The 144,179-nt window shown below is 39.5% G+C and overlaps 2 protein-coding genes and 1 pseudogene across 3 annotated transcripts; 1 reads left to right on the forward strand and 2 right to left on the reverse strand.

Moving 5' to 3' along the window:
- Positions 1 to 964: 964 nt before the first annotated feature.
- LOC311619776 (lysine--tRNA ligase-like) lies at positions 965 to 2,915 on the reverse strand (annotated as a pseudogene). The gene is made up of 2 exons: positions 2,194 to 2,915; positions 965 to 1,710 (listed from the first exon to the last, which is right to left on the reverse strand). The product of its transcript is annotated as a lysine--tRNA ligase-like (transcript).
- Positions 2,916 to 7,248: 4,333 nt separating this feature from the next.
- UTP20 (UTP20 small subunit processome component) lies at positions 7,249 to 97,804 on the forward strand. The gene is made up of 62 exons (XM_084880064.1): positions 7,249 to 7,456; positions 8,372 to 8,452; positions 12,268 to 12,334; positions 12,442 to 12,574; positions 13,025 to 13,213; positions 16,028 to 16,109; positions 16,835 to 16,972; positions 17,418 to 17,573; positions 18,359 to 18,505; positions 18,592 to 18,726; positions 19,885 to 19,962; positions 21,734 to 21,912; positions 27,729 to 27,884; positions 28,020 to 28,108; positions 29,798 to 29,903; positions 31,745 to 31,895; positions 32,509 to 32,571; positions 33,674 to 33,832; positions 34,887 to 34,963; positions 35,618 to 35,697; positions 35,927 to 36,170; positions 40,535 to 40,717; positions 43,011 to 43,101; positions 44,248 to 44,333; positions 44,892 to 45,017; positions 50,722 to 50,888; positions 52,755 to 52,963; positions 61,008 to 61,151; positions 61,864 to 61,943; positions 64,310 to 64,527; positions 65,045 to 65,189; positions 66,574 to 66,661; positions 67,509 to 67,652; positions 67,768 to 67,818; positions 67,929 to 68,081; positions 70,172 to 70,327; positions 70,821 to 70,961; positions 71,393 to 71,530; positions 73,843 to 73,982; positions 74,239 to 74,321; positions 76,924 to 77,219; positions 78,266 to 78,405; positions 78,660 to 78,816; positions 80,827 to 80,925; positions 82,445 to 82,612; positions 83,757 to 83,923; positions 84,894 to 85,035; positions 85,906 to 86,022; positions 87,210 to 87,380; positions 87,837 to 87,968; positions 88,376 to 88,486; positions 89,330 to 89,409; positions 89,791 to 89,860; positions 89,987 to 90,169; positions 90,875 to 91,006; positions 91,454 to 91,586; positions 93,029 to 93,216; positions 93,854 to 93,925; positions 94,666 to 94,962; positions 95,195 to 95,321; positions 96,491 to 96,636; positions 96,924 to 97,804. Exons 1-62 carry the CDS (start codon positions 7,412 to 7,414, stop codon positions 97,077 to 97,079), a joined length of 8,382 nt encoding a protein of 2,793 aa, XP_084736190.1. The 5' UTR covers positions 7,249 to 7,411; the 3' UTR covers positions 97,080 to 97,804.
- A 2,213-nt stretch (positions 97,805 to 100,017) lies between these two features.
- Positions 100,018 to 113,544, reverse strand: ARL1 (ARF like GTPase 1). Its single transcript, XM_084880065.1, has 6 exons — positions 112,804 to 113,544; positions 110,420 to 110,557; positions 107,939 to 108,020; positions 105,821 to 105,932; positions 103,204 to 103,382; positions 100,018 to 102,255 (listed from the first exon to the last, which is right to left on the reverse strand). The coding sequence occupies exons 1-6, from the start codon at positions 112,805 to 112,807 to the stop codon at positions 102,225 to 102,227; spliced, it is 546 nt and encodes a 181-aa protein (XP_084736191.1). The 5' UTR covers positions 112,808 to 113,544; the 3' UTR covers positions 100,018 to 102,224.
- Positions 113,545 to 144,179: the final 30,635 nt, after the last annotated feature.

Genomic DNA, 144,179 nt, shown 5'->3' on the forward strand with positions numbered 1-144,179 from the left:
GCACATGTGAGACTCAAAGCACATTTCTTTGTGTCCAAAGAACTGGCATGAAAGTAGTCCCTGAGTGGAATGAGATGCAGGGTACCTGAGGAGAGGGACTGACGGCTGGTACTGCAGTGGCTGGGGTAAAGCTAGGGACAGGATGTGTACAAGGGGCATCCAGGGCAGGGCATGAAGGGTTGTACAAAGAGCCTTAGTCCCTGAGATGGTAGGAGTTCATTATCAAGTGACCCTCTGGGACCTGGGTTATGGTGACTACTAAAGCTGCCTTGCAGTTCACCAGGCTGCCCTTTCATGAATCTACCCTTGACAAGATGTTGACCCTTATATGGTTTTCCTTCCTTCCTCCATCACTTCTTCTTTTCCCCCTTCAATAAATATTTAGTGAGTACCTATATTATCTAGGGACTATGCTATGTACTTGAGATATAAAAATAACTAAACACAATCCTTGTCCTCAAGAGCATGTAGATGAAAGACCAAATCATAAAACAGTTATAATACAATATAACTCTGACAGAGAAATGGACAGAAGGGAAAAGAAAGCTTTCACATAGGAAGTCGTTTTAAAAAAAAAAATTGTATTGATTTGAGAGAGAGAGAAACATTGATTTGTTGTTCCACTTATTTATGCATCCACTGGGTGATTATTGTATGTGCCCTGACCGGGGATCAAACCCACAACCTTGATGTATCTAGACAACGCTCTAATCAACTACCTGGCCAGGACCTAAGAAGTAACATTTTAGCTAAGTCTTTAAGGAGGAGGAAGATGATAATAACAACAGGGCCAGAGAACTTTGATGGGATGCTGACTGTGTAGCAGGCAGTGTTTTAAAGTCTTTATAGCACTAACACTTTTACAATACAATATCTCTGTGAAGGGAGTGCTATTATTATCTGTGATTTAGAAATGACAAAGCTGAACTATTAAAAATGGGTTTTGGTGAATAACTATCAGTCTTCAAAAACCTGCTGCTGCCTCATTCAGCTCAGTGGAGGCATTGCATATTACCTTGCTCATGACAAAAAGCTCAAAGCGCTCTGTCAGACCCTCTTTAGGGCAGTGCCATTTCACCAAACGGTTCATTATCTGTGGGTGATCATAGATGAAAGTAAGATTGATACATGCCAACAACAAGCTTAGTGGCTGTGGTCCAAGGTGGAGGGCATTCAACAGCTTTCACCACACAGATATCATCAGGAATTTTGCAAATTTCTTCAGTTTCAAAGAAGATAGTTTCTGGTAGCTTCACCCCCAAGGCTTTCTCAAGCTCTTCTACCATGTTGCTTTTTCTGGAAGGGTGGGGTGAAGTCAATCTCATAGGCTCGGCCCTCCAGGCCATCTGGATGGTGGGTGGCCTTGTAACCATCTGTAATGTGCTTTACCATCCCTGAAATCATCTCCCTGGAGATTTCGATAAGCTGCAGAGGCCATGGAGAACTCACTGGTGGTGAGCTCAGGACTGTGAGTCAAATCAGTTTCTTCATTCCGGAACTGGTGTCCAATTTTATAAACTCGGTCAGTGCCACCAATCACCAGCATCTAGTGGCAGAATTCTAGAGCAATTCTCATACATAAATTCAGGTCCAGCTCATTGTGGTTGGTGCTAAAAGGCTTGGCCACAGCTCCCCCTGGGATAATGCTCATCATGGGAGTTTCAAACTCTAGAAATCTCAACTCATCCAAGAAACTTCTTATATATGTGACTAGGGGCCCGGTGCATGAAATTTATGCATGGGTGTGTGTGTGTCTCCCTCAGCCCAGCCTGTACCCTCTCCAATCAGGGACCCCCTCAAAGGATGTCTGACTATTTGTTTAGGCCCAATCCCACCGGACAATGGGATCTCTCACAATCCAGGACTGCTGGCTCCCAACTACTCACCAGCCTGCCTTCCTGATTGCCCCTAACCGCTTCTGCCTGCCAGCTTGATCAACCCTAACCATTCCCCTGCCAAATTGATTGATGCCTAACTGCTCCCCTGCCAGCCCGATTGCCCCTAACTGCCTGCCCTCCCCTGCTGGCCTGGTTGCCCCCAACTGCCCTCCCTTGCAGGCCATCTTGTGGCAGCCATCTGGTGTCCACATGGGGGTGGCCATCTTTGACCAAATGGGGGTGGCCATCTTGTGAGTTGGAGTGACGGTCAATTTGCATATTACTTTATTATATAAATGATCTTAGTAGAGGATACATTTCTGCCTCACAAAGTCATTCAGGATCAATTTCAATTATCTCTGTGTTTCCTTGTTTTTGAGGCCAAAGTGAAAATGAGGTAACATATGTAAGCAAGGACACAGTAGTATGATTTCATAGGAATCACAGCTCACCTTTCTTGGTTTACTCAGAATTCCCCTGAACTTCAATTATGCCTTCTGGAAGCAGTTTGTTATTGATATGAATGGATTCTTCTTCTGATTTATAATTCCTGGAATTAGCTATGACTTGCAACTTGACTCTCTCTTCTCAAAGGTCACAGAAGATGAGCTTCCCCTTGGAAGCTCTTTTGGCATGGATCCTATCTAGAAAAATAACTGCCTCCTTTAAGGTAATGTCACTCAGGTGATTCCTAGGCTAGAGGTGACTATATTCTTGGATGAAATGAGTGACTGAGATACCTGTATGGAAGTTGTGTGAGTATGGGTCTTCCCCATTACCCTCCAGTTGATGGACTGCTTGGCTGCTGATCTGGTAGTATCGGTTTAGGTCTAGGCTCTCCTCTTTGGCACCCACATCTTTGTCAGTGGTGTGGTTGGTGGCAGTAGCATTGTCCTGGCTTAGTTGTTTCTCCTTGAGCTCCTTCTGTTTGGCCTCCTTCTCTGCTACTTTCTTATCAACTTTCAGACATCTCTTTAGCTCATTTTTGCTCACATTCAGCTCACCACTATCCACATTCCCCTTAGGCCCCTGAACCATAACTATCTTTCTGAAGGCTCCAACTAAACGGAATATGGGCTGTTCCTGTGACTTGCTTTGCCCAATAGCATATAGTAAAAGAGGTGGTGTGATTCATGACAGTTCTGAGCCTAAGCCTTTCACTCTTCCAGGCTCTCCCTTCCATGAGAAAAACCCAGGCTAGCCTTTGGAATGATGAGAGACCACATATTACAAAGCCATGCAGCCAAGTCATTCAAGCCAGTGCCATGTTAGATCAGCCAGTCCCCAACCAGTGGTCAGCAGACAACAGATGCTTGAATAAGTCCAATCAAGGTCAGCAAAGGCCCTTAGGGATCTTCCAATTATAAAATGTAATCATTCTTGTTTTTGTATCCGATTCATTACAGGATTTGGCCATTAGAAAAAAACAATTAAATTAATCTAAAATTGTACTCCCCATTTATTACACCACGCCACCACTCCCAGATATCTGAAACAACATTGTTTAGGTAACAACAATATCTTTGTTGTTTTTTTTTTTTTTTTCGTAACAGTTGGGTAAATAAATGTTTGTGAAGTAGGTAAAAAAATAAATTTATAACTTCAACAACTTAATAGCTAAGTGCTTATGCATTGAAAATTAAAACAAGAGAAAATAAGTAGCATCTTGGCTCTCACTTTGGCATTTATGACTTGTTAGATTGGCAAAATGAGCACATCCTGAGTAAAAGAGAGTTAAGAGTGACTGATTAATTAAAAAAGAAGAAAGATCAGCCAAGGCTAACCCAGAAAAGCAGAATCACCCAGCCAACCACAGACTTGTTGAAAAAACGTGGCTTTTTTCTATGCAGCTTTACTGTGGCATTAGATAATGGATATAGTTTAGCTTTCAGGCATAGCAGGTATTTAGACCTGTATTTGGCAGAACAATTTATTATTCAGGAAAATTGATCTAGGTCTCAAGCAACAGAAATCTGACTTAGATTTGCTTAAACACACAAGGTAATTTTTTTGCTTATGTTATTGAAAAGTCCAAGGGTAGACACTGCTAGATCTAGATGCCCCAAATATGTCATTAGGAACCTGATTCTTTCCATCACTTGGTTCTATTCTTTCGTGTCTTTGATTCATTCTCATGCAAATACTCCCATGGGGCAAGATGGACACCAGTAGCCTCCAGCTTACTCCGTTGTATTAGTTATTAAGTGAAAGAGAATGTCTGTTTTTCAATAGTTCAAGTAAAAGTCCTAGGGACAACTTTCATTAGACAGACCAGGATTACACACCTGTCCTTGACCAACCTTTTTTTTTTTTTTTTTTCCCCTCAGGGAGATGCACTGGACCTGGGCCAAGATCATGCATGCAAGTCTGGAGATAGGGGTTGGGTTAGTACTGAGACCACATTGACTAAGAATAAACAAAGAGGAGATTTCCTAAAGGAAAATTGAAATAGTGCAAACTAAAGAATGGGGAATAGCTGTCTTCTATACTCCTCAGCATTACTAGTGATTTTTTTTTTTTTAAAGTGATGACTGAGCATTGTTTTTCTGCAGAAGGCAGTTCACTCCTACCTGTAAACCCTATTCAACATTGATGCCAAAGTAGCTATGGGTATGCACAAGGCTTTTTCCAATCTGTCCAGGTGAATGGTCTAAAAATCAAATTTTGATCACATCTCTCTATCACCTAAGATCCAGTGGCCATACACATGACAGGGCTTATGACAGTCGAGGAGCAATAAGGTGTCTGAACTTAATCTCAAAGACTCTTTGAAGTGTGCTTATGAGCTGCCTGAATCATAAAATCGCTCCCACGTCCTAACTGGAGAGGTAGCACAGGGCGGTGACTAAGAGCACAGATTCTGGGTTTGGCCTCCCTATGTCTGGGTTCCAGCTCTGACTACTTTCTGAGACTATGTGATCTTGCACAAGTTAGTCTCTCTGTGCCTCAGTTTTCCAATCAGTAAATGGGGATAACAGAATTTACTTTCTCGGAAGAGTAAATGAGTCATTATATGCAAAGCACTTGGAATATTATCTGGTTTGTTATCACAGTGATAAAGTGTAAGCTATTAGTCATCTGGGAAAATACATGTGGCAACAATTCCTTTGACTGTGGAATAAAAAGCCTGACACTGGCAATTAAAGATTCATGACCCTGGCTAAGTCACTTGTTGTCTCTGGGGTTATTTTACTTCTTCAGCTATAATGTGAGGAAAATTATATCTACTCTGCTTACCTCATAAGGCTGCCACAGAATCAGAGATGACGGATGCTAACGTCTTTGAAAACCTCCAAGTCCTTTACAAATAAAAGGCCCTATTAATATGAATTATCTTCATCCAGATTATCAGATTAGTGTGCAATCAGGGCAGTTTTTCATCCCACGCTGTTTTGCACAAGGAATCATTAGGAAAGAAAATCCTCCGCTGACATAAAATAATACATTCCCCAGCCAAGCCCAGTTCAAAAGCCTTTGGGACTGTTCTGGGATTTGAAATAACCTCCACCATCTTTTGTACCTAGCATGAAATAAAGTTGGTTGTAATAGAAAAGTTATTAATCTGGGGGTGAGGACACCTGGATGATAGGTCCCAGTTCTGCTGTTAATTTACTGTCATCTCACGTGAGTCATTTTATTTCAGCTTCCCTAGTCTTTAAAATGATGACACTGTGACTACCTGGCTTTTGTGACAAAGATGTTCTTGGGCATTGGGGTTCTGGTGATTTCTTGGTGGAATATCACCTTTCTGGCCACTGCTGATTGTTGGGGCACTCCAAGGTTAAACTTGGGTCTTCTCTTCTTCATCCTCCTGTTTATCATTTTCTCCCTAAATGGTCTCTTCCAGTTCCATGGCTTTAAGTATGTCATATGTTCAGTAAAGTGCATGTATGGCATTTAACTCACACCTCTACCCTGACCTCTATAGTGTAAGCAGGAGTGTATTCAGTTGTCTACTTAACATCTCTCCTTAGCTATCTAAGATATGAGCATCTCAGACTAAATATTTCCAAACAGAATTATTATTATTAATATTCATATTGTCAGTGTTGTTCAGCTCATAGAACAATGTGTGGCCATAGTGGACGCTCAAAATATATTTGTTGAATGAATCAGTGAAAAAATATATATACGGTATTCACACACAACTGTTTTTTGTACAATTATGTTTAACAACATGACATTAGCGTGACGGGAAAAACACCAAAATGTTAATGGCTGTGCATGAAATTATAAGTGTTTTTTTATTTTTTATTTAAAATTTATTTTCTATTTTTCACTTCTTGGTGGAGTATCGCCTTCCTGGTCATTGCTAATTGTTCAGCTAGAATATGACGAAAATTATATTTGCCCTTCTTACCTCACAAGACTGCCATAGGATCAGAGAAGATAGATGCTAAATTCTTTAAAATCCTTCAAGTCAAGAATATCAGACTTTAGGGAATGATTAACCTGGGAACTTATCTGCATAGATGCAGAGAACAAGACAATAGTGTGATGAAGGCATGGGAGAAGAGGTACAAGGTGGAAGGGGTCAATGGGAGGAACAGAGAGGGGACCTCTGTAATACTGTCAACAATAAAGATAAATTTAACAACAACAAAAAGGAATATCAGACTTTGGAGCTGAGCGACATTTTCAAGAGCTGCACTTACCTTACTTTCTTCATATGCGAAAGGGGCTTAAAAATAGGTACCTCATCTATATTCCTGCAGCATTCATAGCGCTTGAGGAACAGAGTGAAGAAATAAAATGGAGTCATTCTAGGGAAGCTGCTAAATTACGAAAATCAAGTCGTTGGGGATACGAGGAAAAGCTGTGTCAATGCCTTCATATACAACAGGCCTCAGATAAACCTCTGATTACCCCTCCCCCACTCCCCCCCAAGGATTCAGGAACGAATGGACATAGATCCAGACCAGGGGTCACCTACAGGTTTATCATCAATCCAAAGGCTAAGAATACAGGGCTGATTCTTCTCAATATAATTTAAACTGTAAGAACCTCCAGCTTTTCTTTCCCTTTTCAGAATACTCTGGGTTTTGCCTAGTTCTGTTGGCAAACCCTGGGAACCTTGAATACATCTTGATCACGTATTTCTAGAGACCAAGGCTCCGGATTCAGGCTTTTCTGTGAAATTAGGAACGAAAAGAACTTCGCGGGATACCTAGGAAGCGGTGGTGAGTGTTAGCTGATAATAATGATACGCGGTCCCGTTTGTAATAAAAACACACATTTTCCTTATACGCCTGTCCTAAAGGGAGCAAAAAGAACTCCGCCGGCCTACCCACCAGCCGGCGCCCCCATCTCCCCGGCTTCCCCCGAGGGTGCGCCTGCGCCGTCCCCTCCTTCCGCCCACGTGACCCTCCCAGGCTCCTCCCCGTCTCCAACATGGCGGCCCCCAGGCGCGCCGGCCGCACGTGAGAAAGAGTTTGGAAACCTGGGAATCGGAGGGCGCCAGTGTGTCCGCTAGTTTCCACTCGTTCCCTTTGCCCTTCCCCCGGGCCCTCCTGGGCCGCTGCCGCTCCGCCATCATGAAGCCAAAGCCCGTTTCCCACAAGACCGAGAACACACACCGGGTGAGCGAGGGGTTTGGGCCGGGAGCCGGGAGCCAGGGGCCGGGGCCGGCGGAATCCCAGCCGTGGAGTTGGCCCTGAGCGGGGACCCGGGGGTTGCCAGGGTTCGGGGTCTCGCCTCAGTCACTGGCCCGGAGGCTCCAGCAAAAAGAGGGGACTCTCCGCGTGTAGTAAACATGGGGTGGTGGGGGGGAAGAAGTCTGAACGCTGATTCCGCCCGTCGTTTGTGGGGTCTGGAGTGCTTTTTGTGGGGGAACTCCCTTCAGGCCGGAGTTAAACTCACTCTGACAGACTGATTCCTCAGGAGCTGTTCTCCCTCCCCTGCTGGTTTATCTTTAAAAGGCCAGATGAGGGGGCGGGCCGGTGGGGGACTAGGAGTGAGTCCCAGCCAATGGCTGCTACCCCACTTTCTCTGTCCCTTGAGAGTTCCTTTATTATGGCATTTCTGTTTGCTTAAACAGAAATATGCTTACATATGTAATAAGTTTATACATGCTTAAAAACACTGTTATGGCAACGACTTAGCCGGGCCCCTGTGAAACCTAACGGATCTAGCAAGGCCGCATCGCCAGCTTCCACTTAGGTCCGACCTAGCGTGGGAATTTTGTTTGAAATGACACAACTGACAGAACTTATGCAGACATATTCATAGACGTAACCTATGACCTTTGTAAAGTATCGCAGTGCATTTATTTAAGGTTCTGTGTCTTTCAGTTTGTTTTGACACTCTGGATTCATCAGTGATAATATACTTTTAGTTTTAGAACTCAATCATACATTTTATGATGGACGGAAAATTCAAGTCTGAAATTGCAAGCGAAGGGTACTGTTGTATGTGATGATAGTACCTGAGTAGGCTTACCTTGATAAGTATTACATGATGATGTATCTTAAATGCGCTCCCTCCTTCCCTTGCAGTTTCTAACATTTGCTGAACGATTGGGAAATGTGAATATCGATATTATTCACCGGATTGACAGAACTGCGAGCTACGATGAGGTAAGAGAATGTTTTACTGACCTGTCTTCTAAGTATTCATAGTGAGATTTTTTCAGTCCCTCCTCTTAGAAGTAGATTGTTTGTTTTTTTTTCAAGCCATTCTTTTATGAACATGAAATGCATTAGACCTAATACAATAGCTGTGCATAGCAAATTAGATTTAAAATAAATTTAAAATTTAAATGCTTAGTAGTCATATGTGGGTAGTTGCTACCTTATTGAACAAGTGCAGCAATGAAACATTTGCATCACTGCAGAAAGTTCTGTTGGGTGATGCTGTGTTAGACAACTGACTTGATAGTCAGCTGGCTTCTGTGATCCCGGCCTCTCCCTGTCCCCCATACGTTCTGAGAACTGTTGCAGATCCATATTCTGAAACTACAGTTTTAAAAAATTATGAGCAAGTCACTTTCCTGGGGCTTAGTTTCCCATTTTATTAAAGGGGTCCAAGACTACATAATTATTTTCTACTTCTAGCCATGATGTAACTCAAAAACACCTCTCAAAAAAAAAATCTTGCCGAAACCGGTTTGGCTCAGTGGTAGAACGTCGGTCTGCGGACTGAAAGGTCCCGGGTTCGATTCCGGTCAGGGGCATGTATGTTGGTTGCGGGCACATCCCCGGTAGGGGGTTTGCAAGAGGCAGCTGATCAGTGTTTCTCTCTCATCGATGTTTCTAGCTCTCTATCTCTCTCCCTTCCTCTCTGTAAAAAATCAATAATATATATATATATATATATATATATATATATATCGTTTTTTTTTTTGTTGCTTCAAGTAATTAATTCTCTGTTAGGCTTTTTAAGATCCAGTATAACATGATTTTACCTTAGGAATTCGGTCTCAGTTCTTAACTGTTCATCACTTGACTGTAGTTGGACTTTGCTCACTCTCTCTTTGAATGCCTTGTCTCCACTGTATGAATTCAGTGTGTTAAATGATGTTCTCTAGGTAAGCACACATGATATGGGAACTCATAGTTAAGGTAGACTAACCTAAATTATTTGGGATTATAGGGTGGAGTGTAAGAAATGATAAAGCAACCGAAACTGGTTTGGCTCAGTGGATAGAGCCTGCAGATTGAAAGGTCCCAGGTTCAACATCCGGTCAAGGGCATGTACCTTGGTTGTGGGCACATCCCAGTAGGGGGTGTGCAAGAGGAAGCTGATTGATGTTTCTCTATCATCGATGTTTCTAACTCTCTAGCCCTCTCTCTTTGTCTTTGTAAAAAAAATCAATAAAATATATATTTTTTAAAATGATAAAGTAGCATGGCTAGTGCCGCTCAGTGGTTGAGCATGACCTATGAACTAGGAGGTCATGGCTTGATTCCTGGTCAGGGCACATGTCTGGGTTGCAAGCAAGACCCCCAGAGTGGGGTGTGTAGGAGTCAGCCAACTAGTTATTCTCTCTCATCATTGACGTTTCTCTCTTTCTGAAATCAATAAAAAATAAATTTAAATTTTTTTTTAAAAAAAAAAGATGAAGTAGTTAAAGTGATATCTGATTTTAGTCTTGTTGTTCGTGAAGATCTTGACTTGGCAAAGAGGACAGGATAGGCTGTTTAGGCTGAGGGAGAAGCCTGTATTAAGGAACATGTAGAGTGTGTGTGTGTGTGTGTGTGTGTGTGTGTGTGTGTGTTTGATGGTGACTGGAATGGGGGAAGGGAGTACCTGGTGAGAGAGCCAAGGATCATAAAAGGCTTCATATGGTGAGCTAAGTTAGGATTTTATCCTGAAGCTATAGGAATTCTAGGATTGTAAGGTAGGGGAGTGAGTGACATGATGAGGTTGATAAGATTTAAGCTTTAGATTTCTCTGGCTTTAATGTGGAGGAAAGAGCAGGGCTGGAGTCAGGTAACCAGTTGTGAGGATTCGGTAGTTACCTAAGTAAGAAATGACTATGGTAGTAGCAGTCAAATGGAGAGAAGGGAAGGATTCCAGAGATATTAAATAAGAAGGATCAATAGGGCTTGTGACTTGCTGGATATGCAGGGAGGAAGGGAATGGAAGTTTTTGGTTTCAGCAACTAGGTGATTGAGGATAGTATTCATCAAGGTCAATTTGTAGGGAGAAGAGCATGGGGTTGGTTTTGTTTGGGGCTGGTTAAGTTTGATATACCTGTGACCATCCAAATGATGGTGTCTAAAAGACATTTGGATGTATGGATCTGGTGACTTGAGAGGTGGAATTATTGACTTAACATTCAGCATATGGTTTATAGTTTAAGTCACAGGAGAGGTTGAAAGTACTAAAGGATTGAATGTTAAGTTGGTAGAGAAGAGAGCCTAGAATAGGATCCTAGCCTGGATGGGCTTAATAGCCTCAGTCAAGTCTCTTGTTCTCCAATCAGCTGGACTAGGCTTCTTAATGGCAGAATCTTTCCAAGAGAGCAAAAGCAGAAACTACGAAGCCCCTTTACCTAGCTCTGGCAGTCACAGAATCATTTCCATTGCATGTTATTGATCAAGCAAGTCATGAGGCCAGGCCAGATTCAGAGGGTGAGGAAAGAGACTCTGTCTCTTTGGGGAGGGGCTGCAAGTCACATTGCAAAGGGACAGGGACACAGTCTATCACCAGTGGTTGACATGTGCCAGTCACAGTGCCAGGCTAGGAATGCCTTTTACCTTAAGGTTTTGAACTGTTTAGATGTATTTCCGTTCTGCCTTAAGAGACACTGAACAGAATATAATTGGGTTCTCTTTCTTCCTCTCTAGTCTCCACAACTATTGATTTTATTTATTTTTTTTCCCAAAGATTTCAAAGGCACTATGTAAAGATTTACCATATATATATATATATATATATATATATATATATATATATATATATATGGAGGATCTAGCATGCTGTTTGTGTATGTGCTTATGTTTTTGTCCTCTCTTTCTCTATACATGTATATGTACATATATACACATACATATACACATGTATGGTAATAATTTATCGATCTTACCTTTCAAAATACAAAGTAATATATACTATGTTAAAAAGCTAAATAATGTAGTGATGAATTTAGACTATTGTGCTATCTCAGCCCTCCACCCCTATTGCTGAGGAAACTGATATTGGCAGTTGGTATTCGTGTATTCTTCCATGCTTTTCTCTCATTCAGATATGTGCGAACGTTTATAGAGGCCTTTTTAAAAAAGAAAAATTGGATCCTACTGTCACTTGGCTGTGAAACTTTGATCACTTTGGGGGGTATATTGTCAACATCCTTCTTGTTCAATATAGTATAGATCATTTTTTGCCACATAGTATACCTTAGTATGTATAAACCACAAGTTATTCCAATCATTTTCCTATGTTGGGTATTTAGGCTGTTTTATGTTCTCTCCCCCACTACAATAAAGCTAAATAAACATCTATATGCTGTATCTTTGCAAGTTTTATGAGAAATATCTCCAAAGGAGGACTTACTAGGTCAAAGGGTATACCTGGTTTTCATTTTACTAAGAAATGCCAGATTCCTTCCCTTTAAAATTAAAGAACTATGAAGAGTCAGTGCATTTTTCTGGGCCTAAAAGTGTAAAAAATAATAGAAAAAAAAGTTTTTTCCTTAGTATGACTCTTTTATAGGTTTTAGAGAATTATATGCTACAACCAAATCAACAACACTTTGTTTTATTAAGCATCTCTCCTGAATGCTTTTCAAGTATGTCAGCTAATGCCCTTTTTTTTTAAGAAATAAAAGTTTAATTCTTGACTATCGGCAATCATTGTCTTAGGATATTACTCTATCACTGTTATTATTTACTTTGCTTATGGTTTGTCTTTGAATTAAATAATTAATGAGTTGCTTTAATCTTGGCAGGAGGTTGAAACCTACTTTTTTGAAGGTCTGCTAAAATGGAGAGAATTGAACCTTACGGAACACTTTGGTATTTTCTACTTTGTTTCTATTTTATTTACCTGTCATTTGCACTTTATATGTTCAAAACAACTAAATCATGGTGTGATAAAAACAGCCTTTTTTTTTTCCATCCAGGGAAGTTTTATAAAGAAGTTATTGACAAATGTCAATCATTCAATCAGCTAGTCTATCATCAAAACGAGATAGTTCAGAGTTTGAAGACTCACCTGCAAATCAAGAACAGTTTTGCTTATCAACCCCTTTTGGAGTAAGTAGCATGTTGAGAGAAAGCTCATGGATATTTGTATGAACTTTATGAATGGTTGTGTTTATAGCTACAAATGACTTAGATCTGATGTTTAAAAATAAGAATTTACCTTTTCTGTTAGTCTGAATACTAGTGCATTGCCATAAAACAGAATCTTAGGCATATGTTTTTTTGCTTTTGTTTCATACTTTTAAGAGAGCCCAATTTTTCTTTGATACAATGGGAATGGTTGACCATAATTTGTGATGGAATGCACCTTCTTAGGTTAGCCTTATCTTAGCTGAACTCTTAAAATAAGAAAAACTTTATACCTCTCAAGATTTGATTCCAAAGGCTTAATTAATCCTGTCATCATAGGCAATCAACTATAGTTTATGAAATAGACTTGCAGCATTTGTTTTTTGGCCTATGTGTCTCACAAATGTTACTTTTTTTTAATTGTTAATCCAGTTTGGTTGTACAGCTGGCACGAGATCTGCAGACTGACTTCTATCCACATTTTCGGGATTTTTTTCTGACTATCACCTCAATCCTGGAGACTCAGGACACTGAGCTGTTAGAATGGGCTTTCACCGCGCTGTCGTATCTTTACAAGTACCTGTGGAGGCTCATGGTGAAGGACATGCCCAGTATATACAGGTGAACCTTTTCTCTCTAATAGAGGGTTTATCTTTTTCTCTTTTCTCTTTTTTTGTGTTTTTTTTTGCTTTTAATTCGTATTATATTTTATTGACAATTCAGTGCTGTTGGGTAAGTTAATAAAGTTATGCAAACATCGCCACAATACAGTTTAAGAACATTTCCATCATCTCCAAAAGATTTATCATGCCTGTTTGCAGTCAGTCCTGCTCCCTATCTGCAGAAGTTCTGCGAGCAAAAACAATGTATCCATGTTCGGTGTTCAAGATTGCCTCTGTGAAAACAGCTGTGTGCTCAAAGTCCCTAAGTAGAATGATCCTTTGCAATAATGAGAACGTTTAGCCTTTAAGTTTCATAGGTTTTTATATTTTGGTCAAGGGCAAAATATAATGAGCACTGACAACCCGGAGAGAATTTCTGATTCTCATTTGTATGTAGTTCAAACAAGCCTAACACCTGTCATGTATATCTGCCCACATGGCTACCTGGCTTTAGTATGTCCTTTAATTGCCTTTTCCCTGGCTTTGGTCTGACTCCAAATTATTTTTCCACCCCAGTCCCCAATTATTTCCTTATATAAAGTTGGTTCTCTAGCCAAAGTGGTTCACAGTCCGCTTTGCTAGTCTGCATTGACCTGACCTTCTCTTATATCCAAACGATTGAACTCATATCTCCCTCCCCATTAAAGCCAGCTCGGCTTCCATAACCTCCACTAATGTTGCGGGGCACCTTGACCAGAAATGGGAGCTTTGTGCTCAACCCCTTTGGCATTCCATACCGCTTACATTATACAACCTCTGTTCGTAATGTAATAGTATCCTCTACAAATCTGTAAACTGTTCAAGAACATGGTCTTAAATTTCTACATTTCCCCAGCACTTATCATACTCACTAAGCCAAAAGAGACACTCAGGATTTGTGAGCAAATTTATGAACAAGGAAAAGAAATGAATTTTATAATAGCTTTTGTTTAAAAGAAGGGAGGATATTGTTCATAATTGATTTCAATCTGGGACTTGATGAAATTTTCCACTCGGTGTCCTGATTATTTCTACATACTTTAATTGCCACATGAATGCGTAGTTTAAATCTTCTCCCCTACCATATCGGTGTGGGTATGGGTTAAGACTATAAATTTTGCTTTTGTATTACTCCCCTTCACCTTACTCTTTGAACAAAAAATAAGAAGGAAATACTTTGCAGCCTTTACTATTATCTATGAAGCTTTTGGTCAAATGTATTAGAAACCAAGATTACTTTATTAAAAACTTAAGAGATCTTGGGGGAGATACGTAATTTATTTGGTTTTGTGAGTTCTGTTAATTTTATGTTTCCTAAGTCATTTCTCTAGTTCGAAATTTATTTGCTTTGAATATCGCATCTTCAACGGCCTGGACAGTTTCACTTGAGTATTACTGAAACCAATGTCAGTACAGTCTCATTCAAGCCAACTCATTTTATTTATTCATGTGTTCAGTAAATATGTCCTTATGCAGGCCCTGTTTGGTTGTCCCGTTTCTAATAGTGACACCATCATTCTTCCCATCGCTGAGATTTGGTGCCTTTGAGGCATCTTTGACTAGTGTCTTCAAGGACTCCAGATCCTCTTCATTCTGTTACCTACTCAGTCAGTTCACTGAATTGAATACTGTCTATGTGTTAGGCACTTAAGATATAGTCTCAAAAAGATAGATCAAAATCCCTTTTCTTTCAAAGTTTACATTTTAGCAGGGAGGGGACATCGTGGGCACATCCTGGCTTGCGAGGGGCTGGACAAGGAAGCCTGGGTGGTTGAGTGGCATGTATAAGGCAGAGTAATTAGGTGATGTCAGGATCCTGATTGTTAGGCGGCCAGATCATAGAGGGCCTTGTGGACACTGTTAGGTCTTTGGTTCCATTGCAGGGACTCTTGAAATATCTCTCGAGTCCATCCTTCACCATTCCCTCCATCACCAACCTCTTTCATGCTGTTGTTCTCCCAAGCTTGTATGGCTTGAGCAGCTTTCTTCTTGGACTGTCAGGCCCTTCTTTCTTCATTTCATCCTGTATATTGCTGCCAAATGCATCTTTCTGAAAATATTCATTTCTTTTTCATCCAATGTTAGTACCTGCTATCAGCATGGAACTGTTAGGCAATAGAGATATGGCCTTTCTGTCATTAGGGAGACCAACTTAAACAGTGATTATATTATACAAATAACTAGTTATAGCTACACGACTCTCTGACCTTGAGCAGGTTGAGTAGGCTTTTGGCCTCAATTTCATTATCTGTAGAATGGGCATATTAATACTCCCTATGCTATAGAGTTGTGCTGAGTAAAGTAACAGAGGGAGTGCCTACATGAATGTAAGCTGGAGTCCAAACTCTTCTGCCTGGTGTTCAGAGCCACCTGCTTACTGGACGGCTTTATCTGCAGCTCCCTGCCCCGACTGGCAGACGCCTCCTTGTTATCTCTTGACCATGATCATTTCTGCAAACTCTGTCTTTGATCTGGCTTTTATCTCTAGTGATATGCACTTTGGTATTCACCTGAATTTTTCTTGTTCAGGGCTCACTACAAGTTTCGACTTTTTATGGAGTCCTCCCTATAAGTCCCGTACCACCAATCCTTGCCTCTTAATTTCTGTGACCTTAATCTTCTGTTCCAGCAATGTGGGTGGGTGTCTTGGTAATCAGATGATTTTAAACTTTTTGTTTTATGCCTGCTACATATTCCTTTTATACCTAGTTCAGTGTTAGTTGAATATATAGTTGGCATTTAGCTCATCTTTATTAAAATTATAATTATTAAACTTTTTTTTTCCCATTTATAGGATGTATAGTACGCTTCTGGCTCATAAAAAACTACATATAAGAAATTTTGCTGCTGAAAGCTTTACATTTTTGATGAGAAAGGTTAGTCTGGTATTTTATGTTTATTGCTCATTAATTCTCAGGAACCTGATGAACAAAAGCCTGATATCTTTTATAATGTAGTTATTATGGAATAATTACATATATGTATATGTGTTTATATATGTGTGTGTATGTGTCTATTTATGTATATACACACACACCATAAGTATTTTGAGTTTATATCACCATAGGTTTAGTCTTCTCACTAATGTGAAATAATTTGGGTCATTCTTTTGTTATTATTTAGGCTTTTGGTAGTTTTCACTCTCCATCTGTGCGTGTATGTGTGTTTAAAAGTGCCACCTAATTCAAGCCAGTAAATACATGAACAGTGAGATCAACAAGTATTTTTTTAAGGATTTCCTGGAAGAAACTGATGGCATAATGTCAGTTGTATTGGTTTCCATAGTAAATTTTACAGGGTTTTGTAATTAAAACAAAAACATTGATATTAAATGTCTTTTATACTCATAAAATGATTTTCTATAAATGACAGAATGTTTCTTATCTAGTTTTTCTTGGTTACATCCCTTACACCAATGAATTTCTCTTGTGTGATGTTGTGTTAGTATACTATTATAGTAGTTTGAGATCATTACACGTGTCTGTTCCTAGAATTTTGTCCTAATTATATTTAACTATAAATCTGTAGAATAACAAGTTAAATTTCTTTATTTGGATGTTTGTGCTTTAAATACAATTTTCCATTTACATTTTTGTTTTAGGTCTCTGATAAAAACTCACTTTTCAATTTAATGTTTCTTGATCTTGATGAACATCCGGAAAAGGTAGAAGGAGTTGGACAGTTGCTCTTTGAAATGTGCAAAGGAGTGAGAAATATGTTTCACTCCTGTACAGGAAAGGTAAATAGCTGGGAGGAAAACTTTCAGTCTCTGTGAAAGGGGTTGAAAAGAAAACAGAAAAGATTTGTTGAAAGGATGGACAGGAGACTGCCGAGAATAAATAGCATTAAATGGGGAGCATTAATGCTTTGATAGCAGTGTTTACCTAATGTAAGCTCTGGATCACTAGATGTTTTTTCTTGCAAGATCATTGCTCTCTTATTCATCCTGAATCCTAGTAACATCAATTGATTAATGAGCAAAAGTGGGTGTGTGGGGGCAGCTGGATGATGAAATTCCCATCCTAGTTAGAAAATTCCTTTTAAGACAGATAGCCTTCAAATATCCTTGATTATTCCTAGATTCAATTTTAAGGGGACTAATATTATCAGAGTGGGAAATCACAGTGTAATACTTAAAAATGAAGGTTTGCATGTTTATTTTAATGACTCTTGAATTCCCACAGGCAGTGAAGCTAATTTTGCAAAAGCTAGGACCAGTTACTGAAACAGAAACTCAACTGCCATGGATTTTAGTTGGAGAAGCACTAAAAAACATGGCCAAATCCACTGCTTTCTACATTTACAAAGAACATTTTGGTATATTTTTTGAATGTTTGCAAGTAAGTTCTAATTTTTCAGGACTTGTATATAATAAGGAGTCTAAGCGTTAATTGTTCTTGCTCATTTAGTAGATCACTCCTGGAGACTATTTTATAATTGCCCTTATACTTTTATACACTTAATGGAATTTTCCTTCCCGCAACCTCCTATACTATTTTGATTTGATTTGATATTTTGAAATGCAGTAGGACATAATGATTAAGAAAGCAAGCTTTGCAGCCAGACTGTGTGTATTTAAATCTTGGCCTTGTCGCTTATTGTTAGTACTAGAAACCCGATGCACAAATTTGTGCACTGGTGGGCTCTGGCCGACATGCCCCATCCGGCGATTGGCCCAGCCTGGGGGTGAGGGGACGTGGGAGGTTGGCCGGCTGACCCCACTCCCTGGTCAAACTTCCCATCAAATTCCTGGTCGAGGAGACAATTTGCATATTAGCCTTTTATTCTATAGGACGACCTGGGAAAGTTATTTATGTCTCTATCCCCCCCATCTTTTTATCTGGTAAGTGGGGTAATAGTTTTGTCTCCTTCATGGTTGCCATGTGGATTGTGAGAAAATACTTATAAGGAGCTTAACAACCGTGTACTCAGAAATGTTAGCTGTTATTGTCCTTAGTGACTCCCAGTAAATGTGTCCCTTTTTTTCTCAGAACAAAAGTAAGTGAAATTTTTGAATGCTTTACACAATATTTTCATTATTTGGTTAATAGATCAGTTGAATATTTTATAGTTATTCTCTCTGTTAAAATATTCTCTCTTTTAAATTAAAATTTTTTGTTTGCAGGAGTCACTTCTGGATCTACATACAAAAGTAACCCAAACTAACTGTGGTGAAAGTTCTGAACAGATTAAAAGGGTGTTAGAAACATATCTGATACTTGTGAAACATGGGAATGGATCAAAGATAACCAAGCCTATTGATGTTTGTAAAGTGAGTTCTTTACTTAATTTGCTTAGAATTTGTTTATCATTAAAAGCTGATTGCTAAGTTCACATCGTTTTTTCTTTTACCTGCAGGTATTGTCTCAAACATTACAAATAGCCCATCTCTCCACATCTTGCCGGGAGACCCTCTTGGATGTAATTTCTGCTTTGATCCTAGGCGAAAATGTTGCCTTGCCAGAGACCCTCATCAAAGAAACTATAGAAAAAGTAATTTACTTCAGCTTAATTGAGTGGTTGACAATATGTCTATCATTGCACTAACCTCCTGGGGAGTATAAATGAATCATGGCAAAGGCTCTGCCTTCTGGAAATTTATAATCTTTATAATCTTTGAATCGCATTCTATAATAAGGAAAAGATAGTGTGATAAAAGCTAAATCTGTTTGGCAAATGTTCACCAAATATATATAGCCTACATTGCGCTGGGTATGGACTGGATTTCACCGTGGACAATATGGTGCCTATGATTTTTGATAAGGAATGCTGTTCTGGGAGTTAGTCGTTACAGATTGACAAACTAATCTATTGATGCCATATTGAAACATAGTGGTTAGTTTTGTTTGGGGTTGAGAGATGGAGATTGCTTTTCAAAGGACTTGTATTTGGGATAGTCCTTGAAGGTTAATAACAGTCTGCCAGTCAGAGGAGGGGTTGAAAACTAGGAGAGGAAACAGCAAAGCTGTGTTAAAAAATGTAAACTGTTGAAGCATACGGACACATGAGGAAGTGTAATGTACATCATGTCAGCAAGGCTCTGGTTGGCTTTGAAAAGTTAGGTTGGATGTTATCCTGCAAGCTGGAGGGACCTGGAAGACAAGGAAATGATTTGATGAAATTTGCATTTGAGTGAGTTTAGAAGTTGGATTGGAGGGGAGTGGGATTGAAAATAGATCAGTTGGGTCCTTCCTAGCTTCATGTAGTGCACAGTAGGAATTAGAGAGGAAAGTTTGAATGGTGCTGCTGGCTCCTGTGTAATTCTCTGTAGCTGGAGAGAACCGAGCAGCTCTGGCAGAGCCCTGTGTCATCACTAGAAACACAGAGCCCTTCACGTCTGTGTAAGTTCCCATGGAGAAGGCTGAGCCGGGGACAGAATTACTCCAGCTGCTTTCCCCAGAGGGCTTCTGTCTTTGTCTCCCTCCCTGGGTGTGTCCCTCTCACAAGGGCAGACTCAGCAGTCAAGTTCTTTCCACCTCCAGTGACAATTAACTTGTGTTGAGCATCCCACTACTTTCTGCTTGCTAATGGAGGACCTTGAACGTTTTGGAAGTGTTTGTTTGCTTGTTTGTTTGTTTTTTCCAGAAATGGGGAAAGTACTCCCTGGTTACTTACATTAAATTTATTTATTTATTTATTTGTGGTTCACAGACTTTTGAGAGCCAATTTGAAAGACGCTTAATTTTGGACTTTTCTGAAGTCATGTTTGCTATGAAGCAGTTTGAGCAGGTGAGGAAGATGCTGTTTCCCTTTGTTTTGTTTTAATCTGTTATAATAAAATAAATTTAGAATTCTGTGATTTTTATTTGCTTTTGTTTAAAGGAACGGAGTATGTATTGCATGTTTGTATTCATATATATATATATATATATAATATATATATATATATTATAAATGATTCTAATTTTAGTTCACAGATAAATTTTATTCCATATGCTAAGGCATTAAACTTATTTTTTTTTATTACATTTGACAATATTATATTAGTTCTAGGAACCAACTTGTTTTTAAATAATCCTTTTGGGAGTTAAAATAAAAAACAACATGTGGTAAAATTGGGTGGTGGGTGTAGGGGAGATAGTTTCAGAGACTTTCATGTGAATTTGAAGCATAGAAAATAGTGTCTCAAACACTTTGCTTTGTAGGGTTGTTGCGAATTGATTTCATTGCTTCAGAATAGATTCTGATGGAATGAAGTCGAAATCTTTCTCATCAAATCCCGAGTTTATTTTATCCCTTTCCTCTCACTCCCATCAAACATTTGCCACTCCTTGAATACTTCATGGAAACCTATCTCTGTATCTGCTCTCTCATTTTCCCTTTATTCTTTAATAATATATATTACCCTTTGTCTCAAAGAAAAAAACATCTTTGTACACATACCAGCTCTGTTCCTTCCTGCCCAGTGAGGGTCCTTTATCTGGCTTATTTATTTTTTTATTATTATTTTATTTTATTTTTAGTAACTGCATATTTTCCTTCTCTGTTCCCTTTTGTCTTTTTTTTTTTTTAAATTGTTACCTTTATCGGAGTACTCTATGGTGTTTAAAATTTAAAGTCAAACAGGGCTGAAGGCAGTCACTTATTTTCCACTCCCATCTTATAAGGAGCAAACCATCTAATGAGTTTAGGTATTTTTTTCGGTGTTTATATTTTTAAATCATCTGAATTTTTTTGCTTTTCTTCTATGCATTTGTTTTGGCCCTCATCTATAGACTTCCTCCTAAGGTAGATGAATTATGGTTCTTTTAGGCCTCTCATCTTAAGGGAGTTGTATCACAGATTTTGGCTGAGTTCATATTCACCATATATTTCACTCTAATTTAAAAAGGAGTATTTTATAATTATATTCCTTTCTTGTATACCTTCACATTTTTCCTGAAATTTTTTCATTCTTTAAAAACTGGAAATTGTTTTCTTTGAATAGCTGGTCAGTGAGTCTGTTTTCCAACAGCATTGTAGAATGCTTTTCACATGACACTTGGTCAGATAATCTAGCAGTTCAGATATGTAGTCAGACAACTCCCACCTTTTCTGGAGACATTCCTCCTGGAGCAATTCTAGTCTGACTATGTTGTTTTCTTAGCCTACTGCACAGATGTCAGACTAGAACATCCTTTTCTTTTCTTTTGTTTCCTTGACCCCACTTTTTTCTTGTGTTATAATTTACTCTCTGATTTTGATGAACATTCTTCAGAGATTAATGGAAGTAAAATTTTGAGATTTAGTAAATCAGAAGATGTCTTTATTCTTTCCTCACACTATGTTGCTAGTAGACTGGGTATAGAATTCTAGATTGTCATTTTCCCTCAATTTTTCAGGTATCACTCCATTGTCTTCTGACTCCCATTGTTCCTTTGGAGAGTTCTGATGCCATCATGAGTCCTAATTCTTGGTTATAATATTTTTTTCCTCTGTAGAAGTGTTAGACTCTTCTTTTCCTTAGGTGTTCTGAAATTTGTATCTGTTAATAAGTGTGATTTTTCTTTCTTATTTTTAGCTTTTTCTACCCAGCTTTCTCTTTTATATTGAGAATTGCTTCTTGATTGATGACACTGCAGTCAAAGATGAAGCTCTGGCCATTTTGGCCAAGCTCATTCTGAACAAAGCTGCACCTCCCACTGCTGGCTCGATGGCAATTGAGAGGTACCCTCTGGCTTTCTCACCACAAACAGTGGAGTAAGTTCTACGTCTTTATTCCCTTTTTTGTCGGTAAAAATAATGCATTAACAATACCATAAAAAGCCGAAACTGGTTTGGCTCAATGGATAGAGCGTCGGCTTGGGGACTGAAGGGTCCCGGGTTCGATTCCAGTCAAGGGCATGTACCTTGGTTGCAGGCATATCCCCAGTAGGGGGTGTGCAAGAGGCAGCTGATTGATGACTCTCTCATCGATGTTTCTAACTCTGTATCTCTCTCCCTCCCTCTCTGTACAAAATCAATAAAATATATTTAAAAAAAAACAAAAAAGAAGGAAAAAAAAAAACAATACCATAAAAAAATGAAGATCTGTATGTATTAACTAGAAAGTTGTCCATGTTATGTTATGATGAGGAAAAAGCAAGAATATTTGTGAAATATCCATTTTGCAAAGCTAAAACAAAAAAGTGTAGGTAAGCATAGGAAAACACATGGAAGTTACACAATGTCAGGATGGTAAGTAAAAAAAGATGTGACTAAAATTTTTTAACCTGTTTTAAAATCCATTCTCATACAGTTGCAAGAAATATTTCAGAGAGGTTCCATATACTCTTCACCCAGTTTTTCCCAGGGGTAACATCTTACATAAGTTCACTGCAATATTACAACTAGAAAATTGACGTTGGTACAATACACAATTCCATTTTTATAATGTTTGAGACCTACGGCTAGGCAGAGTTCTTAGACTTGACATCAAAGACTTGACCTTGCACCCACCTTACTCAAGTTACTAGTTTTACAAGCACTTGTCTCTCCATGAGTATGTAAATGGATAAAGGTTCTGTATGGCAGTTTTATCACGTGTTTTGCCACCACCAGGGTCAAGATACAGAGCTTTTCCTTCACTACATGTGCTACCTTTTAATAGCCACACTCACCCTTCTCCCCACTCCATCTCCACCCCCTGGGAACTACTAATCTATCCTCTATTTTTGCAATTTTGTAATTTTAAGAATATTATATAAATGAAATTGTACAATATGTCTTTTGAGATTGGCTGTTTTCATTTAGCACAACTCCCTTGAAACCCATCCAAATTGTATCAGTAATCCATTCGTTTTTATGTCAAACATCATTTCAGATGCGTATTGCTGAGTGGTATTGTTTAGTCATTCACTTGTTGAAAGACGTTTAGACCATGTCTAGCTTTTGGCTATTCTGAATAAGCCGTTATGAACATTCCTATACATACTTTTTATTTCTCTGAAATAAATGCCCAAAAGCATTTATTTGAACTTGGGGTATGTGGTATGTGCATATTTGGTTTTATAAGAACCTGCCACGTGGTTGTCCAGAAAGGCTGTGCCACTTCCTGTTCCCCACACAGTGTGAGTGACCCAGCCTCTCGCATCCTCATCAGCACTGCATGGTGTCACTGTTCTTTATTTTTACCAGCATAATAGGATTTAGTGATGTCTCATTGTAGTTTTAACTTGCAGTTTCCTAGTGGCTGATGATGTTGAACATCTTTTCATGTGCATATCTGTCATCCACATAGTCTCCATAGTGAAATATCTGTTCCTTTTCCTGACCCATTTCCTAACTATTGTTTCTTTCTTTATCATTAGTTTTGAGAGTGCTGCATATGTTTTAGATACAAGTCCTTTCATCGGATATGTGGTTTGCAAATATTTTTCTCCCAATCTATAGCTTGCCTTTCTTTGCTTAAAGATTTTTCAAAGAGCAAAGTTCTAAATTTTGATGAGTTCCAGTTTATCAACTTCTGCTTTTATGGAAAATGTTTTTGATGTCAACTCTTAAGAACTCCTTGTTTAGCTGTAGTTTCCAAATATTTTCTCCTATTTTTCTAAAAGTTTTATGTTTTACATTTAAGTCCATGATCCATTTTGAGTTAATTTTTATATAAGGTAGGAGGTTTTGGTCAAGATTCTTTTTTTTGCTTACTGCTCTGACAACATCTGTTGAAAAAGCTTTTCTTCTTCATAGAACTGCTTTTGCACTTTTGTCAAAAATCATTTGGGTGTAAATGTGTGGGTCTATTTCTGGGTTCTCTGTTTTGTCCCATTGCCTTATATGTCTATTCTAGGCTAATACCACACTGTCTTGTTACTATAACTCTAAAATAAGACTTAATATCGTGAAAAAATATATATTTTTTTTTTCAAAATTGTTTCAGTTATCCCTGTTCCTTTGCCTTTCTATAGAACTTTTAGAAGAAATTTGTTTATGTTTACAAACAAAAAAGAAAGGAAAAAAACCCTTCTAGGATTTTGTCTGGAATTACATTAAATCTATAGATCACTTTGGGGAGAATTGACATCTCCACAAACTGTTAACTTTGTTTACATTATGAGGCTGGCAAGAGGAAGAAAGAAGTGACTTAGCACTTAGACCATATACCTTTGCATTGTTAAAGGCCATGGATTACTTGCTTTTTTTTTTTTTTTTTAATATATTTTATTGATTTTTTACTGAGAGGAAAGGAGAGAGATAGAGAGTTAGAAACATCGATGAGAGAGAAACATCGATCATCTGCCTCCTGCACATCCCCTACTGGGGATGTGCTTACAACCAAGGTACATGCCCTTAACTGGAATCGAATCTGGGACCTTTCAGTTTGCAGGCCGACACTCTATCTACTGAGCCAAACCAGTTTTGGCCCATGATTACTTTCTTGAATCTATTAAAAGCAATGCATAGTCTTTGGAACTTGAAAACAGTTTATGTAAGCAAGTGAAAGGATTCTGCTTATCATTTTTCAAGTGCTTCTAGAATTTATGCATAGGAATACATAGGAATAAAACATTTTCTTTTTTCTTTAGGATTAGTTAGACCCGTTGCTGCTTTCCTTGAGTTTATGCTGAGTAATCAGCTTTGAGGCATTGCAGCATCCCTTGAGTTGGTGTCATTGTACAAATAGTCACACAGCAGAGTTAGGTTTTGAGTCTGATGAGCGTGAGATTCTGAAGGAACCTATTTCTTTCATGTGTTGCTCATATAACTGACCTCAAAAGGAGCTTCTCTTTCAAAGCATACCAATAGGGTCCTGGTGGTTTTTTACTTTGCCCAACTCTGATTCCTAAGGAATGGGTACTGAAGAACCTCTGTAGAATTATTCCGTTGGAACTTTTCTCTGGATTTTGCAACACCAAGCCAATCCCCAAGAGGCAAATTTCTTACAAATGGCCAGAACAGTGGGTTCTGGGCAGGAGAAGCCAGCTGCATTGTTGGCTTCCCTGAAGTTAAACCAAGGCCGCCACTGAGGCCGCAAGTCAGACCTCTCACATTCCGGCTCAGCCTTCTCAAATCCTTCTTAGAATGTGGCATGAAAAGTATAAAAACATGAATGGAGGCATGGTGACTAACGCAAGGCAAGTGCTACAGCTTCTGTGTTCTTTTCTCCACGGAAACCTCCTCCTGCCACCTCCACAGAAGTAAGCCAGATGCGAATGTTCGTCACCCATCCAACCATTCTCAGACTTGTTAGAATAAAAAGAGATGACAGATGTGAAAAGACTCTTTGGAAGATAAATTTATTCTGTCATTTGACAGATAGTTATTGTATCAGCCACTGTTCTGGGGCATAACAATGAAAGAGAAAAAGGTTCCTTCTTTTGAGAAGATGGCATTCTTGGGATGGAGGTAGTATGTGAGGCAGGGACACAAACAAAATAAATTTAGATAGTGATAAAAAGAAAAGAAAAAACGGTGTTGGGAGGGAGAGTGAGTGGAGAAGCTGGACTTTCTCTAGAGAGGGGACTTTTGGCTCCATTGTAACGATGGGAGGAGCCAGCCAGGTCAAGGAAGGCTCTCCAGGAAGAGGGAAGAGCGGCTGAGAGGCTCTGGGACAGGCATAGCCCCAATGTATGTGAGGAACAAAAGGCCTGTTCAGATAGGGAGCACTAAACTAGGAGAGTGGAATGAGGAAGCGAGACATAGGCAAGGGTCAGGTCACTTAGGACTTCACAGAATGAGGTAAGAGGTGTGGATTGTAGTGGAGGAGCTCATTGGCAGGTGTGACGAAACAAGGAAATGGCACACCAACTAAAGATGCACTTTTTGAAAGCTACTTGTAAGGTGTTTGCAGTTTGGTCAATCATGGTTAGGACTTGACAGACTGTATATCAAGAGGTAGTGGCCCTAACCAGTTTGGTTCAGTGGATAGAGCATCGGCCTACAGACTGAAGGGTCCCAGGTTCGATTCTGGTCAAGGGCATGTCCCTTGGTTGCCAACACATCCCCAGTGGGGGGTGTGCAGGAGGCAGCGGATCGATGTTTCTCCCTCATCAATGTTTCTAACTCTCCCTCTCCCTTCCTCTCTGTAAAAAAATCAATAAAATATATATTTTTAAAAAAGAGGTAGTGATTTTTAGAAATCAATGAAATTATCAGAACTTCCAAACATTCAGTATCCTGATAAGTCTGACACAAAAGGGAATGCAACTTTTTGGTTACTTTTAATGATAAGGAATAAAAACCTGATATTCTCCTTCTGTTGAGAAACGAGCTAAGCAAACTGCACATGGTGGATAAATTATAAAAATATCATTTTACATGTTTTTATGCTTTTACTTTTGATTAGATTTTTGTCTTAAAGACGACTAAAGTATAGTTCACTGGCAAAAATAAAAAGAGGCTAACAAGAATAGTGCCAAAGTAGTACTTAAAACTGAATGTCATATCAGAAAACATCAATGAGTGACCATTTATCGTATTAAAGCAGCAGAGAAAATTACTTCTAGATCATAATCATTTTAGTAACATTTGTCAGATTCACTACGAGAACTTTGCGATGTTGTTCTACATTTGTGGAGTATAGTACCTACCCTTCCTCCCCCTTATCTGCAAAAGCTATTGTTCCAATCCATCCCCCGATGGATGCCTGAAATCTTGGGTAGCACCAAACCCTATATATCTTATGTTTTTTCTTTACATGCAGGCAACACTCACTTTTCTCACTTTAAGGAAGCACTTAACAGCTTCTCTTGGACATTTCAGAGTTGCCAGCATCACTACCCTTGTGCTTTGGGGCCATTATTAGGTAAAATAAGGGTCACCGAATACAAGCATGGGATACCTGATAGAGACTAACGGGCAGGTAGCAGTGTGAGAAGCTGCACAAAGGGGTGAGTCACACCCTGGGCTTGACTCACACTCCTGCGAACAGCACTCTATTTAAAACGTATGAATTGTTTCTTTATGGAATTTTCTAGCGAAACTGCAAGTAAGTTGTGGGGAGAGAGGGGAACTGTAGTAAACTTATATCAAAAAGGGAAAATACCCTAACCAGTTTGCCTCAGTGGATAGAGCATCGGTCTCCAGACTAAAGGGTTCCAGGTTCAATTCGAGTCAAGGGCCTGACCCTTGGTTGCGGGCACATCCCCAGTAGGGGGTGTGCAGGAGGCAGCTGATCCATGTTTCTCTCTCATCGATGTTTCTAACTCTATATCCCTCTCCCTTCCTCTCTGTAAAAAATCAATAAAATATAAAAAGGAAAGAAGATGGTGGAAGTCAGTTTATTCCAATAAACTTAACCTCTCCAGTTCTTAAAAATATGTGCATCAGCACAAAATTTAGAAATAATACTTAAATACTTTAAGTTATGGAGCAAATTAAATGGGAAAAATAGGACAAAGTAGAACCAATTTGGTTGAAAAGCCTTTCACTAAAATCAGTAAGCAATGCACATCTGTTTGGTTGTGTATATTCACCCATCACCACCAGTTCCCTCCTCTCCCCAAGTGCTCCACACATGGAAAGGAGCCCAATTCTATCTCCAGCTTCTTCAGGCAAGAGCGATTACATTCTGTGTTGTTTATCTCTTCTTCTTGCAGATCCTATGTGAGGCTGAAGAAGACCAGATCCAAGGGAGGAAAGGAACAGATGCCAGTGTTGGACCATCTTCTGTCTGTAATTCAGTTACCCCCAAGTAACGATTCTACTTTCCTCTCATCATCTTGGGCAGCCCTTGTCGTGTTACCTCATATTAGGTGAGAAAGATACACCATGTTTTCTTTTGAAAGAGATACTTAGCATGCTGATGAAAACCTTTATTAGCCATTCCCTGCCGTTTCATGAAAAAGACAGTGTGAACTTTCCCCCTTTTCTCCCCATTTCTTGGATAGGCCCCTGGAGAAAGAGAAGGTGATACCCCTAGTCACATGCTTCATAGAGTCACTCTTCACGACGGTTGACAAGGGGAGCTTTGGAAAAGGTCAGTAACAATTCCTGTCTTTCTTTTCTGACACACCCAAAGTCGTTATAATCCCACAGAATGCCAGAGAATAGTGCTGCATTGTGTTCTGGCCTAAGCTCCTATGTGATAAATACGGAAAAAGGAGGGCAAACAGGAGGTGTTGCACTTGTACTTCATAACCTGGTGACCAGATCAGGGCGGTTTAAACATAAGCTGAATCTAAAGGTCAAAGAAATAAGACACCCCCAGCCCCAGGCTGCGTCTTGTTCCCTGTCTCCCAGGCCCAGGCCGCCCCTTCTGTTCCAGGCATTTGCTGATCCTAAGAGCACACTTTCTTTCCCAACTCTCTGGCTGCCCTTGGACATGCCATCCTTCCTAGAGTTCTCTCTAGGTCTGTGTCGTTTGGTGAACTCTCACTTATCTTTCAAAACTCAGCTCAAGCACAACACCTGTAGGAAGGCCCTCGTGGCTCTTCCAGGCGGAATGTGGCCACCTACCCAAAACACCGTTCCTGGGAGTGTGCTTGTACCTCTCCCCTCACTAGCCTGAGAACAGCATAGGGGTTTTGTTTTAGTCTAGCACAGTATTTTTTTCCTAATAGTAGTCATTCATTCATTCAACTATTTTTTTTTTTTTTTACAGAGAGGGAGAGAGATAGAGAGCTAGAAACGTCGATGGGAGAGAAACATCTACCAGCTGCCTCTTGCACAACCCCTACCGGGGATGTGCCCACAACCAATGTACATGCCCTTGACCAGAATCGAACCTGGGACCTTTGAGTCTGCAGACCGACGCTTTACCGCTGAGCCAAACCAGTTTCGGCCATTCATTCAACTATTAATGTGCTATATTCTTTGTTAGAAACTAAGCAGATATATTGGAGAATAAGGTAGCTCACCACACTTCAAGTGCTCGGTCACACGTGGCAACTGGCTACCATATTGTACTGTGGCTGCTCATTGGTAAGAACAGCCCTACCATTGCAGGAAGTTCTGTTGGGCAGCACTGTTCTCAAGGCTGAAGCAGGGCTTGGTAAAATGTTTATGTGAGGACTGGTTAGTAAATACGTTGGGTTTTGTGGGCCACATTCAGATTTGTGGTATATTCTGTTTGGTTTTTATTTAAAAAAAAAAACAAAACAAAAAACTTTAACAATGTAAATAATTATTCTTATCTTGCCAGCCATTTAAAAACACACTACCTACAAGATTTGACTTGTTGGCTATAGCTTGCCAACATCTGATCAAGGATTAAATGAATGTATAATTAATATTAACTAAGTGGATTATGGATAGTAGGCCATTGGATATGTGACTTCTTTTAAATTGGAGACATAAAATCAACATGAACTTTATTATACAAAGATAGTCTTAGCTTTTCAAAAGTCCAAGTCTGCTCTCCTCCTAAGTTCTAATTTTGATAATGACAGTCAGTGGAACCATTGAATTTCGTCCTCCTCTCAGTTAATGGACCATATATTTTTATTCTCTAATTCTGATTATATTTTTTCTCTAAAGTTAACATGTAATTTGGAGCATTCTCTTTTAGTTCCTTTCTATTAAATTCTGACATTTACAAATTATTCTTTAAAAGGCTCAAATTTAACTTAATTTTATATACATGGCAAATGTCAGATAAATGAGATGTCTGGTAGTTACTGCGTCAAAGAAATAAGTACTGTGGTTTCTCCTGTTTTTCTGCGTTTAGGAAACCTGTTTGTTCTTTGTCAAGCTGTAAATACTCTGCTGAGTTTGGAAGAATCTTCCGAGCTTCTTCATTTGGTTCCCGTGGAACGTGTGAAGAATCTAGTATTGTGAGTAAACACATCCTCCATTTACCCTAATGAAAAGTAAACTACAAAAGTGTCTGTGTTTGTGAAATCTTGGACATTTTATACCTGAGCTGTATTCACATAGGAGATTCATAATTGATTTAAATCCTCCAACTAAAATAAATACAATTCTTGAGACTCTTTCTATGCAGGTTCATCTTGGTAAAGGGGAGTTTTGCTGTGTGTGAATTGCGGTAGAATTAGTAAAGGGTATTTCATGCTGATTACTCCCAACCATAACATTGCACAATGTTTACCTTTTGTAACTTGTTGGGTGATTCCAACATACACTTTCCTGCTCCTTTAATGTTCTCTCTCACCTTGACATAATCAGCATGTCAGAAAACTTCCCTGTGCTCTTTATACTATATACCAGCCTGCTCTGGTTCGGGTAGTAGCACAGGCCATTAGCCATTCATTATTGGAGTTAGCCTCCTTTTTTTTTTTCAAAAAAAAAAAAAAGGCCTTCTGGAAACCTGGTAAACTAGTTTGTTTCCGTTTCCGAAGTCCAGAACATTTTATTCCCGTGCTTTTTAAAAACAGATTTATTCATGAATATTCATTCACTTTTCTCATGCACCAGCCCCCTATTCTGGGCACAGGAAGACATAGTGAAAGAATCACTAAATTTCCTGCTTTCAGGGAACTAACATGCTAACAAACAAACAAACAAAAAGTAAACCAAATAAGTAAGTAAAATAACTAGCATGTTAGGTGGTGGTGAGAAAATTAAAGCAGAGGCAGACGACAGGGGAGCCTGGAGGTTGGGGACAGCAGCAGTTTTAAATAGGGAAGGCCTCAACAAGAAGGAGACATCTGAGCAGAAGCCCGGCAGTGGTGAGGGAGCAAGCCACGAGGATGTCAGGGCTCTCAGGCACTCTCTCTTCCAGACCCGGGGAGATCTGTGTGCCCATGGCAGGGGGAGGGGAGAGGGTGCTGGCAACAAGGAACTGATGTGGATAAGCAGAGCAAGGAATGGATAGAAGCACAAGAGGACATAGAGGTGGGTGTGGCAAGTAGTGTATGATCTCTGGCCTTTGTAGGGCCTTGACTTTTACTCCGAGTTTAAGGGGACAGAGAAGGATTTGGGGCAGGGGACTGACTTAGGCCTAATCATCCTGGCTGCTGTACTGAGAAGAGAGTGAAGGGGAATAAAGAAACCAGTTAGGATCTCTTTACATTTGCCATTTACCACTCTCCGTATCAAATAGGATTCCTCCTCTTCTCTCACCCTCTCCCCTCTAACCCCACTACCCAGGCTCTCAGTCTAGCTTCCTCTCCCTGATTTACTTTTCTCCACCACACTCATCGCTCTTATACTGACAGTTCATTTGTTTACCGGCTACCTTCCCCTATTGGAATACAAGCTCCAGGAGGATAGGGACTTAGCCTACCGTGTACTGCTATATCCAGTGTCTAGAAAAGTTCCTGGCTCATAATAGACACTCAGTAAATATTTGCTGAAGGAGGGCAGCACTGAGAGGATTATATGTTAATGGATGTTGGGGCTGCCCAACCCCAGAGCCTGTGTGCTGGACCCCTCCTCTGTCCTGCTTCCTCATTAGCTCAGTGTCATTGTTACTAACAGCTAGATAGATTGCAAAGACAGCATAAGCTCCAACTAGCTATGTGTCCTTGAGCACGTCATTCACTGTCACTGGCCTCAGATTCATCTCTAAAGTGATGCTGAATGTCCACGTGAAACCTGTACCTGTTCCTTTCTACGTTTCCTTCACCAGTGGTGATTTTCCATGGTTTCTGTTACAGTCTGAATGCTCTGGGCCATGCGGGACAGTTTGGGTCTAATAAATGTCTTGTTGCAGAATGTTTCCTTTGGAGCCATCTGTGTTGCTGTTGGCTGATCTCTATTATCAGAGATTAGCCTTATGTGGCTGCAAAGGGCCGCTTTCCGAAGAAGCTTTAATGGAATTATTTCCCAAGTTACAAGCAAACATTTCAACTGGTATATCTAAGGTAACGCTCTCACGTGGTGTGTGCCCATCTCTCATGTTTTGTTTGTGTGTATTGCCAGTGGTTGTCACAGCTCCTTAATCAGAGAGTGCTGCTGTGGGGTGATTTCCGTTTAAAGCAGCGATTCCTGAGCACTGACCTACAAACTGTTGGCAGCAGTTCTAATTGGGGAGCTTAATAAATTAAAATGTAAATTCGGTATCCCAACACCCCAGTTCTGATTCAGGGGGACTTTACAGCCCTCTGGGTGATTCCGCTGCTCATTGAGGTGTATAGAGATACCTGAATAGATTATTCAGAGATAAAACTCACTGATGTCTATGGAATTGTAAGCTTAATAAGTTCATTGCATTTATTTACAGAAATGCCTGTAGTGTCACAGTTCAAAGAAACAACATGGTTTTATGGCCAACCTTTCCTTCCCATCTAGTCTGGTCATTAAGTACTCCATTTGAATAAGGTGTGTGTTGGTGTTGAACATGAAATAAGAGATAGAATATACTTATATTACACTGACAAGTGGTATATTTTTCATAATTCTATAAAATATCTCACCATTAAACAGTTTCTTATGTTTAAACTTTGGAGTTTGAAACATGCCTTTTACTTTCTCTAGATTCGGCTTTTGACAATAAGGATCCTAAACCACTTTGAGGTTCGACTTCCAGAACTAATGGAGGTATTTGAACTGGTATTTTGATTTGGGTAATTTTTTTTAAAATGTAACTTACTATATATTTTTATTTCCAAAACTAGAGGCTCAGTGCACGGATTCAGAGATAAAAGTCACTAATATGGACACCCCCTACCCCCGAGGGGTCCTGGATTGCGAAAGGGTGCAGGCCAGGCTGAGGGACCCCACCAGTGCACTATTAGGGCCAGGGAGGGACTGCAGGAGGGCTCCAGCCTGACTCACCTGGTCCTGATCAGCCCGACTCCAGCAGCAAGCAAACCTACTGGTCAGAGCACCTGCCCCCTGGTGGTCAGTGTGCATCATGGCGACTGGTTGAATGGTCGAACGAATGTTTGGACCTTCGCCTATTAGGCTTTTATTATATAGGATTGTAATTTCATAGAAAATTCAAACACTATGTAAATAGCTACCAAAAAATTGAATTTTTTTTTAAAATCCTTATTCTTGCCGAGCCAACAAGGCCACCACTAAAACTCCACAGTTAATTGGTGAATATTGTTTCAGACTTTTGTGTACACATACACAATTTAAACTAATGGTGTTGTAAAGGTTTTCCATATCAGTGCTTCTCTTCCTACCTCATTTCTTTTGAGGTTTGAATAGCAGCCCACAGTTTAAAATATTCTATTTAACCAATTCCCTGTTGGTGAATGGTTCATTGAGTTGCTCACAGTTTTTCAGGATTTCTAATAATACACAGTTTTGTATAACTAAATATTTCCATAATAAAAATTATTACTTCTTGAGGTAGAAAAATTACTTCTACTAGAGATAGAACTATTTAGTGAAAATGCATATACTTTTTTTAAACAAATGTTACCAATTAGTTTGAATCATTTTGAGAATTACTTTCCTCTTCTTATCATTTCTGTGCTAGATACTAAACCTAAATTTATCTACTAGAGAGTAAAGTGGTGTGAGGGAAAATGAATCATTTACCCCCTCCTCCCGCCCATCTCCCCAAAGTGTTGCTTATTTAACTTAAAACATTAACATCCCAGTTTTTACTTTTTAGACCTTTGGTCACATTTAATGCTTTTTTGGAAAATCCCAGCTGACGTGCCTCCCTGTTTTCCCGGCTGCTCAGGACGACGGGCTCTCGGAGCGGCAGTCCGCCTTCGCTGTGCTGCGCCAGGCAGAACTCGTCCCCGCGACGGTGAACGATTACAGAGAGAAGCTCCTCCACCTGAGGAAGCTAAGGCACGATGTGGTGCAGACCGCAGTCCCTGACGGGCCGTTACAGGAGGTATAAAACACCACCTTTTAGGGGGGAAAAATTCTACTTATGCTTTTAGATCTGTTTGCCTGGCTTTTGAAAAGAGAAGCATACCAAGTAGTCACCCCCAAAAATGTTTTTATAACTGGGGTAAATCCTCAGGTTCCTTAGATGCTTTGAGTTAGGTGGCCCTGTCAGTCATGTCAACAGTGGAAATAATTTCCGGTCCCCCTTCTGAAGATGTGTTGGTGAAGGAAGGTAGTTCGTGACAGCAGAGGATGCAATGTCAAATTTAAAGCCTGTATTCTTCTCCAGACCTGTTCACTGCCCCACGAAGTCAGCCTCTACCTTCTGTATCCGGGATTTTCTGCCCATGACCCGTGCAGATACATCACGTATCCCTGTGGGAGGGAAGCCAAGTGGAGGCATTCCCCTTTCAATCAGAGCAATCTGTTCCTGCTCTGATTTATATATCAGTGTCCTGTGTTATGTTCTGCTTCTAGAACAGCTACAGGCACCCACCCCCAAATAGTACTAGAACTGCCATTCTACATGATGCCTCCCTAGCATATGGGATTCCGGTCATGCTGTCACTGCCAAAGGTGACTGAGAAAACTAGACCTTGTGAATGGACTCCTTTAATGCATAGTCTTGAGAACTCAGACATCTGCTTGCGAAGCCGCAGCTGCCATTCCCAGCAGACTTGTTGGATTCTTCGCCATCTGTACTTTACGGATGTCTGTTCAAGTTTTGTCTAATGAGGTGATGGAGCTGGCAGTGTTTGTTAGGAGGGAATTCAATCGTGAGTCAGATCTGTACATTTAAACATCTCCTTTCAGCGTGAACATCTGGAGTGAGTTTGAATACTAGGTTTGCTTTAGTGATTTTTCTGTGTTAAATAGCAAGTGACATTTTGGGGGAGAGTTGGAAAATTATTGTCCACTGACTTGCAGATTGGTACCTACAACTTTTATAAAACATGAGCTCCTTTGCCAACATCCAATGTCTGAGTTGGGATATTTGCATCTCAGTGCCTTTCTATCGTAGTTTGTTACCCACTTACTAAAAGAGTCTGTAATTGCAGGTGCCGCTTCGTTATTTATTAGGCATGTTGTATATTAACTTCAGTGCTCTTTGGGATCCTGTTATTGAACTCATAAGGTAAGCATGGATGAAGCTATTACATTTTAACTACTGCAGAATGATGGAGCCAGAATTAGACTCCCTCTAGGTGTGATTTAAAGGATTTATGGCTCTCATAAATCCTTTGTGGGATAAGGTGAAGAGAAAACAAACATGAATTATTCTCTCTGATGCCAAGTTTTTCAATAGTTCAAATGTTATATGTCTATTTCTTTGTACATTGAAATAACTTTAGAGGACTTTCTCCTTTTACTTTATATGATACAGCTGTATTGTTGAATTTTTTCAGTACAAAGTATTGTATAATTGCATGATTTTATATATATATATTGAATCATTGAGCCAAACTTAATTTAAAAAAAGGAATTTCTTTAAATAGAGGCCACTCCTTCCCTTAATAGGCCATACTTCATACCCCATGCCCATTATTGTGCCTTTAAAAATAGTCTTCTTATGGGTATCACTTAGGTTTTTAAAAACACTGTTTAGTACTTTATAACTATAAAAATAATCTGTGTTCCATGCAGGCATTTTGAAGACTATAGAAAAATACAAAAGTAATTTATAACCCTACATTTTAGTTATATCCTTTCCTTTCACTCTTTTTCCAATAAGATACCTCAGAATAAAGATCATATCACATCTTTTGTCTGGTGATCTTTTTTTCTTTAGCTCTCATGCACATGAAATGGAAAATAAGAAATTTTGGAATGTCTACTATGAACATCTAGAAAAAGCAGCTACCCATGCTGGTATGTAAAGAGGCATCACGTGGGACAGGGAGAAGAAAAGTGATTGCTTAACTTTCATTTTTACTGCTTCATTACACAAGAAGTTGGGAAACAGAAATAAGTGTGTTATCTTTGATCACCTTTGGATGTAGTTTATTGTTTCCTTATATTGCTAGAGAAAGGAATGTCCTGACCTGAGGACAAATGCTGACATTTCTCTGGTGACTCTGATGACCTTTTTTCCTTTCAGAGAAAGAGCTGCAAAATGATGTAAGAGATGAGGAGAAGTTCATAGGAGATGCAAGTTGGGAGCAGACTCAAGAAGGAGATGTTGGAGCGCTGTATCTTGAGCAGTTAGCATTGAAAACCAACTGTCAGGAAAGACTGGACCATACCAATTTCCGATTCCTGCTGTGGCGAGCTCTGGCAAAATTCCCAGAAAGGGTAGAGCCCCGGTCCAGGGAGCTTTCCCCGCTTTTCTTGAGATTCATCAAGTAAGTGTTCTCTTCTTGGAATATGTTCCTGGTAGTGTATCCTCAGTACCTGGAAGAGAAGGTACGAAGTATTAAGCTCCCAAATTGGCCCAGTTATTTTTATGTCTGTCATGTTTGCACATCATTGACACATCTATGAAACACTGGCTCTGTCTGCTAACAACTAAACTAATTTAGTTCACCATTTAACTATACATGAATTTAACCAGCCCACAAATGGTGTTATTAAAAAATTCCAGGTTATAAAATAAAAAAGACTGGCCAGAGTGGCACAGTTGATTGAGCATCATCCTGTGTACCAAAAGGTTGCTGGTTCAATTCCTGGTCAGGGCATACGCCTGGGTTGTTCGATCCCAAGTTGGGGCTCTTTCAGAGGGTGGCCGATCAATATTTTTCTCTTCCTCTCATTTCCTCTCTCTAAGCATGTACTCTAATGAGGATTTTTTTTTAAAGGCCTTATTGAGTTAGCTCAGTGCACAAAGAGCTTGCTATTTCTTGCCCTATTTGCTCATTATTTTATTGTCTGCCTGCAGCTTAAAAATACTTTTTAGTAACTCAACTCCAGCCATTCAGCTTTGAGCTTCTCGAATGTTTTCCATGATGTTAAGGAATGTATGCTTAAAAAATAATAAGAATGTTCTGAAGCATTATTCTATTTTGACTAGATAAGCTGTGTGAGAATCAGATTGCTTTAAAACTAAAATAAGGAATGTATATAGCACAGTACATGTATGTTTTCTAACACTGTTTCATTACATGGGAAAATAATATAGGTTTAAGTCAAACAGGCTCTGAACCACATGTCAGGTTTGTTCAAGGAACAGCAAGGAAGTTGGAGTGGCTACAGCAGTGATCCCAGGAGAAAGTAGCTGGATATGAGGACAAAAAGTTAACAGGAGACCAAGTTGTATAGGAACTTTAAGTGATAGCAAGGATTTTGGTTTTTATTGTCAGTGAAATGGGAAGCCAAGCCACTGGAAGGTTTAAACAAGGATGACATGACTTCAGTTTTTATGGCTGCTATGTTGAGAATAGACTAGGATACCAGGAGTAGAGAGAGTTGAGAGTTAGGAAGAAATTGCAAAAATCTGGGGAAAAGTAGATGATGGGAGACTTGACCAACGTTACAGTAGTGCAGATAATCAGAGGTAGTTGAATAAGACATTTTCAATAAGAACTGTTCATACTTGGCTTGTAGAGGTTTGTAACAAAATTCAGTTACAGTGGAAAGGGTAGAGGACTGATATAACTGATCTAGTTCTGTCAGTTATAAAGTGATTTAATAGCATCTGCATTATACTCTTAACATTCAATTAACCACATGACATATCTTTAACCTTATCAAATGTTAAGGTTACAGTGCTGTGCATGTGATAAAGGTTAAATATGTGAAAATATCAATAAGATATTTTCAATAATTGCAACTAGATTAACCTGCGGGATTTGCCAACAGATCAGATGTATCCTGGAGGGGATGGGGTTGGGAAGGGTTGAGGGCCAGTGTAGGAAGGAGGAAGGGGAGGAATCAAGGATGTCTCTGAGGGTTTGGCCTGAGCAACTGGGAGAAGAGAGTCACCATTTACTGAGATTGGGAGAAATGCAAAAGCTTTCAGATTTGTGGGGAAGATCAGGAGTTCATTTGTAGATATGTTAGTTTGGGATACTGAATAGACATTTAATAGAGATGTCAAGTAGGTACTTGAATTTGGAATTTAAAGTTCAAGGGAAAGGCTTGGTGAAAAGATAAATTTGAGACTCATTGGTGTATAGGTGAGTTTTTTAAAATTTTGGGCAGGGAATTAAATCACACAGGGGCATACAAATCTAGAGAAAGATTTCCAAGGACTGGCAGCAATATTTAGAGATTAGAAGATAAGGAACCAGCAAAGGAGGCTAAGAAAGACTGATAAAAGAAGAACCAAGACCACTTAGTATTCCTTGAAGAAAGGATTTCAAGAAGGGAGATATGTGGAATCAAATGTGTCTGAGACATCAGTCTGATGAAGAACAAGAACTGATCATTTCCTTTGGAAGGACCTTAACATGAGTTGTTTGGGTTAATCTGGTAGGGCTGAAAGCCAGATTTAAATGGGTTTAAGAGATAATGGAAAACAAAAATGGAAATAACAAGTATGAACAGTTCTTATCAGTAAATAAAAAAAGACGCAGATATAGGTGGAAGGAGATGTGGGAGCAGAGAAAACTGCTGTTGGGTTGCTGTTTAAGATTTGAGCAGTGTGTATGCGTGTAATGCTGCTAGGAAAGATCCAGAAAGGAGGGGTAAACTTGCATGCAGGAGGAGATATAAGTGCTAACGCCATGTCCTTGAATAGTTAAGAGGAAATAGGATCCCTTGCATAAGTGAAAAGGTTTCCATGAATAATTCATCTGGCAAAGGTTACAAGCAAGATGCGGGCAGGTCAGTAGACGGGCTGGTAGAAGAGTAATGATTTTCTCTTTTTCACATAACTCTTTAGTCTTTAATTTATTTATAGAATGAGGACAGTGGTATTTAACTTCCTTGCCTTGTTTTGAAGATCATATGAAATAATGTTTTTTAGTTATTTGTGAATTGCAAAGGGCTCTGCATTTGCAAGCTGTATTAATGGTGTTAGTAGGATATGAATTCCCTATCTTGTTGTCTTTTTAAGTTTTTCCCTCATGAAAGAAATAGATTACTCTTTAGCCTAAGAATAAAAACCTTCCTCTAATAGTACAAGACGCTGTGAGATGGGGATAGAGAAAGGAGCCTATAATAGAAAGTGGGTCTTTGAGTTTAAGAAGACAGAGATGAAAAATATACAGTTTTTAAAAATGTTTACATTAAGACTAGTTGAAACTGATTACCTATAAATAATACTTTGATAGATGATCCAAACTAATGGAAAACCCAAATGTCACCTTTAATCCTGGCAATGAAATCTATTAATGCCTTTTTATTTTTAATTTTTGCTAGAAATTTACCTTTTTAAATCTGTGTCAAATAATTTTATATTAGAGCCAGTTTGTGAATCTCTTGTAAACATTGTCTGAGAAGAATCATATCAGGAATCAGGAACAAATGACTTAACATTGGCAGAAACATCCCAGTAATAGGTGACAATGACACTTAATGAATACTTGCTAGGTAGACACTCTTGTAAGTGCTTTGTGTGAATTATCTTAAATTTAATAAATGAGTGAGTGTGTTGTGCATGTGATAAAGGTTAAAGATATGCCATGTGATTAATTGAATGTTGAGAGTATAATGTGGATGTTATTAAATCATTTTATAGCTGACAGAGCAACTTTACTCATTTAATTTTTTCATCCATTTTTTGAAAATTTATTAATTGCTAGATATTGCTAGGTGAGAACACAAAGTTGGATATGGTAGTATCTCAGCCCTCCAGTTGTGGCTTAGTGTATTAACCTGGCGTTTCCTCCAGGTGTGTTATACAGTAGTATCTTAAAACATGCTATTGTATCCGTATATTTTTTACTTTCACATCTGATCAATTCCCTTTTATCTGTAACTTAGAGCCATTCACAAAAGATACAAAAACACACACACAGTAATTGTTGGATGGATGAGTTAAAGTGATACAAAACAAATGAAGTGAATGACAGCGACAGCCTTCAAGATATTAGTTACCTGCAACAATGGACCAAAATTAAAGGATGGACTTCATTAAGAACAAATGTGAATGCCAACTGCACAAGCTTAGTTTAGAGGGGACAGACATAAAGACCTACTGGTTTTTATTGCCTGGACATTCAGTTGAGTCTGTGATTGCCCCCAAAAGCTATGCAGTTGGTAGTTCTATCTGTTTTGTCAGTCCCTATGCCTAGAGGACTGAATTTCATTACAGCCCTCTACAAAGTAGAATGTATCTGGTTTTAAAGTGACCAACATGGTCTTAATGCTATGCTTTCAATTCAACAATTGGCAAACGTAGGTTTATAATTGTGATACAAATATAATAATTAATAAATAACAGCACAAGCATAAACTGTGTTTTGTGTACTCCTAACTATAAACCTATTTTTGCCCACCACGGTATTTACTGTAATTCACCCCTATTCCTGCCTCCCTGGTTGTGTTTTCAGTGACAGGGAAGCTGATTTCAGCTCAGTCCGAAGTAGACATTTCAAATATCTTCAACAGTATAACGAAGGGCTGTCTTCCACAGTTAGTGATTGACTTGTAAAGTAGGGTCCGTCCGAGGGATGGACTACAACAAAATAATATTTTAGAAGAGGCTTGACTAAGTGCCTCGAAGTCTCTTCCACATGTGATTTTGTGAACTGTGGATGTACATCTGTCACAAACAGAATTAGGACATTTCAGCTTCATCTGCCCTGTGTCACTCTTTCCATTGCAGCAACGAGTATTACCCAGCAGATTTGCAGGTTGCTCCAACCCAGGATCTGAGAAGAAAAAACAAAGGAGTGGCAGAGGAGGAAACAGAAGAACCTGCTGCTGGAGATGATGAAGAGTTGGTGGAAGAGGAGATGCCCCAAGATGAACCCTCACAGAAGAAAACGACAAGAAGAGCTGCAACCAAGTAAGTTCAGCGTTGAACCATGAGCCATGGTAGAACGGGGATTAAGTCTCAGGGCCTTGATGGGAAATGGCTTTGGACGAGATCACCTGCTCAGATAGCTATTTACATTTTACATAAGTGCTATAACAATGGACCAAAATGAAAGGATGGACTTCATTAAGAACAAATGTGAATACCAACTGGGTTTATTTTTTATTTTGTTTATTTTTTTAGAGCCCAAAGAAAATTGTCATCTTCTAAGCATTTGGGTTGTTTGCTTTTTATTTCGTTCTTGTTGAGCCATAGAATATTAGAGCTGGAATCATCTAATGATAGCTTTTTCTATGCATGATATTGCCCAGAATGGTCTTTGACCTGTGTTGTTGCCTTTTCATAGCGCCAGGGCATCGTGTTTGTGTGCTAGGGAAGCGAGTAATGGAACATCTGTCCTCTTATAAATGAGCGTGTCAGCACTTTGGCTTTGCCTTTTAACTTGTCTCCTTCTGGTTACCTTTTCTTCATGCTGTTATATTATCTCTTATTCCTGTGGGTAACTCATTTACCTAAATTGTTAGAAACCTTAGAAAAGTAAGAAATGATCATGCTTGTGGAAGTTACTCCAGCAACTTGAAAATCATCTGAATTGAGGTGTCAGAGATCCACTGGATTTGGTGCCACTATGTTATTTTTTATATACTTTAGATCTCGACCTACATCTGTTTGTTGAATTTTTCCCATGAGCCATTTTTTAGTTCGCCCATTAATCAACTGTATTGAATGCCTTTTGCTAAGTGCTGGGCTGCAGATATGGACGGTACTTAGCCTCTGCATTGCAGGAAGCAAGGTCGAATGCCTGGTGAAACATCTTTATAGAGGAAATATATTTAAAGGAGTTATGGGTACACTGTAAAAAGTGACTTAATTCTACCATAAAAGGAAGAAGATTTGTACAAAGTATAAGGTGCCTTTGAAAGACAAAAGTTGGCCAGCAGCTAGGGCAGGAAAGGGCTCGCCAGCTTATGGAAATGGAATGTAAAACCCAGAAGAAGAAAGGTCAGGGCCAAGTTTCGTGCAACTAAAGTTCCTTCTCTGCTTCTGCCTTCTCACGGCTGTGAATGGTCTGTTCCCCACACTTCTTTCTAAGACACATTGCTGCTTTCCTCTTCATGTCCTTCAGCATAATAGCCAGCACAATATTAGTCCTATTGGTTTGGTGAACAAATGAGTAAGTTATGCAGTCAGACCTCTTCCTTTTTCACCCTGAACCTTCCCTCTTTTTACTGTGTCCCTGCCTTGTTTCTGCCAAGTGAAACTGTTGGTGCTTCAGGACACAGGTCCCTTACTGAGGCTTTTCTTGTCTTTTAAACAGCAAGTAATTTCACCCTCTTTCAATCTTTCATAACAGCCATTTATACCTCCATCATGGGGCTACTCCTTGCCTTGAATTATTAATTTTTTACATATCTTCCATGAAAATCAGAAACTCTTGTAGGAAGAGGTCCATGCCTTAATTTTTTTGTCCCTTGTAGCCAGACCTAGGGTATTGCTAATATACACACCATGGTTGAAAATCATGTTCTTGGTGCCATGTCAGTATATTCATAGTCCAAGTTTATAATCGTTCATGGAACACATCCTTCACTGGCAAGTACTTAGTGAGGATGTGCAGATTAACTCCTGTTGTCTTTGGCCTTTAAGGCTAAGTGGTACATAAAAAATACTTCATAACTGGTGGGAGAGGAGCGGATGTGTCAGTAGGATCATTTAGAAGTTTATTGTTAAGCTGCAAGCACCCAATGATAAGTAATTACGATGGCCATTGCATCAGTCAGGGCTCTTTAGAGAAACCGAGCCAATGGAATGGAGATGCATGTATGCTTATGTATGAATGAATATGTGGATGGATGGATAAAGAGATGTGTTTTAAGGGATTGGGTCACGTGGTTGCAGGAGCCAGCAGTCAGAATTTTCAGGGCAGAATCAGGCAGGATTTGACGCTGTAATCTTGAATCTGAAATCCAGAGGGTAAGATTTCTGTTCTAGTCTTGTAATAGAATTCCTTCTTTGGGAAATACCCATTTTTGTTAAGACCTTCAGCTGATTGGATGAGGCCCATCACATCATTGAGGGTAATCTCTTATCAAAGTTCCTTTATTGTAGATGTTAACATCTACAAAATACTTTCATCTCAGCACCTTGATTGGTGTTTCATTATATAAGAGGGTACTGTGACCTAGCCAAGGTTTTTGGAATAATTGTCAGAGAAACTTAATTTAAAGAAAATAATCTCTCTTCTTTAATTTTTTTTTTTAAGGCAATTAATCGCTCATTTGCAAGTTTTCTCTAAGTTTTCGAATCCACGGGCCTTGTACCTAGAATCCAAATTATATGAGCTCTATCTTCAGGTAAGTAAAATAAGTCTTGCCTCTGCAATTATTTGTGAACTATTCTTTTCCATTTTCTTTGTCAAAATAACTTTTAGGTTTTCAATAATTGTTGAATAGAGCCCTGTGTGCATTATAATATTTTTATAATACCTCTTACAGTATTTTAAAACATATATTTATAGTGTGTGTGTGTGTATATATATATATTTATAATATTTTAAAATATACATATTTTAAACTAATAGATATTTTCTGAATCTTGAGAAACAGTATTAGACAGTACTGATTTAGTTGATTTTAAAAGCATTTTGAGTGACCAAATATTGACGGGCTGTATTAACATAATTATATCCTGGGAAGTAGCTTTTGGAAGGTAGTGCATGTTGTGCCAACAGCAGTTGGCTACTTTTCAGTTCTTGGTAAGTTAGCCTGATGGAGGGCCGGAATTTCAGGACCTGTTATATTGAGTGGAAGCAGGTAGTTGGCAGAATGGCTGTTAACAGCCATAGTATATGACCCTAAATTCCAGGAAAGATTGAAGAAAAAAAATTTAATGTCAGAAGCTGAGTAAAAATTGGATGTCATTCTCAGCCATCTGGGAAACAGAATTTTCTTTCTCCATTTGGATGTTTTTTTAGATGAAGCATTTTGTTTTGGCATTTCAGCAGAACTTATCCATGTCTTCCCAAAATTCATATCTAATTTGTTTGTAAAGCTCAAGTCTCAGGTGACCACAGGAAGCCAAGTTCTGAACTGGATGATCAGAGAGGCCTCAGAGCAGGTCTCTCCTGGCGTTATACTGACAGCTGTTACCTTCACGGTTTTTTATCAAGAGCTTTTGCTCAGCACAGGACCAGCTCATTGGGTGTAAATCCCAATTGTGTAGGGAATTGGTCTTGGCAAAAAGACTGACAGACCCGAAGGTCTGGTATACGGGATGCAGATGTTAGAGTTTTGTTTTTATTTTGTTCTTTGCTCATCATCTCTTCATCCTTGTTTAACCTCAGGGAAATGTTAGGCTTTTGTCAGGAATCGGCATGAAACCACATCTAAAAATTTGAATTTTAAGAAACCTAGTTTTATAGATTAACACATATACATTACTATCCCATGGTTTGCAAGTATGAGACTTCATTGATTTATTCTATGAAATATCATCCTCAGTTGTTGCTCCACCAAGATCAGATGGTACAAAAAATAACCCTGGATTGCATAATGACGTATAAACATCCACATATTCTCCCTTATAGGTAAGTTATTTGAAACTAAAGAAATGCTGTTTCTTTGGTTGATTTTTATCTTTCTACCTAAGAGCCTCCTCTAAAATAATTTTATTAAGGCCTTGGATTTCCTTCTTTTCTAAGGAAATCATAATGCTATTTTAGGTAAGAAATTAAAACTGGAAGTGTATTTATTTGTTAAGAGTGCTTCTCCATATACATAATAATAAGGTGGGAAAGAATATTAATTTAAAAATATGTATTGAGAACATTATGTCATTTTTCCTTGCTTATATAATGTCTTAAAATTTTGGTGACTAAGCAAATCATAACAATCACTTTAAAAACTGAAGAAAGCTTTTGTATTATGCTCTTTGAAACAGCTTAATTATTGACTAAGTCTAACTCTTTATAATCCCTTTTATCTTTTAAAAATTGAGAACCTATCATTTTGGGAGGTATTTCTATGAAGATTTTCCTTTGTGGATGTCAACTACTTTATAGACTATAGTACTTTATTATATTGCAATTTTGTAAAAAGTACTGTGATTATTAAGTGGTGATTTCTGCTGTATTCTATTTTTAAAGGGAAAATTTGCAGAGATTGCTTGAAGACAGAAGCTTTAAAGAAGAGATAGTGCATTTTAGCATTTCCGAAGATAATACAATTGTGAAAACAGCCCACCGAGCAGATCTGTTTCCTGTTCTGATGAGGTATTTGTATTGTTTAAATTCTGGTTTATTTTTATATTTTTAAATATATGTTTTTTATTTATTTCAGAGAGGAAAGGAAAGGGAGAGAGGGACAGAAACATCAATGATGAGAGAGAATCATTGATAGGCTGCCTCCTGCACACCCACTGTTGGCGATCGACCCACAACCTAGGCATGTGCTGTGACCGGCAATTTAACGGTGGCCTCCTGGTTCATGAGTTGATGCTCAACCACTGAGCCTGGCTAAATACTGATTTTTTTAAGGTGGATCACAAAAACAATTGTGAATATTAATAGTCTTTCAGTGGTTGTGAAATTTAACATTGCTCTTAAGTTTTACTATTGAGAAGTAGTAAAAATAATTCCTTTATTTGGTATGTAACTAAATATGAGATATAAAAGGTATTGACTTTTTGTTTTACTTATTATCCATTTTATCACAAAACTTTGTTATTAGTTTTAATGTTTTTAATTGGATTTTCTTGCTCAAAAAAATAGTGAATAACAGTCTTCAGTCAGTTTAAACCATTTGAGGTACCATTTTACTGAGAATAAAATAGAAAGTCCTTACTGCTCTCTAGGGGGGCTGGAATGGCCTAGTCCCGAATGCCTCTCTAACCATATCTCTTCCATTTACCGTGCCCTCAGAGCCCACTTTCGAGTCCTTGGACTTGCCATCCCCCTGCTTGGAACACATAACAGTTTACTCCTCTTTACTCAGCCTCATCTCTAGAATCATTAATCGAGCTGCCTTCTCTGACCTCATTAAATAAGGTCACACCCTTATCAGTCTAGTCCCTTACCTCTCTTGATTTTTCTTCACTATGCTCATTCATCCAATATAGCTCTTCTTATTTCCCTAGCTAGAAGGTAAACTCTACGGCCTGTAATAAATATTGGTCAAATTAATTTTGTGTTCTCTTTTATAATATAAAATCTCTTTCTGTTTTTTGTGTTTTGGTTTTTTTTTTGTATTGGTTTGGTTTTGTTTTGTTTTTCAAATGTTCATATTGCCTACATAGCCTAGAAGAACTAAGTGTGGAGGTGATGGTACTGCTGGTGGTGGTGATCATTCTTGTGTTGTTCCTTGATGTAACAATAATGCTTCTAGAACAGCCACTTATTTTTGGGGGGGAGGAAGGAAAGAGGAGGGTTTATCTTTATTGTCGAAAGTATTATAGATGTCCCCTTTTTTCCCCCATTGACCCCCTCCACCCTGCATCTGCCTCCACTCTTCCAGGCCTTCACAGCACTATTGTCTGTGTCCATGAGTTATGCATATACATTCTTTGGTTAATCTCTTCCCACCTACTCCACCTTCCCTCTCACATTTGTCAATCTATAGAACAGCCACTTTTAAAAAAATATATATGTGTGTTTAAATTAATTTTTATAGTGAGAGGAAGGGAGAGGGATAAGGAGGTGGAAACATCAATGAGAGAGGAACATCATGTATCGGCTGCCTCCTGCATGGCTTCTGCTGGGGATTGAGCCCACAACCTGGCCATGTGCCCTGACAGGGAATTGAAACAGCGACCTCTTGGTTTTGGGGTTGATGCTCAACCGCTGAGCCACACCAGCCAGGGAGAACAGCCACTTTTAAAGTGTCTGCTCCTTCTTGCCAGGCTGTTTCTGAGGTTCACAAGATGAAAATTTTTTTGCTAATACAACTAAGACATTATGTCAGAAAGTTTATCATGCTAAGAAAGTAGTTTTTATTACTAAGTTACTTAGTATATCGTCAGGAATGGATGTTAAATTTTATTAGAATGCCTGTTAAGCATATAATAATTTTTTCCTGTGAACCCTTGACCTATATTAATCTAATAGATTTTATTAATAATTTTTTCTTGCATTTCTGGAGTAATCCTTATTTATTTATCTTGTTTTAATGTAGCATTGGATACTGTATTTAGAAATGTTGTGTTTTATGTTCACAGGAAGACTAGTATATAGTTTTGCCCCTTAACCCTTCTCAATTATCACAGTTAGATCATCTTTCATAAATGAAAAAGTTTCTTGCTTTCTCTCTTGGAAATTGTTTTTTCTTGAATGTTTAAAAAATATATCTGTAAAACTACATGAGTTCCACGTTTATTCATGTCCCGAGTAGATCCCAGGAAAGGATCTGGGAAGTTCATCTAAGGCATCCCTTGAGATAAACTTTAACTGCACAGGAATTAGGACATTCAAGTAGTTGCTGATGGAGAGACTGCTCTGCATCAGCAGGACCGAGGGCAGGCTTAGGACCAAAAAGACCAAAGGCTTTAATTTTAAATTAAATTAATTTAAATGAAAATTAATTCACTTAACTGCCGGAGGAATTACACCACATGAAGCATATGCAGTTGCAAATCACACAGCTTTTTATTACTCACACAAATTCCTGAGCGGCTGCAGGTACAAACTTCATTAGGGATCCCTGTGGTGGTGTCCTCTGTGGTCCGGCAGCTAGGCTGGTCTGATCCGGGTGCAGGGGGCCGGCCTCCTTCCCTCAAGAGCTTGGTCATGTCTCAATTGGGGATTACTGGCCATTCTTCTGTCATCTGGCAGAAAGAGGAGCATGGAGCAGTGAAGCTTGTCAGATCGACAAAGGGACGGGCCTTTGTAATGTCTTGAGGAGACAAGCATCGTTGGCTGGCAGGGGTCCATTATTAAAGCTTGTTGGTACCCATAGCAGCCCAGGTGGCTATCAATGATTTATGTCCATGCACATATGTTAATCTTAAACACGGAGAGGGAGCTGAGGAGAGTACATCACTCAAGCAAGTTTTTATCTTGACACAAGTCACTCTGGGTCAGTTCAAATCCTTATCTCCATACACACGCTTCAGGGCAGTGGGGAATGTATCTTCAGTATCAGAATTTTAAGTTTTAGACAGAACCAAGATGGCGGCATAGGTAAACGCCTACTGCAGCCTCACACAACAATTTCAAACTATACAACTAAAATATAAAGTGGACATCATCCAGAACTACTGGAAAGTTGACTGACTGGAAATTCTACAACTAGAAGGAAAGAGAAAACCAGAAGGAAAATCAGAGGAGCTGTAAAAGCCTAAGGTACGGAGACACAGTGCGCATGTGGGGAGAGGAGGGGCGGCCAAGTGCCTGGTTGGTGTTCCCTAGCGGGAAGGAGATAAAAGCTCCAGACTGAGCTGAGCGAGCCCCAGTTCCGACTGCACTGAACCCTAGTTCTGGGCAAGACCCTGAGGACCCAGGCTCATACAGAGGGATTCTAAGTTGTAAGGTGGAAACTGAGGGGAGCGGCGAAAAGCAGAGCCCCAGAGTCATGCACATCATGCGCAGAGAATGGACTGTTGACTGTGCCGCTGGATTGCCCTAGCGGGAAGGAGACAAAAGCTCCAAACTGTGCTGAGCCCCAGTTCTGACTGCACTGAACCCCAGTTCTAGACCAGACCCTGGAGACCCAAGCTCATATGGAGGGAATCTGGGCTGTAAGGCAGAAACTTGGGAGCGGCGAAAGGAAGTCCTGGAGGCGCGCACATTGCGCGCAGAGGACGGACTGTTGACTGTGCCGCTGGATTGCCCTAGCAGGAAGTAGACAAAAGCTCCGGACTGCACTGAACCCCACTTCCAACTGCACTGAACCCCAGTTCCAGGCTCATGGGGGGAGAGACTAGACTGTCTGGTAGTGGGCGAAACTCGAAGGTACCTTTCTCTCAGAGGTGCTTGCAGCGAGTACCAAAGCAGCGAGTACCAAAGGACACTGAGGAACACTGAGACTCAGGAACCTCATAGGGCAGGGCTGACAGAAAGCCAAGGCTGCAGTGCAGGCTCTACCCTGAAACTCTGCCCCATCCAAGCTGAGCATAGAGGCTTTTGAATAAGGCTGTCTCCTGGCATAGACACAGCTGATTCTCACAGCCAATTGGCCTGGAGATCAATTCCTCCCAGTGATACCACAACAATTAAGACTTAACTACAAAAGGCTGTACACACAGTCTACAAAGGGGTGCACCAAGATAACTGGTAGGCTGACCCACTGAACCATATAGGACACCTTAACACACAAAGCCACCCTACCAACTCAGGAAAACAGCGAAAATGCCGAGAAAAGGAAACAGATCACAAACGAAAGAAATGGAGGGCAAAAAGCGACTGGATATAGAGTTCAAAACCATGCTTATAAGGTTTTTCAAGAATTTTCTAGAAAAGGCCGATAAAATAAACGAGACCCATGAGGATATGAAAAGGGATCAACTAGAAATAAAGAATACATTGTCTGAAATAAAAAATATTATACAGAGTCCTAAAAACAGAATGGAAGATCGCAAGAATCAAGTCAAAGATTTAGAACACAAAAAGCCAGAGAACACTCCTCCACAGAAGCAAGAAGACAAGAAAATCCAGAAAGTTGGAAATAGTGTAAGAAACCTCTGGGACAACTTCAAGCAAACCAACATCAGAATTATGGGCATCCCAGAAGATGAGAGAGAGCAAGATACCGAAAACATATTGAAAGAAATAGTGAAAGAAAACTTCCCTCACCTGGGGAAAGAAATAGACTTACAAGTCCAGGAAGCACACAGAACCCCAAGCAAAAGGAACCCAAAGAGGACCACACCAAGACACATCATAATTAAAATTCCAAGAGCAAAAGACAAAGAGAGAATATTAAAAGCAGCAAGGGAAAAGCAGGTAGTTACCCATAAAGGAGCACCCATATGATTGTCAGCTGATTTCTAAACAGAAACCATGCAGGCCAGACGGGAATGGCAAGAAATATTCAAGGTGATGAATAGGAAGAACCTACAGCCAAAAATACTCTACCCAGCAAAGCTATCACTCAGAATCGAAGGCCAGATAAAAAGCTTCACTAATAAAAAAAAAAAAGCTAAAGGAGTCCATCACCACCAAATCAGAATTATATGAATTGCTTAAGGGGGTTCTATTCTTGGGGAAAAGGGGAGAAGGGGTTGTGGGAAGAGACTGAACATAAACTATGCACCTATGGATGAGGACAATGGTGGGGTGGGGAATGGGCAGAGGGTGGGGTGGGAACCTGGTGGAGGATAGCAATGGTGGGGGGGGGGGGGGAAAGGAACATTTGTAATAATATGAACAATAAAAATTTATTAAAAAAAGAAAGAAAATAAGAAAAAAAAAGAATTTAAGTTTTAAGTTAACTCAAACATTTTTTAACTTTTCTCACATTCTTTAAGCATTTGTTAACATTCCTATATTTTACTACAACAACTCATGATTACTGGCCTATTTTTGCTTATTTATACATGTGATTTTCCTAGAAAATTACCCATTTAATTGAAATCTTTCTAGTTTCGTCTACAGCCATACCACCCTGAACGCGCCCGATCTCATCTGAAATCTTTCTAGTTTCCTTATTGTACTTGTATTCTCATTTTATTTCCTTTTAATCTATATACACTTGTTTTCATTCTTTCTTTAGACTTACCTTTTGCTTACATACTTTAATTGCACTTTTTTTTTTTTATTATTTCCTTCTTCCTGTTTCCCTTAGCCTTGTTTGTGTGTATGTGTGTTGATGTTTAACTAAATCTCTATGTTTAATATTCGAATTCTATTTCATTCTTCCTTGTTTCATAGTATATCCATTTATACCTGTTGAGTTGCTATGCTACCCTTTTCAGGAAAACAAAACACTTAGTATTGTGTTTTAGGGTTAATGTGCAAACAAAGTAATGTTCTTTTGACATTTTAGGATTTTGTACGGACGAATGAAGAATAAGACTGGGAGTAAGACTCAGGGGAAATCTGCTTCCGGCACCCGCATGGCCATTGTTCTGAGGTTCCTGGCTGGGTCCCAACCAGAGGAGATCCAAATATTCTTAGACCTGCTGTTTGAACCTGTGAAGCACTTCAAGAATGGTAGCTGTCAACTTCCTGGCACTCTGAATGCGTGTTGTCTGCTGTAGACTTCTAATGTTTCAGGCGAGGTTTCCCGCTCTTTGGTATCTTTCTGATGGAGTTGCTCCTCCCAACCTCAGTGGGGGACTTTTTGGCTGAAATGCAATTCGTTTTAAACTTTGATTGGATTAGCTGGAGATCACAGCTGACAGGCATCCATGTGTTAGGAATCCTCTGATTAGAAAATGTGTATTTTGTTATTGCTGCTTTACAGTTAGGCCTTGAGACTGGTGCTCATCTACATAAAACGAATAGGCTTCTCCTAAGAATCTTAAAGAATGCTACAAGATTAAACTTAATCGTCTTGGTATTATGTATTCACTAAATCATTCATCTACGGATTAATGATTTGTTGAATACCTCCTATAACCCAAAACTCTGTTGGAAATAGAGTATTTATAATCTCTGTTCTCAACCTCATAGTCTAAATGAAGTGGGTGTAATATGTATTCAGTGAGCTGCAATGCTCTGTGATATGTTCTCTGGTGTGCATGTTAGTAATTAATAATAATGGCTAACGTTTATTGAGCGCTAACTTCATGATAAATGTTACAATGGATCCCTTTACAGACAATTCAGTTAAACCTTGAAACAACCACATGAGGTATCATTAACTTTTGCCTCCATTTTTAAAAAATATATTTTATTGATTTTTTACAGAGAGGAAGAGAGAGAGATAGAGAGTTAGAAACATCGATGAGAGAGAATCACCGATCAGCTGCCTCTTGCACACCTCCTACTGGGGATGTGCCTGCAATCAAGGTACATACCCTTGACCGGAATTGAACCTGGGACCTTTCAGTCCACAGGCCAATGCTCTATCCACTAAGCCAAACCGGTTTCGGCTGCCTCCATTTTATAAATGTAGAAACTGAGGCTTAGAAAAGTAAGTATTTTGTCCATTGCCTCGCAGCTAGGAAATGGTTAGAATTCTAGTCCAGATCTTTTTGACTACAAAACCTCTAATCCACTTTCATAATTGCTTTAGGCAAACATATATATTTATTTGTAGGGTAATGTGTGACATTTGTTTTGTATTTTTTTCTGGGAAAATGGATCCAGTGGCTCAAAAGGTTTTCACTCAGCATAATGTTGCTCTGTGAGGAAATTTGGCTCTAATGAATACGAGATTTTATTCAGTGTAATAGCCTCTAGTTAAGAGGGCAGCTATAAATGATATTCTCATGGATGTAACACTTAGGTGTGTGAATCAGCGAGCTATCATCTCATACCATTTGGTTAGAAGTAAAGCTTATGCAATAAAAATTCAAGTCCTTTAAGTAAATTATGAAATAAGTTTATAAAGGACTGTTGTTTCATTTATTTCCCAAGGGCTACAAGAGAAATAAAACATTTGATTTTCAGCCCTCCAGGAGCTTATAATGTAGCCACACATTTTCTATGAAACTCTGAAGTCAGCATAGTCATTAGAAGCTGAGAGAGAAAATGCTGGGAGTGTTTCTAGATGGAATAAAAGACTAATAATAGCTTGCATTTCGAGAATAGTATAATTAGGATGAGAATTGGGCTTAGAGACTTAGTTCTGTCACAAGTTTCTTACTGCTCTATCCCTCAGTTTCCTCATCTATAAAGTGATGATTCCAGTGAAACCTAACATACCTAGCTCGTTGTACATTTGGTAAGGAACAGAAGGAGAAAATCGATGAGGAAAGTATGTTATCATCTATAAATTACTGTAACAATAGAAAATACTGTATTACTGAGGGAAATTGAAAGGAATCTATAATAACAATAAGCTGTAACTACAACAAGATAACAAACTACTATTGCCTTTTACATGATATCTCTGTTCCCCTGTTTCCCTAGGAGAATGCCATTCTGCGGTCATTCAGGCAGTGAAAGATGTGGATTTGTCTAAAGTTCTTCCTGTAGGTCGCCAGCATGGTATCTTAAATAGCCTTGACATAGTATTGAAGAACATTAGCCATCTGATCAGTCCATACCTACCAAAGATCTTGCAGATACTGCTCTGCATGACAGCCACTGTGTCATACATCCTTGACCAACGAGAAAAGGTGAGAGAGATCCTCTGTATATGCTTTTTGGGGGGCTCGGAAGAGTCTGTGTTGTATATGGGAAATTGGTTGGGACTTGAATACCTCACATCCTTCTAGGTTAAATCTGTCTTATGCAAAGTGTCTTTAAGACAGTTTTTCATATAATGGAGATCTTCATTGTTAGCAGTATTTATGTATGGTCAGAAAATGCAAATTATATCAAGAGTACATTTCTAAAGGATATGAAATAGTAGAGAGTGAGTTCCATATGCATCTCAGAAACCAAAGTCTGGCAGAGCAGAGTTGAGCTGATGTTTCTTAGGTTTTAATTTTAGGAGCCTAGAAATGAAGGACACCTTCCATTGCTCATATATCTGGATGTCTGGAGAATGAATAGAGTACTGTTAGCATCATCATTGTTTTGACAACAGTTACCCAGAGCTCTTTTAAAAGTAAATGCTTGCTGAAGCCGGTTTGGCTCAATGGATAGAGCGTCGGCTTGGGGACAGAAAGGTCCTGGGTTCAATTTCGGTCAAGGGCATGTACCTTGGTTGTGGGCATATCCTCAGCAGGGGATATGCAAGAGGCAGCTGATCGATGACTCTCTCATCGATGTTTCTAACTCTCTATCTCCCTTCCTCTCTGTACAAAATCAAAAAAATATATTTTTTTTAAAAAAAAGTAAATGCTTGATTGCTGTACTTGCTATGTTTTGACCACAGATAAGAAGCAAGGCCAGGCAAGACAAGCCAGCTAGCCAGCTGCAAAAAAAAGAGACTTCACATAGTGCTGCTCAGTAAATATTTTCTGAGTTGTATTCAAGACAGTAGTTAGTATGCTCTGTTGAAATGGGTGTATGAACATAAGTAAACTCTGGAGTTTAGGGAAACAATGTCTTTATGGGCTAAAGACTTTTGGAAATAATAGGATGTGAAGTGAAAATTCAGACTCAGATTTTTGCTATGGATTCTCAGCTCGTGATAAATAGACACAGCTAAAATTATTTCATTTGATATGGGGGGGGACAATGTTAAAATATGTACACAGATAATAATTTAATAAAAAAATATAAAAATTTTAAAAATAATAAAGATAAGGCTTATACCTAAATAAATAAATAAATAAATAAAAATTATTTCATTTGTTTTGTGGTGTTGCCTGGTGAACTGCCTCTCAAATATGGCCATGATCATTGAAAATTGACAGCCAAAATTTATGCTGCTTTTGGGGGCCTTGCAGAAATATAAATCTGCTCTAGTAATAAAGATTCAGAGGTTTAGAACGCACCCTCCATTTTGGTAGGCACTGCTTTGTTTTCATTTTTTAGTCATTTCTTCAGCAGATATTAATTGAGCCCTGCTCTGTGTGTGGCACTGAGCTAAGCACTGGGGATGGAGAGTGAACAAAGCACTTGTCTCTTTCCTTGTTCAGTAAATACTTATTTCATCTGTGCTGTCTGCCAGGCAGTGTTCTAGGTGGGGAATGAAAAACGTTGAGACTCAGTACTATGGGGAGAAAAGTGACAGGAAAACAAAATGAGACCCATTTATAGATCTCTAAATGTCATTCATTGTGGAGCTCTCTCCTGTCCAGTACCCTCTTCCCTGTGAATTTTAGCTGCCTCGGCCCACCCCCTGAAGTCCCATGGCTCTGTCTTCTCATCTTGGACTTTGCCTTCTCACACTGCTACCTGAAACTCTCCAGGCAGAATGACGGGGAATGTGTAGGGCTCACCTCATCTGTCTCTTCTCTATTGGGATTTACTGTCATCCGCTGCCTGCTGTCCACTGTGTGAAAATTATGGTTTCATATATTCTGTTAAATTGTCTGGTGTCAGAGAAGGGAGACTAAATCTGATCCTTGTTGCTCCATTTGACTGGAATGGGAAAATCACCAGAAAGGAGCAGGCAGACAGTCCTCCAACTAGCATCGGGCTGGGAGTCCAGTATCTAGAGCAGAAACCTCATGGTACCTGAGGCATCGGGAAGAGTTCTTGACAAAGGATTGCCTCAGGAGTGGACCCAAATTAGCCCTGGGATGAAGGCTGCTTTGGCGCCATCTTATAAAGCTGGAAAAGATCAATCACACTTTTCCCAAGTAAATGAACTGCATCCCAGAACAAAACTCAAAAACATTCAAATGATTTTAAAAATAATAAAATTCACAGTGTCTGATATCCAGGCAAGTTTTACCAGGCATCCCAAGGAGGAGGGCAGTTTTATTCATGATGAGGACAAAAACTAGTCAACAGAAGCAGACCCAGAAATGATATATAGATGATAGAATTAGATAAAGACTTAAGATAGCTATTAGAAATACACTCTCTATATTCACAAAACTAGAGGAAAGCAGGAACATTTTGAGGAGAGACATGAAGACTTGAAGAATCTATATAGTAAAAACCACCCTAACGACCAAAGACGGGTCACTATGATGCCCACTATGTCCAGTGAACCCAGCCCCTCCCCTGGCTCCACCCCAGATCAGCCTCTCCCACCCCGATTGAGGGTGGGGTGGCTAGACAACCCCTCCCACCCCTATGTGGCCCCTCACCCCTGCCAGTGTCCCAGAGGGGACTCCCACCACAATCGGGAGCATGGCCAGGCTGCAAACTGCTGGCAGCCCCTCACCCAGATCTTTGTGGTGCTGCAGTCTTTTAAAAATAAAGAAAGACCCGCTGGAACTCTAAGGTGCCTCCTGGCACTGGCCACCCTGCCTCCACCCCCACTCCGCTCGGAGCCCCAGGTGGAGTGGCTTGGGTGGGTGTAGGCTGTGTGGCCCCAGGCCCCAGGCCCCAGGCCCCGTGGGGAAGGAGAGGTTCTTGCCGCAGCCAGTGTAGCGACGCCGGTTAACTTTGCTGGTGAGGCCGTTGGGGCTCCCGTGTGTTCAGGAGCAGCCTGTTTATGCTGGGACCCAGTGCCTGGCTGCACACGCGGTGGGTATGGACATTTGTGTGTGAAAAAGTGTGCGTAAATACATCTGTTTCTCAGAAGTGTACCTGCAATAGGCAGTTTTCAAAGTGTAATCCAGAGCAAGGGATCTGTAGTGAAAACACTCACACACAAGAAAAGGCTTTTGATCCTAAACACAAAGCTGTAATTGAAGTGTTTATGCCCAAATGTACTGTCAATCAAACATATGGTGATATTTACCGCCTGGTGGGTCTGTTTGAAAGGTTTGGTCGATCAGTTCTCATTTCACAAAAGTAAAATAATGTCACTAAGTGATTACTAAATACATGCTTCTAAGGCCAAAGTAGTTTACCCTCTTTGTATACTTTTTGCACATATGTAAGCACATCAAGGCTGTTTATAAAGTATAACTTGGATGATGTAACAATATGATTGAGGAAGGGGGTGTGGCTGGTTGTTTTTAAAATTAGGCACCTCACAGTTTTTAAAACAAACCTGTTAACCTAAAATCTTCAGAAGGCAGGGTCAGGGGTCTTTTAAGACCTTTGTATAAGCCTAAGACAAAAAAAAAAAAAAAGCAGCTACCTTTTTTTAGGATGTGCCTGAAAGAAACCTGTTATTTTCAGTTTTTACTGTCTTCAAAGTAAAATAACCATTTGCAGCCTTTTTTATGTGATGGGGTTTTTCCCCCCCCATACTTTCATTACAATATTTGAAATTGGTATCATTACTTTAAAGCAATAGTTTTTTCCTCTCAATATCAGAGACCTCATTTTCACACACACACCAAAAATGTTTATTTTTAACTGATGCATCTGGACTCCGGTTGGCCTAATAAGCTCAGTGATTAGACAGGTGCTTTTATAGCCGAGGTCAAAGGCTCTTCCCCCTGATTAGCCTTTGACGGGGAAGCAGTCAGAGAGACTTTCTTGACCAGAATAGGGAAAACAGGGAGGGGCAGGAAAACCATTAGAGGAAAAGGAGTGGGATTGGAAACTCCCTCCCAACCACCCTTAAGAGAGTTCAAATGCTGGGGGCAGCTGTGGGCAGGTGAGTGGGGTGAAAGGGCAGCGAGGCAGGCACGGGTGGGAGGGGCTGTGAACTACCTCCTACCTTGCGATTTTACATGCTGGACCTCTAGTTTTAGATAAGAAAATGTGATAGGGAGTGACCAAACTGGGGGTAGGTGGGTGCTGCTTTAACTAGGGTGGTCACACAGGAGGTGATATTTGAGTGTGCACTTGTTGGTCCAGGGGAAGAACATTTGGGGCAGAGATCATGATTTGTATCCTAAAGTCCCTGAGGTAGAACAGCCTCGGTCCTTTCTGAGAACAGGGCAGAAGGACGAGGTGGCTAGAGCACAAGGAGCAGGAAGAACCGTGTAATGAGCTCAGGAGGCAGGTAGGGCCTCATGGGCTGTGTGCTAAGGAGCTGACTTTACTTCCGGGTGTACTGAGAGACCTCTGAGAGGTTTGAGTAGGGGGATGATCAGCTCAGTTGGATGTTTTAAAAATATCTCTTTGATTCCTTTGTGGAAAATAGGCTGTGCGAGGCCGAGAGTGGAGGCTGAGAAGAGGTCTTGGAGCCCTGGCCGGTGTGGCTCAGGTGGTTGGAGCATAGACCATGCACCATAGGGTCAGGACAGGTTCAATCCCTGGTTGGGGCACTTAAGGGAGGCAGCCGATTCATGTTTCTCTCTCACATCTATGGTTCTCTCTCTCACTCTCTAAACTCAATAAAATAACCTATCCTCCATTGAGAATTAAAGAGAAGGCAGATTTTGGAAAATTGTGTTATGAGAGTTTGAGGATGATAGGAAGCATTATGTGAGCATTTTCTTCTATGCATTATAGCCAGTGACAGTGACTTTATCTCTACATGGATACATTAAATCCTGAATGGTTAAAGGTTTGGTTTTTTTGTGTGTGTGTTTTTTTTTTGTTTTGTTTTGTTTTTGTGTGTGTGTGTGCGTGTGCGTGTGCGTGTGCGTGTGTGTGTGTGTGTGTGTGTGTGTGTGTGTTTGCTGTTGTTAATCCTCACCCTAGGATATTTTTCTCATTGAATTTTAGAAAGAGTGGAAGGGATGGAGGGAAGAGCAGAGAGAGAAACATCAGTATGTGAGAGACACATCAATTGGTTGCCTCCCACATGCGCCCCAGTCGGGGCTGGGGATCAAAGCTACAACCCAGGTACAAATCCAACCCACGACTCTTTGGTGCACGGTCCAACTCTAATCACTGAGCAGTGCCAGCTAGGGCTGGTTAAAGGTTTTATAAACCCTCTGTAAGTCCTCCGCCTTTTTGGTTAAGGTGGAAGTCAATCAGTAATACAGCCTCACTCCTGTGTCAACAATCAGTAACTCAGAGGATCATTTGTGCAATTTCACAGTTCATTAGTCAGTGAGATGTTAAGCTTCTTGACAGGTAGGCATTTCTCTTATTTTTTTATTTTTTTAATTCTTGGACAAATCCAGAGAGTTCTTTGAGGTGCTATAATGAATTATTGCACAGTAATATTGCTTAAATAAGTTAAAGTTCTACCTTTGTGTGTTTGAACTACATTACACATTTACTTTTGGGTCTTTCAGATCCTCTGAGGCATTGACTGGCACTCAGATGTTTATTGTGAGGGTAGCTTTGGTTTGGCTTTATTTTTCTTTACATTTAAATAGTGGAGTAACTTGGAAACATACATAAACTCAGGCCTGTTAGTGATTCATCTTGAAACTGAAGTCCACAATTGATTGCTTGCAGGATTTTTCCTCCAGTTTATCCAACAGTTAGTGAGCAGCTGGTGCTATAGTTCCAGAAGTGAATAGAACATACAGGTCCTACCCCACAGAGAGGGGGTTTGGTGGTGGGGTTGGGAACAAGGTGGAGGGGGTCTGATTTGAGACCGTGTTTGCAAAGATTAGTTTTTCATTTGCTCCAGGGGATCATGATACCATGTGGGGGTTTTTCAAATATCAGTAGTGGTGTTTATCTTTTCATGATACAGCTGATAATGAAAGGATTGCCAGTGGAACTGAAGCACAACAGAATGACTTATAACTGTGTCACCTTACCCTTGCCTGTCATTTATTATCTTTGTAACTTGTATAAGGAGATAATTAACCATAAGTACATGGTAGAAGCTTGCTGGGTATGTGAAATATCATGATTCCTCAAACTTGCACAGCAAATTAACGGTGTCTTTACACCTATTCACTTGAATTGAAAATGTGCTCTTCCCAATTCACGTACCTCTGTTGATCAGAATATTATGTCTTCGTGAGAAATAACTTCCCTTTTAGTTTCTTCATAATATCTTGGCCATAAGATTTGATATTCATTTATTAGAGCATTTGTGTTCTCTTGAGAAATTTCAGGGTAGTTTTAGATTTATATGAAGGTAATTAAAGTCATATGTAAAAGTATGTTGCCACTTATAGATCCAGAGTCCAGAGTATATTTATCAAGTAGAAAAATATTTAGGGGTTGAGTCTTAACCCATGTGTTCACTTTTCTTCCCCCCCCCCCCCCCCATATATATTCTTACTGATTTCAGAGAGGGAGAGAGAGATAGAAACATTAATGATGAGAGAATGATTGACCGGCTGCCTCCTTCACACTCCATACTGGGGATTGAGCCTACAACTCGGGCATATGCCCTGGATAGGAATCAAAGCCAGGACCCTTCAGTCCATAGGCTGACGCTTTATCCACTGAACCAAACCGGCTAGGGCCCATGTGTTTGGATTTTACAAATTCTGTGTTCGGGAGAAATCTCTCTGAGGCCTTTTTCTCTCTCTGCCTAGCCTAAACATCTTCATCCTTTAAGATCAATTAGAAATTCTGCCTCTTCCATGAAGCTTTACCCTTCTCAAATTTATAAATCTTCCCCTCTCAGATATCTTTGGCATTTTCAGTCTCATATAATTTAATAAATTTTCCTTCATTAAGATTTTGTGTATATATATTTAAATCCCTAGCCAAGGATATGCTTATTGACTTTAAAGAGAGGGAGGAAGAGAGAGAGAAAAAGAGAGAGAAACATCAATTGGTTGTCCGACTGGGGATTGATGGAACCTGCACCCTGGTTGTGCCCTGTCCTGGATTGAACCCAAGACCTTTCACTGTACAAGATGCAGCTCCAACCAACTGACCACACTGGCCAGGGCCTTCAGTAAGATTTTAAGCTGAGGTCAGCACTATGGCTGCCATGCCATTAGACCCAACAGTGGGACTCAGTAAATTGTTGCTCTCTGAGCCAGAACCAAATGCCTTCATATTTGTGATTTCTCTAACTCCATAGAGAAGGAGATGCCCGCAAAAAAGCAGCATCTGTCACATGAAGGTGCTGTTAATTCAGACATTCACCCAACTTCAGCTTTAGTGCCTCTGAAGAGACACATCTTTTCTTACAAATTACATTTTTCGAATTACACATTTTAAGATCTCCCCTTTCCTTATCAGTCTCCACAGAGTATTCCACTGTATGGAGAGAGCATAAAATCTTTAGCTAGTTCCCTAGACTGAGTTTAGCAAGAATAATTTAAAACTTCTAGTTTTAGCCAAGGTAAAAAATATATATGTATACACGCAAATGTGAAAACAAAGAGGAATGTGACTTACATGTGGAATGAAGGTTTAATATATTTTTCCTTAAGCTAAGGCTTTGTGATGCCAAAAAAAAGTTTTGTTTTGTTTTGTTTTGTTTTGTTTTGTTTTGTTGAGAGTGTCTGTTCATACAAAGAAACCAGGATTTAATTGAAAGAGACAATTACTTGAGTAGAGAAGTGAAACAATGTAGAACATAGAACAGCTGTTCTGGTTGTGGTTTCTGCTCCTAAGGTATGCTCCACTGTGACTTTACTGGGTAGTGATAATAGAGCACATCTCACCATTTGATTTTTTAGGTCTTTGCTTCCCCATCTTGTCCAATAAGAAAACCAATATGACTTGAGCAGTTGACATTTCCGTGTGAATCAGAGCCAAAGTCAACAGACTTAATAAGATTTCCAGTTTGATTCTTAGCCATCTGAACTAGAGTGCCTCCCTAAGAAGTCAGTGATTAAAATTATATATATATATATTATTATATATACTATATATATATATATATATATATATATAAATTATTTTTTTTAATAGAAGATCTTTGTTTTACAGATACAGCTGAGGTTTATCAACCCCCTGAAAAATTTAAGACGTCTTGGCATCAAAATGGTAACTGACATCTTTTTGGATTGGGAGTCCTATCAGTTTGGAACAGAAGAAATTGATGCTGTATTTCATGGTGCAGTTTGGCCCCAGGTAAACCTTGATCTGCATTCTACCTGGATACTTTTGCTTCTTCCTTTGTTGTTACTGCACCTGCAGAGTGTACACCCAGACATGAATGACAAGCCAGACATGAATGTCCTGGTCTTTTCTTTTATGACAAGCCTTTCTTTATTTCTGGAAGTTTCCAAACTCTTTCTTTGCCTCTACTACAACCTAAAGCTCAAGAGCTAGTTCCTGCAATGCCATAGCAGTTATTCTTAAGGCTAATTTGAATATGATTTTGTCCCTTACGCAATATATAACTCGTAGCACCTCCCATGATGTGTCTCTGGATTTTGAGGGGAAATACACAAATATTTTTGTCACACATTTCCTTGTTTGGTTTCTCTGGTTAAAACCACTTGGTGACAGCTAAGGTTACTTATTGCTAAGGAGACTGTAGAAGAGTCTATTTTAGCAGATTTCTAGCTGCTTGAGCTCTGTCATCTCTGACCAATTGAACTTATGCTCCCTGGTTCCTTTCAGGCATCTAGCATTTCCTTGCACCATCTTTGCCATTTTTCTTGTGTAAGTGTGACTTAGGTTACCTTACATTTTCCTCATTCTGTCCTTTATTCATCTTCATGCCTTCACTCTTTTATCCTTCGGTGCAGTTTCCATGTTCGTTCTGCTTTTTAGTAGTTGTTTTTCTAAATTCTGTATATGTTATTAATTTTGTATTCTGTTTTTATTTTGTTCTTAGATCAGCAGGCTTGGAACTGAGAGTCAGTATTCTCCTACTCCTCTGCTGAAACTAATTAGTATCTGGAGCAGAAATGCAAGGTATAACCTCCCCTTTCCCCCTTTTAAAAAGAGCAGGTAGCCCTAACCAGTTTGGCTCAGTGGATAGAGCTTTGGCCTGCCAACTCAAGGGACCCAGGTTCGATTCCGGTTAAGGGCATGTACCTTGCTTGCGGGCACATACCCAGGAAGGCGTGTGCAGGAGGCAGCTGATTGATGTTTCTCTCTCATCAATGTTTCTAACTCTATCCTTCTCCCTTTCTCTCTGTAAAAAATTAATAATATATATATATTTTTTAAAATAAAAATAAAAAGAGCAGGTAAATTAGCCCAGGGCACTAATATGACTTATGCAGTGAACTATTGTAGGTGCAGTTTAAAAGAATAAGGCAGCTGAATCTTAAAATACATAGTTTAAATAAAACATAGTTTCTGAACAATATTATAGTATAATTCAAGAAAATGCTTATGCATGTATGCAAATAGAAAATGTCTAGAAGGACATATGAGAAGCTGTTAATGTTACTGTAGCATGTGGAGGTTTGGATGGGCTGTTTTTGCATGTATCACTATGTCATGAACATTTCCCCGAGTCATTAAATAGTCTTCAAAAACACACTGAAGAAGACCTTGCCTTGATGTCCTCCTCAGGAAATCCTGTTACACTTTTACCAGTAGGAAGGGCTTGCTTATTTCCCCAATTTGAGGATGTACTTTCATATCTTGTTTTATCACTGGATATATGCAAGCAGCATTCCATAGGCACATTGGAGAAATCTTTTATGTTTGTGTAATTTTTATGCAAAGGAGCCATAAAGGATTTGATGATAGTGACTCAGTTTTATGTTAGTTGAGCCTTCACAAGGTATAGATCTGCATCATTGGATGCCACTCATTGTCTTCAGCATTTTCTCTCACTTTTGTTTGGAGTAAAAATAGAAGCTATATACTTATAGAGGAGGTAAGTGGCAGAATTTTATTTTCTTTTCTATTTAACACTTACCTGGTAGAAATCTTTAGAAGGGTTGAATTCTCTAGAATCCTCCATAGCGATAGATATGCATGTGTAGTTGTGTGTAGAAGAATTAATGAGTGTTTCAGAAACACTTGATGGGAATGTTACTCTTCAATAAATTTTTATTTTGAAATATGGCTCCAATTTGCATAGCATCAATCAGACGTTGCTTACAACTAAGGTTAAATTATCTTAGATATTAGGTGCATTCGGGACAACAAAAACTTGCTTACTAATTAGAGTAATCATAGCCCAGTCTGTATAGCTCAGTGATTGAGCATCAACCTGTGAATCAGGAGATCACGATTTGATTCCCAGTTAGGGAACATGCTCAGGTTGTGGGTTTGGTCCCCAGTGGGGGGTTTGCAGGAGGCAGCTAGTTAATAATTCTCTCATCGATATTTGTCCCTCTTTGAAATCAACTAAAATTTATTTTTTTTAAATAGATCAGCCCTAGTTGGTTTGACTCAGTGGATAGAGCATCAGCCTGTGGACTGAAAGGTCCCTGGTTCAATTCCCAGTCAGGGCATATGCCAGAGACACTGACTGGCATAGCAACCAACCAATCAGAGCCAAATGTGGGTACTGTGAAGAATCAATGGCTAAAGGAGGTGGAGCTTCTGACACTGACTGGCGTAGACACTGACCAATCAGAACCAAATCTGGGTGTTGTGGGGAGCCAGTGGCTGCCTAGCAGGCGGAGCTTTTGATGCTGACTGGCATAGAATAGAAACTGACCAATCAGAACCAAATTGGCCATCAGAGGAGGGAAGTTGGGGGCAAGATCAGGCTTGTAGAGGAGGGTAGTTGGGGGCGACATCAGGCCTCTAGAGGAGGGCAGTAGGGGGCGACATCAGGCGGCAGGGGAGGGCTGTTGGGGGTGAGATCAGGCCAGCAGGAGGGTAGTTGGGGGCAACCAGGCCAGGAGGGGAGGGCAGTTGGGGGCAAGATCAGGCTGGCAGGGGAGAGCAGTTAGGGGCGATCAGGCAGGCAGTGGCAGTTAGGGGCAACCAGGCTGGCAGGGGAGGGCAGTTAGGGGTGGTCAGGTTGGCAGGCAAAAGCAGTTAGGAGTGATCAGGCAGGCAGGTGAACAGTTAGGAGCCAGCTGTCCCAGATTATGAGAGGGATGTCTGACTAATCTGGCAGTCATACATCCCCCAAGGGGTTCCCAGTTGGAGAGGGTGCGGGCTGGGCCTCTAGTGTAATATAATGTCGGTGAAATACCAATTATTATCCATCAAATTTTAGACTTTAATTTCTTTTTTGAGTATCTTATTAAGATTCATATAAACATATTTATTAAACTGACTAAAAATTTATGTAAAAGATGTTTTCACAAATAAGCATTGAGAAATAAGATGACTATTTCAGTATTTTTTTTTTTTTCCTGCAGATACTTCCCTTTTCTGGCTAAACAGAAACCAGGGCACCCAGAATGTGACATCCTGGTCAATGTTTTTGCGATTCTCTCAGCAAAGAATCTCTCTGAAGCCACAGCCAGTATTGTGATGGACATAGTAGATGACCTTCTCACCATTCCTGATTTTGAGCCCACAGAAACAGTCTTAAGCTTGCCTGTGACTGGATGTGTGTACACTGAAAGTGCAGACGGTAAGTGTGCTGCACCAGGCAAATGATCTTAGCCCTTTGAAGTAGCATTCCCTCGGAAAGGTAAAAGTCAGTAGAAGTTGACTTTTCTCTTCTTTAGAAATTAATACCAATTTACATAAACTGAGTTTTCTTTGCAGTGGTAGAAATTCAGGTTACTCATGCTCCAGAAAGTACAACTATCCTCTGGAAAATTATCAAAAATTAAAAAATACAAAATAGTTGTATCAAACAATTCAGAGACAAACTGTCATGTCTCTGAATTGTTCCTACCATGTTGTGCTAACAAGTCTTTTCACCACTAACAAAAAATGGCTTAAGGGTCTCTTGAATAAATTATTCATTCAGCCATATAGCTATTTTGTCTAAGAAGAAAGTTATTTAATTTTTAGGGTTGAAATTTATTAAACTTGTATAGTAATTGAGTGCTTCCCTTGTCTGTCATTATAAAAATACTGTACAGTTATCCTATAAGAGAGTAGTTAATTAAAGTCAAAATACTTGTCGCCATTTATTTCAGAGTCTATCACAATAGGAGGACGATTAATTCTACCTCATGTACCTGCAATTCTCCAGTATCTCAGCAAAACCACAATAAGTACAGAAAAGGTGAAAAAGAAAAAGAACAGGGCACAAGTCAGTAAGGAACTTGGCATTCTTTCCAAGTAAGTGATATATATTCTTAAAAGATAACTTCACTGTCCATGGTCTTAATTTTTTAAAATTATATCTAGTCTTTCAGTTGTTTTAATGTGATAGTAAGCTAAAAAGATTTTCAGTGTTTTTGAAGGCCCTTTATTTTTAAGTTAGAATTCTGTTTTTCTGCTGGAGTATTCATTTTAAACCGTTTATGGCATCTGCCTTCATCCTATCTAATAAAAGAGTGATATGCAAATTGACTGTACCTCTGCTATACCCACAAGCCACACCCACAAGCCAGTCAGGAGTAAATATGCAAATAAACCCAACCAAGATGGCTGCGGCCATGGAGAGCAGGAGGGAGGCTTGGGTTTCCCTGGCGATGGAGGAAGCCAAGCTTTCCACCTGGCCTTGCTGGCATTGGCAGGGGCAGAGCCAGGCAATTGGAACCAGCTGGGGTTCCCCTGTGCAGGGTGTGAGCCTCGGCCGGGAGCGGAGCCAGGCGATCGGAGCCAGCTGGGGACCGTGCCCATGGCCCGAGCCTTGGCCATAGGATTGTGGCCTTGGTTGAGGGCAGAGCTGGGCGATCAGAGCTGCTGGGAGCCCCCTGCCCAGGGCCGGAAGCTTTAGGCCTTGGCAGAGGTGGAGCCGGGGATTGGAGGGAACTGTGGGGGCCCCTGCCCAGAAGCCATCAGTAGGACATCCAATGAGGGTTCCCAGTATGTGAGAGGGGCTAGGCTGGGCTGAGGGGACCCCCTCCAATTCCATGAATTTCGTGCACCAGGTCCCTAGTTTAAACATAAAAGAGAACAGACTTCAAAATTCTAAAGTAGTTTAATAGATTTGCTTGTTTCACCTTTGCATGTTTTATTCAGTTAAAATTTTTAGTAACATGAGATCATATAGTTTTCTTGTTTTTGTTTCTTAAAGTATTTTTAATGATATTTAGAGAGAGAGGAAGAGTGACGTGAGAGCTGCTCCTGTACACTCCCTCCCTGGGATGGAGCAGTAACCCGGGCATGTGCCTTGACTGGGATCAAATTGGCAACCTTAGTCCACGGGACAACGCCCAGCCAACTGAGCCACATGGGCCAGGGCAAAATCATATAGTTTTTATTTTATTTTGTTTTACTTTGATTGATAAAAAGAATTAATTTAAAAGAATTTACTTTAACCCATCTACACAATCAGACGTTACAAAAGAAATAGAATAGTAGCCACGAGCCTGAAGCTGGAGAGAAGTAAGAGTGGGTCCTGCTGAGAACCGAGTTAGACTTTGTATACAGGCACACATACCGAGTCATCTGTGACTTTCGTCACTAATGTTTTTCTACAAAAAATCTTAACTCCTTAGAGAAATACTCTTAACTTGTATGTTTTTCTTACCTACCAGTTCTTTTCCTTCTCTAGAATCAGCAAGTTTATGAAAGACAAAGAACAGAGCTCTCTCCTCATTACGCTCCTGCTTCCCTTCCTCCACCGTGGCAGTATTCCTCAGGTATACACATAGGACGTGACTTTGCCTTTGAAGCGATGCTTGATTAGGGTTATTTGCAAACAGTAACTTCATTGGTTAGATTCTGTGATGTATTTACCTTCATGCATTTGTGAAAAGATTTATACAGAATAATAAAATTGAAAATAGAAAAATTTGGACAGAATTTTGGAAATGGGGACAGGCAAGAATGTGGAGACATCATCTACTACAACAGTAAGAGTGTCAGCCCTTCTTTTCCTTTGTTTAGCTTCTCGTGCATTTCAGGATTTTGTTTTTCCTGACTTTGATCAATTATAAATCTGGAACCCAAGAAGTGCATTGTATAATCTCAAACATATTTTGCCATCGCAGTAGCAAAACTGAAGGAAAAGTCAGACTGTTTTAATATTTAGACAAAGCTAAGAGTTCCTAATATGATTTTCAAACCCCAGTTCAATCTTGATTAAAAGAGTCTAACTGTGGCTCAAACTCATTTGGAAGGCCTTAGTAGTTATACTGAGCATCCATTATGTAGTAATTCTGTTTAAAAGACCATAGATCTGGGAACAACCAGAGGCGTAAATTCTTCTTCACCAAGCTCATTTTTCTTGGTTCTTTTTGATTTGATAATAGAAGATAGTTTGTTTAAAGACCATGCATATTTTCTATTAGAATTAAAGGAAGAAATTGTTAATGGACATTACTATGGGTTTTATGTTAAAATACTAGGAACTTTTAAAAGACTATGAAACAAGTTTTCCAATGAGTTTTACTCATTATTCATAGTTATTTGTTTTATGTATTAAAGCCAAGTTGATCAGTTTTATAAAGCATTTAAATATAATTTCTCTTCCTATTTCTTCCTAAGGATACAGAGATCGATATTCTGGTGACAGTGCAGAACCTGTTAAAACACTGTCTGGAGCCCACAAGCTTCCTCAAGCCTCTCGCAAAACTCTTCTCGGTGATTAAGAATAAGCAGTCAAGACAGTTGCTTTGTACAATTTTCCAGGTGTGTGGTATCCCTTTCCACCCGAATCTCCTTTGTGAGTGAGAGCAGGGAACATGGGTGGTGGGCAGAAAAGTTAAAGTTTTATTCACTAATGTACTGTTTTCATTCCTTTTAGACTCTTTCTGATTTTGAGAGCGGGTTAAAATATATTACTGATGTTGTCAAGGTAAGCAAGAAAAACCTTATTTCTCTTTTGCTTCAAAAGTGCTATATCATTTTTGTTTACTTAAGATTTATGTATCTTCACTTACATGGTTCCAATGGCATTTCTCACAGCTTAACGCCTTTGATCAAAGACATCTTGATGATATCAACTTTGATGCTCGCTTCTCAGCATTCCAGACCATCACCTCTCATATTAAAGAGATGCAAACTGTGGACATCAACTACCTAATTCCAGTTATGCATAATTGCTTCTATAATCTGGAGGTAGGTTTTATAGCAAAACTTTGTCGATTATTTTCTAGTGTTTTAATAATAAAACTACGTAACTTAATTTCTTAATTTGTGTTTTGAGGAGGACAGGGTGTTTTTTTTTTTATTTTTTAAATATATATTTTATCGATTTTTTTTACAGAGGAAGGGAAAAGGATAGAGAGTTAGAAATATCGATCAGTTATCTTTTGCACACCCCCCGTACTGGGGATGTGGCCGCAACCAAGGTACATGACCTTGACCGGAATCAAACCTGTGACCTTACAGTCTGCAGGCCGACACTCTGAGCCAAACCGGTTAGGGGTAGAGAAGGGTTTTTTAGTATAAAATTCTTTAAGTTTTGGAATTTTTTGTTTGGCAAAGACCATATTGTTATTTTTAGGATTTGAAGGACTAAGATTGTGAATAAAATAATATATGTGGAAGTCAAAAACCAGTATATTAGAATAGAGAAATTCATAGGGACAGTAAATTAGGGATTATCAAGCACACGGGGAGGGAAGAATGGGGAGTGACTTCTTAAAAGTACAGGTTTTCCTTTGGGGGTGATTAAAATGTTCTGAAGTTAGATAATAATGATGGTTGCACGACTGTGTGAATATATAAGAACCACTGAATTGTACACTTTTTTAAAAGGGCAAATTTATGGTATGTCAATTATATCTCAACTAGAGGCCCAGTGCATGAATTTTGTGCAGTGGAGGGTTGTCCCTCAGCCCAGCCTGCACCCTCTCCAATCTGGGACTCCTTGGGGGATGTCCGACTGCCAGTTTAGGACTACCAGCAGTCTGACATCCCTCTCACAATCTGGGACTGCTGGCTCCTAACTTCTTGCCTGCTTGCCTGTCTGATTGCCCCTAACCGCTTCTGCCTGCCAGCCTGAACACCCCATAACTGTTCCTCTGCTGGACTGATTGATGCCTAACTGCTCCACTACTGGCCTGATCACCCCCATCTGTCCTCCCCTGCCAGCCCAATCGCCCCCAACTGCCCTCCACTGCCAACCTGGTCCCCTCCAACTGCCCTCCCCTGCTGGCCTGATTGCCCCTAACTGCCCTCCACTGCTGACCTGGTCCCCTCCAACTGCCCTCCCCTGCTGGCCTGCCCCTTCTCCCCCCAACCACTCTCCCCTGCCAGCCAGATCGCCCACAACTGCCCTCTCCTGCCAGGCCATCTTGTGGCAGCCATCGTGTGATGATGTGGGGCGGCCATCTTCTGATGACATAAGGGCGTCACCACCTAGGCTTTTATTAGTATAGATTTTTCAAAATTATGTAACTGTATAATTGACAGTTTGCCCTCTTATATTGATATATGTTAGAAAGGAAAGGAGTGTGGGCTATATTAAGTACCATATTGCTGAACTAAATTTAGACCCTAAAATGAGGAAAATGAAGCCCTTAATTAATAGTTAATCATGTAATGGGATCAGTAATCTGTGGCATTTTATAATTATTCATCTGATATTAAGGATTATGTAATATATAAAAAAGTGATTACTTTTGGGGTTCATTCTATATATTTCATGTCAAACTTCAACATAAGAAATTCTGTGTGTGTGTGTGTTTCTTTTCCTTCTCTTTTTTTGGGGGGTGGGAAGGGGTGAGGTGGGGTTCTTTTTTTGTTTATTCATTGCAAGGAATTCTAAATTACTGCCTGGTTGGCTGAGTTGGAAATACTTTCTCTGTACTCACTACCTATCTTGTCAAACCATAAACTCTATTGCAACTAACCAGAATTATAACCAGCCAACTCTGTCCTTTTCAGTGGTCACCTCCTACTAAATATTAAGAACTGAATCTTTTATTCTGTTTGCTTTGAGAATAAAACTAATTCAAAAGTTTATCATAGTATTTCCTGAAATTGAGTGACACTTCTCAGTGAGCATGATATTTCAAAGTTATTTACTATATTCCTCACACCCTCCGTTTGGTTCTTCCTTGGGTATGACGTACTTGTGGGGCATTTCTCAGTAGGGATTTTTACACAGAGCAGTGGAAATATTTTGTAAACCTTTTCATTAAGAAATAACATTCCATATTATATTATTGCATAGAATTACTTGGGTGTTTTCATGTTTCCAGTTAGGAGACATGTCTTTAAGTGATAATGCCAGCATGTGCTTGATGAGCATCATCAAAAAGCTAGCTGCTTTGAATGCCACGGAGAAGGAATATAGAGAAATCATTCATCGTGCACTCCTGGAGAAACTGAGGAAAGGATTGAGGAGCCAGACAGAGGTATTGGGGTTTGCAGTTGTTACTTTTTTCTCTTAAGTTTGTTATGTTTCTGTCTTTCCCTACTTCTCTACTTAGAAAAGCAGTCAAGCTGTACATGCATATAAGTACAACCAATGGACACAAAACTCTGGGGAAGGTGGGTATGTATGGGAGGGGGGGCAATGTTAAAATATGTACACAGATAATAATTTAATAAAAAAATATTTAGGAAAAAAAAAAGAAAAGCAGTCAAGCTTTGTACATTTAATTAAAATACTTGATTATGGAAATACTTACCAAACATTTATGAGGGGGAATGGAACAGAGCGATCCCTTTTGATGTAGTTTGTTTTTATAGTGGGAATGTTTTACTTTTTTAAAAAAAAAAAAATGTTTGTGTGGGTTTTTGTGGGGTTTTTTGTTTGTTTTATTTTTGGGGGTTTTTTGGTATTTTTGTATTAATAGGGAGCAAATTCTAATAAAAAAAAATTTTTTCTCCACTGGGTATTTGCAGAGTGTTCAACAGGATTATACCACACTGCTTTCCTGTTTAATTCAAACCTTTCCCCATCAACCAGAATTTAAAGACTTGGTACAGCTTACTGATTGCCATGACCCGGAAATGGACTTCTTTGAAAATATGAAGCACATTCAGGTAGAAGACATTTCTGTATTTTTCCCCTGCCTATAAAATATGCAGTTCACAGGTCTGTCTCTTTAAGATAGATTTTAATTTTCAAAAAAGTTGTGAATGTCTCATTCTTGGTCTTCACAATATCAATCAAATTTGTGTACTAGATGATCATTTCCTGGAGTCTGACTTCCTTGGTGGTATCACAAACCTCACTAACAGTGTTACCTTTCTCTGCCATTTTTAAAGAAGCTTACATGCCTTTGGATTCATGGTTAAACAAGTCCTGTGGATTATGTCTCTGGAAGCAAGTCAAGGCACAGGTGTTTGCTCATGTGACAAGGACTGTATTGTACTCCTTAATCTTTCCGTGGAACAGGGCCATGATACTGAAATGGAGTTGGCTGTAGGTGAGATTATTCAGTAACTAATTCATATTTTATCTTAACTCATAGATACATAGAAGAGCAAGAGCCTTGAAGAAACTGGCAAAACAACTAACGGAAGGCAAGATTGTGCTGTCTTCTAAATCTCTTCAAAATTACATCATGCCTTATGCCATGAGTCCAATTTTTGATGAGAAAATGCTCAAGGTAGGGCATTAGATCTCGAAGCTGGTAAATCTCTACCATGACACACTTTCCAAAATGTAGATGGGGGAATGGCATCTAAATTTCGTGGTATCCATATTGATGATGTCATCATCACTAGAAGCTTAGAATAGTTGTAAAGCCTTAGAATTGTGCATGGCACATAGTAAATGCTCTATAAATGGTGACTATAGTTTTATTTTTGCTATCATTAGCTCACAAAAGGCCAAACATAGGTTATTTCTCCTGTTAGCCATGATCACATTACTAAGATCAGCTGAGTAGTTGTCTTCCCAAGTGGCTCATAAGAAACGAAATAAAATAAATACCTTTTCTTTAGCATAACACCAGATACAGGCATTGTTATAAGTACTCAAATACGTACTATTACTTCTTCCTCACCACAACTCATCTCTGTGGTACACATTGCTACCAATATTTTACAGGACAGTAAACTGAGAATAAATGAGGTGAGGTGACTTTCTCAATGACAGTTTCAGAACCAGTATTTGAACTTAGGACTTTCTTCATTATGCTCATAGTGCCTAGAACAGCAGCTGGCACGTGGTAAGGACTTGATAAATATTTACTGATTAAATAAATTAATGAAAGACAGTTCCAAGAAATTCAAGTCTAATCTCAGTAATATAAGGATTTGTGACTTGAGTTTATACTGGATTGATTAATTGTCTTATAAAAGGACAGATTTGCTCTGTTGTTTCAGGATATTAAAATGTTTTTTTAAAGAATTGCCTAAGTAGCTCTGCTTGGTTTGGCTCAATGGATAGAGCGTCAGCCTGTGGACTGAAGGATCCCAGGTTCAATTCCAGCCAGGGGCACATGCCTGGGTTGTAGGCTCAGTCCCCAGTGGGGGGCGTGCAGGAGGCAGCCAATCAATGATTCTCATCATTGATGTTTCTCTCTCTCTCTCTCTCTCTCTCTCCCTCTCTCTTCCTCTCTAAAAACAATAAAATATATTTTTTTAAAAATTGAGTAAGTAAATAAAAGAACACTTTTTAAAATTCCAGTTTAAAGAGCCAGTAAATATAATCAACTTGGAGTTAGTTAGCAATAAAATTAGAAAGAGATATAGATGGGAAAAATAAATTATATTTAGTTGATTTAGTCGGCATTAACATGATATCTCTTTTTATAGTCTTACTAGAGGCTCTGTGCACGAAATTTGTCAATGGGGGTTGGGAGGGTCCATCCCCTCAGCCCAGTCTGCACCTTCTCCAATCCAGGACCCCTCAGAAAATGTCCAACTGCCAGTTTAGGCCTGATCCCAGGAAATCGGGCCTAACTGGCAGTTGGACATCCCTCTCACAATCCAGGATCACTGGCTCCTAACTGCTCACCTGCCTGATCGCCCCTAACTGCCCCCTCATGCCAGCCTGGTTGCCCCCAACTGCCCCTCTCTGCTGGTCTGGTCTTCCCCACCTGCTCCCCCCACCCCCCCCCGGCCTGGTCACTCCAACTGCCCCCCACGCACACACTGGCCTGTTCACCCCCAACCGCCTTCCTATTGACCTGGTCACCCCCAACTGCCATCCCCACCTGCCTGGTTGCCCCCAACTGCCCCCTTGTTGGCCTGTTTGCCCCATGCAGCCTGCTGTACAATTGTTTGGTCATCCCTCACTAACCACCCTGCCGGCCTGGTCACTCCACGCAGCCTGCTGTTTTGTTTGATCATTACTGTTTCTGTGATGGCATCCCAGACAATTTGCATATACCTCCATTATTAGTATGGATTTTTAACCTGTGACTTTACACTTAAAGGCAGTATACTTTAAAAAAAAAAAAATTATTGATTTCAGAGAGGAAGCAAGTGGGAGAGAGATACAGAAACGTCAAAGATGAGAGAGAGAATCATTGATTGGCTGCCTCTTGCATGGCCCTGCCTTCGGATCGAGTCTGCAACCCTGGCATGTGCCCTCAGAATTGAACCATGACCCCCTGGTTTATATGTTGACACTCAACCACTGAGCAACACCAGCCAGAGTACTTTTGAATGTTAAGCAGTCAATATATAATTAACTTTGTCAAGTTTTATACATTCACATAGGGTTGAACCTATCAGGGAGGTCTGAATGGAAAGAGACTAAAATGTATTAATGTCTTTCAATTAAAGGAAGGTGTCATTCTTTAATTGACACCATCTTTTCTTAGGGGTTGGGAATGGAGTGTAGTTGGAGCATTCTTTCTTTTCTATAACTTAATCACCTATTGTCTAAGCTTTTTATGTACCACATTAACTCTGTGTTTTTTATTTGCAAATGCTTGTTTTATGTTGATTCTCTCTACTTGTTTTACAGCATGAAAATATAACCATTGCTGCCACAGAGATTATTGGAGCTATTTGCAGACATCTGTGTTGGTCAGCATATTTATATTACTTGAAACATTTCATTCATGTCTTACAGACAGGACAGATCAATCAAAAATTGGGTGTCAGGTACAGTCACACTTCTTATTTTTGTTTTATTTTTTTAAATGTAAACTTTGGATTATTTACTGAAATCATTTTTGTAATCTAATTTTACTTTTATATTGTATTAGTGAGATTATGCTAATGTTGGTTAAAGTCAAAAATACTTAAAATTGGTAAAAGTAATTTTAATGTTTATACTATGTTTAAATTGCCTCTCCCTTTTAATCATCAAATGATATTATTAAGCAAATAAATATTTCTGTCTACCTTTTTTTAACAGCTTGCTAGTAATAGTTTTAGAAGCATTTCACTTTGACCATAAAACTCTTGAAGAACAAATGAGAAAAATTCAGAATGAAGAAAGTAAGTTTTTAAAACTTTTTAAAAAATAAATCTTTATTGTTCAGATTATTATAGATATTCCTCTTTTTTTCCCCCCCATAGCTCCCCTCCACCTGATTCCCCACCCCACCCCATGCCCTTAACCCCTTGCCACTATCTTCATCCATCGGTGTAAGATTTTTATCCATAAAGCTTTCTTTAAACTATATTTCCATTCCATTTTTGGATACTCTATGATAATTAAAGATTTACCCAAAGGAAATTAAACTTATTCCTTGTTTTTGCTTTTGTAACAGTGTGTCAGGTGGAAGTTAAAATGAATACTTTGAGTATACTTGTAAAAATTTATGTAATGATAGAAAAGGCCAGTCTAAGTTATATAGGTGAAATATCAGAGCTGTAGACTATTTACATAGAAATCCAATAATATTGCCATCACAGCCAAAACCGGTTTGGCTCAGTGGATAGAGCATCGGCCTGCGGACTGAAGGGTCCCGGGTTCGATTCCGGTCAAGGGCATGTACCTTGGTTGCGGGCACATCCCCAGAAGGAGGTGTGCAAGAGGCAGCTGATCGATGATTCTCTCTCGTCGATGTTTCTAACTCTCTATCCCTCTCTCTTCCTCTCTGTAAAAAATCAATAAAATATATTTTTTTATAAAAAAAATATATTGCCATCACATTTGGAAAGAGCAGTAAGTAATGAATGCAAAGGAAAGAGCAACAATTAATGAAATATTAAGTAGATACAGTAAGGAAAACTAAAAGTAGATATTTGACAAGATTATAAATTGACAAGCCTCTGGCAGAGTTGATCAGTGAAAATAGAAGGTATAATTAATAATATTGGGAACTTTAAAAAGTCACAATTAAATGAAAAGGTAAAATAATATGATCTCAGTACTTATAAATTTGAGTACGTGGCTGAAATGTACAAAATCTAAAAACAATAAAATACAAAAACTAACTTTAGTAGAAATAGAAAATCTAACCACTAAAGATATTAAGTCTGCAGTTAAAAACCTCATGATGAAAATGCCAGCCTTAAACTGTTGTATAGACAAGATCTACAAACATTCAAGAAATGGATAATTTCAGCCTTAACACCAGCTGTTTCAGGTGATGGAAAAAGGACGCCCCTACTAAGTCATGAAGTTGTTATAACTGGTTAATGGAATTTAACATATTAACATACAAAAGATATTGATCATCTAAATATACATGGAAAATATTGATTAATTTTAATATCTATGATAAAAGCTATTATCAAGCAAGAAATTGAGTTAGCCTGTTAAAAGATGTCTTTTAAAAACCTAATACAACATCATAGTCAATAATAAAGGATTAAAAGTCTTTGCTTTAAAGCTTGAATGAGGCAAAGATACCTATTACGACTGCTTATGTCAAATATCAGTCTATAAGTTCTAGCCAGCACAGAATAATAAGGAAAAGAATGAACACTCAAGTAGGCCAAGGTATCTGTCCTAATTGTTTTTGGCTAAAGATTTTGAACTATTCTAGCCCTTACTTTGCATTCCTCTACATTCTTACTCAAAATTTTCTAATTCTTTGATTCACAATAAAATCATTCTAGAACCACATTGGTTAATAGAAAAGACTGGTTAGAATGTGTAGGAATTATTTGTGTTTTAAACAATTAATGTATTAAAGCCCTTTAACAGTATGTTTAGCTAGCTGAATCTGCATTTTGCAATTTTGCATAAATAAAAACATTAGAAATTTTAAATATTTAATTTGCTTAACTACCTCTTCTTAGATATGACTGAAGTTTAAAGTATTTTTTGAGCACCTATTATGAACTGGGATTTTATAGACATAATATCATTTGTCCTTATAAGAACCTTACAAGCACCTTAATTATTAGTTACCCAATATTTTTTATAAGAAAAATTAAGATTCAGAAATGTAAAGTAACTTTCCCAAAGCCACACAGTCAGTAAACAAAACAAAGACTAATAATTACCATGTTTTGAAAGTCAGTGAAGTGTCAGAAATATATTTTAGGCCCATTATAGCCTTCATCTCATTTAATCCTCACAATAGCTGAGCAAGGTGCTATCTGCATTTTACTGGTGAAGAACCCAGAGCCTACCAAGGTTAAGGTAACTGACTGTGGTCATATGGTTGGTTAGTGGAGCCAAGAGTGGACTCGACCCACAATGATGTGCTGCCTGATTTTCTTTAATAAACAGAGTCCTGTGGTAAGGGACATTTCTGTATGAGAACTGATGGCTGCATTGTGATTTTCATGGCTCGCCAGTGTAGGTTTTGCTTTTAGAAACCTCCAACCACAGTACCTTGGAAGCTTCCTTTTGCTCAAGATCCTCCTCCCGAACTAACCTTCCAATGTGTTCCCGGGAGTTCACATTTTTGTAATGTCAGTATACTTGTCTCTATTCCTTATTAGACTCTAGACTGTGGGAAAGAAAAGCAAAACAAAACCCTAACCCATAACTCTCTCATGTACTGTGATTTCTTCAGCACTTACCTTGTCTGCCCATAGTTAGTGGCTAGATGTTTTTATTGGATGTTGGTAGAAAAGACTACTTAACACAACTGTGTTGTTTCCTTATTTGATTTGAGATGCCTTTGTTGTTTACTAGATATGAACACAACTGAAGCGACTGAGTTGCCGGAGCCTGAAGCCATGGAATTAGAGCCAATGGATGAAGAAGAGATGGAAAATAGATGTAAGAGTTTGTCAGATGGCAACGAAGAGCTAGGAGACCCTGAGCCAGCCGACAGTGAGGGAACATCAGCTAAGGAAACCGAGTGTGTCACCAAGTCCTTCTCTTCCCTTCCTCGAAATAAGGACGAATTGGAGAGAACAATTAAAAATATCCAAGGAGCCATCACAGGGGATATCCTGCCCAGGCTCCATAAATGCCTGGCATCTACGGTAATCATCCTGCTGGGGCCCAGCAGGTCTGCGTGAAGCGGGGTGTCGGTGGGGCGCTGTCAGCTGAGGCTCCACACTATTACTGATCGATGTCAGTGTTTGGATTTTCTTCTATCTCAACATTTCAGTTTACTTTCTTTCTCCTCTAGTCGTCTTTAGGTTCATCTCCTGCTGCAGCTAGGCAGTAGTGTTCCTTCTTCATTATGCTTTTCACCTGATAGATATATGCTTTTTATCTCTGAAGTAGATAGTAAGATGGCTCCCATTTCTAAAACAGGTTATTAAAAGTTAATAACCTGTTTTAGTTTTTTACTTCTTGGCTACTCCTCTACTGTTCAGAATTATCTTCCCCCTGGTAAACAGGGATAACTTTTAGCAGTGAATTCTCAGGATGCCATAGCCCTTCCTACTCAGTATAAAACATGGATTGGCAAACTGTGGCCATTGACTGAATCTAGCCTGTGGCTTATTTTTGTAGCTAAAGTTTTGTTGAAACACAGTTAAACTGTTGTTTTACATATGGTCTGATTCTGCTTTTGCATTACCCCAGCTGAGTTGAGTGGTTTCCACAGAGATCAAACCAAAAATATTTATTCCCTAGTCCTCTAAAGAAAAACTTTTGCCAACCCCTGGTTTAAAATATTAACTTGACATTTTATGTCTTAGTAAATAACTTTGTTTGAGACACTATATTTCTTATGAACCAATAATGTCACTCAAACACTTGAAAGTCCCAAGTGATACAAATTTTATAGGATTTTTATAGTATTTCATAGCAGTCTTAATCTACAATAGTGGATCTTAATCCACTTGACTTTATTTTTTTCTGATTGCTCCTTTGAAAAAGATTTGTATTCCTATTGTTTGTACAATTTTTAAAAGTTTATTCTCAAACTGCATAATTTAGTTTGTTTTCTAAGGCACTAGACTTAGAAATGGACATCAGTTATATCAAAAAAGTTTCCCTTTCAAATGAAAGGTTGTAGTGTTGGTGGGTTCCTGATCTATTTATCTTCATTTTAGTTTAACCTAAATTTTTCTTATAGACTAAACGGGAAGAAGAACACAAGCTCATAAAGTCCAAGGTGGTAAATGATGAAGAAGTGGTTCGAGTTCCCTTAGCTTTTGCTATGGTTAAACTAATGCAGTCCCTTCCACCGGAAGTTATGGAATCTAACCTGCCAAGGTATGTCATGTGACAATCTCAAAGGTTCTGTGAAAATCACAAATTGCCTCTTTCTTTCTAAGTTGAATGTCTTTTATTGGGAAGAAGATAAGCACTGTCAGTTTTCTGTGCTTGACAATCCTAAGTGGGAAATCTGAGTTATGAGCAATGAAGAAAGAAAAGGATGTTTATATTTTTATTTGCTTTTGTTTATTTTGGTGTTTTTTTTTGTTTTGTCTTTTTGATTAGTCATTTTTCAATTTCTCATTTTCTAGTATTTTGCTAAAAGTGTGTGCCCTCCTCAAGAATAGAGCACAAGAAATCAGAGACATTGCACGCAGCACTCTTGCAAAAATAATAGAAGATCTGGGTGTGCACTACCTGCAATATATTTTAAAAGAATTACAGACTACCCTTGTCCGTGGCTATCAGGTAAACTGCATTCTGCGCCTTTTATTTTTACGTTGGCTTGGAGTTTATATTTGTAGTTTGAACACTGTTAAGTCATGCTGCTTTGGGCCTATCATCAGTATAGTTGATTCCCTTAGATAGCCTTCAAGAATAGTCAAAATCTTCTAATCAGTATTTTTTAAAGCTCCAGTATTTGATTTCTGTAAAAATCCTTCTAGGTCAAGCTTATGTAACCTGTCATTTTTCTCTTAAATCACTTCATGTCAACTTCTGCTTTCTCCGAGTTCTTAAAAAAAATCTTGTCGAATGCATATTGAATGTATTGCCACAAATGTGAGCAATAAACATACACATCTATTTAAGATTTGAAACAGTGTTGGGGCACTGAGTATACAAAGATAAATCAAGTACAGCTCTGTCTTGGAGGATTTAGTCAAAATATAAGGGAGCATCTGCAGTATTTTAAGCTCTTCTTTAAGCAACTGTTTTTTCAAGCCCATCCCATCCTAAATAATAAAAGGGTAATATGCAAATGTCCCTATGGTGGAAGGACTGGGAATGACACACGCTGACCATCAGGGGGAAGATGCTCAATGCAGAACACCCCCTAGTGGTTAGTGAGCTCTCACAGGGGGAGCTCCACTCAGACACAAGCCAGGCTGACAGCTGTGAGCGCAGTGGTGGTGGTGAGAGCCTCTCCCGCCTCCTCAGCAGGTGGATATCCCTGTCGAGAAGGTAGGACATCCCCCGGCCCGTGGACACCCCCCCCAAGAGCTCCCGGGCTGCCAGGGGCATATCTGACTGCCAGCTTGGGCCCAATCCCCCGGGGAGCGGGCCTACACCAGCAGGTGGGTATCCCCCAAGGGGTCGTGGACTGTGAGAGGGCGCACACTAGGCTGAGGGACCTCCTCGTCCCCCTCCCCATGAGTGCACGAATTTTCATGCACCAGGCCTCTCGTTATTATTAAAATAATTAAAATAGGGAGAGGTAGTAAAGAGTAAAGGGGGTCAAATATGTGGTGATGGAAGGAGATTTGAGTTTGGAATGTGATCACACATGTAATATATAGATGATTTGTTACAGAATTGTATACCTGAAATCTGTATATAATCTTATTAACCAATGTCACCCCCAATAAACGTAATTAAAATAGAGGACATCTAGGCATGTAGACACTACCAAAATTTTACTCTTCAACTGTCATTCTTCATCCTCCCAAAAGTATTTTTTAAAATTATTTAAAGCCCTCAGGAAACATTTCAAATATGTAAAAGCACTAAAAGATCACAAGTTGACACATATGAAACTATGCCTTTAAAGTCCAGACTGTGTATGGACAACCCAGTGTGCTTCCTTGGCCTGTGATCATTATCTGATGTTTACCTTGGAAGCAGTATAAAGATCAGAAAGCCTGAGAGCAGCGCAGCGTAGTGATAGGGCTCTGGTGCCAGCTCGTCTGCTTTCAAATCCCAACTCCACCACTTCTACACATGCAACCTTAGCAAGTTACTTGACCTGTCTGTGCCTCAGCTTTCTCTTAAAAAATGCCAATAACACAGCACCTACATCAAAGAAAGAATGGGTGAAGATTAAATGATTCCCTACATGGGAGGTATTAATATGTGCCAGCCTGTGGTAGGCTCTTAGGAATGTTAGCTCTGGTTACTCTCGAGGGCAAAAACTTATTTGTGTCCTTCATAGCACGTTATGTCCCAGCTTTGATTGCATTCAACATTGGCACACCCTTGAATTCACAGGTTGGTTTGTAAAGTTATGGGCTCTTGTGCCTTTATACATCCCTGGCTTGGCTTAGTCGCAATAATCCTAAGCATGGTCATGTGTTTCTGAGCAGCTCTTTTACAAAATGATCATTTGATCAGAGGATTATAAGTATGTGTCATTTGTCAAAGCTTCTCTCGGCAGTAATGACAGATATGTTCTCTGATGCTCTCCTTGCAGTAGTTCTTAGCTCTTACTTCTTTCTAGAAGTACCTTAACCGGTTATACTTTCTTTACACATTTCATTTTAGGTCCACGTCCTGACTTTCACTGTTAACATGTTGCTCCATGGCCTCACCTACAAGCTGCAAGTCGGAGATTTGGACTCTTGTTTAGATATAATGATTCAGGTAAGGTTCAGAGAAAGGAATTCCAATTGTTTTTAAATAGGCCAAGGACACCAAAAAGTCAGTTTACAAATAAGAGAGAATAAGAGCCTATGAAAATGAAATTAATGTTCTGTCTCATATCTTAGATTAGCCAGTTTAAAAAGCTGAGACTCAGGTGAAGTGAGCTGGGGTGCTGCCATTGTTTTCTGGAAGGAAAATTGGCAGTGAGCAAAAATTTCAATCACTTAAAAATACCTGTTTTAGCCGAAACCGGTTTGGCTCAGTGGATAGAGCGTCAGCCTGCGGACTGGAGGGTCCCGGGTTCGGTTCCGGTCAAGGGCATGTACATTGGTTGCGGGCACGTCCCTGGTGGGGGGTGTGCAAGAGGCAGCTGATCGATGACTCTCTCTCATCGATGTTTCTAACTCTGTATCTCTCTCCCTTCCTCTCTGTACAAAATCAATAAAAATATATTTAAAAAAAAAAAAAAAAATACCTGTTTTAAAAGAATAATCAGAGTTGTGGTCTCGGGGTTATATAAATGTATATTTAACAGAGCTATATTTATAATAGTGAAAAATTAATAACAGCCAACTTTTAAAATTGAATCATTTGATAATTTAGGGTAGGATTTGGAAGAGACTAAATTTGTATATATTTAATTTTTTTTTAATTGATTTCAGAGAGGCAGGGAGAGGGAGACAGAGATAGAAACATCATTGATGAAAATCATTGATCGGCTTGCCTCCTGCACATTCCTTTACTGGGGATTTCCTGCAACCTGGGCATGTGCTTAATGGGAATCTAACCTGGGACTCTTCAGTCCACAGGTTGATGCTCTATCCACTGAGTCAGACTTGCTAGGTTTGGAAGAGACTAAATTTGCCACACAACATTTTGTTGATTAGTTAAAACTGCAGGCACTAACATTTTGAATTAAATGTATTAATTTTGATTATTAAGTTTAAATGTCATGAGCTTAAAAAGAAATTAAGCAGCTCTTCGGTGATATCTAAAACTTGTCTGCAAATTATGCAGTTATATGTATAAATCTGTGCGGCACAGTAGGTCCTTGAGTGTCATTTCTTTATCACACTAGAGGCCCCATGCATGAAATTCATGCAGGGGGCTCAGTCCCGCTGCCTCGGCTTTGTCCAGAAGGTCCTCTGGTCTAATTAGCATATTATGCTTTTGTTATTATAGATTGCTGAGATGTTTGTATTCGTTAGCCTGTGGAGAAATTGGCTTTGTCATGCATCTTTTTCTTAAAGTTGCAGAACCTATCCACGACAATGAAAACACCATTTTCTTCTTTTGTTTAGTATAAACCTTCAGGTGTTTCTGTATTTGTTATTTAGTAATTGGTTCCTAAACTACGTTGAAAAAAGTGAACTCTAATAGTAGTTTCTTCCGTCTAATTTCAATCCAGTCCCACTCGCTTTCCTTGATCTGGATGTGCCAATGCTCATTTCAAAGACTGCTTATGTTGGCATATCTTGCTGAATGTACGCAACTGCCATTTGCCCTTGTTCTTTTAAAGATTTTTAACCACGAGTTGTTCGGTGCCATTGCCGAAGAGAAGGAAGTGAAGCAGATCCTCTCCAAAGTCATGGAGGCCCGAAGAAGCAAGAGTTACGATTCTTACGAAATCCTGGGCAAGTTTGTAGGAAAAGATCAGGTTACAAAACTGATCCTTCCGCTAAAAGAGGTGAGCACTTGAATGCTGCAGGAGGATCTTGAAAAGAGCCTGGCAGGGCAAACCTAGCTGCCCTTGTTCACGATTTTCCTGGTGTAAGGACACCAATACCATGTGGCCACTAGCTGGCGGCAATGAGTTGAGTGTTCTAACCCACAGAGTCCCTGCTGTAAACCCTGAGATGCAGGAGGAAAGATAGGAATCAAAGAGTGGGTGAATAGTACAGCTGGGCCCAGTCAGCAGCTAAGAACGTAGCCTTTGGAGACTGCTGCTCCCAGAATGCCAAGGGGAAGAAAACTGGCATTAGTTGGACATACATAATGTTCTAAACATTGTGCTTCATTATCTTTTCTAACCTGCACAACCACCCTGTGAGATCTATGTACCTCATCTTAGAGACAAGAGTCAGGCTCAGGAAGGTAGAAAGGAACATGGTTAAGGAGGAAAGTCAGTATTTAGTTCCATATCTTTCTGATCTGAAGCTCACATTTTCCCACTGTTTCTTTCTGTAATTCACCTCCCTTCATAGAGTTCTCTGTGCCTATTGCAGGGGTGAACACTCAATAAACATTAATTCTTTTTATTGCTATTATATGTACTAAGACAAGAACAAAAAGCACTAATGGCATGAGTTATCTATAATTCCAAATGTTTTGATGTTGGTTAAACTCCATAATTGTTCCTAAAATGCATTTAGCCTTATCTAAGAATGTTAGATATTTTTTGAGGATGAAAAGTCAACAGAGCACATGTATTTTCCATGTGTGTCATTAAATCCCTCCAAGGAAATTACAGCTATTACTGCCAGGTCTATGCAAGGAAATGGTTTTAATGCACCTGGATGGTCAACATCTCACAAATGTCACATCCTGTCTCCAACTGTGTCCCCGGGCCTCACCCAGACGGAGCAGAGAGGGGCTGCAGGTCGCCCAGGGGCGCCCACACTGCTGACCCTGGTCTTCTCTGGGGTTGAGGTGATGGCTAAATTTGACTCTGTTCTATCTGTTTGAAACCTTATAAGAATGTTTCTTTTTTAATTAGAAAAATATATATTAAAAAGCAAATATACTAGTACCTAAATTTTAAAAACTACCATTAGAACAAAGCCCAATGCAATTCTTTATTACCTGAGCATGACATTTGTGTTTGCCTCTAGATCTTACAAAATACCACAAGTTTAAAGCTGGCCCGGAAAGTCCATGAGACCTTACGCCGAATCATTGCAGGACTAATCATAAATCAGGAGATGACGGCGGAATCCATTCTATTGCTTAGTTATGGTTTGGTCAGTGAAAATCTCCCCCTGCTAACAGAGAAAGAAAAGTAAGTTTGAAAAACAAAAACTCACATTTAGGTGCTTGTTTCTGATAAGACATTCAGTTTTAAATGGGTTAACTTAAAAAATTTGCTTTAGTAAAAAAGAAATTATTTATCTGAGTTATAAGATGGTTCTACTTTGTGGTGTTTTCTCTGATATCATTTCTGTTTGGGATGTTGATTGAATCAAAGTTAGGATAGAGTTTATCCTATATACCTCTTATTCTGGTCAAATAGAGATTTAGATCTTGAAGAATCCTAATAGCAACTCTACATAGTACTGTCTTCATTTCAGAGTGGCTGCCCCTCTTCACCAATCTACTAATGGTGGATTTTACCATATAAATGTCAGGACAATCTCATTTCACATATGAGAGGACAGTTCTGTGGAGGGACAGGTGCTCACCTTCATACCATGTTTCCCCGAAAATAAGACATCCTCCGAAAATAAGACCTAGCACATGGAAAGATAAGACATCCCCTGAAAATAAAACCTAGCGCAACTTTGGGAGAAAAAATTAATATAAGACACTGTCTTATTTTCGGGGAAACAGGTTAGTAGTTTCTTAGATTAGAATCTGAGCTCTCTAATGCTGTGAGGTTAAGCACCAATTTACAGTTCTCTTTATTTTACAAAGCTTACCATAAACTTCTCTGCAAAAAAATAGGAGCTCAATACATATTGTTGCTTCTAAGGAGATTTAAATCATAAAAGATTTAAAAATGCCATATTGGTAAACTTGCTTCTGTGTTGTTCTAAAAGAGACTCCTTGGCACTTGTTTTCAGACATCAAAGAAAGAGAGTGTGCCCCTACTCTTCATCTGAGTTTGGGAGTGTCCTCTGTGTCTCAGGGTTAAGGGAGAAAAGACCCCACAGAAACAACACATTAGCTACTGCTCAACTCTCGTCCCCAGAGAGGGCCGCAGGAGCTTATGGGAATGCAGCATTTGTTTTTTATTCCGCTGTGATTGACAGAAGTCCAGCAGCCCCTGCCCCGGATCCACGTCTGCCACCCCAGAGCTGTCTTCTGCTCCCCCCAACTCCAGTTCGAGGCGGGCAGAAAGCTGTTGTGAGCAGGAAGACCAACATGCACATATTTATCGAGTCTGGGCTTCGGGTAAGAACTATCCCTAAAGTGAGACTCCCTGCACTTGGTGGGTGTGTGCCTTTTCCTGCTGCTGAATCTCTAGTATTGCTGATTTCCACTGTAAATGTCTTACTGTAAGTAAATTATGGATTTTTTTAAAGGTGACTGGTCCATTCACTATTCATATTGATCTCTTCCAGAACTTACTTTGATAATGTTGCTTTCTCAGAATTAATGATTCTGACTTAATATTTATTATGGTTTCATTGTTGCTTTGCCCATTAGTTTACACCTCTCAACGACTATGAATTCTTTTAAAAGGTGGTGAGCTTTTAAAAGCACAAGTCTGACCATTTGATTTCCTTTTAAGAACCCGTCATTGGCTTCCGTTTATCCCAGGAGTGAGCCAGTCCTGCAGTTGGGCTGTAAGGGCTTTGCCTTGTACTGTACCCATTCCAACACACGTTCTAGCCACATGTGCTTTCCCTCGGTTCTTAAAGTCTCCACACTGTTCCTACTCCAGGGCCTCACCACCCACTCTTCCCTCTGCCCAGGTCCCCACAGTTATTTCCTAGAGTCTGTCTCCCAGGCTAAGATCCATCAGCGCAGGAACTGTGTCCATCTTGGTCATTGCCGCATCCTGCATGCTAAGCCAGTGCCTGGAGTCAAATTAGGTGCTGAGTAAGCATTTGGTAAATGAAATTCTAATCTCAGCTGCACAGTAAGCTCCCACCTCTTCATTTACTGAGACTTCCCAGTTAGTGACTCGTTTTTTCCAGAAGTTTTATTTTTATAAAGAAACATCTTAACACTTCAGGCTGAATCTCAAATTATTTCACCTTTACCTATTCATTGGGTCTTATGGGCACCTGCTGTGAAATGTCTTCTTAAATCTTTTAGCTGCTGCATCTGAGTCTGAAAACTTCCAAGATCAAGTCTTCGAGCGAACGGGTTCTGGAAATGTTGGATCCTTTTGTGTCTCTCCTCATAGACTGCCTGGGCTCCATGGATGTGAAGGTGAGCACCGGCCCTCTGCAGAGCTGGCCCTGCCGAGTACCGAGAACTGAACTCCTAGGCGGGTGCCACATAAGATAGTTGGGTTTTGCTCTTCCATTTAGTAATCCCATATGTTCGGATTGCCCTTAACAGTTTATAAAGCCCTTCTAGGTACATTAATTGCTTCATTTAGACCTTGCAACAGCTCCATGAGGGTGAGTGGCAGGTCCCCATGTCAGTAATCATCCTCATCTCCTCACCATCATCACTGTCCCTACTCCCTGCTGTGAATCCTCAGAACACTTCTTGGGGAGGTATTTATTATTGTTTCTGCTTTATAGATGAGAAAACTAGCCCTTGAACTAAGTGACTTGCCTCCGTCTCAGACTCCAAAGCTCACACCCTCCCATTCCTCAGGTTGTCTGTTTTACGGAAGGTGCTGAGAGCTGATTTGCTCTAGTCAGTTAGGTAAAAGCTGCAGAGCTGGGATCTATGCCCTGCTCCTTCTGACTCTGGAGCTTTTTCCTCTGTCTTCATCTAATCAGCCCAGGAAGGCCATCAGCAGCCAGAGCAGTGGGAGTCTTGTCAGGTAGAGCTGAACTAGGTGAAGAGGGTGAAGTTCACTTACCAATGCTTACTCAGCACCTACTTTTACTCCAGGCACTGGCTTAGCCTGGAGGTACAGGGATTCTCATGTAAATCACTTGGGTTTTTTAAAAATATTTTTTTATTGCTTAGAGAGGGAGAGGAAGGGAGAAAAGCATCTGGCCTCCTTTTTATCTTTGTATTTCTACCACTCACTAAAGTGTCATGTATACATAATACAAGCTTAGTAAGAATGATTAAATTGAAGTTTCATTTTAGAAAATAGAAAAATCATTTATAGTGTGTGTGTGTGTGTGTGTGTGTGTGTGTGTGTGTTTGAAATTGCTAAAATTGGACAGTCTACGTATGCAATTATTTACCCGTATAGGTTAAGAATGTGGTAAGTGAGCTTGTGGGTCATCCTACAGCAGTAAGTTCTCCTACAGTGGAGGACGGGAAACCCCCTGCCTTCTTACATGTTGATGCAGTTCTTCCAGAAAGCTGTGCACAGCATGTCATTCCCTCAGCATGGCTGTGACTGCATAGAGTACCCCGCCGCGGTGCTGGGTCACTGAGTGTGGTGGCTTCCTATGTTGACTGGTTTGGTTTGGTTTGGTTTTCAGGTGATCACAGGTGCTTTGCAGTGCCTGATCTGGGTCTTGCGGTTCCCGCTGCCTTCCATAGAAACAAAAGCGGAGCAGCTGACAAAACACCTTTTCCTTTTGCTGAAGGACTATGCAAAGCTCGGGGCTGCCCGGGGTCAGAACTTCCACATGGTGGTAAACTGTTTCAAGGTGAGCTGTTTTCACTGCCACACAGAAAAAGCCAGGCCCACGCCGAAACCAGTTTGGCTCAACGGCCTGCGGACTGAAAGGTCCCAGGTTCGATTCCAGTCAAGGGCATGTACCTTGGTTGCGGGCATATCCCCAGTAGGGAGTGTGCAAGAGGCAGCTGATCGATGTTTCTCTCTCATTGATGTTTCTAGCTTTCTATTCCTCTCTCTTCCTCTCTGTAAAAACTCAATAAAATATATTTTTTTAAAAAGAAAAGAAAAAGCCAGGCCCAGGATTACCATCCAAGTTAGTTTTCCCCATCGTCCTTTGTGGTCTTGGTCAAAATGTATTCCAGATTCATTTGCTAAGGCCAGAGGACTGGCTTCGTGTGTGAAAAGCATTGATATCGTATTAAATCCTCGTGATGTCACCTGATTTGTGGGACATCCTGCATTAACCTCACCTTGAACCTTGCAGTGTGTGACCGTACTTGTGAAGAAAGTGAAGTCTTACCAGATAACCGAAAAGCAGCTCCAGGTCCTACTGGCATATGCTGAGGAGGACATTTACGATACCTCAAGACAAGCCACTGCGTTTGGTCTCCTAAAGGTACGGTGTCATCAGAATGTTGGGCCTTACAGTTCATGAACCTCGAGTCAAATACTTAACATAGAACACAGTGTTTTGACTAGCAGTAGACTTTCAAAATTATGTAATTTATAAAGATGATGATTTTGGTTATTAAAAAATATTTGAAAGTGAGCTCTGTATTAATACTTCCAGGGAATTCTGTACAAATACAGATATGTACCCGCACTTATTATATTGGACACTGTTTTCCTTTTTTTTACTTGTGGTGAAATATACTTAACATAAAATAGCTTGTTTTAATGATTTTTCTTTGGGAGGTACTTCCACTATGTTTGAAGACTGCCTGTGACTACTTTGACACCAGGTTGGCTTATGCCCATCTGCAGTGAAACATGAAGAGTATGTCTTTTCCTTCTGTATTTTAGGCCATCTTATCAAGAAAGTTGCTGGTCCCCGAAATCGATGATGTCATGAGGAAAGTATCGAAGTTGGCCATTTCTGCTCAGAGTGAACCTGTCCGGGTCCAGTGCAGACAGGTTTGCAGAGATCCTACTCCCATAGCAGGGGTCGGGCCTGCCTCTCCGTTTGGTTTTTAGATAGAGAGATGGCAACACTGACTAAATTCTGAAGACAACTTTGTGCCACGTTGATGCTTTATTCTGTGATTCAGTAAAATGGGGCGACATCATCTTCCTAAGGAAGTAATGAAAATTAGCTGGGGAAACAACCCAATGTTGGGCACATAGAAGGTATTTAGTAAGTGCAATAGTTATTATCAATATTAATGTTGTTGTCATCATTGTTATTATTCTTTCACACGGGGAAATGTAGGGCTGAACCACAGTCCATATTCAGTCCACCACATCACACCACCTATCAGAGCAAGAAGACTTTCCAACGTGTGAGCTTAGATTTGGAGTCCTAAACAGCCAGGCCAGGGTTGGGCCAGGAATTGACTCTTGGTCATGTGTGTAGGGTGGGACCTGGGTAAGTGAGGTGCGAGGAGAGGGGAAGGGGTCCAGTTCTTAACTCAGGAGGCCAGGTTCGCCTAAGGCCTAGGGGTGTCGAACTCAATCAGAGAAGGGGCCAAAATCTAAAATCCAGCCTAAATCGCGGGCCGAATGGTTTACTGAACAGTCATAAACTGACAATGTCATAAACTGACAGCGGAGTGCAGTGATGACAGCGCGGTGCAGGCCACATTGCAAGGCCTGGCGGGCTGGATTTGGCCCGCGGGCCTTGTGTTTGACACATGTGGCCTAAGCGATCACTCTTCTGAAAGGTCTGTTTAACCTACCAGCCTATCCCAGAAAGCAGCGTAGGAAGCAGGAATCCTAGAGCGATAGGATCCCAATCATCTTTGTGACTTCTGTTCCTAGGTTTTTCTGAAATATATCCTTGACTATCCACTGGGTGATAAATTGAGACCGAACTTGGAATTCATGCTCGCTCAACTAAAGTAAGTGTAAGCCATAAACTATGCAGGTACAGTGGGAGGTTTCTTCTCTCCTTTTAATGTGGCCGCTTGAAAAGAACAAGACTAAACATAAGGGCATATTCTCTGAGGATGATCTGTGAGTCACTGACTTAACTCGCAAACGTTGTAGCAGTTCCGAGTAGCTTTCACTTCAGTATGACCACTGATTGTCACTGGAGGCCACCAAGGAGAATGGGAAAGATCTAACAGAAGTACATGTAAGACTGCACAGCAGTTGGGAAAATGGAGTGTTTTCCACTTTTAAAAAAATAGACTGGCATCTTGAGACAGTATTCTAAATTCTTAAAAATAATTGTTAGTAAATTTAAAAGATCCTAACAAGTCCTGCTGTTCTTGCCCTAGTTATGAACATGAGACCGGGAGAGAGTCTGCCTTGGAAATGATTGCTTACCTCTTTGACACGTTCCCTCAGGTATCCTCCCTCCCAAAGACAAACTGGTAACTGTTTCCCGCGAGCCCTCCGTGCCCACGGTCCTCCCCTGGTGGACATCTTGGGATTCCTGTCTCAGTGTGCTCATATGTGCCCGTTTGCTTTTAGGGGCTGCTCCATGAGAACTGTGGGATGTTCTTCGTTCCTCTTTGCCTAATGATGGTGAACGATGACTCTGCCCTGTGCAAAAAGATGGCATCCATGGCGATCAAATCCTTACTCAGTAAAATCAACCTTGAGAAAAAAGACTTTCTTTTCGATATGGTCACCACCTGGTTTGGAGCAAAGAAGGTTAGGGTTGCTTTGAACCATATTCCAATGGAAACTCTTAGCTTTTGGTGTTTATACTTTAAGAACACATATCCATTGTTGAATTAATTTTTCCCAAATAGCTTTATTATTTTTATTTGATTATGTTCACAATCTTATAGTAAAATTTCAGAAGATGTACTAAGTTGTAGATGTAACATAAGAATCGCCGGTATTCCCACTACATGGTTAATGTCAGCCAGTTACTAAGAATGTTCTTAATTCACATAGCCAGCCCCCATTGATGAGTACTTTCATTTCCAATTTTGCTTATTCAGTTGATAGAATGTAATTTTTGTCAGTGATTTTGTCCACTTGCTGACTCTACCATTATCAACACTGGCCCATCTTTTGTGGAATATAAACAATACATTCTAACGTAATACTGGTTTTAGTATAAAAGTTAAGAGGTGGGGCATGGCAGGGTGGTATGGAACTTTTATATTTTTTAAACATTTAAAATGAGAAAAAATCTATTCAGTGGATAAAGATGAATCATTTTTTTTAATGTTTTTCTTACATATGAAGATTTCTCCATATTCTTGTCACCAATGATCCATTTTCCATTGATTTCTGGTTTCATAAAGAACTGTTGAGAACAGAATCATGCCCACTTGCATTTTATGGTTTTGGAAACAGCCTCCCAGGTTGTGTTGACACTGTCTTCTGGTGGCTTCTCTTCGGCAGAGCTTAAGTAGACAGCTGGCTGCGCTGGTCTGTGGCGTGTTTGTGGAAAGTGAAGGAGTCGCTTTTGAAAGAAGACTTGGAACTGTTCTCCCTGTGATTGAAAAGGAAATTGATCCTGCAAACTTTGAAGAGGTAAGTTATTTTCCTAGGGAATGAGAGTTCTGCTAATTTTTGTAGTTTTGCTTCAGGTGATACAGCTAATAGATTAAATAATGCATTCAAAATGCTTTTTTATTAATGAAAGCAATAGTTCAATGCAGTTGGGTTTTTTTAAAATGTGGACTGAAGTATGTTTTCTTCCCACAGTGTATGACAAAGGGTCTCAAGCAGGGAGATTTTGGCTCCCAGGGGACATTTAGCAATGCCTTACTGGCATCTATCTAGTGGTTAGAAGCCAGGGATGCTGATAAACATCCTATAGTACAAAGGGCAGCCTCCCCAGCAAAGAAGTACGCAGTCCAAATGTCAGTAGTGTTGAGGTTGAGAAATCCTGATGTACATTTGCACACTGGGATAAAAATGTCCATCAAACGCTTTGCAATTGTTGTCTTGGTTGATTTGCATCCATCCTATTTTTAGATCATGGAAGAGACTAAAGAAAAAGCTGCAGATCGCCGTCTGTTTAGTTTTCTCACACTGATAAGTAAACTCATCAAGGAATGTAATATTATTCAGTTCACCAAGCCCTCTCAGACTTTGGGTAAAATCTGGGGTAAGTGTTGTCTTTTTCTTTAAATCTGAAAATAAGCACATTGTGATAGAATTATTGGAAATAAATTTGGGAAACCAGAATATGAATACTTCAGAAAGTGTAATGTCAAGGGAAAAGTCCATAAGAAAAAGATTTAAAGGGCCTTTACACATTGATTACAGAGAAAATGTTTCTTTTGGGGGGATTAAGTATATATGTGTGTGTGTGTGTGTGTATACATATTAATTATAAGTAATACATTTCATTTATAAAATAAAGAATATTAATTATGGAAGAATATAAGAATGGAAAATATTCCCCAAAGTCCTCCTTGATGATAACTTGGCATATATTCCCTTCAGTCTTTTTGGGTGTTTTTTTTTTTTTGTGGGTTTTTTTTTTGAGATTGCATAATTCTATATAAACTTTTATATCCTGTTTATACTAGTATCTATCCCTTTAAATAGCTATAGTCCCTTATGTAAATATGCCATACTTTACTAAACCATGTCATTTTTGTGAGATACTTGTTATATGTCACTCTTTAAATGAAAAATATCTCAGATTTTTTAACATATTCAATTGTGTTTAGTCAGTAGGAAATAGACATTGGAATGAATGCTTTAATTACCCACCTGTTTCAAGAGAACTTGTGATCCTATGAGAAATATATGGCCTCCTCTGGTATGGCTCCCCTGAGACATGGCCAGATTATTACAAAGGATCATGTAGAACCAAAGTAAAACCAAATTCATGAAATACAGCGGCAGAGACTAAAACTCAGATATGACATGATTCAACCAGAATTTTAATCTTATTTCCCAGCACCACAAGGCTTTCCACTGTATTCTCCAAGTGCAGTGTATGGAGAGTGGCCGTGGAGCTTGAGTATGGCCTTTAACAAATCCTACTTAGCAGTAAGAGCTCTGAGTCCCAGGCTTGGTTCTGGGTATCACTTGGCCCTTCTGACACATCCATTTCCTCATCTATAATCTCAGATGGAAATGACAGTTCCAGCCTTACAGAACTGTTGTGAGGTCTAAAAGACCTGTGTCTGGCACATAGAAAGCATCATACATAAGTAATACTTTTCCAGTCAGCTATTTGGAGCCACCAATTTCAGTAATTATGAGAAACACACGTATGTACGTATGTATATATGTATATACACAAACATTAATTTTAATTTAGAAATTGTAAATGTTAATGCCTCCTTAATGCCCTCCAATCTGAAAGTGGTTCTTATGGACATGGTTTGTTTTAGGCTTACTCTCCCATGTCATTTACCACGTTAGGAGCTGGTTTGCTAGTTGTTCCCAGTGTCTCTCACCTCATTGCTCCCTCATGTTCATTTCCCCAGTCCAGGCACATCATAGGTTCTCAGGAAATGCCTAAGTTAGTCCTGTTTACCACCAGCGTCCAGAAATCTGTTGACATCTGAGAATGCATTTTGCTTCCCTTAGGTCACGTGCACGCTCACCTGAGACATCCACACAACTGGGTGTGGCTCACTGCAGCTCAGATTTTTGGATTGCTCTTTGCCTCTTGCCAACCAGAGGAGCTTATTAGAAAACAGAATGCCAAGAAAACGAAAAGGAAGCTCTCAGAGCCTGTAGCAGTCAGGTTCCTAAAAAGTGATCTTGACCAAAAGGTAAGGTTTCTCTAAAACTTTTCTTCCCTCGTGACTCGTGTGCGATGTTCATTCTAGTTCATGTAATATCTGGGGGTTAGGCCTTGGGAGAAATTCTTCCAGCATATGTGAGTCTATAGAAATCTTAGGAACCAGAAAGGGGTTTCCTCAAGGCCAAGGTTTTTCAAAGGTAATTTTTAGGCTATCAATCTAGTCAGACTTTTACTTGGCTTAGTTAGACCATTCCATATCTTAATGTCTAAGTTATCAGCATTGGAAAATAAGATTAATACTGTCTGTCCTGCCTCCTTCAAAACCTTATGAATAATTAGTGAGGTCATGGTTCATGAAAATGTTAGTTAGGGACCATGTTATTTCCATCTCTGATTCCCTCGGGAGCAGCACAATGCCTGGCTCATAGTGGGATCTATGTATGTATTGATGAATGAGAAGAGTAAGAAGGGAAGAGGGGGAAAAGTATTGGAATGTTGTACAGTTCTCTTTTAATAATCTCAGAGATCACAATCTATGTCTCTCTGCTTAAATGTTTGTGGCAGGTAGAAGGGAACTGTCATACAGTTTTTAGTCATGAACCTTCCCCTCTCCAAATCCACTCAGAAATGCCTTATATTGTATCTGCCAATGTCTGTTTTCGCAGATGAGAAGTATCTCCCTAGCCTCTTGTCATCAGTTGCATTCCAAATTCTTAGATCAGTCTCAAGGAGAGCAGGTAAGTATCATAATTCTATCCAGTTAAATAGAAGGGACCTATTCTGCGAACAGTCTAGGAAAAGGCTCACATTTGGTGTTTGGTTTTTGTTTTGTTTTCCCTAGTTTAATGCTTGGAAATTAACTGAAATATAAACATATACTCAAATACATGTTCAGTTATGCCCACATATCTAATTGACTCTGGGATCCATTGTGGGAATACTCTTGGCTGCATTTAAAATTTCTGATATAGTACACTGGGAAGCTGTTTATTAAATATTTTCATCTTCAGTCTTATCTACTTCACATTGTGACTAATTATTTTCATATTAAATTATAATATTGAATTCCTTTTCTTAGTAGTTGAAGAGAAAGTAATATTCTTGCTACTGGGTGGTCTGAGAATTACCTTAACAGAAGTAATTCTATCACTAAAAAGCTTTATATATTTCCATGTTATAAAGTTTAACCACATGTAAAATTAAATACAGAAAAGGCATTTATAAATATGCAGTAAATGTAAGTTGCTTTTGAAGAGTTGGTCTGCTGTGCCCTTTTCTCTTTTGGTAGCGCCGTTGGACTGGAGTGGTAAGGGAACACAAATGTGGCATATGGATAGGAGCAAGGCACTGGCACGGCTCTTGTAAGCCATTATGGACCAGACAGAGCAATACAAACTAAGAAACTAGAAACTAGGTGAATGCTGTATCTAACGTGTGATCTCAGCTGGCATACCAACACCTTTGTTTTGTTTTTTAGGTTGTTAAGAATTTGTTGTTCGTAGCTAAAGTCTTATATTTACTGGAACCTGATTCTGGTGATAAGCAAGGTCGGATGAAAGAAGGCATGGAAGAGCAAGAAGCTATAGCCGGTGGTGTGGCCAGAGAGGCAGTAGAACACGAGGCCCATGCAGATGGAAAGGCGGAATCTGACAAAGAAGAAAATGCAGAGGGGAAGAAAGAGCAGAGCAAGCCAGCCACGCTGCTGTGGTTGATCCAGAAGTTGTCTCGGATTGCAAAACTAGAAGCTGCTTATTCACCTAGAAACCCCTTAAAGGTGCGGTACATGTACAGAGTGACTCAACGTGGGGTGTGTGTGTGTGTGTGTGTGTGTGTGTGTGTGTGTGTGTGTTAATATTTTAGTGGTGTTAGTGATCCTCCCAAGTTCCTAAGAACTTTTGCACCCAAAACTGAAGCAGTAATATCTTCCCCCAAACGGACCTTGTTTCCTGTATTATTATTTGTATGGCTGCAAGTATAAGAAAAACACTTCTGATGTGTATTTTCAGAGAACATGCATCTATAAGTTTCTCGGAGCTGTGGCGATGGATCTTGGAGTAGACAAGGTGAAGCCGTATCTTCCAGAGATCATAGCTCCTTTGTTCCGAGAACTGAACAGCACCTATTCGGACCAGGGTAACCGCAGCCCCTCTTCTGAGTACTTTGCACCTCCCTCCTGAATGCTTCCTCTTCCTTTCTGCCCTCCCTTTCTCCCTGCCAGTTTATGTTAAGAAAGAAAACTTTCTGGGTATCAAGATAATAAATAGCAAACAAATAAGGCATTTTGAGTTATATTTGACTAACTTGGTTTTGCTTTCTTGTGTCTTAAGAGTGAACGTTTCCTAAAAGATGTTTTACTCCTAGGCATAAATATTCAAAGAAAACTATAATTTGGAGTGGTTCTAAACCTCATAGTGCTGTATGAACAATTATGAACTGTGAAATAATAATTCTCAAGAATTATAAGGCAGAAGTGTAAAATAATATTCAGTTTAAATCTCTCCCTTTTTCCTGTCAGCCACACTGATTTTAAAATACCTATTTTGCTAATAAGAAAAGAGGGAATTGGGGGTTGGAAAGAGAAATTAAGCAGATGTTAAAAAGTTTTAAAATAAAGCAAATGAAGTAAATGTCAAAGTAGGACCTGCTGTGGTCCTACAACCTTGAGAGTTTCCTTCCTCTTAAAGAGGCAAAGCAGCAGTGGTGAAGGTCAGGTCTGCTTTGGTTCTCATCAGCCAACATGTATGAGCACCTAATATTTGGCAGGCACTGGGAGTTCAACAGTGGAGAAAAGGCCTAGTACCTATTTTCAAGAAATGTGAACAGGTACACTGAAATTAATGCAAAAATCTGGGTTCTTTGCATTCGGAGAGAGTAGGCAGGGAAGCTTTTCATCAGCTTCACAAAGGAGTCTTTAATCCACACACGCAGAAGTTAGGGCCAGAGGTAAGCCTCTGTGACCTGTGAATGAGCAAGGGCCTGGAGAAACACACTTACCTCCGCCCATCTGCAGAGCTGAACAGGTTATTCAAATTAATGTCTTCTGAGCCAGGATTCTGCTAGAAAGTGGGCTTCATGGTCTCTGGTCTCTCGTTGAATCCTGGATGAGATGGTGGCTGGGAGCTGTGTCCAACACTTCTGCTGCTGGTTTTTTCATCTCAGAAGTGTAGGGGTTTCAGATTAGCGTTTAATGTTCAAGTAATAAAAGTGATAATGCTGTAAGAGTTTAAATTTCACATGTTGTTGATTTTGTAGATATCCTTTCCAAGGTAACTGTCTCTGGTTATTATTCTGTGTGTGAACAGATCCTTTGCTGAAGAATCTATCCCAGGAAATCATAGAATTACTCAAAAAGCTGGTTGGGCTGGAGAGCTTCTCATTAGCCTTCGCCTCAGTACAGAAGCAGGCTCACGAGAAAAGGGCACTTCGGAAAAAGAGGAAGGCTTTGGAGGTAAGTTTGCTTTTTGAAAATACAACATGGCGTGTTCGTTATGCTTAGTGACTATTTTTAACCATGGGTGTGTGTGCACACGTGTGTCGCACTGACCCAGGGAGGAAGAGGAACTAGCTGTGTTTGAGAAGTGCGGACGTTCTAGCTGGGGCTCCAGATTTTGTTTAGTGGGATCATACACATTTGTGATGCTTGAGGGTGAATGAAATAGTCCATATGTACATCTGATTTTTATTAGTTTAACATTTCCTTTAAAATTAATAGAAAATTTCTATTCTGTTTTCAAGTTTGTCACTAATCCTGACATTGCCGCCAAGAAGAAGCTGAAGAAACACAAAAGTAAAAGCGAAGCAAAGAAAAGAAAGATTGAGTTCCTGCGTCCTGGCTATAAAGCCAAGAGACAAAAGAGCCACAGCCTGAAAGATTTAGCAATGGTGGAGTAATGTGCTCCCTGTGCAGACAGTGTCTCATGAACTTTCCAGTGTATCTGCTACTCAGAAGTCACAGCAGATGTTTTTTATTATTATTATTTTAATATATTTTTATTGATTTCAGAGAGGAAAGGAGAGGGAGAGATAGAAACATCACTGATGAGAGAAAATCATTGATCAGCTGCCTCCTTCACTCCCCCTACTGGGAATCAGCCTGCAACCCTTGACCAGAATCCAACCTGTGACCCTTCAGTTTGCAGGCCGACGCTCTATGCAGTGAGCCAAGCTGGCAAAGGCAGTTTTTATTATTTAAGCAAAACTTTGGCAGAGATTGTATATAATACAGTTTAATATAATCATGCTCTTATTTTTTTAATTAAAACATTTTATAATACTACTGTATCTTTACTGTCTAAAAAGCATGCAGTACTAGCAACAGATGTTTTAAAAAGTTTTAAGATACACTAGTATTTTAAAACAGCAAAATAAAATAAAGAAGTTAGGGGTAAGTTAATTATGATTTATAATACCCTTCTGTTGGAAATTGTAATACTTCATCAAAAGGACATTAGGAAAAATCTGCACAAATATGGAAATATAAACATATTCATCGATAAGAAGATTCAGTATCATGAGGCCAGTTCTTTCCCAAGCTGGATCCCACTGATTAAATGTATAACTGAGCAAAACCCCCAGTTCTTTATATTTTATATTTAATATATTTAATATTACTTTAACCAACTGATTCTAAATTTTGTTTTTCTTAATCCTCACCCGAGGGTTTTTTGTTTTTGTGTGTGTGAGAGAGAGAGAGAGAGAGAGAGAGAGAGAGAGAGAGAGAATGGAGAGGGAGACAGAGAGAAACATTGATGTGAGAGAGATACATTAACTGCCTCCCGCATGCACCCTGACCAGGCCCAGGGAACCTGAAACCAAGGTATGTGCCCTTGACTGGAATCAAACCCGGGGCCTTTCAGCCTGCCGGCCAACGCACTATCCACTGAGCCAAACCAGCTAGGGCTAATTCTAAAATTTATACAGAAGATAAGCTGAGCCATTATGCTCTTAAAAAAGAACAGAGTGTGGGGCTTCTCCTTTGAGTTATCAAAAGTGAGATATACTGCTATCCAAAGGAGAGACATGTGGTAAATTGTACTTCATTATAATGAAGACTTCTACTTAGAAAAAGACTGGGCTATGGTATATACTGATAAAGGGTTATAACCAATCCCTGTGAATCAGCAAAGATAATCCAGTAAAAAGTGGCATTGCACAGAAGAAATATAAATGGTCCTTAAACATTAACAATTAGCCAATATGTTATATTCTTAAATACTAAAGTACTTATGTACTGGTTGGTAAACAGTCACTACCTTGAGACCCCTACGCCAGAAATTAAAGGGTTACTATCTAGCCTGTTAGGGGGTCCTCCTACATCAGCTATGTCTAGTTCAGTGTTTTTCAACCTTTTTTGGGCAAAGGCACACTTGTTTCATGAAAAAAATCACGAGGCACACCACCATTAGAAAATGTTAAAAAATTTAACTCTGTGCCTATATTGACTATATATAAAGTAATTCTCTTGAATAGGAATCAAATAAACACAAAGAAAGTATTTTATAATTACTTTATTATGAAATATTAAGTAAACAAAATAGTGAAAAATTATAAAATTCTTGTCTTGTCTGCACCTACGGCACACCAGGCAACATCTCTGTGCCGCGGAACAGCGGTTGAAAAACGCTGGTCTAGTTGTTCTATGTTTTTTTAATCACTCCTGTCTGTATTTGACGTCGTTAAGAAAATGCAAATTTCATTTAGAAACCTTCAGATTGATAAAGCTGACAATGTCAATGTTGGCGAGCATTTTATTATTTATATATCTATATTATCTATATATATATAAAAGCCTAAGCAACTGAACGACCAATCACTATGATGTGCACTGACCACCAGGGAGCAGACGCTCAACAAAAGAGCTGCCCCCTAATAGTCAGTGCACTCCCACAGTGGGAGCACCGCTCAGCTGACCAACCCGTCCGTCCCAGTGGCCCACCAGCCCAGCGGCAGCCACGCCCTCCCTCCCTCAGTAGCCCTGCAGTTCCAGTCCCTGAAGAACAGGCCAGGCACCGATGGACCCGCACCGCCGGCATGATCCCAACAGTGCTGCTGGCCTCTTGGAAGTTGGCCTTGGGCTCCGAGGCCGCTTCCCCTCCCTAAATGCTCCACAAGGAAGAAATGATATAAAAGTAGCTGCCAGATGGCTCCCGACAACCAGCGCAAATGTCAGTGGGTCGGATCTGGATCCCATGCTGGCAAGGGTGTCCCACGCCGCCCAGAAGGCCAATTGTGTCCCGTCCCCACCCCCCCTCGGGACAGGTGCCAGACACGGGGCTCTCCTGATCAGGACTAAGTGGGTGCAAGCCTGTGGCAGGCACAGTGGGGCTGGGATGAGCAGGAGCCCCAGGCAGCGTTGGACTGCAGGTTTCGCCCGATCCCCACAGGCACCCCAAGAGACCCCACCTGTGCACGAATTCATGCACTGAGCCTCTAGGACACATGTGTCAAACACAAGGCCCGCGGGCCAAATCCAGCCCGCCAGGCCTTGCAATGTGGCCTGCACCGCGCTGTCATCACTGCACTCCGCTGTCAGTTTATGACATTGTCAGTTTATGACTGTTCAGTAAACCATTCGGCCCGCGATTTAGGCTGGATTTTAGATTTTGGCCCCTTCTCTGATTGAGTTCGACACCCCTACTCTAGGATAATGATGGGAGAGTAGTACAGCATATGGCATCTGAATCAAATGTTCAAACATAACTTCAGCACCTATGTTTTGATGTAGATTGTGTCTCAAACAAGAGTTCTTACACTTCCAAGGAGTGTGTAATGTGCCAAAAGGAAAAATGGGAGGGAACTTGGAAGGCCAATTTCCATTAATTTTAAGTGATTTAGAATGCACATATTGCTTTATTCAATTTTTCAAAATTAAAAGTAACAGACAAAATCAGAAAGAACAAATACCTCAGGGATATCGAGCACAGCTTTGTTTTAATTAGTATTTATTGAGCACCCACTGTGTGCCAGCTGCACCACACTAGATGCAAGGGATACTAACAGTAAATAAAGCAAGGTCCCTGCCCCCAAAGAGCTTACGTTTCCACAATTTAAAGTGCATCTCAAGTATCCTGCTGACATTTCAACCACTTTCAATTTAATTTTCAGTGTAATCACGTCATAGCATACCTACAACCAGTTATAAAACAGAATATTAAAACTAAAACATGCCTTTGATATTATTTGTCCAAGTCTCTTGTTTTTTAGAGAGAGAAAAAAAAAACTGAAGGAATGGCCACATGTGCCTAGAATTCATGGGTTGGTGTGGTCTTTTTTGTTTTAGATTTTAATATCAACATTCAACACCTGTAACATACCTGTATAGTTGTTTCCTGCCAGACCAGGCCTTATAATTCATACCATATTAAAATAAGTGTATGCTCTTTTATCCCATCTTATTCTTCACAATAAACCAGCGGGATCAGGATCATCTACGTGCTGAACTTGGCTATAGCTTCCTGGCCCCGCCTCAGAATGTAAGATGGTGAGGGCCATGTGCTGGACAGCACCTGCCCGTCATGGCCTCACTTCCCATACTTCTATTTTCACAGTGATCCTGAACTTCTCCACTTGACACTGAGACCAAACAAATTAGGAGTGGGTACTGGAAAATAAGAGTAAATCCCACAGGCAAAAAAAAGAAAGCCACATTCATTAGAGTGGAGAGAATAACCAAAAGTGTGAGGGAAAGGCCAGAGGCCAACATTTGGACAGTGTCAGGGACAGGAAATGAATCCCTAGTGTTTCTGAAAGTTGAGGGGCACAGTAGTACTAAGCTCACTTTACCAGCATCTAATATCTTAAATGCAGTTACCCAACTTAAAAAATAAAAAAACTTCTCCCCAATTTTAGTAGTTCCTGAGGACTATATTTACTTCTGTTACACTGGAGCTAATTCTGTGGTAGAATGGGGAGTTTGAAAAGTTCCTTTGACCATAATTGATAGCCTATGAGTAAACCTAATTCCTAAAACCAAGAATGCTCAATTTCTCCCTGGAACCAATGAAATTTTTATTTCACCAATCAAATTTATATGTCCAATTACAAGTAGATAAAAGGAATGAAAGACAGTAAAAACATCTTTTATATAATGCTTAAAATATATCTTTATTTCCTTCAATGTGAATTTTTTTTAATGTGTTGTGAATTCACTCATCAAATATAACCATTTAGGACTATTTTTACTACCTCTACTAGTATGGACAGATAAATTTACAGGCATTATTTTGAATGTAGTCTACTTCAGTTAGCATAATTTTATGTAGGGAGTTATAGCAATTGAACTTACATATGGTGTAGTTCATGGGACAAGCTTTTGATCCTGAAGTCTCACTTTGAGCCCGGCTCCCAGCTTACTAGCAGTTGGGCAAGCCAAGCTATCAACTCAAGACTAGACACGTCCATAAAACAAAAACAGTACGTTACAATCTGTCCTATCTACTAGTACATCACAGGGTTCTTGACTGAATTTTTTCAACTATAAAATAACTATTTCAAAGATACATCAGTAATTATTTCAACTTCATGCCTATAACCAAAAGCTTTAAATGAAACAGTTTAAATAAAGTGGTTACTGAGCAAATGAAAACTATATCACTCACTATGTTTCTAGACTACTCTATTTAGAGTTAAATTTTTTGAAAAATTTAATTCATTTAGAGGGAAAAAATCTGAGCTAAGGTATTAGTGTTTATACAAACAATCTGCAACCACATTCAAAAATAGTTTTTTTCCCCTCCATAAGAGTGCATTCTTTAATAAGACTGTATTTGAATAAGAATTTCACACAAATAGAATATATACCTTAATAATACAAGAAAGCAAGGAAGGAATATTTACATCATACAGACCAGTCAGTTGGTTCAATCACGATGAGCTATCCTTCCATCCAAATATTTTTTATATTTATTACAAATGTGGAGTCAGTTCAGTATATGCCAACAATCATACACAGCTCTAACATTTAGTGTGAAGCACACTTAACTATTTCCAAAGGGACATGGGATGCGGTCTTCATTTCAGAAGAGCAGAAGGACTGGATTATTGTCTGCTCTTTAATGCTTCAACTAACCTATAAAGAGAAAATGAATGGTTTCATAAATTTAACTTCAAACATTCAGGTATAGAGTATGATCGTTTATAAACTTTATATTGGAGATGGGTTCCAAAGCACTTAAAATATATTTTTATTGATTTCAGAGAGAGGGAGAGGGAAAGATAGAAACATCAATGATAAGAGATAATCATTGACTGGCTATCTCCTGCATGCCCCCTACTGGTGACTGAGCCCACAACCTGGGCATGTGCCCTTGACTGGAATCAAAATGAAATCAAACCCTTTAGTCCGCAGGTCGACACTCTATCCACTGAGCCAAAACAGGTAGGGCTCCAAAGCACTTAAATGGTTAAGATAGTTATATTAGAAAAATGAAGTTATGCATTTGATTTCGAAGAAGGTCTTTTAGCTTTCATTTTGTCTATGCTTTGAATGAATAATCTAAAAACATACTTTCCAGGCTGCTACTGCTACAGTAGGGCTAGATGTGGGTAATTCAGAGGTGACAACTAGTCTCAGTCCTCAAGGAGCTAATCTAATGAGATATACAAATCAATTACGAGATGGTGCAACAAGTACTGTATCACTGATCTGTGACAAGGACATCAGTGTGTGTGTGGTAAGGCAGTGGGCATGGAGATATATCAGGAAAGACTCTTGAAAAGAGGAAAGCCTTAACCGAGGTCCCAAAGGGTAAGAAATTGGAGGCTAAAATAAGGCAGGAAAAAGATAGAAAAACGGCAGAAAGCTTGTTTTCTAACTAATCAGATAGGTATGGTTGAAATAAAAGCTAAAGCACATTAAGGCAAGTGGAAGATAAAGCTGGAGGAACTCAATACAAGCCACTAAGTAATATGAATTTCATCCTTAAGACATAAAGGAAATTACATGTGTACACAACTGCATACACACACACACACACACACACACACACGCACAGATGGCTTCTAGAAACATGCTTACCATTCCATTGCCTCATCAAGGCCAGTGCCTTTGGTTGCTGAAGTTTTGAATATCTGCCATTTTCGGTCCTTCAAGGCAGGTAACCCAAGTGAATTTGCCATCTCTGAGGGAGTCATAGCCTGTTCCATGTCTTGCTTATTTGCAAATACCACCAAAATGGCTTTTCTCAGCTCTTCTTCCTAAATAAATCAGAAGATATTTAATTTCCTTTCATCAATGTGCTCCCTTGAGTTTAGGTAGACATGCCCCAAATACAGTATTTTAAAAGTACATTTCCTAATTAAGATACAATGTTCATTAAAAATTATCTTAAATTATAGAGAAATACAAAGAAAATAAGCTTACCCCAATCCTACCTCACAAACATGGTCACTATTAACATTTTGAGTATTTTCTACAGCTTTATAATTCAGATATTTATGGTTTATTTAGTAAATAAATTTCTATATTTAAAATTGAATTTACAGTTACATGCCCTGCTTTAAACCTAAACATTAAATCATGATTTTCCAAACAAAATTTTCTCACAAAAAAAGGTTAAACATACTCTACACTATAATTACATGCACAATAAATATATATGACTTTTTCAGTATTAAACTCTTTTTAGATTCTTTTTACTTACCTATTTTAAAAAACAAACAAACAGGTTAACAGATTCATTATATAAAAATCTTTGTGTAAATCTCTATTTCCTTAACATAATTCTTTAAAAATGAAATCAAAATATGAAAACTTTTTCTGATTCTTGTTATATATTAATAAACTGCCTTCCAAAAAGTTCTAAACAATTTCAATTCCACCAACAGTATATATGATAGTGCCTATTTTCAATGCAGCCTTGGTAGAACTAGAAATGATATGCTTTTCCAGACATAGCATCCTATCATATGATTACTAGAGGCCTGATGCATGAAAATTCGTGAGAGTAGGCCTGCCTTCCCTGGGCTGCTGGCACTGGCTACCCTCCGGCACCTGGGACCCGAGCTGCTTCTCTCTGGCCACCGCCACCGGATACCTAGGGCCCGGGTTGTTTCTCTTTGGCTGCGGCCGCCAGGCACCCAGGCTTCGCTCCAGTCCCAGGTTCGTTCGGAAGGTCATCCAATCTAATTAGCATATTACCCTTTTACTATTATAGATTAAGGTATTAAAAATGTATTATTAGCAATATATTTTTCTCTTGTGAATTGTAGTTTTTGCCTTTTGCTCACCTATATAATGAGTGGCAGATATTGGTATTATTAAAAACACTAATTCTTGCCCTTGGTTGGTTTAGTTCCGTGAATAGAGCATCAGCCTATGAACAGAAGGGTCCCAGGTTTCAATTCCGGTCTGGGGCATGTGACCAGGTTTCAGGTCAGTAAGGGGCATGCAGGAGGCAGCCAATTGATGATTCTCTTTCATCACTGATGTTTCAATCTCTCCCTGTCCTTTCTTCTCTGAAATCAATATAAATATATTTAAATAAATACACTAATCCTTAGTCATTAATTGTAATAAAAGTGTCTCTGCTTCTATTTTTTGTTTGTTTGTTTTTTAAATATATTTTTATTGATTTTACACAGAGAGGAACTGAGAGGGATAGAGAGTTAGAAACGTTGATGAGAAATATCGACCAGCTGCCTCTTGCACCACCCCCTCCCCCCCCCACTGAGGATGTGCCTGCAACCAATGTACGTGCCCTTGACCGGAATCAAACCCGGGACCTTTCAGTCCACAGGCTGATGCTCTATACACTGAGCCAAACCGGTTTTGGCTCTGCTTCCGTTTTATCTTAATTTATATTGTCTGGCATCTGAGCTTTGTGAGATTTTTAGTTGAATAGGATTAAATCTATCTTTCCTTTTTTCTTTTGTAATTCTTTCCAATCCTTTGATTTAGAAAAAACTTTTCTATCCAGAAATTTTAAACATACCTCTTATATATTCTTATAGTTAAAATCATCCACGATTTAATGTTTAGTTCATTTTTTTAAAACAGGTATAGAACTATGTGTAAATGTGACTTTAAATGTATAAATTTAATTACTAAATAAGCTGAATTAGAAAGCAGTAGAAAATACCCATTTTCTACTTTTTTTTTTTTTCACTCCCTGGCTGAACTGCCATGTCTCAAATAAAGCTATAGCCACCATCTACTCTTTGCCCAGGGGAAGTGAAAACAAGTCAGATCTCAAACCTCCTTGACTCAATGTCTCCCCATTCATGATACAAACCAAAGAGCCTGAGCTGAGGTGTATATGGGGTAGGTTTACTCTGCCTCCTGTTTCTGTACAGTCAGTATAAGCACACAGCCTGTCATTTTCTACATTTAAGTCTTTACTCCATTTAGAATTTATTTTTGTGTATGAAAAAGGTAAAATAGTTTTATCAATAAGTTTTAATATAATGGTCAAGTTACAAGGCTGGATTTTTATTTTTATTTTTTGGGGTCTACAACCATCTACCCAACAATATTTCTGGAGTAGGAAATAATATGCATAAAAGAAAATTATAATAAAGGCATGGAGGGTGGGAGACATCCCTGCTCTCCTTTTAATTATTCCTGCATATAATAAATAATGGAAACAGCAAGCAAATGTAAATATTTTCCCTACATTTTAGTAAGATTTTCTTACCTCCAACATGGCAACTAACTCTGATTTGGAAATGCCAATTCGGTCTCGGTCACAACTGTCTACTACATAAATGACGGCATCTGTGTTTGAATAATAACATCTCCAGTACGGCCTAAAGAAAATTCAGAAAATTCAGAAATAAAAACTATGTTATTATTTGAAAAGAAGATTAAACTATGTTAATTTCATGCAAGGCAGGTGCTAGTTACCTGCCAATATGGTCCCACCCATGTTAGAATCACTACCATAATGATGCAGTGTTTCCAATTGATACATATCATATCCCTCAGACATGAAGATGGAAAGAATGTTAATAAATATTAACTCACAGAAGTTCAAACTTTAGGCTGAGAAAAATCTATTTATAACCTATAACACTAAAAAGTTGTACACAGAGCTGATCATTATCCTATATAATAAAAGGCTAATATGCAAATTGTTCCTACAGGCAGTTCAACCATTCAGGTGTTAGACGTGCACTGACCATCAGGGGGCAGCACGAAACATGGTGGGCATCGGTGACAGGGAAGGGAGGCCCCCAGGCAGGCACCTACCAGGGACCCTACCCATGCACAATTTTTGTGCACTGGGCCCCTAGTATCTTATAAACCTTTAACTAGGAATTAAGAGGAATGGGTTCCTTAAAAAATTTTTAAGTAACTTTATGTAATAGGCATTAAATTGATCACTAAAGATGCAAAGGAGTCAAATGCATAAAGTTAGAAACAGAATCAAAAGTGCTTTAAGAAATAAAACACGTTAAAAGGAAGCAGGACATTTGGGGAATGCACTACTAATCTTTTAAGGTGGAATCATAGTGAGCAACCATGGACAGTCACCATACATTTCCAGTTGCCACGTCAAGCACAGAATGCTGGGCAGGAGACCTGAGTTCCCCCAGGCATCTATGTTCACATTAGCCCCAAGCAGTGGGCCTGAAAGGCATTTTTATAAAATTTAAGACAGTCTGTCTCACAGAGGAAGGGGCTGGCAAGAACTAAACGGAGGACTCTTTAGTAAAAACATTAAGTCTTGAGAGTCTCATGAAAACATGTTTCATTTAAGTGCTAGCTGAATAATTGGTTTCCTTAGATTTAATTCAGTTGAGAGAACAGGCAGGTTTACCTCATTTTAAATTAGGTAGCTACTCAGCCATCAGAAAAGATGAAATACTGCCATTTGTGACGACATGGATGGACCTTGAGAATATTATCCTAAGCAAATAAGTCAGCCAGGAAAAGCTAAGAACCACATGATTTCACTCATGTGTGGAATATAAAACTGCAACTCACAGACAAAACAACATATACTGATTACCAGAAGGGAATGGGGGTGGGGGAAATTAACCATTTGCCTGCCATAAGCGTCTACAGACCAACTTTAAAATCATTTTTTGTGAGAATTTTCAACTGAAAATATTCAAGAACACCCGATATATAATATATTTATTTTTATAATATTCATTGCAAACTGATTTTTTAAATTAAATTCAAAATATCATGGCATGTGGGGATGGTTTTTGTTTTGGACATGTGGCAGTTAACTGGTTAAAGGAAAAAGGGGGCCAAATACATAGTGACGGAAGATGGTCTGACTTGGGCACAGAGTGCAATATACAGATCATGTATTAAGAAATGTACACTTGAAACCTATATATTATTAGCCAACTAGAGGTCCAGTGCATGACATTCATGCACTGGGGGAGGAGGAGACCCTAAACCCGGCCTGCGCCCTCTTGTAGTCCAGGACCCCGCAGGGGATGTCTGCAGAGGGGTCCTTAGTGCTGCCATGGAGGCAGGAGAGGCTTGTCAGCTGTGAGCCCAGCTTCTGGCTGAGGTGTGCTCCCCTGTGGGAGTGCACTCACCACCAAAATCTGTTCAGCTACTGTGTTGAGCGTCTGCCCTCAGTGGTCAGTGTGCATCATAGCAATGGTTCGGTCTATTTGAATATTAGGGTTTTATTATATAGGATTATATAGGATGTGCCCCAATGAATTTAATTAAAAAAATAAAAAACATTTTTCAAGAAAAAACAACCACCACTAGGTGCCTTCCATTTAAATTACAAAAAAAAAAAAAAAAATACCACAAAATAAATAATCTGATCTTTGTACCATACCTGATACTGGTCTGTCCTCCTAAATCCCAGACTTGAAATTTAAGGTTCTTGTATGTTACCGTCTCAACATTAAATCCAATGGCTGGAAGATAAATCAGTAGTTTATGTAGACACTAATGCATTCTTACCTTCAAAGTACCCAATCTAATTGAGTTTCTGCAACAAATGGTAACTGTTGAATTACCGTATATTAGTGGTTGAGATATTCCATTAAAGACAAGTCAGTATGCTGTGCTACACACACACACACACACACACACAAACACACACGCGCATACACAATTAATAAGATCAGCATCACCTTCAGATCATATAATAATCCTCAGTCTCCTCTGCAAATACGTAGGTAATTTTTAGCTCAACAGAAATCCTATTATGTTAAACTCTCTCATAATACAATACTAACATACAAAAGTGTTCAAAAATATATATTTAAAAGGACATTGTAGATGTATTTTAAAATCTGAAATTTTGGCAAGTAGCAAATAAACAGGACAAAATCAAGAAAGCACAGATTCTAAACTTCAGTGGGTAAGGGCACAACAATGGCTGTTATTGCTTTATGGAAGTTGGGTTCTCCAATGCTGGCAATTTCACACACCCTCTGCAGACTTCCTCAAGCACTCGTCTGTAATAAGGTCTCAGCTGGATGACCAAAAGGAAGATGTCTCATCCCTTTTCTCTGCCATCCTTCTTAGGTGGAGCCCTGACACCACACAGATAAGGCAGGATACCACTATTTTCATTGAAAGGAATCTAAGAGAAAGTGCAAAGGATGCTAAAGAAAATTAGGAGTGGTATATACAAAGTTTACTATGATTTTATAAGCTTAAAAAAAAAAAGCACAGTAAAAACTGACAGGTGTAGCTGAACAATTTTTATTTTAGACTTAGTTTACATTGGTAAATGATTCATATGTGTATCTACCAAGTGTGCTTATTAACTAGAAATAACTATCCTATATAATCAGGGGTCTTCAAACTATGGCCCGCGGGCCACATGCGGCCCACAGAGGAGTCTGATCCGGCCCACCAGGTTTTTTGGGCAGTGAGCGCAGCCGAGGTGTTACAGTAGGAATTAGTAGTTCATATAGTCCGGCCCTCCAGCTCTCTGAGGGACCGTGATCTGGCCCCCACTTTAAAAAGTTTGAGGACCCCTGCTATATAATAAAAGGGTAACATGAAAATTGACCCTAACAGCAGAACAACCAGCTGCTATGATGCGCACTGACACCAGGGGGCAGACGCTCAATGTAGGAGCTGCCTCTGGTGGTCAGTGCACTCCCACAGGGGGAGCTCCCCTCAGCCACAAGCCAGGCTGATGGCTGCGAGTGCAGCTGCGGTGGCAGCAGCCTCTCCTGCCTACGGATGTCCCCCGAGGGCTCCAGGGCTGCCAGAGGGATGTCTGACTGCCAGCTTAGACCTGATCCCCCGGGGAGCGAGCCTAAGCTGGCAGGTGGACATCCCCTGAGGAATTCCAGACTGTGAGAGGATACAGGCTGGGCTGAGGGACCTCCCTGTCCCCACAAGTGCACGAATTTTTGTGCACCAGGACTCTAGTACTATTATAAACAGCCAGAGCAAAAAACTAAAATGTAAGTTCATAATGTCGCCCTTAGACTTGCGTAGGTATGTAATCACCATCTTCACCAAGTTTAGGAACATAGTTTCTATGCAAAGAACAAGAGTGTGGTGTAGCCCTAACTGGTTTGGCTCAGTGGATAGCGCATTGGCCTGCGGACTCAAGGGTCCCAGGTTTGATTCTGGTCAAGGGCATGTACCTAGGTTGTGGGCACATCCCCTGTGGGGGAAGTGCAGGAGGCAGCTGATTGATGTTTCTAACTCTCTCCCTCTCCCTTCCTCTCTGTAAAAAAAATAATTATATATAGTATGGCGTAAATCAGCTTTCACTGAAATGCATCTTATGTGCACTGCAGAGATGATGACCAAGACAGATACAACAGTGATGGGCAATTTTGAGAATCAAAAATCAAGGGAACTGAAATTTATTGAAGGTGGAAAAAAGAAAAAAAGATGTCACAGTTTTAAAAGTCCTTTCATAAAAGCTAGCCTTCTTTTTGTAATTTTAAATTCAAATAGTACTAAAAAGAAACACCTTGAATGACTGAGCAACTTTAGAGACATAATTTAAATACTCTTAAACAGCTGAGCCAGTGGGTCTCAGTGGTTGAGCGTTGACACTTGAACCATGAGGTCATGGTTCGATCCCCAGTAGGGCATATGTAGGAGGCAGCCGACCAATGATTCTCTCTCATCACTGATGTTTCTGTCTCTCTCCCTCTCCCTTCCTCTCTGAAATCAACAAAAATACATGTGCATATATATATTTTTAGAAGTGTTATCAAGAATATGCTCATAATAGAAGTTTACAATATCCTTATCAATTACTTTATTATATTATTAATTAAAAATAAAATTATGTGATAGAAAAGAGAAAGCTCTTATAACTTATCGTACTTACTAGGAATAGTAGTAACAACCTCTCCAACCTGTAATCTGTACAAAATTGTAGTTTTTCCTGCTCCATCTAATCCCAAAATTAAAATCCTCATTTCTCGGGTTCCAAATAGACTTGAAAATATACTTGAGAAAAAGCCACCTAAAAAAATAATAAAAGCAAAAAATTTATTAAGTATAATTTTTTTTAACTGGTCCACAAAACATTTACTCTTGCCCCTTGAAAGCTACATCAAATTTAATATTATTTTCCTGGTTTCATATATGTGTATTTTTGCTCCCACTGAAACATGTTATTCAACACAAAATAAGTAAATTATTGATTGTTATCATGTTCTAGATAATGTATCAGACAAGCACAGAAGATACACTAAAAATAAGAGATATATGACCACCGCCCTTATGGAGTTCACTTTCCAATAAAGAGAATATGAGCACCTTAGCATGATCTCTCCACTACCCCTAAAACCAAAGGGCAAATCTGAATGACAGGGAGACCATGAGATCCTTGCATAGGAAACACAATTATCATTGCTGTACAGCTGCAGTATCATCATAGTAACACCTTTAACGGATAAGATTTCTATTAACAAAAAAACAAAAACAAAAAAAAGTGAGACACAGAAGCCCAAAATAAAAACTATTCTTGATTTTAAAAAAAAAAAACTAATTAAAAAACATAATGCTAACATTTCAATGCATCATGAAATATTTCCAGAAAACTTCCTTATACACAAAGTACAGTGTAAGAGAAAGCACTTGTAACCAGAGAGTAGTGTGGTTACTGGATGTGGAGGAATAGGAGAAAGGAAGAGATGTACAAGCTTTTGTCGAAAGATGAACAGTTTTGAGACCTATTGTACAGCATGGTGATGAAGGTTAATAATAATGTAGTTTACACTTGAAATTTGCTAAGCAAGATCTCCAGAGGTTCTCGCCACACACACACACATGCACACACACGTGCACATGTGCTTGCGCCACACACAATTATGTGAAGTGATGAATGTGTTAGTTTGACTGTTACTTCACAGCTATGCTTATATCAAAATACCATGTTGTACATCGAAATACACACAATTTTTATTTGTCAATCATCAGTAAAGCTGTGGGGGGGAATTAACGTTAAAAAAGTCCTTCTAGAAATGAATTGTGTTTAAGTAAAATAAACCTAAAAAGTAAGGGATGTGGAAATTTAGAGTCTTTATTATTCTAACAACAAATAAAGCTTTAAAAACATTTTTTTTCTTTTATGTTTACCAAAAACAAACAAACAAAAAAAGCACTTTGGTTTGACTCTTTCCCACCGAAAGCCATTATATTGAAAAAAAAAAAAAAAAAGTCACATTAAACAGTATTTTAAAAATTGAGGACAGAAGTGATGCCACTCAATAAGTGGCTATTTGACAAAGAAATGGCACAAGTTAAGAGCTGCGAGTCTGGAAAAATGAGCAAGGCTACAGAACCTTGGGAAAGTGTAATAGAAGGTGAAGGAATTGACAAAATTCTTTCTACCTTTTACAAGTGTGTGTGTGTGTGTGTGTGTGTGTGTGTACTTTTTTTTAAGGCGGAAGAGCAAAACTGAGGGCGGTTATGGAAAAAGACAGAAAAGTGCTTGCGATGTTCCAGGGCAGGAAGTAAAAAAATCCCTAGAAAACCGGGGAGGGATTTAAATAAGCCAAAGACTTCCCATCTCCATTACAGAGCTGTAAGCAAGCGCAAGCATCTGTCATTTCCTTCTGGACTCTAGCGAGGGAGGAGGCTTCATTGTACCTGCTGCTTGTGCTGGCACTCCAAAATCTGAGATCACATGCCCTGCACTCACCAGACCCTCCCCATCTCCTTCCCCCGCTTCATTCCCTACACGAAACGCTACACCGCCAGGAGGCCATGGAAAAGGAAGCCATGGGACAACACGACGAGCCACACCTCCCTCTGGATTCTTTAAAAACGGACGCGGTCCCAGCGGCCAGGAGGGAGGAGGACCAGCTTCCACGAATGGGGTCAGATCTCACTTTCCCCAAGAACGCTCAGCGAACCTGGGGCAGACACTGCAGAGCTCTGCAAGACAGCTCAGCCCCGCGGGTCCACCTGGGGCTGAGGAGCTCAGGGGAAAGTCCACGGTCCGGGGAGAGGCCTCGGGCGGCTCCCAGGGCGCAGAGCCGGGGGCTCCCAGGACGCAGCCCTGACCCCGACCCCGCTCTGGGGACCGGGGATGGGGAAGGGGAAGGGGGGCGGCCAATCCAGGCAGGTCCACCCCCGCAGGTGAGGGAGGTCCCAGCGCCCCGCCCCGTGAGAAGCCGGCTCCTCAGGGTGCCCAGGCCGGCCACCCCCTCTCCTCCGCCCGTCCCCAGCCCGCGGCCGCAGCCCCTCCTCAGACCCCCTCACCCATGATGAAGCGCCTGTCCGCCCTCGTCGATCGTCAAGAGACAGGCCCCGGCCTCGGCAGCGACTCTACTGGATCCCCGGCGCCGCCACCTCCGCTCGTCTCGGACCTCCCGTGGCTCGGAGGCGGTTTCCTTGGAAGCCTCCAGTCAGCCAGCAACTTCCACGTCGGCCACCCCGGCGTGGGCGGGAGGGAGGGAGGGAGGGAGGGAGTGGCCGCCGCAGCTGCGCGGCGGAGGGCGGCCTGTGCGTCCGCGTCGTTGCTTTCGACCCAAGGCCGCGGCGCGCGGCGTGAATAAGCAGTGCGAAAGCCAGAAAGGAAAAAAAAAAATAGCCAAGGACTCAGAGACTCTCCTGCTTCTGTTCCCTCGGACGGAAAGGACTTCCGAACCACGGAACGTGGAATTTTTCGTTTTAAATTCTAGCTCCAAGATGCGGCGAATCCGTTAACCAGGAACGCGAGTCGGGCTTCCTGAAGCTGCGTCACTGGGCGCGCGCGCCGGCGACGGCGGCGGCGTCGCAAGAGCTGCCGGTCCTGAAGCGCCCGGCAGGGGCGACTCCACGGAACCTAGGTGCTTTACCGGTCAGGCAATAGGACGTGGTAATAATAATATTAATAATAATAGGGGGTCCCCTCTGCCACCGATGCGCCGCAGCCTTACACCTAAGCCGCCGACTGCAGATCTTTGGCGTCGCTAGCGCTCCCTGCACGGCCAGCTTCAGAAGCCCCGCCCCCTTTTGTCCACCTGACTGCACACCTGGCCGCCCCTCCGTGATTGGCAGCGTGGACGGGCCAGTCCCGGTCCTGGGCATTTGGGTTGGAGGCCTGCTCCCTGGAGGGGCGTGGGTCGGGAGTCTTGTTGATCCTGAAAGCAGCCACACTTGGAGGATGGGGAGAAGGGAGACTAAATTTTTTTATTTTTTATTAAGGTCCTCATCCCCCTATTCCTGTCTCCCACCCCTCCCCACGCCCCTGTTGTCCTTGACCACTGGTTAGGCTCCTATGCATGCACACAAGAGACTAATTTTTTTTAAAAAAGGCTCAGCATGCGTCTTAAAATTTCGTAAAGATCCACGGAAAACTAAACCTGTCCCTAGCCCCCTCCCCTCATCCTGCAGTTCTCCCTAGAACTAACCATTGTTAACATCTTCTTGGGGTCTCTTACCAAATGTAATATTTACATATTATATATTTAGTTATCATAGAAAATGTTCATCCATTAAACAAGTTTATGGACTGCCTGTGGGTGTTTTTTTTTTTAATTTCTTTTTCTTTTCTTTTTTAATATATTTTATTGATTTTTTTACAGAGAGGAAAGGAGATAGAAACATCAATGAGAGAGAAACATCCATCAGCTGCCTCCTGCACAACCCCCACTTGGGGATATGACCTCAACCAAGGTACGTGCCCCAGTCCGCAGGCCAACACTCTATCCACTGAGCCAAACCGGTTTCGGCGGTTGTTGTTTTTTATTTTTTTTTAATTTCAATTTTCAGATATCTCCAGCTGCCTAGACATTGAACTACATTTGCTGATTGCTCTAAACTCTCCTTCCTGCTCCCAAATCATAATTTCACAGACATTTTTCTTGTAAGGCAAAGGTTTGGGGGTTTTGTTTGTTGTTTTGGGTTTTTGTTTTGTTTTGTTGTTTGAGAAGTGGGGGAGTTGAGCGACTCTTCACCTAAGCACCTGGGCTTTTTAAAGGCTGTGCTTGGTAAGCATTGTGCTGTGCAACTTGTGGACCTCGGCATGCTGTGATTCCACTGAGCTTTCTCACCTTTTCTTCATCCACCTCGAGTCCTCTCCTTGCCAAGATTTAGCGTCTACCTTTTGGCACATCTTGGCCACCAGTTCTTCAAACTTATATCCATTTCAGATTTATGTTTCCAGTACAATGACATAGTTCCCTGAAAATAGATTGCCCAATAAGAACTAAAAGGAAAGATACCGCAAACTACATTCACATTGTATATTCTGAACCAAATAAGCAAGTGAGATATATGTAAGGATGTTGTGTAAACGGAAATGCAATAAACATATTAAAAAAGTGTTAGTGCTCCGAAACCAGTTTGCTCAGTGGATAGAGCATCGACTTGTGGGCTGAAGGGTCCCAGGTTCGGTTCCAGGCAAGGGCATGTTTCTTGGTTGCGAGCACATCCCCAGTGGGGGGTGTGCAGGAGGCAGCTGGTAGATGTCTCTCTCTCATCAATGTTTCTAACTCTCCCTCTCTCTTCCTCTCTGTAAAAAATCAATAATTTATATATATTTTTATATATATATATATATATATATATATATTTTTTTTTTTTTTTTTTTTTTTTTTTTTTAAGTGAAAGTAAAAGCACCTTCAGGAAACAAAAATAAAGTGTTATTGCCCTGGCTAGTGTGGCTCGCTTGGTTGAGTGTGGTCCTCTGCACCGAAAGTTCTCGGGTTTGATTCCAAGGTACATTCCAAGGCACATTCCCAGTAAGGGGAGTCGGGGAGGCAGCTGATTGATGCTTCTCTCTCACATCAATGTTTCTCCCTCTCCCTTCCTCTCTCTAAAATCAATAAGAACAATTTTTAAAGTGTTGTTAATATTACTAGATAGCATACTAGCCTTTCATAATGTATATTAAGCACCTAAATTAAAGTCAATGTGGACGCAATAGTATAAAAAATAAAAACTGTTCAGGCAATTTGATGAAGAACTTTATTTTTCAAGATTTACCCAATTCATTCTTTGCTTTGACTGTGAAGATCAGATCTAATTTCCTGGATGCATCAGAAAATTCTCCATTCACTGAAAGCTTTGATCTAACAACAAATCTCGAAATATTAAGATAGTGTTACCCTTTTAAATTTTCCTAGAGTGGGTTTGAGACAAATTTTTTACTATTTACCATGTTTAAGGCCTTAATACTATATGTATGAAATATTCTAAAACAGTCTCTGGCCGGGACTGGTTTGGCTCAATGGATAGAGCGTCGGCTTGGGGACTGAAGGGTCCCGGGTTCGATTCCAGTCAAGGGCATGTACCTTGGTTGCAGGCATATCCCCAGTAGGGGGTATGCAAGAGGCAGCTGATCGATGACTCTCTCTCATGGATGTTTCTAACTCTCTATTTCTCTCCCTTCCTCTCTGTACAAAATCAATAAAATATAAAAATAAAAAAATAAAACAGTCTCGATGATTTCTAAATTTTAGAGGCACTTATTAACCCATGTTTGCTTAAGACGGAAAATTAAAATGGTTTCAAAAAGTTCTGAGCCCTAGCCGGTTTTGCTCAGTGGATAGAGCGTCAGCCTTCGGACGAAAGGGTCCCAGGTTCCATTCTGGTGAAGGGCATTACTTCAGTTGCAGGCTCCTCCCTGGTCTGGCTAGGACCTATGTAGGAGGCAACCAATCGATGTATTTCTCTCACATTGATGTTTCTCTGCCTTTCCCTCTCTCTTCCACTCTATAAATAATGGAAAAATAGCCCTAGCTGTTTGGCTCAGTGGATAGAGCATTGGCCTTCAGACTGAAGGGTCCCAGGTTTGATTCCGGTCAAGGGCATGTGCCTTGGTTGCGGTCACAACCCCAATGGGGGGCGTGCAGGAGGCAACTGATTGATTTTTCTCGATATTTCTAGTTCTCCCTCTCCCTCTCTGTAAAAAAATCAATAAAATATTTTTTAAAATAACAATAATGGGAAAATATCCTCCGGCGAGAATTTTAAAAAGAAAAAGTGCTGAGACAAAATTATAAAAAACAAAGTCAAACAGTTTAGAGAAATCTAGCTAATCTTTGTTGGTAATGACATTCCACCTCCACCTTTTCTTTCCTTCTCTCAGTTTTCAGTTCCTAAGACTAGAGCAGTTCTTACTTTAACAGGAACACAATTTTCAATGTGAGAATGTCATAGTAAGGTGGTGAAAAATAAAGTAACGACTGCCATTTCATGTATTTTTCTGAACTATCTAAAGGCAGCCATTATAATCTCTGTAGTAGGGAAGATGCATATCTATAGGGCAGCATCATTTCTCAAAATGTCATTTCTGTTCATATTGGTCTGGTATTACATCTCCTGCTTCCTAAAAACTAATACTTGAGGAAGCAACATTTCAGCAGCATGGTAAAATTAAAGCTAAATATTTAGGTTGTAAGTCTATGAAGATTTTTTCTTCAGACAAGCATATAGAATTGACCTCACCTCTTTCTAGTCTTTGCTCAAATATCATCCTATTTAAAATTGCAACCTATTTGCCTGTCCGGTGTGGCTCAGTGGTTGAGTATGAACCCATGAACCAGGAGGTCACCATTCAGTTTTAGGTCAGGACACATGCCTGGGTTGCAGGTTTGATAACCAGTAGGGGCCGTGCAAGAGGCAGCTAATCAGTGATTCTCATTGATGTTTCTATCTCTATCAATAAAAATATTTTTAAAGTATTTCTAAAATTTCAACCTACTCAACACCCCCCTTATCCTGATTTTTAATACAACTTCCCACTAAACATATTATAATTTGTTAATTTATTACACTTAGTATTTGTTGTCTACTTCCTTTCACTAGACTATTACATCTGTGAATGCAAATATTTTTTGTTTATTTTGTTCTTGTACTTGGGCACTAAACATAAAATATTGAGAGAATTTTTTTAATTATAAAATAAGTTCCTAAGCCCAACGTCATAAACATTAGTTTAAACATATAGCATGCAATATTATTAAACTTGTTTTCCTAAAATAGGCCTATCTGAACCACTTGCCCTAATTTGACAGGAAAGGCCACTATCCTTTTCAACAAAGTTGTCATTATCAGAAGAGAAGCCACCAGGTGGTGCTATTGCCTTAGACTAGTTCTCAGTAGAATGCAATCAATTGGTCCAATTTAATAAACGTTGAGTGGACGGCGTAATCCTTTTCAAATGTTATGATTAAATAGTAATTTACTGAATTTTATAGTGTATGTTTGAATGCAGTCTGAGCAAGTAAAGCGATTTCAACCACCTTTGACTATAAAGTCGCAATAAGATCAGATAAGTTCAAAAATTTTAAACTAGAAGGAACCTCCATTCCAACCACCTCAACTTCAAATAAAGAAGTAGAAATGAGCTAAGTGATAAAGCCAGGAGAGCAACCCTGATTATTTAGTTTCCAGGCCTGAAATAATCTATAATAATAAAAGTGAAATATGCAAATTGACCAAATGACAGGACAGCATAAGGACCTTCTAAACAACCTTCCAGGATGACCACGCTATGACACCCACTGGCACCAGGCCAGCCAAGGCGGGTGCGATGCAGTTTGTCAGGGGCCCAGCCATCACCCCATGATTGCCCTGTAGACAGAGGTCCAGGCAACTGGCCAGCAGGGCTATCAATCAATTGGGGGGCTCCATAATCACCCCAAAGAAGGAGGCGCAGGCCACCAACCGTTAGACTGTGGCAGGTTGGTGGGCCTCCCTCTTTGGGCGATCGATTGTGGGGCTCCTGGATGTGAGAAGGCTCAGGCCAGTCTGAGACGCCCCTCCATCCCATGCCCCAAGTGCACAGATTTCTAGTCTTATATAATAAAAGCCTAATATGCAAATCAACTGAATGGCAGAACAATCAGTGTAACGACTGGTGGCTATGACACGCACTGACCACCAAGGTAGGTGCCAGTGGGGGCCCCAACAGTTGCCCCACAGATTGGCCCTGGCCTTTAACTAGGCCTAGGGATCCTACCCATGCACGAATTTCGTGCACCAAGCCTCTAGTCTATATATATAAAAGCCTAAGCAACCATCTGACCACCCATCCATTCAACTGGTTTGCCATGATGCACAATGACCACCAGAGGGCAGATGCTCAGCTGCAGTTCTTGGGTGACTCACTCATAACCAGAAAGGAGAGAGCCCGATCTGGGGTGCATCACCTAAGAACTGCCCTCTTGCAATCCAGGACCCCTTGAGGGATGTCTGAGAGCCAGTTTGGGCCCAATCCCTGCAGGCCAGGCTGAGGGACCCCAGCTGCTGAAGGGACCCTGCTCACTCTGCAGATGCCCTTCAAGCCATGATGCCACCCAGGTGCAGCCGGCCAGGGAGGAACTGTGGGAGGTTGGTTTGAGGGTGTGTTCAGTCCCTCTTGCTCAGTCCCGTCCCACCGGCCACATTCTAATTTTCTATCAATGTGCACGAATCCGTGCACTGGGCCTCTAGTTAGATTATAATACCTTCTAAAACGGAGTCATTTACCAGCTGACCTATACATTTGGTAAACTGATTTTCAAACACACACAGCCATGCCTCAAGAATTAGCTGCAGTTTCCAAAGTAAAAAATGTTTAACATTTCCGTGTGACCCATTGCTTGTGGAAGTTACATTCTTTTGCTCAGATTTTATTCCACGAAGCAGAAATCTATGAAATATAAGTATAAATATATAAGTATAATTAATATAAGCTTCAGATGGCTTATATTTAGAATTGTACTTTTAAACTAAGGAGTATGATTTTCACAAATCAAAATATGTACTGTATTTCAAGTGTTTCCTTTCAATAGCATGTACTTTACCACCATAGCAGAATTTCCCTTTAGACTTAGTGGTGTGTTTTTTCTTAATTGAGATAAAATTCACATACCGTGCAATTCAGGGTGTTGTTTTTTTTTTAGTATATTCATAAGGTTTGTGACTGTGATTACTATCTAATTCTAGGACATTTTCATCGCTCCAAACAGAAACTCTATGCCCATTAAGCAATAACTCCCCACTGCCCCCCCTTCTCTGGCCTCTGATAACCTCTAATGTACTTTCCATCACTATAAATTTGCCTATTCTAGATATTTCAAATAAGCAGAATCATACAACATTTATCCTTCTATGTTAATAGATAGGCATTTAGATAGCATACTGATTTCAAGTATATACATAGCATACTTGGATACTTGTCAGAATTTCATTCATTTTTATGGCTGAATAATATTCTTATGTGTGGATATACATTTTTTTAATCCATTCATCAGTTGATGGACATTTGGGTTGTTCCCACTTTGAGGCTATTTGAATAATGATGCTATAAACATTTGTGTACAAGTTTTCGTGGGAATATATGTTTTCAGTTCTCTTTTATGTATATCTAGGATTGAAATTTCTGGGTCTTACGGTAAGTAACTTTTTGAGGAACTACCAAATTGTTTTCCACAGTGGTTGCATTGTTTGGTGGGACTGTTTCCCACCACTTTACATTTGTACCAGCAATGAGGGTGTTTATCTATCCACATCCTTGACAAATTTATTATTCACTTTTTAAATTATAGCCATTGTGATGTGGAGTGGTTTTGATTTTAATTTCCCTGATGTCTAATGATGTTGAGCATTTTTCTCATATCTTATTGGCTATTTGTATATCTTTGATGAGATGTCTATTCAAGTTTTGTGCTCATTTTTAACAATTTGTCTTTTAATTGTTGAGTTCTAAGAGTTCTCTATATATTCTGGATACTGGACCCTTATCTGATATATGATTTACAAATACTTTCTCCTATTCTATGAGTTGTCTTTTCACTTTGTTGATAATGTCCTTTAATCAATAAAAGTTTTTAATTTTGATTAAGTCCAATATATCTATTTTCTCTTTTGTAGCTTGTGCTTTTGGTGTCATAGCTAAGAAACTATTGCTATTCCAAGCTCATGATTTCGCTTTTATACTTTTAGTTGATTTTTATAAATGTTATAAAGTGGGAATACAAATTAATTCCTTTGCATGTGGATATTCAGTTGTTCAAACACCATTTGTTGAAACCATTCTTTCTCTATCAGATGGTCTTGGCACTCTTGTCAAAAATCAGTTGGCCAGCCTAGCCCACATGGCTCAGTGGTAGAGCATCAACCTATGAACCAGGAGGTCACAGTTCAATTTCCGGTCGGGCACATGTCTTAGTTACAGGCTCAATCCCAGTGTGGGGCATGCAGGTGGCAACTGATCAATGATTCTCTCTCATCATTGATGTTTCTATCTCTATCTCTTTCTCTCTCTTCCTCTTCAGAATCAATAAAAAAAACATATTTTTTAAATCAGTTGTCCATAAATGTAGTTTTATTTCTGGACTCTAATTTTTAATCCATGATGTATATGTCTATTCTTATGTCAGTAGAACATTGTCATGTAGCTTTTTAGTAGGTTTTGAAATCAGGAAGTGTGTGCTCTCCAACTTAGCTCTTCTTTTTCAAGATTGTCTTGTCTATTCCAAGTCCTTTGCACATCCCTATGAATTTTAGGACCAGTTCACTTCTGAAGAAAAAGAAGAGGCAATTGTAATTTTGATACAGATTGCATCAAATCTGGAGGTTAACTTGAGGAATATTGCCATCTTAACATATTAAATCTTTCAATCCATGAACAAGGGATATCTTTTCCATTTATTAAGGTCATACTTAATTTTTTTCCAACAAAGTTTGGTCATATTCAGTATATAGATCTTGCACATTGGTTAAATTTATTCCTGAGTATTTTGTCCTTTTTAAGACTAAGGATTCTTAACATGGCATCATATAAATCTATAGACTTCTGAGAGTCTGCAAACCTGCTAAAATTAACCTACTAAAACCTGCCCCCCACAAAATCTGTCCAAAATTTCCATCAGATTCTCAAAGGATCTGTCTGTGACCCAAAAAGTTTAAGAATTACTCTTTTACACTGTGTAAAGTAAGTGCTTTTATACCAGACTAGAGGCCTAGTGCATGAAATTCATGCACGGGGTAGAGGGAGTGTCCCTCAGCTCACCTGCACCCTCTCTAATCTGGGACAACTTGAGGGATGTCCAACTCCCTGTTTAGGCCCGATCCCACCATCTGACATCCCTCTCACAATCCAGGACTGCTGGCTACCAAGTGCTCGCCTACCTGCCTGATTGCCCCTGACTGCTTCTGCCTGCCAGCCTGATCACCCCCTAACCACTCTCCTGCCAGCCTGATTGACACCTAACTGGTCCCCTGCTAGCCCAGTTGCCCCTAACTGCCCTCCCCTGTTGGCCGGGTCACCCCTAACTTCCCTCCCCTGCCAGCCTGGTCACCCCTAACTGCCCTCCATGCATGCCTGGTTGCCCCCAACTGCCCTCCCCAGCAGGCCTGGTCACCCCTCACAACTGCCCTCCCCTGCTAGCCTGATCACCCAAAACTGTCCTTCCCTGCCGTCCATCTTGTAGTGACCATCTTGTTTCCACATGGGGGTGGCCATCTTTGACCACATGGGGACAGCCATCTTGTGTTGGATTGATGGTCAATTTGCATATTACTCTTTTAATAGATAGGATTATACATGTAGGAGTTTTTTCTTTCCCTTTATATTAAAGACTAAAGGCCCAGTGCACAAAATTTGTGCAGGGATAGGGTCCCTAGACCTGGCCAGTGATCAGTGCTGATAGGGGCCTTCCTTCCTCTGGCTGTCGGCTGCTAGTCAGGGCCTTCCTTCATTCCATGCCAACCCCTGGTGGTCAGTGCACGTCATAGTGAGCAGTCGAACTCCTGGTCAATTTGCATATTAGCCTTTTATTATATAGGATGGAGGGTGTCTTGGGGTGTTAAATGTTTAGGACAAAGATTTTATTGTCTCTGATAATGGCCTTGCCACCTAGGAATGAGAGTATTTATTTATTTTTTAAAATTAATCTTGAAAAATTAGTATAGAAAATTTGCATAAAATGAGAATTAACAATTAAGCTTCTTAAAAAAACTTTTTGTTATTAAAACATTCAAAATACACCGAATATAATGCACAACTTCAAAATAACCTATTGAGAGACTAGTTTCCGTGAACCTCCATGTACGTTACACCCATTTGCAATAGTCAACCGTGTATGGCCACAGTTCACAGCCACTCTTGTTTCATAATTATCCCTACCATTTGCATCCTCTCTCCTGGCACTCATGCTCTAAATTCTTTGGAATCAGATGCTCACACTTGCACTAATTAACTGTGACAAGGGGATCAGTGCCCACGGAAGGTCATGTTTGCTTTCTTCTACACCATTTGCACAGATAAAGGTGCAGAAAGAGGGAAGTTTATAGAGAGCGGGCTGAGAACATAATTAGTATTCACTATAGATATTTTCTGATGCCATTATTTGTCCCCTTGGAGTAGATGTGGCTGGCATTAAGTACAGTGTTAATAGCTCCTCTTAAACTATGGTTTGCTATTATGGTCCTCATTGTTCCTGAGAACTGAAAAAGCACGACCATATCTCTGATCCTCATTCAACAGGGAGGACTTCACAAGGCATAGTAGCCAAAGGGGCTATGGTCTCAGATCTTTTATAGAGAATGCTCTCTTTACCAACCCCCCCTTTTTCCTTTTCCCAGAGGAAAGACTGGCTAATCTCTCTCATTATTATACCCAAAGTGAGAGCTTCTCTCTCATTGTTTTATTTCCTTTTAAATCTCTTTATAGAAGGGGGGTAGGGGATGTTTCAATTACTTACTGCTGTGCAACAGACTACTGCAAACTGAATGACTTGAAACAACAATGTTGTGAGAGGGCTCACCCCAATGTACTTAATAAGCCTCTGTTTGCATCATGTTTGCTGGTGTCCCCATGGCCAAAGCAAGTTCCAAGGCCAGCCCAGAGTCAAGGGACACAGGTAATGAATTCTTGGAAGAGTGATTGATTGACAGGGAGTTATTACTTGTAACGACTGTGTTACAGAGTCTATCCTGTGGCCTTAATAATTCACATATCTCTCACCTGCAAAATAGATTTTTTTCCCCTCTAAGGACTGACTCCCAACGTTTCATCCAATCATGGCATTAAGTTTGAAATCAGTATTTCTTGCAACTTGCATCAAGTCTGGATACAAATGAGGGTCTTTACGTGCTCAGTCTACAGTGGTGAGACAGGAATAGAAACACTCTAATACGCCCATTCAGTTCTGGAAGGAATGGAAGGCTATAGTAGTGAAATTCTGCTAGACATATGTTACCAATGCTCCCTGCTCTGGGAGTGGGAAATGTTCCTTGATTATGTCCAATTCTGCTCCCCGGGAGTGGTGGTTCTCTCTGCAGTGTTTTCATTTTGTTTTGTTTTGTTTTTTTGTGGCTCTTAGCCATGACCTCTGAACTCCTGGCTCCATCTTGAGAAATCCTTCCTTTTCCATTAGAAATGACTCCTATTTGCAAATTAGGTTGCTTTTTACTTACTTTCTGCCCCAGTATGTTGGGGACTTATGGGTGTCCTTTCCCCACCCCCACCACCCCACGGATGTCTTTTCATTTGTAATTGTCTCTGTCGCTTTTATTCTAAAGTGAAAGTACTTTCACCAATATAATTCTCTTAAAAACTGTAGATTTCCCAAGAATCTTATTAAGGTTGATTGCATGCCTCAAGAACTACATTCATTAATTCTTTTAGAAACAAGCCCCACTTCTGGTACTGACCTCTTTGTCAGTTGTTTATTGCCATGTAACAAACTGCTTCAAGCTTAGGAACTTGAGCCAACAATAATTATTACTTATCACAATCATAGGGATTGGTTGGACAATTCTTTTTCTGGTCTTACTTGGGGTTACTCATGCATGCAGCTGCATTCAGTCAGTACATTGGCTAAGTTGGTTGGCCTTTCTTTCCATGTGGCTTTTCAGCCTAAAGAAGGTAGGATAATTTGACATGGCTATGGTAGTGCCTAATTCCTAGGTATAGACCTAAGAGAAAGTCATACACATGTACATGATGAGGCATATACAAGCCCTGGCCGGTGTGTGGCTCAGTTGGTTACATCATCCCAGGCACTGAAATGTCACAGGTTCAATTACTAGGAAGGGCACACACTCAGTTCGAACTCCATTTGGGATGAGTATGGGAGGCAACAGATTGATGTTTCTCTCACATTGTTGCTTCTCTCCCTCTTCCTTTCTCACTAAAATCAATAAATACATAATTTTTAAAAAGAGGCATGTATAACAATATGTAGCTTACTCATAAAAATAAAAAACTAGAAATGAACCAAATTTTGCAATATGTTTATATATCATAATAAAATCTACATAACAATGCAAATGAAAGAATTAGAGTTGTACACAACAACCTGGAGAAATAATCTCACAAACATATTATTGAGCAAAAGAAGCCAGACACCAAGAAAAAAAAATGCATAGTATGTGTGATTCCATGTGTATAAGTTCAAAAGCAGGCAAAACTGAACTATGATGTTAATTTTTTAGAAAGGAGAAAAAGCTTAATGATTAAGAAGAAGCATGAGGTTCTGATATTTTATTTCTTGACCTGACTTGTTTGCTTCTTTGATAATTCAGTGAACTGCACATTTATGTTTTGTGTGCTTTTTTTATGTGTTTTATTTCAAAAACATTTAAAGAAACCACATTATGATGTTATTTTGATCTATCTAATTGATACAATTTTTAAGAAGTGGCATGAGGAAAAATTGTCATTCTTACCCACTGTGAAATCGTTGACTGGCTATCAGGTAGTATCCACATACCAAATTTTAAGTGCACATACGGGTGACAAAAATGCCAGTTCTAGAATTGGTATAAATATGCTTGCACACTTACACAGCCACATTTGTATTGTACCATGCTTATATGTACATGGGAATTCTGAAAGTTTACATAAGAAACTCTTAAGAGTGGTTGGTTGCTCTACAGATCTGAAGTTCAGGGAGACTTGTGTATTATATACACTTTTATGCCGTTTGAATTTTATACCATGTGTGTGGATTACTTACAACAAAAATACACTAGTTGGCTCTTTTTTAGAAGTTACTTGCCCAAGATCATCTGGCTAAAAAGTGACAGCCTGGAATTGAGCCCTGTTCTTTTTAATTCCAAAGCTCATACCATTAACCATAACTCTAAATTTCCTCCTGCAGAGTCTCTTTTGTCTTCCCTATAAAGTGAATGCATTTGCCTAAATCACAAGTATCTCTTTGGAGACCAGTATGGAAACTCTTGTTATAAAAATGAGCCAACAAGGCAAATAGGTGAGAGAGATCTACTGCTAAGTAATGGCATCAGTGCCCAGGGATCACCCCAGACACTCCATCCACCAGGTCTACTGCAGCGAGATTCATTCAGTCCCTATAATGCCACGGTATATGTGCCAGGCAGAGGTACCTACAAAAGCTAGCAGTTTGAATAGTCAATATTGAGGGGCAATGGAAGAGAAAAAGAGCAAGCACATACTAAAAACATATAGCAGTTTCTAAATCTGCGTGTTCATATTAAATTACCAATTAACTTCAGAGGAATTTAAAGCACCCAGCTGTGCATTAACTATAATAAGCATTCATACAGTTGGTTAAATTTTATAGGATACAGAATGGCTGTGGTTTCTGAAGTTAGCCAATGCATTTTAAAAGTGAACACTCTGAGACAAAATGTACTACAGTAGAATTTTGAAGATGGAGTTTAAGAAAACAGCTTGGTCATATAAGTACAACCAATGGACACAAAACTCTGGGGAGGGAGGGTATGTATGGAGGGGGGCAATGTTAAAATATGTACACAGATAATAATTTAATAAAAAAATATATTAAAAATAAATAAAATAAATTAATTAAATTAAAAAAAAAGAAAACAGCTTGGTTATTGGCAATTTTTGCTGTTATTGTTGCACTAACAGGAAAAGGAAATAAAGTGACATTCCTGAACATATGGTTGTGACTATTACTAAACCACTTGTATCGCTTGCAGCTGACAAAGCAAAGGCTTAGGACCTTTATTTTTAAAAACAGAATGTGCCCAGCTGGCGTGGCTCAGTGGTTGAGCATTGACCTATGAACCAGGAGGTCAAGGTTGGATTCCTGGTCAGGACATAAAGGGCTGGATCCACAAGAGGCAGTGATCAATTATTCTCTTGTCATTTATGTTTCTATTCATCTCCCCCTCTCCCTCTCTGAAATCAATAAAAAATATATTTTATAAAATAAAAACAAAAACAACAATAAAACAATGTAACTAGCCCCCTACAGATGACTTGGGACAGCACAATCAATCCTATTGACTTCCCAGTGAGGAAAATGGGTTGTTAAGAAGACAAAACATCCACTCAATGATTATTCAGCCTTGCTTTTTCTCTTAAGCTCCAGTTCTGAATCTCAAAATTCTCACTAGAGAGTTCTTTATGAATATTAATTCAAGATCTACATGTCTAAAAACCAAATATCTCTCTTCCCTTAACTAAAAAGTAAAGCAAACAAATTTCCAATAATCTGGTTCCCTCTCCCATTTTCCCTATTTCTCCACTCAGGGATATGAATTCTACCTTGCCTTATGGTAACCTCTGGGTTAATGCAGACTTGCTTCTTTGATCTTGCATCAGCCTCACATTGATCAAATCTTATTCATTCTTCCTTTACTTCTTATTCTTGGGCAGTAGCCACTTAACTGATCCATCTCTCTTTTTCTCTCAACTCCCAAATACTCCTGGACACCACAATTTTGCAAGTATTGGGTACTCAATAAATGTTAACTGAATAAATAGTGTAATTTATCTATTATAAGCCTTTAAAAATCACTACAAAGATATTTACAATTGTTGGTTCCTTGCTTCCCCAGAAAACTGTGAGATTCTTAGGGACAAAGTCTATCTTATTCTTCTCTGTATCATCCAGTGCTACCATATTGGAGTTCAATAAATGTTTATGAATAGATGAGGCCAGAGCTGCTTAAGTTGGCATTCAAATACTCCCACCATCAGATCCAACTTACTGCCTCTCTCCTGTTCAGGCAAACATTGTGAAATTGTGAAATTGGGGAGAAAACTCCCTGTTTCCAGGACTCTCTCTAAAGTGAGGTTTGCATTATCTTCAGGGAAGCCATCCAGCCACTCTCTGGTTCAGATCTTCAGAAAAATGGATTGGCTTAGATTAAAACTCTCAGACTTTAATGTATATACAGAGCACCCAAAGTCCCTGAACACGTGGAATCAGATTTTTTTTTTTTTTTTAATCTTTGGCCATGAGGGTCATATGTCTGTGATTTTCTTTCTTCTTCTTTTTTAAATATATTTCATTGATTTTTTACAGAGAGGAAAGGAGAGGGATAAAGAGTTAGAAACATCAATGAAAGAGAAACATCAATCAGCTGTCTCCTAGGTATGTGCCCCCAACCAAGGTACATGCCCTTGACCAGAATCGAACCTGGGACCCTGAGTCTGCAGGCTAATGCTCAGTCCACTAAGCCAAACGTGTTAGGGCCAGAATCAGATTTTGATTCTGCATTTCTACAAGCTCCTACAGGATTCTAATTTACTGGTCCAAAGACCACCCCTTGAGTAATTATAAAGTTCTATGCTCTATAACCTACTTATTATCTTCTGGACTTCACTTCTGCATGGCTGACATGATAATGTTTTATATATTGTTTCTCCTCCCTGGGGTACTTGCTGCATTTATTTCCTCCTATACAGATCCAACCCATCTTTTCAGGCTCTTTCTCTGGGGCAAAGCCTTCCCTGAGTACTACTCTAGTGTCCTCCTCCTTGATCTTCTTTTATTTTTTTATATTAAAACATCCATTGTTGGAGTTTGACCCATCATCTACAAACAGGCATGACCCATCATGCAAGTACCCAGTTATAAACTCCTTCTTTCTTTGAGGCTTACTAGTACTTAGCATAATGTCTCACAAAGAGTAAGTTCTCAACAAATTGTTGTTGAATACATGAATGAATGAATGAATGAATGACTTCAGCATTTCTATTCCATAAAGAAATCAAATGTCTTACTATTTTATATTATCATATCCCAGAATATGGAGGAAAGAGCCAAAATGGAATTTCCCTAGTCTACTCAAATGAGGCAGTCCAATGTAAATGATTTGTTCTGTTAAAAAACTAATGACATTATAATAGCTAAAATGAGTTTATGTTAAAATTCAAATTTTTTCTCTTCAGTTTCTGAAACAATGAAACGTGCTAATGCTATTTCCGTACCACTTTCCAAAACAAAATGAACATATTTTATTATGCACTTACGAGAACCTGAAAGTATATCTAATAAAAGATTAGGTCTATAGAATATGACAATTTCAATAGCCTAGTTAAACAACTTGCTTTATGTCAAATATCATGTTGCATATCAAATGATGCAGTTAATTCCCTGCCTAGTGAAAAACAGAGTCTTTATTATTGATATAGAGAAGTTGTTTCAAATTTTAAAGTTAAAATAAGGAAGTGCTTTGAATATTGCCTAACTCACTATTGTGGGAAAAAAGTTAGAAGCATTTCAGAACATCTCAACCTATTTTGCATTAAACATTTTTTTCTTACCAACTTGCAGTATTTGTTTTATAAAGTAAACTTTAACCTAAATATCAATTATCATTTGTGACAAAAGAAAAGAGATGTATTATTTACTATCAAGTTCTTGATCGATGGATGTTTTCATTTTAAGTTATTAAATTGTAAAATCTCTTGGTAAACTTGAAGCACCAGCTCCACAAATGTAAGGTATTCTCATCATTATCAGGCATAAGGTATAATATTTCTGCAAAATGCTGAAATATATAAGATAAATGAGTACATCAAGTAAAAGTGCTGTATCATTTGAATGGGAGATATTTTAAAAATTAATCTTATTCTTAGTAGATTTTAATAATTTAAATCAGTTTGTTTTATTTAAGCTCCAAAAGATTTCCGTTCTTAATTTAGTTTCCCCACCCCTGATGGAAACTTCTCTTCACAAAATAAAATGCAAAGTGAAAATATTCAGAAACAGATGTTTACACAGATTTTTAATTAATCTTTATTCAGTTCTCTAGCTTCTGATAGTTGTGGGAGAAGCTTATTTTTAATACATGAGGTTTTGTTAAGCTCTCTGTCACCTCCTAAATGGAGTTCATTAGAATGGAATAAGTAATGCCGAGTGTAGAATTGGTAGCAACTGGAAGGACTAAGCAGGCATGGCATTTCTAAATAGAGTTGTTAGATCTGGAAGAACCTCGGAGATCATCTGGGCCCATTTCTTGGTTTTACCAGTGGGGACACTGTGGCCCTGAGGTCACACAGCTCATTAGTTAAAGTCAAGCTTGAACTATTCTCTTTCTCTTCATTAAGTCCATGCCATGCTCCTTTCCACATGGATAAGTGACTTATGGGAAAACGAAGAATAGTAAGTGCTCCAGGCTGCGTGGCTCAGTGGTAGAGTGTGAGCCTATGAATCAGGAGGTCATGGCTCTATTCCCAATCAGGGCACATGCCCAAGTTGTGGGCTCAATTCCCAGTGTGGGGCGTGTAGGAGGCACAAATTGATAATTCTCTCTCATCATTGATGTTTCTATTTCATCTCTGAAATCAATAAAAAAAAATATTTAAAAAGAAGAAGAATAGTAAAAGCATCCAGAAAGACAAGTAGATGAAGGAGGTAACAGAGTTTTTTCTAGACTGGCCAGGAAGCTTTGCCATTTTACCCACACCCATTCAACTCCCAATGGTCGGCTATCCTTGGGAGAATTAAACCTAAACCAATAACTAGAAATTGCTAGATTAGTAATTATACAAATGAAACTTCTCTAAATGTATTTTATTATCTGTCACTGGGTGTCTGCATTGTTAAAAAAGGAAAACAGATGACTTTATTCCATTAATCTCCACTGTTGTGTGGCCTTCATTTGCATCCTATGTACTTTCAAATAACATTTATCAAGCGCTTACTTAGGGTCAGTCAGTGAGCTAATCATGTCAACTGCTTTATTCCCATCAATTTTTATAAACAACCCTAAAAACAGGAGATACTGTTATTTTCCTACATTTTAAAGACAGCAAAATGGAAGCTTATGTAGGTTAAGCAATTTACCAAGGTGCATAACTAATAAGTGGCAGATCTAAGATTGGATCCCAAGTCGTTGGACATCAGAACCAGAACTCTTAAGCACTATTGTTGCATTCTGCTTCTGAGAAAGAAACTGGACTACCCATAATAAGAAAATTCAGCCGAAGCCAGTTTGGCTCAGTGGATAGAGTGTTGTTCTGCAGACTAAAAGGTCCCAGGTCGATTCCGGTCAAGGGCATGTACATTGGTTGCGGGCACATGCATTCCCAGTAGGCAGTGTGCAGGACGCAGCTGATCGATGTTTCTCTCTCATCAATGTTTCTAGCTCTCTATCCCCCTCCCTTCCTCTCTGTAAAAAAAACAATAAAATATAATAAAAAAAGAAAATTCGTATTAAAAAAAGTATATATATATATATATATATATATATATATATATATATATATGGAAACTGAAAATATCTACATCGTATTCTAAATGATGTGTTCTTTTTTATCCTTTTATTTGGGATACATAGTGATAGTCAGTATGAGCAAGTTCAGATGAACTTACAAGTCATTTTCAATTTTATGCTTTGTAATGCTTGTTTTTATGAGTTATATATAATAAATAATATATAACTGTAAGTGTCGGTTATATGCATATATATATATATATCTCTAAAAAATAAATTCAAGCAATCCAAAAGAGCAAACAATGGAAAGTTCCACACAAAGTTCCACACAAAGTCACCTCAGAATGAATCACTATAAATGGTTTTGTGTATCCTTCTCAATATATTCTATATATATGCATGTATATGTGAATTTCCTTTCATATAGATGCTAGCATAATATTTATACTGTTTTGCATCTCTTTACACTTAATAACAGTAAACCTTGGCAAATATTCTATGTCAATACATGTATATTCTTTTTTTTAAATTGACTTTAGAGAGAGGAAGTGGGGGAGAGAGAAACATCAATTGGTTGGCTCCCACACATACCCCAAATGTGGAGTCAAATTCTGAAACCTGGTTCTGCGCACTGACTGGAAATTGAACCCGCCACCTTTTGGTGTATCAGACAATGCTCCAACCAACTGAGCCTCACTGGCCAGGGCTTTACCTCATTCTTTTCAACAGTGGCAAAACATGCTATTCGGGAGGTATGGGAGAAGAAAATAAAATGAAATGGTGGAAATTTATTAGCAGTAGTAACCAGTGTTTCTTAGGCTCTGTCTGCTACTTGAGGCTGGAAGATTCTTAACCTCTTTGCAAATGCTGCATATATATCTTAGCTCCCAATATTGGGGAGAGATCCAGGTGGACCCTCTGGTGCCATCACACAGGGAGGTCCACACTGTGCCACACTGCATAGGATAGCATCCCTTCCCCCACCACGTTCCACTAAAACTATTCTGTCAGAACAACTTTGGACATGATGCACAAGCTCTTCAAATCTGAGTGATAACAACGCAACATTCAAAATTGGCTTTCTCCAGTAACTGCGTAATTCTTTTGAAATCAGTCTTCCTAGGAAGCTTCTGAGCCTTTCATGCAAATAGATCTCTGGTGGGCCCTTTCCAACTAAGGTTTCGATATTCCCAAGTTAAGTCACAATCTGTTTAATGAAACTATATGAATTGGCTTAAGATGAGTCACCCCACCTACTTCTCATTCCCTAAACACATACAAGAAGGCACTTCTAAAGAATTCCTTATGCCGAAACCAGTTTGGCTTAGTGGAAAGAGCATCGGCCTGCAGACTGAAAGGTCCCGGGTTCGATTTTGGTCAAGGGCATGTACCTTGGTTGCGGGCATATCCCCTGGTAGGGGGTGTGCGAGAGGCAGCTGATCGATGATTCTCGATGTTTCTAACTCTCTATCCCTCTCTCTTCCTCTCTGTGAAAACTCAATAAAATATATATATATATTTTTTAAATTCCCTTGTCTCCTTTGAGGCCTTCTCACAGAGAAAGGGTATTTTTAGTAGTGGTAATAAAAATGGACTTTTATTTATGGGTGTCAAGTTAATGTTCGTGTTGTCATTCACAGCAGAGGAAAATGGATCTTAGGGTTTTAAGCAAGGGACTTGCTTCATAGTAACTGATGAAAATCTTGACAGCCTCCCAATGGCCAGAGAACCTCTCCATCCACAGACATTCCAAGCCCAGCCTGTATTCAGATTCCTATTATTTCCTAAGAAGGGCACTATACAAGTTTGATTATTTATTCATTCATTCATTGAAAAATATTTATTGAACCTTTCAGATAGGACAGACACTGTGCTTGGCCCCAAAGGAGGCAGAACATGTCACGGTCAACATGCCAACAAATAAACAAACAAGATACCTGTAGAATGCAATGAAGTCTATGGAGGAAAGGGGTAGGGAAATGTGATTACCAACTGGGGAGAAGGGGCTATTTTATTATAGATGGAGGGGTCAGGGAAGGCATCAAAGAAGGTGACATTTTAGCTGAAGCCGGAAGGTGAAAGATGAGAAGGAGTCAGTCATGGGAAGACAGGGAAGAGTGTCCAGGCAAAATAGAGAGCGGCTACTTGATCTTTCCAGTTCACTTTGGCATGGCACACAGCTGACCTCAAAATATACTTCTCATACAGATTGGTAGTTACAAACAGTCATGGGGATGTAAAGTACAGCAGAGGGAATCTATAATAATAAAAGTGTAATACGCAAATAGACCAAACAACCAAACAGCAGAACAACCACCTGGACGACCTTCTGGATGACCATGTTATGACACGCACTGGCCCCAGGCCAGCCAAGGAGGGTGTGATGCGATTGGTCAGGGTGGGGGTTGGGGGGGGTGGCCAGCCATTGCCCCAGGATTGCTCTACAGAGGAAAGCCCAGGCCACCCTCTGTGGAGTGATCGATGGGGGTGCTTCACGATCAATTGTCCCAAAGAGGGAGGCCCAGGTCAGCCAAGTGATCTCATCCCAGCCTGTCACCTGCAGAAGGAGGTGACTAGTGGTTGGGGGCTGAGGGCAGCATCACACAGATGGCAAACAGTGGCAGTGTCGTAAGTGGTAAATGCCAGTAGCCAGGGGAGGAAAGCGCCAATAGGCCCTCATCCCCAGCCAGCCCTAGTGACCCTACCTGAGGGGTCCTGGATTGCGAGAGGGTGCCAGCTGGGCTGAGGGACAACCTCAATATCTGTGCAACGGGCCTCTAGTATAATCAATAATATTTAATATCTATGTGTGGTGGGTACTGGAAATATCAGGAAAATACTATGTAAAATATGATTGTCTAACCACTATGCTGAACACTTGAAAACTAATACAAATAAAATTGAATGTAAAATGTAATTGGAAAACATTTTAAATGAAAAAATAAATGAAAAATATATATACTTCAAATGAAAATGAATTCACATTGTTTTGCTAAGTACTAAAACATACATATATTTATCCTCACCCAAAGATATTATGTTCACTGATTTTAGAAAGAGAGGGAAGGAAAGAGAGAAAGAGACAAACAGAGAGAGAGAGAGAGACATCAATGTGAAAGAAACATTGATCGGTTGCTTCTGGGATGCACCCCAACCAAGGATCAAACTCACAACTTATGTACATGCCCTGAACAGGAATTGAACCCTTTTTGGTGCATGAGATGATGCTCTAACCCACATGTGTCAAAAACAAGGCCCGCGGGCCAAATCCAGCCCGCCAGGCCTTGCAATGTGGCCCGCACCGCGCTGTCATCACTGCACTCCGCTGTCAGTTTATGACATTGTCAGTTTATGACTGTTCAGTAAACCATTCGGCCCGCGATTTAGGCTGGATTTTAGATTTTGGCCCCTTCTCTGATTGAGTTCGACACCCCTACTCTAACCACTAAAAATATTTTCTATGTTTATATTACTTGATTATTTTTATACAGTTCTTAGTAATATATTACTAGTGGCCTGGTGCACAAATTCATGCACATTGGAAGGAAGTTACTTTTAAAAAAATTAATTAGAAGAAATATTTTAATACTGCTATTCACCCTTTCTCTATAACAGAAGTGTCAGAGATTAAAGAAAATTGGTAAAATGTACAAGAAATTAATATATAAATTGCTTCATAAATAAACAAAAACAACATGGTATAACAATGAATATGTTCCATGAAATTTTTGCTGGCAGAATCTTGTTTATCATTAATTTTTTTTTTTAATATGCCAGGTACTCTGGAAAATTTATATCATTTGGACAAACTTTGCCTTTGCTACAACATCAAGCAAATTTTCCATCAGATGGTTTTTCATCAGAGAAATTTAGGGATAGGCAACATAGACATGGAACAGTCATTCCACCACAACTGTGTTTGATAATTGCATCCTCATTTTTGCTATGAAGGCAGTTCCTTCCAATATTGGTTGTACTTGTCGATGACTGTTCTTCAGACATATTCTGTAGACAACATCCCTTTCTTTCCACTTCAGAGGTATGTTGTGCCAATCTTCAGACATATTCTATCTACAATTTTTGCTTCAGAATGTCAACAAAAATGTGACATCATTACCTGGCACCTACAGCCACCATTTGCAGGCTGGGCTGGGCTGTGGGCTGCATTCTGTGCCATGGCAGCATTGTCTACAATTTGGTGGGCTGTCATTCCAGGGTAATGGCAGGGCCTGTGTCTCACTAGGAGGAAGCCGAGTGTTGCTTTGTCAGTGCCAGCTAGGCAGTGCTGTTTCTCTGTGCACTTCATGGCAGCTCCTGCATTGAGCATCTGCTCCCTGGTGGTCAGTGCATATCATAGCAATCGGTCAGACAGTGGGAAGAATGCTTAGCATATTAGCCTTTTATATAGAGAGATAAGAGATGGTTTCTATTTAACAAGCATAATATAGTCCTTCAAAAAATATTTATTGAGTTCCTACTATGTGCCAGATCCTCTGCTGGACTCTGATAATAAAGTAGCAAAGCAAAAAAAAAAAAAAAAAAAAACTTTTTTGAAATGAAAACTAAATTGAGATAGCATTGAAGTCCATCCCCTCTCCCATCAAGGTAGCTTTCATATGTTTTATATGTATTTCATGTGTGAGTTAATTATAGAAACTACTTCCACTAATTAAAAAAGAAAAATATTTGAAAATCATTGGGTCCCCAAATCACTTCTGAAATACTAAATATATGTATTATTATGAAAATTTTTTTCTTAGAATACCTTGTAAGATATATGTAGATATAATTGAGAAAACTCAAGAATAATATGAAATAGCATGAATTACTTTGCTTAAATGAATTTAAAAAATTTACTTTTAATACAAATGTACCATTTCCCCCTAAAATATAAAACATTAATCTAAGTTCCTTACCCTCTCAAGAAAAAAAAAACCTCATATTTAATTATTTCTGATATTTACAATTCTCCTTGTTTTAGCAGAATTTTTTTAAAAAAAACAGTCTACATGTCTTTTAATTGAATCCTTTTCTCCTTTCAAAATATCTGACAATCTTTTAAGCAATAGGGAAGGAAATACCAAGCTGGCAAAATGTGGGATGTGAAAATGGTGCTATGGGCATGAGAAACTTGCTATTATGCTAGCAAGTTTCGAGTCCTTTCCAAAAAGAAGAACTGATTTGTTAATACCAGTTTTGCTAAGTCATGTAATTTTTTTTTAAGTTGTTTTGCAGTTATGTATTAGTGTGTGTGTTTTTTTCCGCTGGCATCAACGTGGGAATCAAAGTCACATGAATCAAAGTTTGTGTTAATTTTTTTTTCTTTCTTTTCCCTCTTTAACACCTATTTAGGGTATACAGATATTATGAAACTCATAGCAAATATCTCTTCCAGTCATAGGGAGGATGGGGGAAATCATACCCCTTTCTTTTTTTTGCTTAGAGGACTTTGGCTCTTTCTTTTCTTTCTTTCTTTCTTTCTTTCTTTCTTTCTTTCTTTCTTTCTTTCTTTCTTTTCTTTTCTTTCTTTCTTTCTTCCTTCCTTCCTTCCTTCCTTCCTTCCTTCCTTCCTTCCTTCCTTCCTTCCTTCCTTCCTCCCTCCCTTCCTCCCTTTCTTTCTTTCTTTCTTTCTTTCTTTCTTTCTTTCTTTCTTTCTTTCTTTCTTTTCTTTCTTTTGATTATGTAAGACTACTATTCCATCTTATTATGGTACTTGATTTGAGATAGCCATCTTCTTTGGTAATAAGCATGCCAGGTACTTATTGTTGCCCATGACAACATTGTGAAATAAATGTATTGCTCCTTGATCTTTTATTTTGGGTGATCTCTTCTACCTGGCAGCTGGGCCTTCCTACAGTGTGCTTACCTCTACACCCCAACCAAGTCTGCATTCTCTGGCCAAGTCCCTCAAGCTCTTTGCCTTGCTTATTCACCAGTTTCCATAAAACATTCACACTCATGTATTAGGGGGGGGAAAGAATGGTGCTATACCCAAGTAAACACTTTCATTGTTGTTCAAAGGTATTCTAAAAAGTTGCCAATAATATGGGATTTCAGGGAGCTTAGAGGGTAGAGAGATTTCTACCACCCTCAGCTTTCTCCAGGTGCTTTTCAAATTCTACCCTAGAGAGGCTTGTCTTTGCTAAATGGATGTAAGCTTCCTGCCTTTCTTTCTCAATGAAACTTGCTGACTCATAGTTCACAAAGTTCGCCTGAAGGTGATTAGTAAGCATTATTCCAATGTTTCAGCAAAAACACTGAGTAAGGCTGCCTAACATGACTGGGTTGGATTTAAATTAGCTGTATGAAGAGAAGTCACATTGCCTTATCTGTTAGCCAATGTTTCTGCTAAATTAGGCATTTTTTATTTTATTTTTAAAAGTGTTCATACAAAGAAGGGAAAAAGATGAATTCACAAAGAAATGTAGAATGTTAGGGTTGGAAGGAACCTCAGGATCAGCTTGGTTGATGTACATATTTTACAGAGAAACTAAAGAAGCCATGTTACCCAAGATCACCCCGCTAGTGCTAACCCTCACTTCTCAGTTACAGCCTCTCATGGTGCTGCTGGAGGATTGGGTGGGTGGAATTCCTCTGTCGCTAGTGGGAGTTGCGGGTCTTGGGGTACCACTGGAGTAAGAATTTCTGGACCCCTCCTCCCCTCACCTCCCACCATGGAAAGAGGAGCCTTTATTTTCATGGAGTTACATCCCTCAGTTTTCATTATCCCTTAAATCAGTCCTGGAAAATATGTAGCTGGGGCTTTAACAAAGCCAAAAGCAGGGCCAATGTCCAGAGTTTCCATTTCATGGTGGAGCTGGGTCCAATATAGCATCAAGCTAATTAAAGTCCATTAGTCTATTGTGCATAGTCAACATGGCTGTGGGCCACTTGGGTGAGTGTAGAGCAGGTGAGCCAGGAGTCAGGCGCTAGCAGCGAGAGAGAGAGAGAGAGAGAGAGAGAGAGAGAGAGAGAGAGAGAGAGAGAGCTCCTTTGTTCAGGAGTTAAATATATCAGATTATGAGATTTTGGGCCCCTGACTCACTCCCAGGTGTGACTGACAGATAAGCATCTTCTCAGCACCCAAACCTTACTGGGCATGTGTCTATTGTCCACTCCCTTCCCCTAGCTATCTTCAGGAGACAGACCTGGAGAATGTTAACTGCACTTTTATGGCAAAGCTGTATAAATGGCATGCTTGTATTACCTAGTCTTCCTTCTACTCCTTTCCTACTAATAACAATCAAGTTAGTAATGGTATCAATGTCACCAGAGTCTTTTCCCTTCTTCTTAGCATAACACCACTTATACTTCTGCACCTGCCTATGTCATTAATTAATAGCAGTCTTTTCCACCAGACTATTACCTTCATGATTGCAGGTCCTCCACCTGGTTTTTGTTTGCCACTTGCCAGAACAATCAGGCATGTGGTTCATGCTCAATAAAAATAATTGTTGAATGAGTATCAGTAATCATAATATCAATAAATATCAATAGTATATTTAGTCTTTTGCTTTCAGAGAGGAAGGGAAGAGAGAGAGAGAGAGAGAGAGAGAGAGAGAGAGAGAGAGAGAGAGAGAGAGAGAGAGAAACATTAATGATGAAAGATAATCATTGATCAGTTGCCTACTGCATGCTCCCCACTGGGGATTGCACCCGCAACCTGGGCATGTGTCCTGACCATGGACTGGAACCCAGGACCTCCTAGTTCATAGGTTGATGCTCTACCACCGAGCCACACCTGGCTAGGCAACCACTGATTTTTAATGAGCACTTACTTTGTGGTAGGCTAAGGTCTAAGTGCTTTATTTACATTCAGTGGTTTATTTAATCCTCATTACAGGCAAATGAACTATAGACATTCTCATTATGATCAATATTCAAATGAGAAAACTAAGGGATGAGTTAATTTGTTCAAGGTCACAATTGCTAAATTGGATCAAGGATTTGAACCCATGTGTCAGGCACTAAAGTCTGTTCTTAGCCCCTCTGACTTAATATCACCTCTGTGATTCATTAGAATAAAGTTTTGAAGAACAGAAGATTGATTTTAATAATACAAATTGAGGATAAGAAAAATTATAAAATTTATTTGTGTGATTATAAACAAACTCATTTTAATTACCCATATAACATTTCATTTCTGGTCACCAAATTGGTGGAGATATTTCTCCACACCAAGCAATTCTCTGTCACAGCAACTGAGAGTCCTACCTTTTAACTCAATTCCGACACTATCTACCTGGAGATATCATCAAATCCCACAGGTTAAGGGCTCAGTCCCATAAGTCTGTTCTCTCCAAAACCATATACCCACTTCATACACCAGTTGCAAGCTCATATTATTACCTGTGCTTCTAAGCAAAGAGCCATAGATTAGAGGTTCCAGTGATTTCTTTCTTTGGTTCAATTAATTTTGTTGTTGCTATTGTTAATTCTCACCTAAGGATTGATTTTTTAGAGAGAATGAAAGGGACGGGGAGAGACACAAAGAGAGAAACATCAGTGTGAGAAAGACACATCAATTGGTTGCCTTCTACATGCAACCTGACCAAGGTGGGGGGCAAGCCTACAACTGAAGTACAAGCCCTTCAGTCAGCAGGCTAATGCTCTAACAACTGAGCCAAACTGACTAGGGTGGGTTCAATTAATGTTTTGAGAGAAATGCACTTACTGGTTTGTTAAAGGAAATGATAAGGGATATGGATAAATATCCAGATAAAGAGATACGTAGGGACATAGGGTCAAGTGGAGTGTGGGGTTAAGTGTAGGAGCTTCTGTCCCATGGAATTGGGGTACATCTCCCTCCCAGAGTGGATATGTTCACCAACCTAGGAGCCCACAGAACCCCATGCTCTTGAAATTTTATGGAGGCTTTCTCACGATCAAATGTTAATTCTATTTCTAACCCCTCATCCCTTGAATCATGGCTTGGCCTTTCTGGTGACCAGCCATCATCCAGGAGCCCACCCAGAGTCGCCTTGATACAACAAAAGATGCTCTGAGTGCACTTAGGAATCTGCAAGGGTTTCAGAAACTCTGTGTCAGGAACTGGGAAGGGAAATATATTTTCTGTTATCTTTATTTTTAGGACATATACACTGAGCTATTTAGACAAAAAGGAGCATGAGTGATGTCTAAAACTTGGTTTCAAATGGTTCATAATAAATAATACATATAAATAAAAAATAGAGAATGTCAACCATAAAATAAAAGTTGACCAGGTAGTCTGTCACCATTAAGGATTTATTTGGGAAAAAGAAAGGTTTGCAATCTGAAACATGCACCTTTTGCCCACACAAAGATGGAAGAAGTATTTATAGGGGAAAAGGTTAAAGAGAGGGGTTGTGTGGACTGGAGGGGGTCAATAGGGGCATAAGGGAAGCCTATGTAACACTTTCAACAATAAAAAATTTTTAAAAATAATTTTAAAGAAAGAGCAAGAGAAAGGCTGTTATAGCCATAAAGCTCAGCTGTAGGGCTCTTGTGATGACAGAGGGTGTGAGAGCTCTTCTCTCCTAAGTTCTATCCATGTTCAAGTCTCTGTCATAAATTTTAACAAGAGAGAGGTAAGCAAATGTAGCAAATCTATAACAATTGCTGAATCTGAACTATTCTTGCACTCTTTAAAGTTTGACATTATTTCAAAATAGGAAGTTCTTTCAAAAGAACCATTTAGACCCTGGCCCAGTAGCTCAGTTAGTTAGAGAGTTGTCCTGATATGTCAAGGTTGTGTGTTTGATCCTCGGTCAAGACACATATAAGAGTCAACCAATGAATGTGTAAAAAAGTGGAACAACAAATCAATATTTCACCTTCCTTTTTTCCCTGTCTCCCTTCCTTTTTTTCTCTAAAATGAATACATTAAAAAAAGAGAGAGAAAGAAGCATTTATTGGTGATGTGGTTGGTATCAGACACATCTCTGGACAGAAGAAAGTAAGTTCTTGGCAAAGATGTGTACAGAATGTTATGAATATAATTCACTATTGATGAGAGTGACTAACAGAATCCAAGCCGTGATTGTATTTCTTTACCATAAAGGCTTTTGATTTCATTAGGCTTGATTTTCAAAGGAAGATAACTATTTCTCTCTCTTTGGAGGTTTTGAAGGAGAAGAGAGGAAGGGATTGAAATTTCTGAGTAGGGTGGTTAGAAGGGGCCATAAATTGTTTATGACCATTAGTCCTGTGGTAATATAAAAATTGAGGAGAAAAGAAAATCTCCTTAGAAGCAAAGGCATTCTGGCAGTAGAAATTCAATGCTCTGATGGAATGGTTAGGATGTAGAAAAAAAGTGCCCCTTTTGCCGAAACTGGTTTGGCTCAGTGGTAGAGCGTTGGTCTGCGGGCTGAAAGGTTCCGGTCAAGGGCATGTACATTGGTTGCAGGCACATCCCGGTGTGGGGTGTGCAGGAGGCAGCTGGTCGATGTTTCTCTCTCATCAACATTTCTGGCTCTCTATCTCTTTCCCTTCCTCTCTGTAAAAAATCAATAAAATATATATTTTTTTAAAAAGTGCCCCTTTCCTTCAAGTCCTTTCTCCCTCAGAGAATTAGCGCACTAAGTACTCAACAAAGACCATAAGATAATGGTGGCTTCCTACCCTTCCCTAAGGCGTTTAAATGGCCTGATAAAAGCAATGGAAACAAGCAAACATCAATTCTCACCAAGGACACTAGACTTTCTGAATTACCAAGAACAGTTTCACTGAAGACCTTAGGTTTGCAAATAAAATCATGTTTTGTTGTTTTTTTATTTGTTTTTTTTCTTCTCTCAAAATATATTTATTTATATAGTTATAAATAAATTATATAGTCGAGAGTATTACAGATGTCCTCCCTTTTTTCTCCCCATTGCCCTCCTCCACCCAGTTCTTGCCCTGCCCCTGCCTTCAACACACTATTGTCTGTGTCCATGGGTAATACATATATGCATATAAGTTTTTTGATTGATCTCTTCCCACCTCTTCCCTCTGAGATGTGTCAGTCTGTTCCATGTTCCCATGCCTCTGTTCCCATGCCTCTGGTTCTATTTTATTCATTAGTTTATTTTGTTCATTAGATTCTTTGTTTGCTAATTTTTATTTTTAGATTTAATTGTTATTAGATTTCTATTGCCATTTTATTGTTCTTTTGTTTTTGTTGTTCATCCTCACCGAAGGATATTTTCCCATTTATCTTTTTAGAGAGAGTGGGAAAGACAAAGAGAAACATCAATGTGAGAGAAACATCAACATGAGAACACATTGATTGGTTGCTTCCAGTGCAGGGCCAGGGCTAGGAGGGAGTCTGCCACCAAGGTATGTGCCCTTGAGCAGAATCGAACCTGGGACCCTTTGGTCTGCAGCTGATGCTCTATCCATTGAGTCAAAGCGGCTAGGGCTATTATTCATATTTTTTATCTTTATTTTCATCTTCTTTTTAAAAAAATATATTTTATTGATTTTTTTACAGAGAGGAAGAGAGAGGGTTAGAGAGTCAGAAACATCTATGAGAGAGAAACATCGATCAGCTGCCTCCTAAACACCCCCTACTGGGCATGTGCCCACAACCAAGGTACAGGCCCTTGACTGGAACCAAACCTGGGACCCTTGAGGCCGCAGGCCTACGCTCTATCTACTGAGCCAAACCGGTTTCGGCTTTACCTTCTTCTTAAAGAAGACCCTTCAACATTGCATGTAGTACTGGTTTAATGGTTATGAACTACTTTAGGTTCCTCTTGTCTGTGGAGCTCTTTATTTGACCTTCAATTCTACTCAATGATAGCTTTGCTGGGTAGAGTAATCTTAGTTGTAGGTCCTTGCTTTTCATCATTTTGAATTTTTCTTGCCATTCCCATCTGGATTGCAAAGTTTCTGTTGAGAAGTCATTTGGCAGTCCTATGGGTATTCCCTTGTTGGTAACTGCTTTTCTCTTGTTGCTTGTTCCTTTTTAATTGATTTTGAGAGGGAGAAAGGGAGAAGGAGAGAGATAGAAACATCAATCAGCTGCTTCCTGGGGATCAAGCCTACAACCCAGGCATGTGTTCTCTCCCTTCCTCTCTGTAAAAAAATCAATAAAATATATTTAAAAAAAATAATAATAAACTAAAATGTCCATAATACCCAAAGCAGGAACCAATGGTTTGAGACGATTCTGAGCAGCACATTTCAAAGTTGTCCTTCTAGAATCTATTATCTGTGACTTTTCCTGATTCATTCCAGCCCCACATCTATGCATAACTAAGCACTCAAAACTCTTTTCTCATGTCTATTTTTCATATGAGCTGCTCCTCATTCGCCTCCCCTTTAGACTATGAGGGCCCGAAGGGCATAAGTCTTGCCCTGATTTTGCGCAGGCTCAGTCAATGCTTGTGGGTTGAGTTGATTTTTGCTTTCCTGGTTTTGCTGGGTGGGTCAAGATTAATTTGCTTGTGCATAGTATTTTCATAAAGGTGAGGCTTTTCCCCAAGAAGATAATGCTATGTATGTAACCTTGGGCAAGTTACATAACCTCTCTGAGTCATATAATGATGTCATTGATGTCATTGCATTGATATTAATATTAGGCTTAGGAAAAAATTGAATTTGGAAAATGGTGGAGCTGGGATTTTTAACCCAAGGAGTCTGTCTCCAGCCTTAAGAGTCTGAGCTCTGAACCACTTTTCTTGATTTTTTTTTTTTTTAATATATTTTATTGATTTTTCACAGAGAGGAAGGGAGAGAGATAGAGAGCCAGAAACGTCGATGAGAGAGAAACATCGACCAGCTGCTCCTGCACATCCCCTACTGGGGATATGCCCGCAACCAAGGTACATGCCCCTGACCGGAATTGAACCCGGGACCTTTCAGTCCGCAGACCGACGCTCTACCACTGAGCCAAACTGGCTTCGGCTGATTTCTTATATTGAGAAAAGAAAAGAACAAAGATATTGAGAGGAAATATAGATAAAAATATAATACATAAATGAATTTGCCTCAAAGAAGGAGTATAGATACACAACAGCAAGATCCAGACATTGCAAATTCAATTTTAACTCTAGATTCTGCTGCACTATGTTCTAAAATCTTTACCTTTTTTAAAAAAAATGTATATTTTTATTGATTTCAGAGAAAAAGAGAGGAGAGAGATAGAAACATCAGAGAGAGAATTGTTGATTGGTTGCCTCCTGCACACCCCATACTGGGTATTGAGCCCATAACTGGGGCATGTGCCCTGACCAGGGAATTAAACCATGACCTCCTAATTCATAGGTTGACATACAACCACTGAGCCATGCCAG

The sequence above is a fragment of the Pipistrellus hanaki genome, assembly GCF_964339955.1.
Source record: "Pipistrellus hanaki genome assembly, chromosome: 3".
Taxonomy (NCBI): Eukaryota; Metazoa; Chordata; class Mammalia; order Chiroptera; family Vespertilionidae; genus Pipistrellus; species Pipistrellus hanaki.

Bases quoted from the DNA above. Each gene is read 5' to 3' on its own strand.
- UTP20 (XM_084880064.1), top strand. From the start codon at position 7,412: ATGAAGCCAAAGCCCGTTTCCCACAAGACCGAGAACACACACCGG. The intron at 27,885-28,019 runs GTGAGAAAGATA...TTTCTTGGATAG, and splicing joins GTCGTGTTACCTCATATTAG to GCCCCTGGAGAAAGAGAAGG. The intron at 66,662-67,508 runs GTATACACATAG...TTTCTTCCTAAG, and splicing joins ACCGTGGCAGTATTCCTCAG to GATACAGAGATCGATATTCT.
- ARL1 (XM_084880065.1), bottom strand. The intron at 108,021-110,419 runs GTAAGTACGATA...TTTATCTTCCAG, and splicing joins GGTTGTTACTACTATTCCTA to CCATTGGATTTAATGTTGAG. The intron at 103,383-105,820 runs GTAAGAAAATCT...TGATTTATTTAG, and splicing joins AGTTAGTTGCCATGTTGGAG to GAAGAAGAGCTGAGAAAAGC.